General features: G+C 46.1%; 3 protein-coding genes and 1 pseudogene across 3 annotated transcripts; 2 read left to right on the top strand and 2 right to left on the bottom strand.

The window, feature by feature from the left end:
* The first annotated feature begins 9,234 nt into the window (after positions 1-9,234).
* On the top strand, positions 9,235-61,453 carry LOC118097163 (N(G),N(G)-dimethylarginine dimethylaminohydrolase 1). The gene is made up of 6 exons (XM_035139845.3): positions 9,235-10,004; positions 30,616-30,715; positions 38,435-38,508; positions 40,935-41,054; positions 55,319-55,462; positions 56,450-61,453. Exons 1-6 carry the CDS (start codon positions 9,696-9,698, stop codon positions 56,564-56,566), a joined length of 864 nt encoding a protein of 287 aa, XP_034995736.2. The 5' UTR covers positions 9,235-9,695; the 3' UTR covers positions 56,567-61,453.
* Positions 61,454-66,865: 5,412 nt separating this feature from the next.
* Positions 66,866-69,887, bottom strand: CHST14 (carbohydrate sulfotransferase 14). The gene has a single exon (XM_035140202.3). The coding sequence runs from the start codon at positions 69,591-69,593 to the stop codon at positions 68,520-68,522; it is 1,074 nt and encodes a 357-aa protein (XP_034996093.1). The 5' UTR covers positions 69,594-69,887; the 3' UTR covers positions 66,866-68,519.
* Positions 69,888-73,101: 3,214 nt separating this feature from the next.
* TMEM270 (transmembrane protein 270) lies at positions 73,102-76,605 on the top strand. Its single transcript, XM_088657889.1, has 2 exons — positions 73,102-73,661; positions 76,342-76,605. The coding sequence occupies exons 1-2, from the start codon at positions 73,299-73,301 to the stop codon at positions 76,603-76,605; spliced, it is 627 nt and encodes a 208-aa protein (XP_088514015.1). The 5' UTR covers positions 73,102-73,298.
* A 31,769-nt stretch (positions 76,606-108,374) lies between these two features.
* Positions 108,375-112,034, bottom strand: LOC118097262 (ankyrin repeat and SOCS box protein 6-like; annotated as a pseudogene).
* Between the last annotated feature and the right edge of the window lie 18,588 nt (positions 112,035-130,622).

The raw sequence follows: 130,622 nt of genomic DNA, 5'->3' as shown, positions 1-130,622 counted from the left end.
ATGTCCTGCAAGAGTAGACCCCCAGACATCCCCTGCCGCACCTGTTCAACCACAATTTCGCCAATCCTCAGTGCGCCAAAAAAGGCCACTGAAAAGGCGGCGGAAAACAAGCAGGCCTCAAATTTGGACCAACATACAGCTCTTAACTTCCAGCGCATCCTGCTAAGGAGATCGAAGGAGATTGGGCTCCTCGAAGGAGATCGAGGAGGACACAATCTGCCCCAACCCTCCATGGCCTTGCGCACCACAAATTTGGTGCAAGGGTCCCTATGAAAAAATAATTTAGAGAAAAAGGAAATAGCCGCAGACTGGAGCTTGATGGTCCTGGCTGCCCTTCCCAATTGAAAAAGGTGCGCCAACTATTGGAGCACCTGGGAAGAAGAGGGACGGGCCGTTCCCCCCACCGCGAGGGACTGACAGCGAAAAGCTAAAAAGTCAGTCCAGGCTTTCTGGTAAGCCTGCAGAGTAGAGGGGGAAACAGAAGCTGCTACTCCCTGCAAGACTAGCAGCTGCCAAGGTTCCATAGACGATCCGGGAAAAACTCCAGCAGAGGCTGGGCGTCTGGAACCAGGGACCTGAAGCGCTCCATCTGAAAGCGGGACAAAGCATCAGCTATATCATTGGATATGCCAGGTACAAAACGCGCTGGAAAAAATTATATTGAAATGCAGGCACTGCAGAACGAAAGCCCTTAGCAGAGCCGATACCCGAGTTGACTTAGATGGCTGCTTTGCACGGACATTCACCACGGCCTGGTTGTCGGACCAGAAGCCTATGCGGCGGTCCGTGAAGTCGTCAACCCCAATATGGACTGCCCCTGCAATGGGAAAAAACTCAAGGAAGGTTAAATCCCGCGTAAATTCCATGCTCTGCCATGCAGGAGGCCAACGTTGTGCACACCATCTTCCGTTCCAGAACAAACCGAATCCCAATGAGCCCGCAGCATCTGAGTTCACCTGGAAATCATTGTGCAGGTTCAAAACGTCCTGCCACAAGGATTCTCCATTGAACTCCTCTAGAAATACCAACCACATATGCATATCGGCCTTCTCCCCACAGGCAGCCAGTTTCCTAAGGCGCATACACATAGTGAAAAAGTTATGTGGGAAAAAAAACACACCTAACAACTTCAGGTAGTCTTCTGTGTTTCAAGCACCAAAATGGACCATTTCCTGCTTCAGCAATACAATAGGCTGTGTCAAAAATAACTTCTACGGGCACAATCCAAAAGTTAAGCCCTTCCAAGTCCTATGGGTTTCATTCAGCGCCAGAGATTTAAAACACACATATTTCTATCACCGAAACCTATGCAATATGCTTTGCTCTCTATGCATCAAGCCCTATAATAAAATAAATCCAATTTAGGAACCATAGGAAAGCAAAAGCCTGCTGCTACTTTCTCTTCCTACAAAACTTCGCAACTCTTTGGAATTTGGGGTCTCCCTCTCTCTCTCTCTCTCTAGAAAGGAAAGCCCCTTGTCCTGCTTTCCCAGCATCAGGATGCGCCACCAGGCTTTGCGCCTTCCCCCCTCCCTCCTGACACATCCGAGAAGCTAGAAACCCATCAGCGCACAGCACAAAAGTACTCGTGAAAAGCGTCAGAAAGAAGACAAGGGCGCAGCCGGCTGCGTGGCAAAGAAAGAAAACAGGAAACGTAAACCTCAGTCAGTAAAGCATGAGACTCTTAATCTCAGGGTTGTGGTTTCAAGCCCCATGTTGGGCAAAAGATTCCTGCATTGCAGGGGGTTGGACTAGATGACCCTGGTGGTTTCCTTCCAACTCTGTGAATGGTTCTGTTATTCTATTGTATCTGAAGGGCTGTTCACAGGGAAGATGGAGCAAACTTGTTTTGTGAGAGATGCTTGTGCTGTGATTCCTGCACTGGAAGGGGTTGGTCTAGAGGACCCTTGGGGGTGCCTTCCAACCGTCCAGTTCTGTGATACTATGATTAAAATACTCCAAGAAATAAATAAGCTGGCTTCTCTGTTGGCAGTCATTGGAAAGGGCTCGGGGGGGGGGGGGATCCAGCAGAAAGTTGTTGTTATTTTACAATCGATTGTAGTAAATAAAAATAAAATAAACCTGAAGGCATCTAATCACTGAGAGGAAACTTTTTAAAAAAAGATGCAAGCCACATAGAGAGCGCCTTTAATTGACACCATCTCTGCAGTGGAAAAACACAGCCCCCCCCTTTCTCCCCCTGTGTCCTATGAAATAATAATAAGAAACCTGCAAAGGGGTTGCGAGAGGAAGAGAACAGGGTTGTGGGAGGCTAGTATAAAATCCTGCAGACACTGGGACACAGTTTTGATACTATGGTTAAGGGGTGCGATCTACTTTCAAGTTTAAAATCTGCCAGTGATCTACCCCCGTTTTTTAGGAGTTCAGCTCAAACTTGTTGACCTTTTTTTAGGGAGGGAAAATGCCCCATTTTTCAGGGGTTCAGCTCAAATTTTGATTGGGGTTTGGCATAAAGTTGTTGAGCTTTTTTGTGAACAAGGGAAATGCACTCACAGCTCAGCTCTTCGTTCCACAGAGCACAATAAAATGCAGGGAGGAAAGGGGGCGGGGGCGGGTGCTCCTAGGGAAAAGCAAAGGAAAAGGAGCCCAGGAACGACTCGCAGCCTCCCAAGCAATCGACTGTTTCTCTACACACGTCCATACTGCCAAGACTCCCAGCAGGGAAATCTAGTAAATTTACGGGGTTTTAAACAATCCGGGGGCACAGCGGGAAACGGATTTAAATCCTGTAGTTTCCTGCCGAAAACGGGAGACCTGGCAGCTATGCCCTCTAATTGTCCTTTTTGCAACAATTTGTAAATTTTAGAAATCCTTTTCTGATTACTGGATAATATTTCTTTCTCCCAAACTGAGTTTTTTTCTTCAAAACCCCTAGATGTTTTATCCTTCGCAAACAGTGTTCTTAATTGGTGGTAAAGGTAAAGGGGCCCCTGACCATCAGGTCTAGTCGTGTCTGACTCTGGGGTTGCGGCGCTCATCTCGCTCTATAGGCCGAGGGAGCCGGCATTTGTCCGCAGACAGCTTCCGGGTCATGTGGCCAGCATGACAAAGCTGCTTCTGGCGAACCAGAGCAGCGCACGGAAACGCCGTTTACCTTCCTGCCAGAGCGGTCCCTATTTATCTACTTGCACTTTGATGTGCTTTCGAACTGCTAGGTGGGCAGGAGCTGGGACCGAGCAATGGGAGCTCACCCCATTGCAGGGATTCGAACCGCCGACCTTCTGATCAGCAAGCCCTAGACTCTGGGGTTTAACCCACAGCGCCACCTGGGTCCCTTAATTGGTGGTCCTCTGGGCAATTTATCCCTTTCTGTTTTAGCTCTTCAAATTTCTTAATATTTGGGCAATGATTAATTTCTTCCACTAGCTCCTTGTACGTCATCCATTTATCTTTCATGGTTTTTCCTATGCATAGACGAGGATTCTAACGGCGATAGCCACCACGGTGTTTTTTCAAAGATTTTTGCCTTATTCCTTTCGCATACCTCAAAAGAGGGGTTTCCTTACTGCGTGGTTTGTAAATCCCCTATGAGCTTATATCTTCTCGTAGCCCAAATAACCATGCCAACCGAAGATCTTGTCCCAGCCTGCTAAGTCCAAAACCTCTGTTTCTTTAAGAGCATCCAGTCTTTCACCTACACAAGGCTTGCTGCACCTGAGTAAATTTTTAAATCTGGAACCCCAAACCCCTCCATTCTCTACAGGTGGTTTCATCAATTTAAATTTCACTCTGGGTTTCCCCCTTGCCATATAAAGTTACTTAAATCCCTTTCCCATTCCTTAAAGCTTTTTACTCCAATAATTATCGGGATGTTTTGAAATAACAAAAAGCATCTTTGGAAGGATCAACATCTTAATCATCGAAATCCTACCCCAGAGTGACAAATTAAGCTTCCCCCACTTTGCTAAATCTCCACTTACCTCCTTCCACTTTTTAATATAGCTGTCCTTAAACAGGTTAAAGTAAAATAAAAAAATTCCTTCAGTAGCACCTTAAAGACCAACTAAGTTTTTATTTTGGTATGAGCTTTCGTGTGCATGCACACTTCTTCAGATACAGTGAAATAGAAGTCCCCAGGCACTTATGTAGAGAAGGGGTGGGGAGGGGAGGGGGAGGGGAGGGGGGATCACTCAGAAGGGTGGTGGAAGTGGGTGATTGACTGACTGATAGCTGTTGATGACCGAATACGACTGCAAATGGTTTTGCATGAAAAAGCAAGGGTTGAGATGGCTGAAGATCGCTTATTATGTATAATGAGATAAGAATCCGATATCTCTGTTCAAACCAGGTCCCTCCATGGTTTTGAGCTTGGTGATAAGTTGTAATTCAGCAACTTCTCTTTCCAGTCTATTTCTGAAATTCTTTTGTAGTAAGACAGCTACTTTGAGATCTTGTATAGAATGTCCTGGGAGATTGAAGTGTTCTCCTATTGGCTTCTCTGTCTTGTGATTCCTGATGTCAGATTTATGTCCATTTATCCTTTGGCGTAGGGTTTGGCCTGTTTGTCCAATATAGAGAGCTGAAGGGCACTGTTGGCATTTGATGGCATACACAATGTTAGAAGATGAGCACTTAAATAGTCCTGAGATGGTATGTTGGATGTTGTTGGGGCCAGTAATGATGTTGTCCGGGTGTATGTGGCAGCAAAGTTGGCATCTGGGTTTATTGCAGGCTCTGGTACCAGTGTCCATGTTAAGTCTGGTGGTTGTATTATTGTGGGTGAGGAGTTGTTTAAGATTGGGTGGCTGTCTGTAGGCAATGAAAGGTCTTCCTCCCAGAGCTTGAGAAAGGGAGCTGTCATTGTCCAGGAGAGGCTGTAGATCTCTGATGATGCGTTGTACTGTTTTAACTTGGGAGCTGTATGTGATGACTAGTGGTGTTCTGTTATTTTCTTTTTTGGGTCTGTCTTGCAGCAGGTTCTCTCTAGGTATCAGCCTGGCTCTGTTGATCTGTTTAACTTCATCAGGTGGATATTTTAGTTCTAAAAAGTTTTGCTGTAGATCTCTTAGGTGAGATTCTCTGTCTGTAGAGTTGGAACAGATGCGGTTGTAACGTAAGGCCTGGCTGTATACGATGGATTGTTTGGTATGTTTGGGATGGTAGCTAGAAGCATGTAGATATGTTTGTCGGTCAGTTGGTTTTCTGTATAAGGTGGTGTCTATACGCCCATCCTGTATTTTTATAGTAGTGTCCAAAAAATGTATTTCTTGCATAGATTGGTTCATTGTTAGGTTGATGGTGGGGTGAAAGTCATTGAATGTCTGGTGGAAGGTTTCCAGGGTCTGTTGTCCATGTGTCCAGATAATAAAAATATCGTCAATGTATCGCAGGTACAAGAGAGGTTTGAGTGGGTAGGAGTTTAGGAAACGTTCTAAATCTGCCATGAAGATGTTGGCATACTGTGGGGCCAACATTGATACAGGTTGGTATCAATGTTGGTAATCCGTATCCGATGGATAATTTTTAATGTTGACGCCCTGTTCTTCGCCAAGATGTATTTATATGGTGATGCCAGAGTCTGGTCCAAGTGTCTCCATCCATAATGTAGTCAATATCTTTTCCCCACATCAGCTTAGTACCATTTAGATGTTTAAATTCAGAATCCAAAACAAATTTACATGAATTTGATATTTTTATTTTCTATTTCTGTTTATAAACTTTTGAAAAAGGTTATATACTGAGTCACATTCTCTAAAAAGGATTTGTTCATTAAATTCTTGCCAGAGTAGCCATGAGAAGAGGGGCTGCTTGCCCAGTTTTATCTCTTAATTGATCTTGGGAGATCAGAACTCCATTATCATAAAGAGCACACACGAAAAGTACAGTTTAATCATTTGCATGTTTTCTTAGCTATGCCATGTATTCTATCATGTTGGATGATATGCTAGAAGGGGAAGCTGAGGAGATAACCCAGGGGCCGATTAAGTTGCTTTCTGTGTGTCCAACATTTAAAAGTTGTAAATCTGCGTTTCTTAAAAATTGTTTATTTTCAGATTACAAAAAACAACAAACGAGTTCATACAACAAATGTTGTTCATCCCAATCAGTGAAATCAACATGTACAATGTCCTGTAATAAACATTTCAAGTATTATTCCAAAAGGTCTTGCCGCATTTTTGTATGTGTCGATGGGGGGACTTCTTTGTGCCCGGTATTTTTTTTTTTTACAATAGGATACACAGGATTTGCTATCAAAACTGATTTCTAAACAATCACCATTGACAGCAGGTCCCCCCCTCCCCTTCTTCTCTGCCTAGCTGTCAGTTTTGCTGACACTGCTATTCATCCGAATGTAGAAAACGGCAGCAGACAAAATGCCAGGTTAATTTAACTGCATTGGATGACATAGACATACCCCATGCATCTTCTAAGGATCTTTTCACATGACAACTTTTTATCACCTGAATTGTTACAACGGGAAGGTGAACAGAATGCGCCTCAAAGGAAGGCTGGTGCTAGGGCGGTAGCTTTGATCCTGCAAGTACATTTGAACTGGAAACAATTGGAATGCAGATCCACTATATATCATTTGAAGGTGATAGTAAAGCTGATTCTGTAATGTGACACTTGCGAATTATCTCTGCCTGGAAGTGCGCCTAAAAATGGCTGTGCCACAGAATGACGGACAGTTTCTAGTTGCGGTGATAGTTTCAGTTCACATGAGGCATTAAAGGATATTCTTCCTGAAGGATCTTCCAGCTTCAATTCGTAATATCTGCGAGCTGGTTCAGACAGCTGTCCACACTGCCAGATCTAACATTTATTTGTAGATAATGACCATGCCCATGATTGTGGTTGTGTTTCTTCCAGCTTCTGTTATGATTGTCCAGAATTACCTGGTCCACACATTCTGTCTACCCTCAAGAGCATAAATGTGGGGATATTTAAGACTGCTCCCATAGGCAAATATTATTTCATCTATCTGGGATTAATTAGTGGTCCCACTAATTTTGGGAGAAAGAAGTGATTGATTGAGGTTGCACCATAATTCATTGCTTTTCTTAGAAAAGACGCAAGGTTCATGTAGGGCTAATAGCAGGTTTCTGTGTGTTGCTCTGGTTTGCCAGAAGCAGCTTTGTCATGCTGGCCACATGACCTGGAAGCTGTACGCCGGCTCCCTTGGCCAGTAACGCGAAATGTGCACCGCAACACCAGAGTCGGCCGCGACTGGACCTAATGGTCAGGGGTCCCTTTACCTTTTAATAGCAGGTTACCAGTGCTGTGAGTATGTGATTTTCAAACATGAGAATTATACTCTCATACAGCATTACAGTGTGATGCAGCAGCTAAAAAAGCCAATGCAATTCTGGGCTGCATCAATAGGAGTATAGCATCTAGATCTAGGGAAGTAATAGTACCACTGTATTCTGCTCTGGTCAGACCTCACCTGGAGTACTGTGTCCAGTGCTGGGCACCACAGTTCAAGAAGGATACTGACAAGCTGGAACGTGTCCAGAAGAGGGCAACCAAAATGGTCAAAGGCCTGGAAACGATGCCTTATGAGGAACGGCTTAGGGAGCTGGGTATGTTTAGCCTGGAGAAGAGAAGGTTAAGGGGTGATATGATAGCCATGTTCAAATATATGAAAGGATGTCATATGGAGGAGGGAGAAAGATTGTTTTCTGCTGCTCCAGAGAAGCGGACATGGAACAATGGATTCAAACTTCAAGAAAGAAGATTCCACCTAAACATTAGGAAGAACTTCCTGACAGTAAGAGCTGTTCGGCAGTGGAATTTGCTACCAAGGAGTGTGGTGGAGTCTCCTTCTTTGGAGGTCTTTAAGCAGAGGCTTGACAGCCACATGTCAAGAATGCTTTGATGGGGTTTCCTGCTTGGCAGGGGGTTGGACTGGATGGCCCTTGTGGTCTCTTCCAACTCTGATTCTATGATTCTATGGTATGCTGGTTTGACAGCCATGGACAGAGAGTCCCTACGGAGGGTGGTGAAGACAGCACATGATACCGTGGGCTGTCCCCTGAGTCCACTAGATGTTATCGCAGGAGACCGTTGCCTCAGAAGAGTGAGGAACATTCTCAGGAATGACTCGCGCCCTGGCCAGCACCTTTTTAAAGCATGTTAAAGAACAGTTTCTACCCATGGGCCGTGAAGCTGCTGAATGGAAGACAGCAACATTGCAGCTGACGTTCGGGGTTGGTGGTCATATGACGTACACAGAGTGTAACAAGGACTGAAGAGATTGGGGGGGGGGGCTCGTTTAATCTCACTGTAAGCAAGTGGTACAGTGACAATAAAGTATTTCTATTTCTATACTGTGGAAAGAGTCCTCGTCCTGATTTTAGTTGGGGGTCTTCTTTTCCGGATACCAATGCTTGGTTTGGAAGAAACATGGGAAATCATTGTCATGGATCTCTCATATCTTTAAACCATAACTGGGATTCTAAGTAACAAGGCTGCCTTTGCAGCCCAAAGGAAACTGTGCATTATCTTTGGGGTCACTTGCAATGGAAAGCTCAACTGCCAATTTTCTATAAGTTTCTCTTTCAGGCAACGCCCCCCCCCCCCAGTTTTGGGGAAATTATTGAATGCTGAAAGGGCATTTGAGAGAGGGGGGGGGGAGGGTTGAGCACCTCCTCTCACCTACTGGTTCATCTCTGCAAGTGCCCCCTCAGCCCCCACAATATGGTTATGAAGGAATCATAGGATTGGAAAATGCATTATTTCCAACATGATGTCTTGTTTGGCCAGACTGTTTGTCTGCTGCACAGATAACATGGCCATCTCCTTAGATCTCCAGAGTTAAAAAGTAGCCTGTAAAGTATAACTTGAAATCTCACATCCAAGCTTGAAACCCTTGTACCCAGGCAGCTCTTTGACAAAATTCTAAACATTTGTTTTCAAATTTAAATCTGCAGTGAGGGAGAGATTTCCTAGATTGCTGAATTAATGAATGAATGAATGGTTGAATTAATGAAAGAAATCTACTGGTACTTGTTCACAGCCAATGGAAGTCACAATATGCACTTTGTTTTAACTTACTTGCTGTGCAGAGTACTTGCAGTTCTTACTCTCACCAACTCTCTGAATTAGGTCACTCCTTATTACAGTGCTTAATTAATGCAGGCACTTTGGAACAAAATAATGATTATGTGTTTACACATGGGAACATGAAGTTCAGACTTTGTCAAACCCATCCTCGTGAGTCCAGAGTCCATGGCTTTAGGTAAATGGTCAATTCATGTCTCTCCAGCCCATATCTAAGACCATGTACACATTAGCAGCTTGAAATGCAATGAGCTCATCCCTCCTCCGACATAACGAAGCCTAACACTTTATCCAGGAGGCGATGATACTGCAGATCGTTGAGGTCAATGTGCAAGAAAGTTGTAAATCAGCGCACAGGTAATTTCTGCTGCCTCTAGCCAATTGGATGCCCCGACCAAAGCGCCCAGCCAATGGACAGTCCCCGGGATGCAGGACTGCGATGAGGCAAGCGTGGCCAATCCGAAGCTTGGTCACCCACCTCCTCCTATTCTGAGGCGGTGGGGAGGGTGCTTCAGCTGGTGGTGGGAGGGAAAGCGGAGGAGAGGTGGGGGAAGCTTGGCAGCGTCAGCCAGAGGAGAAGGCGGGCTGTGGTGGTGCCTCCTGCTCTTGTCCCGGCTGCCCTCTTCCTCCTCCTTTTCCCCTTCTTCCTCCTCTCTCTTGCTCTCCCAAACATGGCAGGGCTGGGCAGCAGCGGTGCCTCCGCCTTCGGGCGCTGCACGCATGCCTTGGTGCGGGCTCTGCCGGAGTCCCTGTGCCAGCAGGCGCTGAGGCGCGAGAAGGGCAAGGAGGTGGACTTTGCGCGCGCTGAGCGCGAGCACCAGCTCTACGTCGGGGTGCTGAAGAGCAAGCTGGGGCTGCAGGTGCTGGAGCTGCCTGCCGACGAAAGCCTGCCCGACTGCGTCTTCGTCGAGGACGTGGCTGTCGTGTGCGAGGAGACTGCTCTCCTCACGCGCCCGGGCGCGCCCAGCAGGAGGAAAGAGGTACCGGGGCGGGGCGCGCTGTGAGGGGGCGACTTGAGAAGGGCTGGAACGGGGGGGGGGCTCTCTTTCTGACTCTCCCATCCCCACTTCTCGGGCGGGGGTCGCTGCAACTTTCCCACCATGGCCAAAGGAGTGTGGAGAGCGGGAAAGCAACTTCCCACCATGGGCAAAGGAGTGTGGAGAGATGGGAAAGAGGGTAGAAGAAGCGCCTTGGTGGGGGTGGTGGGGGTCCAGCATCTTTGGATGGGCTGGCAGAGCGTTGGCAGGCTGCGCTTTCCTCTCAGCCGGACCGAGGTGGGGGTGGGAAGCACGCCCTGCGAGGGGCTCCTGGACTGCCGCCGTCATCCTCATCGCCTCCGCGCGCGCGCTGGGTGTGGGGAATGCTGTGCTGTAAGGCGTGGCCGGCTGTGCTGGGAGGAGGGAGGCAGGAGAGATGCTGGAGGAATAAGATGCTCAGCACCAAGGCAGCCTCTTCTCTCGTTTCTTGCATAGCTGTCCAGTTTTCCCTTTTCTCGCGAGGAAGCCTATTCAGCATAAGGGAATTTCCCTTAAAAAAGGGGGAGAACTTGACAGCTATGGTTTCTTGTGAACTCTGAAGCCTTCCCATCCTCGCCCGTCTTTCGCCAAGCCAAGCCAGCACGATATTGCAGATTGGGAGAAAAAGTAGATCTGAATGAGCTTTTTTTGGGGGGGGGCATGAATCAGTTTTCAATTGTGGGGCACACAGATGCGCTGTGGCAGGGTGCTTGCTTTTAGAAATAATTGGCTGGACTGAAAAGATAATTTTCCTTTCTTTGTGTCTTCTACCCTGCCCGAAATTTTAGAAGGGACAGCTTTTTCATTTTATCAATGGACAGGCTCTTTTCGAAAGTAGTAATGGCTCCAAATGAAACCGCAGCAGGTTTCTTTTTAATGAAGCCAGATCAAGAGTGATGCTCATCACGTTTGCCAGCAATAATTAGAAACAACAACCACAGGAAACTTCACAGGTGCAGGGAATAAAAGGTACACTTCCATGCACAGTGGAAAAGTTGGCCATGAATATTGCTTGAAGACATATCTTTGTATTCCGAGTAGGTTATTTAAAGCACAGGTGCATGTGCCTTTGGAAGAACAGCAGAACGTACAGAGGACATCTTTCACTGGAAACCAGTGTGGTGTAGTGGTTAGAGTGTCAGACTAGGACCTGGGAGATCAGGGTTCCAATCCCCACTCAGTCATGAAGCTCACTGGGTGACCTTGGGCCAGTCACAGCCCCTTAACCTACCTCACAGGGTCATTGTAGGGATTAACTGAGGAAGGGGGGGGGAACCATGTACTCCTTGGAGGAAAAAATGGTGGTATATAAATGTAATAAATAAGTTGTTCTGCTTACAAAAGCTGGAGGGGCCAGCCAGATGGAGATGTCAGTTGCCAACCTGGCACCCAGAGACCTCTGTGTGGTTGCAATTGGACCCGCGCCTGTCATAAAATGCACCTGGCAAGAGAGAGCCAGTGTGGTGTAGTGGTTAAGAATGGTAGACTCGTAATCTGGGGAGCCGGGTTCGCGTCTCCGCTCCTCCACATGCAGCTGCTGGGTGACCTTGGGCTAGTCACACTTCTCTGAAGTCTCTCAGCCCCACCTACCTCACAGGGTGTCTGTTGTCGGGGAGGAAGGGAAAGGAGAATGTTAGATGCTTTGAGACTCCTTCGGGTAGTGATAAAGCGGGATATCAAATCCAAACTACTACTCCTCCTCCTCCTCCCCTTCTTCTTCTTCTTCTTCTTCTTCTTCTTCTTCTTCTTCTTCTTCTTCTTCTTCTTCTTCTTCTTCTTCTTCTTCTTCTTCTTCTTCTTCTTCTTCTTCTTCTTCTTCACATTGATGTATAGGTATCTTTGTGGGGAGCAAAGTATCCCCGTTCACTTTATTAGGTGAACAGTTGCTTAGCCTTCCACACTAGTATATATTTCCTTTTGGTGTTTCTTCCTAAAAATCTGTAGCCAGTGCATGATTACTCTGGAGAGAGTCCCATTGTGTTCAGTGGGTCTTTCAGGTGAGTGCACGTGTGCCATGCTCTGCTCTCTTTCAGGTGAGAGATCGCAAGCTCTCGGACATTTTTTTCTGTTGTGAAAAAACTCTTGATAGAAATGGAATTGATCCTGAACAAAGTGGTGAATTCTGCATGTAAACATTCAACATTTCATGCATAAATTCCATCCATTTTTATTTAGGGCACAGTCCAAACTTGCGTATGCACATCATGCTGCCAGGGCTTTGCAAAGCGGCAGAGATATTGCTACACCTGCAGCTCTACAGCTCGCACAACCAGCCGCAGAAGGTCAGGGGCAAGATCACCAAGCCTGATGTGGACCTGATGGCATTGCACAATGGTGGTGAGACTGGCTTGGGAATCCAGTGGATCCAGGGCCAGCTCAGTCCCATCTCTCCCCACCTTTGAAATGCCCTGTTTTGCCCACTGACAACTCTTCCACTCACCTGCACAGTCAGTTACCTGGTAGAAGGCCAGTTCATTCAGGAAAGCTGAGCAAGGGTATATCTCCACCTAATCCAACCCTCTCCCTACCAGCTCAGCATAAGTTTCAATTGCTCTGTACTTTACATACAGTTTGATATTTCAACATATCCCAACAAAAAAGCATCGGTGAAAATGCCCCGGTATATAGTCCACATTAAAATCTAAACCACCCTGCAGCTACTACTACTACTACCACTAATAATAATAATTCCACATTTTAAGTAACATAATTAAGCAACAACAAATAAAACTATATGCATGAATAAAATAATCACAAAAGTAAATTATTTATGAAACTTAATTGCAGTATATATTGTCTAGAAAATTTGAATGCTGATACAAAATAATACTGGAAGGATTTCAGCAGCACACACTTCTCGTTTTGGCATTTCTGCTGCTGTTGGAATGATCCTTCCTCTCCTTCCTGCATAGTCTTCTGGGGGTTCTCCTGACCCTCAAGAGTGGGAGAGGCATGGGTGGGAGAGGGGAGGAAAGCCCCATTGCCATTGAGGAAGACCTTGCAACTGACATCCACTAGTGTACTGGGTTAGTTGAATCTATCCCACATTCTCCAAAATTATTCACCTGCACATTAATTACATAACACCAATCTAACTACACAACCTCCACATATCCAATCACTCATCAACCACATTACAACCCCAACCCCACCCCAAAGGGTGCTCATCAATGGCTCCTCTTCATCCTGGAGAGTAGTGGCTAGTGGGGTGCCACAGGGTTCTGTCTTGGGCCCAGTCTTACTCAACATCTTCATCAATGACTTGGACGATGGGCTTGAGGGCATCCTGAGCAAGTTTGCAGATGACACCAAATTGGGAGGGGTGGCTAATACCTCAGAGGACAGAATCACACTTCAAAATGACCTGATCAGATTAGACAACTGGGCCAAAGCAAACAAGATGAATTTTAACAAGGAGAAATGTAAAGTACTACACTAGGGCAAAAAAATGAAAGGCACAAATACAGGACGGGAGACACCTGGCTTGAGAGCAGTACATGTGAAAAGGATCTAGGAGTCTTGGTAGACCACAAACTTGACATGAGTCAACAGTGTGATGCAGCAGCTAAAAAAGCCAATGCAATTCTGGGCTGCAATTCTGGGCTGCATCAATAGGAGTATAGAGTCTAGATCAAGGGAAGTAATTTTCTGCTCTGGTCAGACCTCACCTGGAGTATTGTGTCCAATTCTGGGCACCACAGTTCAAGAAGGATACTGACAAGCTGGAACGTGTCCAGAAGAGGGCAACCAAAATGGTCAAAGGCTTGGAAACAATGCCTTATGAGGAACGGCTTAGGGAGCTGGGTATGTTTAGCCTGGAGAAGAGAAGGTTAAGGGGTGATATGATAGCCATGTTCAAATATATAAAAGGATGTCATATAGAGGAGGGAGAAATGTTGTTTCCTGCTGCTCCAGTGAAGCGGACACGGAGCAATGGATTTAAACTACAAGAAAGAAGCTTCCACCTAAACATTAGGAAGAACTTCCTGACAGTAAGAGCTGTTTGACAGTGGAATTTGCTGCCAAGGAGTGTGGTGGAGTCTCCTTCTTTGGAGGTCTTTAAGCGGAGGCTTGACTGCCATGTGTCAAGAATGCTTTGATGGTGTTTCCTGCTTGGCAGGGGGGTTGGACTGGATGGCCCTTGTGGTCTCTTCCAATTTTATGATTCTATCCATTCAATTCACACTTCAGTTAAAAGAAAAAAACCCCTCTCCAAGAGTCCTGTGCAAAGAATTAGGTCCACTCGATAAGAAGAGCAGAAAAAAAAGCAAACTAAAACGTATGCATTTCAACCCCATCTCTCACCTGGAGCAATACAAGCAGTCTTTGCCAGCTTCTTAACCTAGAGAGCCCAATCCCTTCCCCACAGGCAGACTCTCACCCTGTGGGGGAGGCAGATGGTAGTCACCAACACTCTTGATGCTTGGAGCATCCCTATCAGCCAGATAAAAACAAAGGCAAATCTCTTTTAACAATGCCTCAGGGACACCAAATCGATGAGCAGGTGCGAGGACTCTGAAATGGAAATCCAAAAGGGACGAACATCTTTGGTGTCTTCCTGTGGTGTGGGTTCACTGCACTGCAGCAGTCTTGCTTTTTTTAGATCTATGGGGCAGGTGGTGTTTGGCTGCCCAGAGCACTCTCCATACTTCCAGCTGGTTCTGCTGCAGCTGTAGAACTTTGCAGACAGATGGGGGAGACTATTGGGAGCCAAAGTGTGGGGGCTGGCAGTGGCAATATTTTTCTCTCCCAGCCTCTTTCCTCTACCTTAACCACAAACAAAGGAAAAGTTGGTGTTCTTCCGGTGTATAATTTTCAAATGTATATTTGCACTTTGTATAGGAAGAATGCTTGAACTATTTTGAGAGAGAGAGAGAGATTCACAAACTGTGCCTCCCCCCTCTATATAAGCATTGTGGATTTGTTTGCATATACAAATACATCTTTCCATTTCTTCCTCCATAATCTTGTGGAGATGTTGTGTGATAGATAGTTTGGGCAGAAGCTTTAAATTTATGTAGTGATGATATGCGACCTAAAGTTTGCTTTTGTGTTTTCAGCAGTATTTTATTAACATGAAGTCCATTATATTCTGCCCTGTTAAACTTTCTCATATAGCCTACGAGTTGTAATTGGTTTCCAGGACAGAAGACAGTCATGTCAAGAACCACCTCTGCAATCCATTCAGACAGGCAGGGATAAGATCAGTGAGCCAGAAAATGAAATAAAAGCAGTCAGCAGAGTCTGATTTGGGAAATGGCTCAAATGGATTAGCAGCTAAAGGGGGTGGGGAGAACAGGCTGCTAAATCCAACAAAAATCTACCATGGAGTACTGATTACTGTATATTGGGAAATAAATGCATTGCATGCATGAAGTTTTTAAAAAGTTAAATCCACTTAGGTACTATGGAAATCTTCAGCATATATTTGCAGGAATGTGTCTGTGATTTTAGTAGGATGCAATTTCCAGACTGTGTCCTGGTGCATAGTAATGTGCTTCAGGAGACTTGCTTGGAATGAATGAATGAATAAATAAATAAATAAATAAAGGAAAGGAAAGTAGTTGCAGTGAGATACGCCCAAATACACCCCAGCAGCAACAACAACAACCACCCCCAACACATACAATGCTGTCTGCTGCATTTACGTTCTGGGCTTGCCTATATTCCAACAGCCTCCACTAGGAGTAGGTATTTTTGCCATATCATATTGGGTCATTCCGTCGCTGCTAAAGCGCGCAAGTGTGGTAGAATTCTCATTGCCATGAGGGGCTGCCTGCTACATCTCTGCATGAGTCACTGATCTGTGTTTTCCTTCTTCCGATCGGCAGGTACACCTAGAATTGATTCATGCAGAAACGCGAGGGTTAGATTAACTCCATTTAAGGTGGGATGTGTTCACTCATCAACATACTAAATGTAAACATTTTTAGGTGTAAGGGTAAAGAATCTGCATCCGATAACAGGTCAGAAAGTTTTCCTCAAATCTTAGAATTTTCAGGAAGCACTGGATTCTATTGTAGGTTTGGATATAGTTCTCTGGAGCATATAAGGTCTGTTAAAGGGTGCAGATTTCCTGTATCTGTTACTGACCTCCCTCCTCTACTCACCAGTGTGGTGTAGTGGTTAGACTGCTGGACTAGGACCTGGGAGACCAGGGTTCAAATCCCCACTCAGCCATGAAGAAGAAGAGCTTGGATTTGATATCCTGCTTTATCACTACCCGAAGGAGCTAATATGCTACCTAAAGCGGCTAACATTCTCCTTTCCCTTCCTCCCCCACAACAAACACTCTGTGGGGTGAGTTTGATTAGATTAGATTAGCGCAACTAGGATATTCAAGGGTATTTCAATCCGTTCTGTATCCCACCAAGTTCCCGCACAGTGGGAAAATGAGACTTTTTTTGTATTATCAGACTGGTATTTAATAAACAGTTGCAAGTGTTTTATTGATGTGGTGGGACCCTTATGTTCGGAAATGACTGATTTAAAACTTAAAATCTTATCTGGCATTTGGCTTTTGCCAAACCTGCTTGGCGATAGATCTCTCTCAGTTCCCTCATATATCTCCTGAAACTTCCCACTGCTTATAGGTGTCCAATGGAGAAGTGAGATAATTGGTAATGAATTAAAAAGGAACACACAAATAGTAACATGCTTAAAGTTCAGTTAGTGAAGTTGCAGCTTTCTTTTAAAGGCTAACTTTTAGATAATAAATTAATGGAAATTAAACTGCTGACTGAGTGCTAAAGTATATTCATTGGACCAAGTGATGGACTTGGACCTAGAAAGCAAAGGCTTCAAATTCCTTTTAAAGCATTTTCTTGGGTCAGCGTTATTTGGGAATGTTGCTGTCTCCATTCTGCTTACTTTCTAGTCTGTGAAACAGTTGACAATAAGAACTTGCTCTGCAAAGGAGGTTGGGTGGAGGATGTGCTGAATTTCAGTTTGTGCTTGTGGCAGAAGCACCCACCTGCTTTCCTTAGGGCATTCTCAAACAAACATTTTGCCCACAGTGGAACACAGGTTGCAATCACCAGATTGAACAATTCTAGTGGACAATATAAATAGTCTGTGTCCATTGGAGAAGGGAAAATCTGTTTGTCTGAATTTACACCAAGGTTTTTTTTTTTACCCACAATTCATGACAATTCTGCTATAATACTGAGACTGAAGGTCTTGTTTCCAACCGTCGCAACTGAAGAAAGCAACAATTGTAGTGATGGTGAGGGTGATATAAAATAAAAAGAGGCCAGTCCACAGAGGAGTTTTGGCATTGTTTATGCCGCTTGGAGATTACTTGGTCTTTGAAAGGCAGGTATAAATATTTAAAGTAAATGAATTAATTGATGGTTCTTGGGTTAGATAGTCCAGCTTTGACTGGAGCCAAACCATGATGAGTCCTGTGGTTTAGGTTAAGTCCTGTTGATCAAAGGCAGCAATTTTGCAGCAATTCCTGTAAAAAAAATTGTCTATGTTTTTGAGTTCTGAAATCTGCAAATTTTATTTTCAATGAAATCGGTTGATTTAATCTCTTTAAAGGAAGGTGATTTATCAGCTTAAAATTCTTGGTTTGCAGCTCTGTTGTGTATATACAGATGCAATATCAGTTCAATATCAAGGAGTCTCACTAAAAAAGGAAACGGGGTATGCTATTGCCACCATATATACACCGTTACACCTTCGGTTCTGTTAATTTGATCATCAGCCCAATTCCAAAATGTCCAATAACCCATGGAAAAGCCAAGCACTTCAAAGGGTTGAAGCCCACCCACCCCCATGCCTTTACCACTTTTACAGCCTGATCCTTCTCAGAAGCAAGGCCTATAGAGTTCAGTGGTGCTTACTCTCAAGTTTGCCTGCCTGTGGTTACAACACCGGGATTTCAAAGGTGGGACTGACATTGGGGGGGGGGAGCATTTCCGAAAGGTAGTGCTTTGTCCTGAATCTTGGGAAACTCAATTGAAAAATCGTGGGGGGGTTTTTGGCATGGGGGGGAAGGGGGGAAGCTTTGGGGTTTGTCTTTAAAAAAAGACTCCTTATAAATGCTCAACAACTCTCGGGTTGTCCTGGTTTTTACTTATGAAATATGGCAAACCTTATTTAAGTGTGACACAAACAACGTATTAAGTCAGACACCCCCAAACTTCGGCCCTCTAGACGTTTTGGCCTACAACTCCCATGATCCCTAGCTAACAGGACGAGTGGTTGGGGAAGATGGGAATTGTAGTCCAAAACATCTGGAGGGCCGAAGTTTGGGGATGCCTGCCTGTATTAAGTGATTCTGGGTGAGAGACCCGAACTGGTAGATGACAATTGCACACAACTGGTATATGCACACATTATTGTATTGTATAACTGGATATGTTATTTGAAACATTGGGTGACTGTTAAAAACAACGTGTTCCCCCCCCTCCTTTCCCTCATAATGTGTTGGACTTCTTACCTGGTTTTGTGAAGAAGAGGAGTGCAAAGGGGGGGGGGGAACAGGAGAGTTGACTTCAAGTGTATGGTGTTAACATAATTTGTACCCAGGTGGCGCTGTGGTTAAACCACTGAGCCTAGGGCTTGCTGATCAGAAGGTCGGCAGTTCGAATCCCTGTGACGGGGTGAGCTCCCGTTGCTTGGTCCCAGCTCCTGCCAACCTAGCAGTTCAAAAGCACGTCAAAGTGCAAGTAGATAAATAGGTACCGCTACAGCGGGAAAGTAAACTGTGTTTTTCCGTGTGCTGCTCTCGTTCACCAGAAGCGGCTTTGTCATGCTGGCCACATGACCTGGAAGCTATAGGCCGGCTCCCTCGGCCAATAATGCGAGATGAGCGCGCAACCCCAGAGTCGGTCACGACTGGACCTAATGGTCAGGGGTCCTTTAGGGTCACATAAGGGAAAAGAGAAGAAGTGGACCAAAGCACCTCACTCAGGCTCCACAGCCTATCCTTTGATGTCGTACTAGGAAGCATCCATTATGAGGACAGCTTTAAATGGATTAAGTAGTACTGCTCAGAACTGTGATATGTGTGATGCAGTTTGTGAAGTTTATCATATGTCCTGAAAGCTCTGTGCCAAGAGATGATTAAGGATAAGGTTCTTAATAAGGAAAAAACACGCTAATGAAATTGTTGGCCATATGCTAACTTCCCTATCATTAATTAGAATAATTAACTTTGCATTGCACATTAGTAGCAGCAGTAGCTCCAGTCACTGGCAGATCACTTAAAATAGACTCTGCTGCACAATTGGTCGTGGCCCATCAGTAGTTCCACGGGGAATTAGCACTTTACAGTAGATCAAACCCAAGAGATGCAAACGAAGGCTGAAATTTTCTATTATCACTTTGCAGTATTTATGTCCAAGCTTAAGTATACCGGTATGTACACTTGGTGGAATGTGTGTCTCCATTTCCCCCTCTGTTGCATTCTCCTAAAAACCTAGCAGTTCGAAAGCACGTCAAAGTAAATAAATAAGTACCCTTCTGGCGGCCAGTAAAGCGGAATGAGCGCTGCAACCCCAGAGTCGTCCATGACTGGACCTAATGGTCAGGGGCCCCTTTACATTTATGCTCTTGCTCTTTTCCCTGTCTCAGTTGGGAGGCAGACTTCTAAAAACCATTTAAAAGCAGTAACGGGAACGGGACATACCAGCCTAGAAAAACCTGCAGGGCAGGGGGAACCTAGAAAAATAGCCCAGTTCATTGCAAATCCAATTCAGACCCTGTCACACTCCCTGTGATATAATCAGGAGTGTAACAGAGTCTCACTCTCCCCCCCCCCCAACCTACAAGATGCAGAAGTCCTCTGCATGGAGAAAAGGATACTGTACGTAAGCTAACCCTGACAAGTAGACCAATTCCCTAGGTAACATTTATGGCCTTACAGCTTTGTTCTGTGTGGAGCTGGAGAGGCCAGGCTTAAAAGCCTTCTGTTCTAGCAACGAATGCTAGAACAATGTCTTCATGCTATGTGGCTGTTGGCTCTGGCTAACTAGTTGTTAACTGAACACTGCCTCCCTTATTGGTATTTAGACTTTCTTCACACTTCCTTCAGGCTTTGTATCTCTTATTTGTCCTTATGGGGGTTATTGATCCTGTGTGTGTTTTGCACAGGTGTGTGTTTGGGTGTAACAAACAGCCAGATGTGTAGCAGCGAAGGATGTAGCAGCAAGGCTTGTTGCAAGCGGTGGGCTCTCATGAAGACAAGACAGACAACTGATAGAACCAACCAGTCGTGGGACGAGAGCCCCGAGCTCTCTCGTGACCACATATTTATTTAGGTATAGAAAATGCATATGCACAAGCCATAAACCAATCATTAAAGGTAAAGGTAAAGGGACCACTGACCATTGGGTCCAGTCGTGACCGACTCTGGGGTTGCGCGCTCATCTCACATTATTGGCCAAGGGAGCCAGCGTACAGCTTCCAGGTGGCCAGCATGACAAAGCCGCTTCTGGGAAACCAGAGCAGCACATGGATACGCCGTTTACCTTCCCGCTGTAGCGGTTCCTATTTATCTACTTGCATTTTGACGTGCTTTTGAACTGCTAGGTTGGCAGGAGCTGGGACCAAGCAACGGGAGCTCACCCCGTCACAGGGATTCGAACCGCCGACCTTCTGATCAGCAAGCCCTAGGCTCAGTGGTTTAACCACAGCGCCACCTGGGTCCCTATCTAGCATTATCCAATAATATCAGCAGAACCCTCTTATGCCCATATATGCGCAGACCTATTGTTCTCCATAGTGTGCTTGTTTCTCATGGGAAGTTGTGCTCCTGGGGAATGAATAACTAAAGATGGATGGGGAGATGTTCCCCATGACTGGCATGACCTCTGAGGAATGGATAACTTGTGATGTATGGGAGATGTTCCTCATGGCTGACTTGGCCTCTGAGGATCATCTATCTTGTGTGGTATGTGGAGAAGTGCTGACTCTACATCCCTGGCTCGTTAGGCCTAGCCGATGTTGCCATGGTGCCCGCATACCACTTGAGAGAGGAGCGCGGAAGCACCATTTGATGGCTTTGGGATGTGGCTGCATTATTCCCACATGTCCACTGTTTTTGTTTTTTTCAAGGCTAAGAGAACTGGTCTGAGGAGTGCCTTCCCATGGATCGAGAGCCAAAAGGTCCCCCACTGGGGAGGGAGGTGGAGCGATGGGGGCAATCATAACTTGGGCAGCTGCTTTGCGTTCCGCAATCGATGACAGGCTATTGGTAATGGCTGTTCTGAGCATGCTCCGCCCAGTTCCAAAATGGCGGCAGTGCTACTTCCGGTGTGCTACTTCTGGTCCAGTCCCTTATTTTTCAGAGAGGAACTTGGCAGGTATGCCCACTGGTGGAAACTTGCACAAGGACTAGTCACGAGAGTAACAAGGTTTCCACCCTATCCTCCCCATGCCCCCCCCCAAAATGGGCTCAGGTGGTGGGAGGACCCCCACTACAGCATGCAGAAGGAGAAGAGGAGACATTGATTTGGCAAGGCGTTTTGACAATGTACTGTATGAATAAAGCAATCAAGGTTACTAACCTTGGGGTGCTCAAGGCTATCTGCTTAAGAAAACGTGTCATCAGATATCAGGCCTATTTTGTGGTTGAATCTCTAGTATGAAATGAAAGATTAGCATTCAGGAGAAAGGGAAAATTCAGCAAAAAATGGAGCTGCCTGAGCCAGAAGCTTTTAAAAAAAGGTAATTAAATAATGAGTTTCTGTCATGTTTGTGGAGGAAAGAAAATAATTTGTACAAGTAACCGTGTTAATTATGCTATCTGGCATAATGTTAAATATTTTATTAGATGTCCAAGGGTTTCTTCATAAAACATTGATATAACAAAAGCTATGGGACATTTGACTACGGCAAAGCTTTGTATAACCAATCTCTACAAAAGAGGGAGCCAGATAAGTGAAAGCTTGTGGATTGGGGGGGGGGGCAACAGAAGACTCTGAAACATATCCTTACTCATTTCGCCTGAGACCTGAAATGGAAAAACTAAGAAGGGGGATATGATTTTAAATAAAACATGCCTTCCAGAGTGATGTATGAAACATGTTTAAGAGAGTCTGTTATAATGTTTACAGCTAATTCTCATTGCTAACTGCAAATCGGTTGCATTCAAGTAGGGTTGCCATACATCTGGAATTTCCTGGACATAGCCAGAATTTGGCCATCGGAAACTGTGTCTTGGCGGAAATCGCTGAATGTCCAGGAAAATCCCATGCTGGAAGTGTAGATGTAGGCGAAGTGTAGATCTTTAGTTCAAAAAACTTTTGTGTCCGGATTTTCACATTTTGAAATATGGCAACCCTAATTCAAGATTCAAAGGTTGTTTTGTTAATGATCACTACTGCATTACTAAACAAGCAATGCTTTGGGACTTTGTGCTGGAAAATCACACCCAAATGTTCCAGACCCAGAATGCCAGGTTGCTGAAGTTGCAGTTTGAAGCAGAAGAGTACAATTTGGGGGGGGGGGACCTCTTAGCTCTTTCCTCATGTATAGGAAAAGAATAAATAAGCTACATATACACAATGCGTGCATAGAATCCTCTTCCCTCTGTAATTGTGCAAGCTCTATTGATGTGACCCTGGCGGCCCCAAGCCCATATCTCTTTAACAGTCCCGATTTGAGCGGGACATTCCAGAATTGCAGAAGCCATCCCGGCTTCTGATTGGATCCTGGAATGCCCCCCTGTCTGGGTGTTGGGCGTTCTGGTATGAGTTGGGTGGCTTGCGCCAGAGCAACCAACCAAAAGCTGCAGTTTTTTTTGCCTCGCATGAATCGGCTTGCTGAGGACCAAATAATGAACGTCCCAAATTTGACCACAGCGGGGTTTGGGAGGGTATTCAAGACATGACAAGGGGCACCAACTTGTAGGAACCGAATCCCTCGCAGAGCACTGGAAATAGCTTGCGCGCATGCGCAAGCATCATTTCCGGCCCACTTCCGGGTCGGAGGAGGCCCGTGCGCATGTGCACAAGCTATTTCCGGTGCTCCTGGGACCTGGAAGTGCGCCGAAAATAGTGTGTGCGCATGCATATGGGCGAACACTCCCCTGCGTTCCCCCACTGTCTGGCCCACCGCACGATTGGCGCTGCAGGCACCGGCCCGAAGCCCAGCAAGTTTGGAGACCTTCCTCAAAAAGCTTTCAGTGGCATGCTCAATTTCATTATCTTCCACAATGCAACTATTACAGTATTCGTTTTGGGGGTGTATCCAAACCAGACCATCGTTTTGAGCCAAAGTTCTTGTTTAGTAATTGTGAGAGAATGCAATATATCTTGAGTGTATCAAATATCATTTTAAAAAGCTACAGTTTTGAACCCATTATAACTACAGGCCATTCTCCATTCTGCTGAGCCCGTTTTTCCTCAGATGGGTTTTCTTTAGATATACAACATACCACATCCCTGGAGCATTGGACAGGAAACAATTGTGTAAATTATCTGCATTTATGTAGATTAGAATAAAAGTTAGCAGCTTGCCCAATAAAATCCTGGCTAATCTGCACTCCGATCATCCAAAGCTACTGGTGGCCCTGCAAACTTCTTTCTTTAAGGGGATATACCGGTAGTTAAGATTAAGTTGGTGCGATATTTGTAAAAGGAATAACATCTGGAAGAGAGCTAGATGTTAAAAGAGGATCATTTAAGGCTAGCCTGCATTTTCCAATGAAGTCACTCATGCCCGTGAAGGCAGAATTTACTGCTTTGTGGAATGTGGGTTATTTCCCCCCATGATCAACAAGGGATCCCAGTCAAGATATGAAGCAGCGTTTCCGAGTGATTATCTCTACTCTTGCCGCATCATCTCATTAGGTAGCTATTCCCCACACCACCTCAACGTTTTTTTTAATGATTGTTGTTGTTTAGTCGTGTCCGACTCTTCGTGACCCTATGGACCATAGCACGCCAGGCACTCCTGTCTTCCACTGCCTCCCGCAGTTTGGTCAAACTCATGTTCGTAGCTTCGAGAACACTGTCCAACCATCTCGTCCTCTGTTGTCCCCTTCTAGTGGATCAATGCCTTGTCGTGGTGAAGGGGCTTGAATAACTCAGAGAAGCTATGAGCTATGCCATGCAGGGCCACCCAAGATGGACAGGTCATAGTGGAGAGTTTTGACTAAACGTGATCCACCTGGAGAAGGAACTGGCAAGCCACTCCAGTATCCCTGCCAAGAAAACTCCATGGACAAAGACAACAGGCATACAAAAAGTTTTTAATGATTAGAATTTCCAATTTTTCTAGTGCAGAGCTGGCCATCCATCTCCCATCATCCCTGACCATTAGCCATACTGGGTGGCACTGGTGGGAGTTAGTATTACATATGAAGAACCTCAGATTCCCTACCCCTGCCCCCCAGTACAGTGGTACCTCTGGTTACAAACTTAATTTGTTCCGGAGGTCCGTTCTTAACCTGAAACTGTTCTTAACCTGAAGCACCACTTTAGCTAATGGGTCCTGTTGCCACTGCACCGCCGGAGCACGATTTATGGTCTCATCCTGAAGCAAAGTTCTTAACCTGAGGTACTATTTCTGGGTTAGCGGAGTTTGTAACCTGAAGTGTTTGTAACCCGAGGCACCACTCTAGATAAATAGGTATTGCTGCGCCAGGAAGGTGAGCAGCGTTTCCATGCTCTCTGTTGCGCCAGAAGTGGTTTAGTCATGCTGGCCACATGACCTGGAAAGCTGCCTACGTTTTGAGTCATGGCACATTGACTTACAGTTGCCGTTGCCATTCATGGAGGCGCTTCTGGAAATGCGACACCACTGGCAGAATGAGGATGAGTCAGCCCTTTCTTTGCACGCTGCTATGAGAACAGCTTTAATGAGTGTTCATAATGGCACCCAAAAATAAATAAATAATGCAAGCCCCCTGTTTCCTCTGAATTCTGCATCTGGCATCAGCATTCGCATGACTTATTTCATTCCATGTTACATGGCAGTCCTATCTATGTCATGACTACAGTGTCCGTCATATAAACAGGTCTTTAAGGCTGTCTCCATTGCAATCTTTTGACTCACTTTCAGAAGCCTAATTTTATTCTTGCCCCTGGTTTGCATAGAGTAGTTTTGAAGCATTTTCAACCAGAAGTACAGTTGTTCTAATTAAGAGGAACAGAGAGCACTACTTTGTCAAAAAAAAAAAAGAGAGAGCAAGATTTAGAAGAGTTACCTGGGTGTAAGTCCTATGTGGCATTGAAAAGAGAGACATAGGATTAGTAGACATTTGTGTTTTCTCCAGGCGTCAACTGAGCTGGTGGAATGTACGCAGCTTAGCTTTCCTCTGATTTAATAGTTTCGAAGAGATCGGGGTACATTTTGCCGTAGTGTCTAGCAATGTGAGTTTATTCAGGCCGTTTGGCAGACAACCCTGTGCTAAAACTGTGAATCGCCCATTGTTGGCTGAAACCACTCTAGTGACTAGTTGCTAAGAGATTTATCAAATGTTCACAAAAGCTTAAGGCTGTGTTTGCTCCAAGGAAGGATAGATGTATAAAAACCGAAAGATGTCACCTATTTTCCAAACAAACAACTCCCTTTCTGTTGTTATAAGCTGAAACGTTGGGGAAAGCAAAGTCGCTAATTAACTGGGCAAGCTGGGATATTTCTTGCTGCATGGGATTCGCAGTTCATGATATGCTAGGGAGGAGAAAAATTAACGCAACCCCAGAGTCGGACACGACTGGACCTGATGGTCAGGGGCCCCTTTACCTTTACCTATTTATCTACTTGCACTGAGGTGCTTTCAAACTGCTAGGTTGGCAGAAGCTGGGAGACAGAGCAACGGGAGCTCACCCCATCTCACGTATTCAAAGTGCCAACCCAAAGCGTATGGTCTGTGGCAGACCAACCGAAGACTAATATATGCAGAAGAAGAAGTTAGGAACATTTCAAAAAGTTTAGAGCTGGGATGGAGAGCTTGAGGTCTCCCAGAGGTTGTTATTCTCCCAAGTCCCATCAGCCCCAGCCAGCAAAGCCAATGGCCAGGCATGATGGGCATTGTAGTCCAACAACAATTGGGTGGCCAAAGGTTCTCAGTCCCTGGTTTAGGACAGAAATGTTTTAGGAAACATGGAATCTAGATGGAAATTTGAAGAGGCCCCAATCTAAGAATTGCAGCGTTTAGTCTTGCTCTGATACTGTTTGTATTCTTGCAGGCGTACATACACACAAGTACAAATAAGCTGCCTTTTCCTCCTGCGATATTAAATAAACGTTGCCATTGCATTTCTAGCTTTTCATACTGTATATGAAGCAAGAAGAATCACATCATTCTCGCAGTTAAATTATTATTTAATTCTCCTCCTTTCTGCCTTTGTATTTTAATTAATTTGATAGTAAGGCTTCAGGCAAAGCCTTTTATATTTCCTTTAAACTATTTTTGTAGAGTACCTCATTCATTTTAGGTGCTTTAAACAAACAACACGAAAAACCACGATAATAATTAAAATAAGGGACTCGGCAGTAAACAACACCTAAAGGATATTCTGGGCCCTTTAAAACAGAGCAGCTTGTGATCACTGGAATGGAGCAAGCGTTCTGAATACCTTGCATCAAGCCCAGAACAAATAGCACAGAAATAGCAGTACTGTACAAAGTCAAATCTGACACCTCAGTGTCAGGGGAAAGGAATGCCTCCTGTATGGCTTGATTGTTATCTACATCTTCAAGCGGGTTTATTAGCAATTTAATGGAATATTGGTTATTCAAGGGCAATAGTAGCTCCAGCTGAAATGTCCATTATACTCTCTTTTTACCCATGCACTTTGGAATGAGTAGAATGTGACAGCTGAGCTTTCAGGAAGCTTCATGAATTATAAATACTTTTCATTGCAAAAAAAGGACCAAACATTTACTGGTATTTTGCAGCAAGCTTACACTAATTATCGGCAAAAGTTTTCCATGCCTCCCGCACCTTATTCCCGTATTTCATCATGTACATTTCGACCAGATTTCTCCCTTCCTTCGTCGTTAGGCCTCAGACTTTTTATATTTTTTTCACCCTTGTTCTAAATAATATGCACGTATAAAGCTGTAATCCATTAATGTAATAATCACACAGGCTAAAAATAGCACACACCTAAGTGGCGATGTTGTATGAAGAGCCCTTCACATGCCTGTTTTATAGCTCTTGCGTTAAACGCTTTTCATATTAAAGGAACTGTCAAAAACTGTAGCATGTGTGTGTGTGGGGGTGCTGATAGTGAAACTGATGTGGGGAGCAGAACTGTGAATCCTTATGACTTTATGCTTAGGATTGGTCGAAGGAGAAAGAGAGATCGGTTAAACCAAGCAGAACACCTGAATGTTATGTGCATACAAACATGCTTTGTTCATGGAAGTAACCCAGCCAGATGGGCGGGGTATAAATAATAAAATGGTGGCGGTGGTGATGATGAAGCAAAACAGTTGAACAGTCACATAGGAAAATTAAGAGTTTCACTTACAAATGAGAAAGAAATTCAGATTTGGATGCATGCTGCAAGCTCATGTTTAGAGCTTGAAAACATAACTCACAGAGTTGCTTGAACATCTGTTTGACCTGGAGCAGTAAGGACTGGGCATCCCTGTGGAAGGCAGTGATGGGGCCTCAATACCTAATACATTCATACCTCAGGATATGTCCACTTCATGTTGTGTCTTTTCAGGTTACGGACGTGCCGAACCCGGAAGTCCTGGAACGGGTTACTTCCGGGTTTGGGGTATCCATGACCTGTGTGCATGCGCAGAAGCGCTACATTGCGTCATGCGCATGCGCAGATGCGGCACTTCATGTTGCGGCCCTTTCATGTTGCGAATGGGCCGCCGGAATGGATCCCATTCGCAACATGAAGTACCACCGTACTAGCCTAGAGCATTAACAATTTCCAGTACTGCTGGCTTGTTTGTTTCACTAATAATATCAGGTATTTCTTTAGAGGTGGTGCTAATAGGCTTGTTCAGCATTGCCATTTGTTCTCAAAGAACAGGGTTTAAGGGACAGGGAAATATATTTTTAACATACTTCCCTGTTGTCTATAAGTTCTGAACAAGGCATTCACAGTGGGAGAAATTCAGCCCCCACGGAATGACATTTCACGTCCTGTGTTGGGTTAAGAAAAGAATACTTCTTTGCTGGCCATTTTCTAGAGTGTATGCAAAGACCAGCAGAGCTATGGCTTAAAAAAACAAAACAAAAACATAGATCAGGCATACCCTGTTTCTCATATTTTAAGACATACCCATAAAATAAGCCATACAGGATTTTAAAGCATTCAAGGAATATAAGCCATACCCCGAAAATAAGACATAGTGATAGGCGCAGTAGCAATGCCGGCTGCGGCAGGAGGAGGAGGAAAAAAATAAGACATCCCTTGAAAATAAGCCATAGTGTGTTTTTTTGAGGAAAAAATAAATATAAGACGTGTCTTATAATATGAGAAACACGGTAGGCAAACTCAGCCCTCCAGATGTTTTGGGACTACAGCTCCCATCATCCCTAGCTAACAGGACCAGTGGTCAGGGATGATGGGAGTTGTAGTCCCAAAACATCTGGAGGGCCGAGTTTGCCTATGCCTGACACAGATCCCGGCATTTGTTCAACGTTTTCAGCTTCAAGCCAATTTTATAAAATATTGTACGCTGTTTGCAGCTAAGAAAATAAAGGATTCATCTCCCTGTTTCTTTTCCCTCCCTCCATTCTGCTCATCAATCTGTCATTTCTGTTCTCATTTTGAAAACATTTGTTTTGTTGCCAGAGGTGAGATAACCGAGTACCAATAAATAACTTTTTAAGAAATGGCTTTCATTTAAAGCACAAATGTGGAAGGGATAGATGTTTTGCATATAGCAGCTGAGGCAGTTCTGATATTATAAGCCCATTCTCCACTGCACCGACCACCCAATTCCTTGAGCAGTTTAGCGACTCTAAAGTAAGAGGGTTGGACTCAGGCCCGGCGGTGCGGGGCGCCAGAGCGCTGCACGGCAAAGCCGTGCTGCGCGCTACGAGGGCACCGGAGCAATCTCAGCGCCAGGGCGCCCCACCTGCTTGAGACGGCCCTGGTTGGACTTCCCTTCCAACTTTACAGTTCTATGATTAGATGCTTCTAAGGAAGGATAAATTGACTCAAGGGCTTCAGTATTTGATCTGGGCACAGGGGTACCTAAGTTAAGTTCAGGCTCAGTTAAACGGCTCGGGTTCAATGCCTTCCTGGTCATACTCCGTTCTGTCTGCGACACTGCTGGAATCTGAGGTCATGAAGGTTTTCCTGTTGAAATCTTCTCCCCCACCCCTGACGCTGCTAATAGTCCACTGCAGGCAGTTGGGGTGGGGGGAGAAGAGACAAGTATAATGGGGTTACATTGTGCCCATTAGCAACTGGGGGTGGTCATTTTGAGCAGAAAGCAGTGATGCAGGGAGAAAAGAATTAACCTTCATTGTGCTCTCATATTTATCATCTATCTATCTATCGGGGACGCGGGTGGCGCTGTGGGTTAAACCACAGATCCTAGGGCTTGCCGATCAGAAGGTCAGTGGTTCGAATCCTCGTGACGGGGTGAGCTCCCGTTGCTCGGTCCCAGTTCCTGCCAACCTAGCAGTTTTGAAAGCACGTCAAAATGCAAGTAGATAAATAGGAACCGCTACAGCGGGAAGGTAAACGACGTTTCCGTGCGCTGCTCTGGTTCGCCAGAAGCGGCTTTGTCATGCTGGCCACATGACCTGGAAGCTATATGCCGGCTCCCTCGGCCAATAATGCGAGATGAGTGCGCAACCTCAGAGTCGGTCATGACTGGACCTAATGGTCAGGGGTCCCTTTACCTTTATATTTCTATCATCTATCTATATCTGGTCACAGTTATTCAGTGTTACACCTAGCTTTCACCCAGAGAGAGAGAGAGATATTTTAAAGTTTGAAATGGTTCATAATATTATTAATGGGCATCGAACTCAGCTCATGGCTTAGGGTTTTTTAAAATGAACTCACTGTTTTCTACCACTGCACTCAATTTTTTTTATGAGTGAATTTTTTTTTTAAGTCTAGTTCATATTGATTCAATATTTAAGCTTTGACACTTGCAGCCGAATAGATTTTTTTGAAGAATTATGGCCTGTCTTATGAGTTCTCTCACTACTTAAATTCATCTGTCTCATCTCTCCTGTACAAGGAGGTTAAACGAATCTCCACTTAATCTCAGCCAATTCACTTGGTATTGCTATGCCATCACAGGCAGCGGAGACATTTGCTTTCTCCTATTCACATAATTGTTTTGCTCACTTTTTCTCAATTGCCATGCCAGAAGTTTTCCTGGTTTATTAGCATTTTCAAAAAAATCTGTTTTGTTTTCTTAATTTTCCATGCTATTTCTTCACTAATTAAAACTTTCCTAATGACACCAATCACCAGTGTGGTTATGCCAGATTGAAAGTTGGTTCTCTAAACTTGGCTTAAAAAGTATATCACCATAAATTTCCAGACATCTCTTTTCAGTCTGATTTGTGGATGTTCCAGTACAGCAGATACAAAGCCGAACAATGTTCATGGTTCAAAACTGTGCCTAGGGCTGCAGCCTTTAAATGAAATTCTAAAATGTGTCCTTTTCCAAACAGGTTGAAGTAATGAAGAGAGCGCTTGAAAGCCTTAACCTGAACATTGTAGAGATGACAGATGAACATGCAACCCTAGATGGAGGAGATGTTTTATTTACAGGTACAGTAAAATAAAATACGAAACTCTGCCACTTAATGTTTCGGCTGCACAGACACCATTTCCAGTTTCTCCTTACATTTTCATTAGTTAATTTGCAGTAACATGAGACTTTGAACACAGGAAATAATTTCCTAATGCAATAAAATTCCTGACATCAGAATGACAAGCGAATTAGGAGAAGTAAACTAAGTTTGTTGTTGTTTATTTAATTTCCCTTCCTCCCAAAGGGGCCTGAGATGGCAAAGCAGCAAGACGACAAAGTTACAAACAAAACAAAAGCATTAATAATATCTAAAAACAATTTAAAAGTGCTATCAACAGGAGTTGCTCATATCACACAGGTGCCCCGAGTTTCTGTGTGCATGTTTATTAGTCTGCTTTATTTAATAGGTTGCTTGGGAAAAATAATGTTAGTACAGTCGTACCTTGAAAGCCTTGCGAGATGAACATTTTGGCTCCCGAACTCTGCAAACCTGGTAGTGATTGTTCTAGTTTGCGAACGTTCTTTGGAACCCAAACATCCATCGTGACTTCCGATTGGCTGCAGCAGCGTCCTGCAGCCAATCGGAAGCCACGCCTTGGTTCCCAAACGTTTTGGAAGTTAGAACAGGCTTCTGGAGTGGATTCCATTCGACTTCCGAGGTACGACTGTATTAAGATTGCACCAAAGGTCAATTATCCAGGCCCCGCTGCTCTTTGTGTGGCGATACCCCGATCCCTCCCAGAGTAAATAAGGACACTGGACAAATTGCATAAGGTTAATGGGCATTAAAAGGCCACAACTTTATTGATTACGGATGTAGAGAGGTATTGGCATAGGCATTGGATCTAACAGTCTATATCCGACTCCAGCCCGTTCTGCTGGCAGTCTGTGAAGGGTTAACCACCGTTGGGCGAGTCCTGCGATGCACATCAACTAGGACTCACCCTGGGGCCACCGCTAGGGGCCGTGCCTTTTGGCCCTCACCTACCACGGCTTCGGACTAGGCCACGCCCCGGACTCCTTAAGGGAGTACCCTTCAGCATTTTGGGGGAGGTGATGGCAGCAACCTCCCCCCCACCTGTAACCTTTCAGCGATAATCCAATGCCTACCGCCAATCGAGCCCAACGGGCTCGCCGCCAATACCCCTACAGCCGTGACCAATACCTATTAGCAAAAGAAATGTCGACAAGCCAAACAATATTTCCCTCATTCGAGAGGTTCGCGCCATCAACACGGAACAGGGACGCCTTGCAGTCATATGACTCCAGCCCACTGTGCTGGAAGTCTGTGAAGGGTTAACCAACGTTGGTAAGGGTTAACCATCGTTGGGTGAGTCCTGCGATGCATATCAACTAGGACTCGCCCTGGGGCCTCGCAGCATCTTATGGCTGGCTACAAGATAGTTTTTTGTCCATTCAAGGCTGACACCTTTCTGGCCACTGCCAGATCCACGAACACCCTTGATGTACGCCATCATATGACTCCAGCCCGCAGTGCTGGCAGTCTGTGAAGGGTTAACCACCGTTGGGTGAGTCCTGTGATGCACATCAACTAGGACTCACCCTGTGGCCTCGCAGCATCCTATGGCTGGGTGCAAGATAGTTTGTCCATCCAAGGCTGAAGCTGTTCTGGCCACTGCCGGAACCAAGAACTTCCTCGATTTATCAATAGCAGAGGGGTTTGAAAGTCGCACAGAAATGCATCTCTCCAGCAGTGAAGAGCAAAGAAAGTCGAGATTTTTGAAAGGGCAGCCACCAGTTCAACAAAGTCTGTCAAATCTTCAATGCAAATCAACACATTTACAGTAAGCCAAATCATTTCCACTGCATTTCCAAGAAAACGGGTATATTGCGAGGTGGACCTGGCCTACGCAGCTGGCAGGAGTTCGTCCAGCACATCCATCCCCTTGTAAACCAGGAAAATTTGACCCGTGGAGGTAGCCCCAAACTGGGACGCAATCTCCAATCATGGTCGCGCGCCCGACCCCGGTGCATGGTACTGTGATCGACCATCCAGATATTCACCATATTATCTCCTGAGAACAAAGCAAAAGAACGTACCGTAAGTGATTTGTCAAACTCAACTACTTAGTCACATTGTGCGGCGGAGGTGACCCTTGTAAGCTTTGGACTTCCAGTGACCGAAATCTTTTATTCTCTCCGGTGAGAGGCCCTTGTGTACCACTGCTGTAGCAGACCCAATTCGAAAGGAATACACGCTGGAACCTTTCCCTCTCCGGTCCGTTTTTGATTGATAAATGTGAAGCAATAATTATGAATCGGATAGTGTTAGGTCAGATAACAGAGTGCCTTTGGCAGACTGGTCGGGGGCGGAGGGCTCACAAACCCATCTTGATGGATGAGGAAAGGCCCAGGCGTGGGTGTCCTCAACTGAAGGAATCGCATGGCGTCCTTCACAGATTCTTATTCAATTTATAAGCTAAGAGAGGAATAGCGGCCGTCAGACTAGTAAAATTCTTAACCACACGCTCAGGTTACCCAGTCAGGCAAGGTATTAAAGCACCTGATCTGCGGTGGGAGGGAAAACAAAGGTTTTGAACCGAAAGTAAATGAAATCAGCCATAAGAGTGGACCGAGCCAATATGCCACTACTCCCACAGCCCATCGAGGCAAGGCATCGCGATGCCATTAGTAACCCCAGGAATAAATGTGCTGGGAAGGTGAAGAGAAACTTAAGGTGAAGCTGCACGATTGCACGGAGTGAGAGTGACATCATCTTGGACTGCTTTTCAAGGGCACCGATGACAGCTCAATTATCCATCCCAAAGCAAACGTGGTGATCTCTGAAGTCCTCCATCCTGGGTGAACTGGAACTATTATGAAAGAAACTTCCAAAGGTTAAATAGCATGTAATAATACCCAGGCTAGCCGAAAGGCCACCAAGTCTGACACCAATGATTTTGGACTTAAGTCCCATCTTAAGGCAAAACTGCACAAATGCACGCAGCGGGAGCAACATCCTCTTGGAACTCAACGCCTGTTCTTCCGGGACACAGATGACAGCGCGACTATCAATCCAAAGACAAACGCAGAGATCTCTGAAGTCCTTCATACCAGGTGAAGTGCCACTACTATGAGAAGAAACTTGAAAAGGTTAAATTGTATGTAATCACCAACTTCACGCGCCCACTGGTGTCTGTGGAGCCCTGCTTGAACCTGATCATATGGAAAGCATTACAAATTGTTCTGCCAGAGAGATACCCCGTTGTAGAGATCCAGTAAGTTAAGCCAGGAGTACACCCATATGAAGAGGAATGAAGTCCAAATGGCCGGCCCGGCTTGTGAAGTTCAAGAGACCCCAGGGCCCAAGACAAGGCGATAGAAAGCACAAATTGCGATAGAAGCTTTGCTGTTGTTTTTTAATTATTACTACTATTACATATGTATTATTGCTATAGTAGCAGTAGTCCAATTATAACTGATACACGGAAGATATTTGTGATTGTCAATATCAGCACGGTGCTTACTATTATTATTACATATTGAAATTATTATAATCATTATTAATGGTGCACTTCTCCTTTCTTATCTAAAGCACTACTTCTACTGCCATCAATGTGAACAACAAATGGGCAGAATGTACACAGGCAATTTACAGGAAAGGAGTGGGTTAATCAGGAACCAAGTATAGACACAGCCTGACGAGTCCATGTGGTTCTAATCAAATAAGAAGATTGCAAACCGATATTGCTTTCGCTGAAGTAGTCACGAAACAGTAAGATAGTAAGGAGGCGGCCCAACAGTTTGGTGCGACACACAGCTTAAATTACTGAAAAGCTTAAGTCTAATACATGAAGGGTTTGTTTGGTTTCTTCTCTCTTTTTTTAATTATGCAAACATTACCACAATAATAATGCACAAAAGGCATCGATCAGTATTGCTCATACTGGACCACAACCGAGAATCTGTAAGCGACCCTATTGAGTGCAATCCAACAGGCCAAAACTGTTAATGCAATTAGGACAATCCAAGTGAAAATGAGTTTATATTATTATTATTATTAAATCTTCATTTATTTATTTGTTATTATTAATTATTATTATTATTATTATTATTATTATTATTATTATTATTATTATTATTACTAGAAGTCAGGGACAATAAAGGTAGTAGTGGATCCGAAAAAATGCGTTCCACCGGAGCAATGAAAGCCTAAATAAATCCAGTTATTTTAAACAAAGCATATTGCTCTGTTCGCAACTTAATATTTTAAGCATGACACTCAGTAGCACTAGCCAGGCTTTGAAACTGAGTAATAAATCGGACAATTTTTCTATGTTTCTGCACCGATATTTCAAATTATTGTACTAGACAGGAAAAACCAAAGAAATTGATATTAAAAGAGGTTTTCAGCACAACTAGAATGGGAACCTGAAGGACATCTAGTCCAACCCCCCGCAATGCAGGGATATGCAGCTTTCAAACAGGGATCAGACCTGCCACATTGGTATTACAAACACGCACTTCAGGTGATGACAGTGAATGGTGGTTTTAAATTAATTGTGCCGATGCGAATTGATTAACTCAAGATGAACTGAGAATAGTGAGCCTAAACAGTTGGAAGGGACCCAGAGGGTCATCCTGAAATTGCAATGCAGAATATGATAGTGGCCCATGTAGGGATAAAAACCCCACGACCTCGGAGTCCACCGAACCGAGGTCTGACAAGGTGAGCTAACTGCTACTAGTCAGAGATAAGCAGAGCAGTTTCCCAACAACGAAATTGACCCTCGCGAATGCAAATAAAGTAACACGAAATGTAATCAATCAAGAAAGTAAATGAACAAAACAGTTACACCAAGCCATTCCCCTGTTATTGAGATTACCCGAGGTGAATACAGTGGTACCTCGGTTTAAGAACACTATTGGTTCCGGAAGTCTGTACTTAACCTGAAGCGTCCTTAACCTGAAGTGAACTTTACCATTGAAAGTAATGGAAAGTGGATTAATCCGTTCCAGACAGGTCCGTGGAGTACTTAAACCGAAAGTACTCAAACCGAAGTGCACTCAAAACCGAGGTATGAGTGTAGATGGCTAAAAGCAAGCTAATTAACTTGAAATGAGCGAGCACATCCCCCCAGCTTCACTAACAATTAATTCCTATGATAAATCAAATTGTTGTGAAGTAAAATGAAAGATCCCATGGTGAATCGAATTGTTGTGAAGTCAAATGACCATAGGCCCCAGCTAACCTAAAGAATATTGTAAATGCATCTTGAATAAGACTAGCAGATATCCGCAAGCCTGAAGTAAAACTAGGCCAACTTAAAACGCAAAGCAACTGCAAATTAATGTAACTCATAACGTAAGAGATCCCAATCTGTTGTATACTAGGATTCCTTATGATGAAATTTCCATAAAAGATATTGGATTAACTAAGCTAAATGTGTGGTACCATGAACAGAGACAGTAATAATCAAACCACAGCTTTAAAAGAGGCTAAAGGCAGTAAACACTGTTTATAAGCAAATGAAACACTGAATAAAACTCCAGGGGGGGGGGTAAAAGGTGGTATTTAAATTAATTGTGTTGATGTGAATTAATTAACTCAAAATGAACTGAGCATAATAAGCATAGGGGAAAGGACTTGTTGTTATTGTTGTTGTTGTTATTTTTTCTCGTATTTGTTGTGATAAAGTGTTGAGTTTCTTCTTTTTGTAAAACTAATAAAATATGTATATGTATATAAAAGAGCACAATAAGCGTAAGCAGTTGGAAGGGGCCCAGAGGATCATCCTGAAATTGGCAGTTGTCGCTTTGATTGCTAGGACACAAAGCATCGTAGAATTGGAAGGGAACCTTAGGGTGACCTAGCTCAACCCCCTGCCATTCATGAATGCTGCCCACAGTTGGTGTTATTTTATATATATATATATATTCTTATTAAATATTATTATTCTTATAAATTATTACTATTCTCATTATTATTATTATTATTATTATTATTATTATTATTATTATTATTTTGTGGGGGGGCTGGCATGAACCTGACCCGTTAATGATTGCTGCCCTGCAAGCCTGCAGTAGAAAACTAGGCCGGGGTTGTCCCTCCTAATATGGCCACCGAAGTGAGGCGAAGCCACACTCAAAATGGCGCCGAGCACGTGCGCAAATGTAACATGGCAGTCCACGTTACCCTGGTAACCGATAACAACTAAGCAAAATTAAGCCGAGCTAATGAAAACAGCAGAGGCCGGCACACACACACACCCTGCTCAAACTCTCGGCTCAAGCCAATGAACATCAGACAACGCTGTAAACGTAAAATATAAATACAGTACTTGTAACTTGTAAGCAAGATGATGTCTCCAAAATAAGCCTTGGACGGGCGGCTTGACCTGGCGGCAACGGAGGGCGGCTGGAGGCGAGCCCTGGAAGCGCGACTGCGGCGGTAGGCCCTGCGGCTGACCTGAAGGCAACGGAGGGCGGCTGGAGGCGAGCCTTGGAAGCGTGCGCGAAAGCGCCAGCGCTGCGATCAGCTGCAGCTCGGCTCTATAAACTGCTGTTCTGTGGCGCTCGGGAAGCCCCAGAAGCTCCGAGCGCAGAGCAAGCAGAGAGGCGACTGGGCGGGAGGCGCCCAGAGCGTTGAGGCACAAGGGAGCGGTGGCTGCGAGCCCGGCGGCTGCGGAGGCAGCCGCGGGCAAGCGCCAATCGCCCAAGCACGGCGGTGGCGGCGCGCCGGCGGCGGAGACGGCCGTGGCGAGTGAGAAAAGAGCCGCCAGCAAGCGAAACTTCTTGTTGAAGTTAACAGCAGCTGCCCGACCAGCTGCCCGTGGCCGACCAGCTGCTACTCAGCGCTGCAGGCTGGAACCGCCAAGCACCTGGAAGATAGAAAAACAACAAGAAGCAATTAAAAGGGGTGTTCTCCAATGAAGAAAAAGCGAAGCGGCTGGGATCAGGAAAGAGACTGAATCCCAGCCGCGCGCTCGCTTAAATTAGCGAGCCATGCCCCCTTGGAGCGTCCCAATTGGGCACGCCAAGGGAGCGCCGCGTCTGGGAGCCAGCCAATGGGCTGTGAGAATGGCACTCATTCTCCCAGCGCGTGCTCGGGCTCGTGGCCCGCCCACAACCTCACCTCCTTCTACGTCGGAAGTGACTTTCTCATTGCCGTTGCTGCTTGTGCACCTGCCTTTTTTGAGCCTAGTGAGCAGTGCAATGTTGAACAAAGAAGGAATGGGAACCTCCAGATACCTTGGGCTCTCTCTCAGTTGCTGTCTCTGGGAGTTTATGCTGATTTTGCACAGAAGGAGGGTCAAGTGAATGGGCAGCAAAAGTGATGGGAAAAAGGCTGGCTTCACCCTGAGATGAGTAGCTCATTGAGATGATCGTGCCCACACAACCAAGGTGCAGCACAGATTACTGTGCTGATCTCAAAAGGACAGGAGACCAGGCAAGAACAATAGTACTTTTCAAAGGGTCCAGTGCCTTATTTCTATGTATGTATAAGCCTTCTGGCTTTTTGGAGTAGTTATCCTTTTGTCTATCTGAAGGAGGTGATGATGTTATACTTGTAAGTTACAATTTCTAAAAAAAATTAAAACTATACAGTAATTAAACTTGATATTGCAAGATTGTGTGTGTATGTTTTCAAAGGACATTTCTTTGGTCAGTTTACTTACTCAAATGCTGTTAACTTCAACAAGATTGGACAAAAACAGTAGATTATCTTACTGCATATGAACTCAATCATGCCTGTTAATATTTTCTTTCCTCAGGCAGGGAATTTTTTGTTGGTCTTTCAAAGCGGACCAATCGACGTGGTGCAGAAATTCTGGCAGACACCTTTAAGGTGAGCAGAGTAGCAGGTTGACCTTCGGATGAGGAGTCCAGTGAGTGGTAAAGTTTTGCATACTGTGTAAAAGGAAGGAGCCAAGAAATATGCCAGTACTGAGGCATCTTCTGTGGAGAATTCAAGGCATCAACACAGTGCAAGGACTAAATACAAATGAGAGAGATTACTACAGCTCTGTGCTATAATATCATATTTATTTTTTGTTAGTCACTTTCAAAAAAAAACAACGGGGTGGGGTGGGGGGCAACATTACCTTGAAGTGCATGAATGATCTTGTACCTTACCTGATTCTGAGGCTGTGAGGCTGGAAAATGGATTGTTCATCTTTTCTTACTTCATTTTTACACTATAAATAAAATTCTGCTGAGGCATACAGTGTCATTGGAGGATAGAGGACAGAGTGCTTGTCTTAAATTGCTGAGACCTAGGTTCAAAGGTCCATCGCACCATGAAACTCGCTGGGTTTTGGTGAGTCATGGTGACAAGGCATGGTTCCATGAGAACTTGGGGAAAAAGTGAGAAAAATATATAATTGAGAAACATGTCTTATGCTGCAATCATATGCACCAGGTACTGGGAATAAAGTCCATTGAATTGTACTGGACTTAAGTCCAAATAAACATGCATATGATTTGCAGGTTACAGCTCTTCATTTTGATTAAAAAGTGTTCGGCATTCCTGAAAAGCTGGTGTTTCAATATTTCTTCTTTGTCTGAACCTGCTTGTTCAGTCTGAATTTTTAAGCAGACTGACCTAATTTGCACATCCCAGACACTAATTGGAACATGATTATACTTATGATTTCCCCACTGCTCTGAGTGTTGCAATCCAGAAACATTCCAAAGTCATTTTTTAAAAAATTTGACTATTTTAGAAATGCATATTTTAAATGAGTATTTTGTATAATATACAGTACACTTATTTTGTGATAATAAGACTTCCTTTTTTTAAATTACTAAATAATTTTTATTGGTTTTACAAATAAACACAACAATTTAAACACAACAAATACAAACAAAAGTAACAAGAAAAAAAGTTACAAAAAATGACAATAAAAACACAAAAATCAATATACCACAATCCTTTTCCATTAACATTGTAAAAGGGGACTTCCTCGAGTCCCCCCTATCTGCGGTTCATTTCTCATTCATCTTTAGCAATTTCTAATTCATTGTTTAAAACTCCTTCCATTTCAAATCTCTCATACATCAATTTGTTTAACATAATTCTCATACCCACAGTTTCTATGAACTTCTAAATCTAATATCAATATACAATTTTACCATATTTTTTAAAATAAACTTTAAAATCTTTCCAGTCTTCTTCTGTCACTTCTTCTCCCCGGTCACGCAGTCTCCTGGTCATCTCAGCCAGTTCTATGTACTCCATCATTTTCATTTGCCAATCTTCCACTGTTGGTAATTCTTGAGTCTTCCAGTTCTTAGCTAATAATACTCTTGCCGCCGTTGTAGCATACAGAAAAAAAGTTACATCTTTCTTGGGAATCTCTTTTCCAACTATACCCAGTAGAAAGGATTCTGGTTTCTTGATAAATGTGTTTTTCAACACACTCTTTAATTCATTATAAATCTTCTCCCAGAAATCCCTTACTAGAGGGCAAGTCCACCACATATGATAAAAAGATCCTTCCTCTTTCTTACATTTCCAACATTTGTTATTATGATTATGATAGATCTTAGCTAGTTTTACTGGTGTAAGATACCATCTATACACCATCTTCATTATATTTTCTCTTGAAAGATTACACGCTGTAAATTTCAAATTCTGTTTCCATAATCTTTCCCAGTCTTCCATCAAAATATTATGTCCCACATCCTTTGCCCCACAATATCATAACATTTTTTGTCAGCTGGGAGACTTCCAAGGAGCCATACATTGGATGCTCGAGCTCTTTGGAGGAAGAATGGAGTAAAGTGTAATCAATCAATAATTTCTGAAATCATAATTGTAATATTATTTTGATCATTATTTCCCATCCAAACCACATTGTAAGAATGGCAGTCCCGCTGGCTTCAGCATAACCTGCTTCCATGGAAAGTATTCAGGAGAAGGGTGCTTGTTACTAGGAAACAGTTGTGTCCTCTTAGCACTCAACATTTCTTTTTTTAGAGGCTCTTGAAGTGAAACTGTCAATTTTATGGAGACTTCTTTTGCATGTTAATGAAGCATTTTTTAATAAAAAAACCTACTTGTTTCCTGAAACAGTGGGGCACTGAAGCGCATGGAATGACCCAAAACTGCCCATGGAAAAATTGCTGTGGTTCTAAGAGTTAACTCTACATGTATCTTCAAGACACACAAATTCATTAATGCACTGGGGAAATGCAATTTATCATTGTGTTAGTTTATGAGGTTGCCAATCTTAACGCATTTCCCTTGCAAATGCCTTGATTTCTATACAGGATTATGCCGTTTCTACAGTCCCTGTTTCTGACTCCTTGCATCTGAAGAGTTTCTGCAGTATGGCTGGGCCAAACCTCATTGCTATCGGTTCAAGTGAAGCTGCGCAGAAAGCCCTCAAGGTAAAGAATGCTAAAAAATAGCCTGTGCTTTAATAACATTGCTTTTAGACTCTGTGTTTCCTTATAGACTCCGTGTAAGAGGGAATCCAGCCTATGCAAAGTGCAAGCGTCAACAGCCTCAGCAGCTTCAAAATAAAGAACCGTTTCAGCTGTGATATTAAATACATCTTTGTTATTCAGCAACCAGGTTTTTCACTTAAAAAAAAAAGTGCTAGTAACGTCAGTTTGAGGGGTTGATAGTTTAGGGCAGTGTTTCCCAACCTTGGGCCTCGAGCTGTTTTTGGACTACAACTCCCATCATCCCTAGCTAGCAAGGCCAGTGGTCAGAGATGATGGGAATTGTAGTCTGAAAACAGCTGGAGACCCAAGGTTGGGAAACGCTGGTTTAGGGGATAACAGCAGATGTGCAGGGGGAAAATAACACTTCCCTCTCTTGCTGTGGTCCTGCAGAGAAACACCCCCACACACACCCCCGCGGAAGCTATCATTTACAGTAGACCTTCCAGATACAAACTTAATTCGTTCCGAGGGTCCTTATGTACCCCGAAAAGTCTGCAACATGAGGTGCTGCTTCTGTGCACGCGCATGGCACAATACAGCACTTCTGTGCATGCGCGCACAGCGAAACCCGGAAGCCGCGTTTGCAACCCGAAAGTTACGTTACCCAAAGGAAACGTAACCTGAGGGTCCACTGTACTTGGAGTAAAATAAGCAGAATGTATGTTGAGAGGGGGGGGGAGGTAACAGGAAACTGGAGAGAGCTGAATGAAATGGAGTATCCTGAAATAGGCATTGCTCGCTGGCTAGAACACTGGAGAAACCACCTGCACTGCAGCATTTTATTATTACGGGCCCCACTTGTGTTAGAGATGTAGCTGAAGCCAGAAGTGAAGGAAGCAGTGTTTTAAAAAGGAAATAGCAGTTAGGCATGCTTTTATTGTTCCGTACTCGCCTGCTCATCATTCTTCCCAGTCACTGCATAAGTTGCAGGCCGCCATTGTGTTCAATTATAATATCTGAACCCAGGCCAAAATGCACATGCTAAAGTAGTCATCAGGTTTGGGGGTGGGGTTAAGGGTGCTGCTATGATTTTTGAGAGCAAGCAGGTAGGAATGTTAGCATCCTTGTCAGAAATCTTCGGACCCCTGCTATTATTCACGTAAATTAACTAGCCTGTTTATGGGGTCTGTTGTATCATCTGGCCTTAGTGCATTCTCAGCGGTACGAGCGGTATTGGTTGCAAGCCCCCACCCCCCACTATCACAGAGTGTATATTACTCGGAATAGGACTGGAATGTGGCTTCTATTCCTTATCAGAATAGCAGTGGCATCTCATTCCAAACTCCTGTGAGCTCTTGTCCGCTGGGGACCTGTTCAGCAAAAGAGTGTAAGGGAAGCTGGAGAGAAAGTCCAGAGAAAAGATGGTGACTCTTGTTTGGATCTTTGCCATCACTTTAACTTGATTTAGGTGCCTAAAGAGAGATGGCGTTTCTGAACCAGCAGTAGAAGGGCTTCCCTGAAGGCAGCTTGGTATTCTGCAGTTTGAGCTGCCATTACTTGAATCCAGCCAACACCAAGAATCCCAAGGGGACAGATAAATCATACATTCGTGATTCCAGTACATATATTTTGAGCCCTCTGGTACTGAGGTATGAGCCATAGCTGCCAAGTCTCCCGTATTCCCCGGGAAACCTCCGTTTTTCCAGCCGTCCCCAGCTGGAAAAACAGATTTTGGAACTGGGCAGAGCAGCATCGGAAGTCGCTTCTGAGCTTGCTCCGCCCAGTTCCAAAATGGCGGCAGCGCTACTTCCGGTCTGCCAATCCCTTATTTTTCCGGCAGGAACTTGGCAGGTATGGTGTGAGCTTGGGGGAGGGGGTTATATACAAAAACTTACATGGGTAGTAAAAGGCTGAACATTTCCTGAGTTATTGTTACGCCCGACCTGTTTTTTGAAAATACATGGCTTGAAATATTCCCTCTGGTTGAGCATGCCATCATAATCACTGATCATTTGTTTTGGCAGATGCTTGCTGTCTGTGCTAGGGTTAGTAGCCTACTTTAAAAATATAACACTTGTTGCTGAGGGAGTTGTAAATGTTATGTTTATCTCTAGATTTAGGAAATTTGGTAAGGGTGATTTGCCCCTCCCCAACGAATAACCACACATTTGTCTTGTTAACTGGAAGAAAAAAGATCGATTTTTATGTACGGAAAGACATTATTTTAAGCAGTTTATCTGTTAAAGTGCAAAATAACCAATTGACTCTGGAAACCCTGTAGCTGGTTGACATTTCTAGAGCATGCATATTCTCAAATTCATGATTTGACTTCCACTGCCCCCATCACGAGCTTTAATTTCTTTCGGAATACCTCCGTACTAGAGAAAAACCTTTTTAATTAGCACATTAAGCCAGACAGAGTAGCCAAAAGAAGATGGATTTTTAAAATAAAAAAATCTGGCTGTGCTTCTCTTTGTTGTTCCTTATTGGGAGTGACACATGAAAGTCATTTCAAAGTCAATGTTCTTCAGTGTAGAAAGTTCATGCCACCCTACTGAAAGAGCAAGTTTACTATGATACCTGCGTGGCTAGCTTGCTATATCTAAAGTTGCAAAAACTAGTATCAAAGCAGAGGAAGATTGGAATTGCGTCGTGCATCAGTGTAAGTCAGGAGCCACGCACACTGCACAGTGAGGTTAACTGGTGATTTCAGGCTAAAGGAAGGAGATTTTGAGATAGGCAGGACTGCTATCAAAAGCAGGCAATTTCTAGGGCAGGTGCTTAATGGAAATTGGAAGGAACAGGAAATCTTCACTGTGCAAGAGTTCAACAATTGGCCTTCTGTGGTCGCTTGGACTGCTTTGGATCAGCAAATCCGTTGAGCTGGGGAGACTTCTTTCTGCACCACTAGGCTAGCCTCCTGCCCCCAGGTCACCAGTGTTGAAGTACGATTCAATGATCTGTCCAGCTGGAATGGAGTGGGGTGGAATGCACAGGATAAAAAAAAAATAGGGATGACATGTCATTTTGACAGCAAAATGGCATGGTCTGGTCCTGATAAATATCCATGCCTTCCAACATCTACAGTGTCTTTAATAGGATCAGTGGGTGAAGGTCTTTCGTCCAAGATTTAGTCTAGTGGCTAATGCTGGTTGTTATGAAGAAAGAAATAAAGAAAGAAAGAAAGAAGTCAGCCAATAGATATCTATCTAAGTATTATGCTTTAAATGGCCCCACTATCCTGTGTTTTGTTTCTCGAGTCACTTTTTAGCAGCCCTTAGAGTCCTGCTGAGGCAATACTTGAACGGATGCCTATTTCTGATGTAATTCAGTTAAAGTTTCATTAGCCCTGGGGACGCAGGCTAGACAAAATCACCACTAGGAATTACTGGAAGAACAAAAACCCACTTTATTCCTATTATGCTCTCCTTCTCATCCCTTCCTTCAAATGTAAATCCCAAGATTCTGCTTGTTTACTTGGCTGGCTGGGCAAACATGGATGTCCAGCTACCAGGCTCTGTCTACTCCTAGTCTAGAGCTTGTATCAACTTTACCAGGCAATGTACTTCTGTGCTGCTTGCCGTAGGTGGACAGAGGCTCTGACTTACTCAATATTGAGTCCGCTAACCAAAGAAGCCTCTCTTGTGCTTCAAGCCATCTGTTATTTTCAGGCACTTCAGAGCTATCCCCTTGGTTCCAAAAGGCTTTTGTATATGACAATCTGTATTCCCATTCAGGCTTAAGTACTATTGCGTAGGCGCCAGCAAAAAAACCAAAACAAAACTTTGTGCATATTTTCTGGAATATTATATACTAGTTATTTTCCAGTTCACTAGCTGCTGAGTTTACAGAGAAATGGAGAGATAACGTGCTTTACACTTGAGACTTCTGGCTGGTGCTGATCACTGTGTGCCACTGAATTGTTCTCCTCTTCATTGGGTTGGGTTCTTGGTGCAGATGTCTATTGGACAGAACTTAGTGTGTTCTTGGAGCTGGGAGAGAGGGAGAAGGCGGGAGGGTCTGCAAGGGGCACAGATATGCACATGTTTGGTGGAACTGCAGCAACTTGCAAATTTCTCTAGCATCTAAAACCCTATCTGAGAATACAGTGGTCCCTCGACTTATGAACTACTCGAACGGAAAACCGTTGGCGGTTTTATATGCGGTTTCCTCGACTTACGAATTTTTCCGAATATTTTTTACTACTTTTTTCCTATGGGAAACCGCTTTTCGACTTACGGACTTTTCGACCTACGAATGTGAATTCGGAATGGATTAAGTTCGTAAGTCGAGGCACCACTGTATTAGAATGGAGCAAATAGGTAGAGCCATATAACATTTCCTGGGTAGATTCTGTGAGGACTGCTACACAGAGATCTAAACAGGGGTTGGCTAATAATAATAATAATAATAAAGGTAAAGGTAAAGGGACCCCTGACCATTAGGTCCAGTCGTGACCGACTCTGGGGTTGCGCGCTCATCTCGCATTATTGGCCGAGGGAGCCGGCGTTTGTCCGAAGACAGCTTCCAGGTCATGTGGCCAGCATGACAAAGCTGCTTCTGGCGAACCAGAGCAGCACATGGAAACGCCGTTTACCTTCCCGCTGTAGCGGTTCCTATTTATCTACTTGCATTTTGACGTACTTTCGAACTGCTAGGTTGGCAGGAGCTGGGACCAAGCAACGGGAGCTCACCCCATCACAGGGATTCGAACCGCCGACCTTCTGATCAGCAAGCCCTAGGCTCAGTGGTTTAACCACAGCGCCACCTGGGTCCCTGGTAATAATAATAATAATAATAATAATATTTGTACCCCACCCATTGGACTGAGTTGCCCCAGCCACTCTCGGCAGCTTCCAGCATATACAAAAACATAATAAAACATTAAATATTAAAAACTTCCAAATACGGGGCTGCCTTCAGATGTCTTCTAAAGGTTATATAGCTACTCATCTCCTTGACATCTGATGGGAGGGTGTTCCACAAGGTGGCTGCCACTACCATAGCTGCCAAGTTTTCCCTTTTCTCACGAGGAAGCCTATTCAGCATAATGGAATTTCCCTTTAAAAAGGGGATAACTTGGCAGCTATGCACTACCGAGAAAGCCCTCTGCCCATAACCTCACTTCTCACAGGGAGGGAACCGCCAGAAGGCCCTCAGAGCAGGACCTCTGTGTCTGGACTGAATGATGGGGGTGGAGACGCTCCTTCAGGTATACTGGGCTGAAGCCATTTAGGGCTTCAAAGGTCAGCACCAACACTTTGAATTGTGCTCCGAAATGTTTGGAAACGCTGTTCCAAAAGGCATGTGGTGAAAATGCTTTTCATCCTGGGGTTCATATATATTCCCAACATATTGCTGTGTTAATTTTGGAAGTAATGGTAGTTTTCTACTACTTCAGCGTAGTGGATGCTGATTATTCTTAATTGCATAGCTGTCGTTGACACATTACTCTCCTAGTGAGACATTTGTCATGGGATATCAAAGTAATTCAAATAACACTAATTAGCTCCAAGTGTATCTGCAAAGAGCAAATTAGCACAATTTCTCAAGAGCATTCTGAATGTAGAAGAGTGCACAGCAGCCATTTAAGAATTTTACCACTGGCAATTGAGTAAGAGCCCAACAACCCGAGACACAGAGAGCTGTATCCAATGTTAATCCTGCTGAGAGTAGACCTATTGAAATGAGTGAACCTAAGGTAGTCATGTTCATTAACTTTCATGGGTCTCCTTGTAGGACTAGCATTGGGTATAACCACAAAGAGTCAAAGACGGCACAATGTGTCCTTGTCTACATACAGTATATGTGTGCAAGACATGCATGCTGATGGAATACACATAGGTATGTTTAACCAAGAGTCACAGTGTACTCTGACTCTCCCACCTGGCTTCCAAGACCAAGCTGCACCTTTTCTGAGAACCTGCTAAAACGCAACACAGTATCTCATGGGCCTGAATCTTCTGCCCTTCTTGGGCTCACAGATCAGTTCACCTGCTCCACAACTCCTGGGGCTATTGGAGAATTGTCAGCCATTTGTCTTCCACCCCTCAAATTCTCAGCTTTGATCTCCTGGTCTACTACTGTGTTCCTCCAGCTTAATTTTATTATTCAAATGAAGTTATTCTAGGTTTTTTGTTTTAATTCGTTCTCCTGCCAGGTTAACCACCTCCACTATTTTGGTGGTGTTGCTTTTCACTGAATCCACATGCTCGCTCAGATCGTCTAGCATTGTCACCCAGCAATCTTTTAAGTTCCTCTTTAAACGATGAATGTTGTTGCAATAACTCCCCCCTTCGCTGAATTAGTCAGCGTTGCCAACGTTATTGGGGCTTCCTTGGAAAGAGATAAACTCCCTGTTTAGGAAATGTCGTTGGGGGTTCAAATGTACCGAGAATATCATTGCAGAAAATGCAATTACACATTAAGGAAGGCGGATTTGGAATTCCAAATCTGGGATTTATACCATCATGCTTATTTATTGGCAATTATTGGACATTGGAGACCAGCTGATGGTCTTAATCTCCCAGGTTGGGCAACTAAGACGGATCCCTCCTCTTGACTCTCAGATTCCCCGTTGCCTTTTATTTCTCTGTGTCGTAGAGCGGGACTCTCTTAAACTCCTGTCCCACCAGTACTTCGAGGTCCGCCTAAAATAGCAATCTTCCCTTCCACTTAAGGTCTTTTAACAACAAGGGTACTCCTATCCAGCTACCGTGGCCAGTTACAGGCTTGGCTCTGGGTTACTGGGAATAATGCTCCTTTTTGCCTTAAGTCCAGGGCTTCCCTCACTTAGGGTCCCTCCCTGTTTCTGTTACCTCAGCACACAGGGCAACAAAGTGGCACTCCTGAGCTTCTCGTCCCTTCGCCCCTCTTCCGTGTAACTCGAGGACCTGACTTTATCACCCTTTAAGTCCTAGTGTCCCTTTCTTCAAGTTCACCACCTTTTGAGCCCGCCCGCCTTGCTGGATCAAACAGTCGACGACATTTCTTTGCACAACAAGAACAAGACTTTATTTTTAATATAACACATCCGTTTCAGTATTTCCTTTGTTTACAATATCCTGTCTTCATTCAGTGGAATAACAATAATTCCCACTCAATCTCTCCTAGCCACCACTATCCTGGCACCCCCCCTCTAACTTCCAGTCACCACTCTTCCCCCGCCCTCTTCTCCTGACCAATGGCTGCTCCCTCCTTTTAAAGTGCGGAATGTCCCGCCTTTCAGCAGCCAACTGTCACTCTTAACGGAGTGAGTGCAACTTAACTCTTGACACCCTGGAGATATTCCCAAGCCCTTTAAACTAAGACCCATCCGTCACAGCAACCCTAGAACATACATATACAGTGGACGCTCAGGTTGCGAATGTGATCTGTGCGGGAGGCATGTTTGCAACCTGCGTGTCTGCGCACACGTGGGTTGCGATTTGGCGCTTCTGCGCATGCGCAATGCGCAATTTGGCGCTTCTGCGCATGCGCGCATGACGAAACCCGGAAGTAACCCGTTCCAGTAGTTCCGGGTTCGGCACGGAGCCCAACCCGAAAAGATGCAACCTGAAGCGGCTGTAACCCGAGGTATGACTGTACTGGTATAGGACTTTTGGTTGGGTGGACAGTATTGGGATAAAAATATTTGAAAGGCTGATGCTGTTTTCAGGGCCTGCAACATTCCTAGAACCTTCAGCTTTTAAAGTATGCTGAAACCTCACATGATCAGTTCTGCCTTTCCCCACTATTCTTCCTCAAGCACAGAGATATTGTTTATTAAGCTGCGGGTCACTTTAGGCAGGCTTTGGGGTCCATTTTTACTGGGTGAGCCGGGTTGCCCCCTCACTACGGCAACATCTAGCAGGCACTGAAGCGCTGTCCCTTTATACATTTTCTGAAACATTTTTTTTTCCAGATTTCTCTCTCATTTTTGCTGCTGTTGCATAATAAACTGGGTAAATCTGTGATTGCGAAAGAGTTTAGCTAACCACAGAAATGCTGAGAGCACAGCAATTAACCATAGCAAAGAAAAGTCAGCAGAGAAATTAAGCTAGTAAACGAATGTGCGTTAAAAGTTTGGGACTCTTCTAATCATGTACCTCTGGCCACCCGGAGCTTGCCAGCTCTTGTGACTGGGGGAGCTGTCCGCTTGGCTTAACGTAAATAGGAACTTGGCTTCCCTTGTTCTTGTTCTTGTTTGCTTTCCTTTGCTTTTCTGAGGAGCAACTTCCCTTCTCTTCCGCTGTTCATGTTCCAAAAGACAGGATGTTCATTCTCCAAACTTTCTTGAATGCAACAGCAGTTTGAGCCATTTCCTGGACATGTTTTTTGCTTTCTGCAGGAGTTCCTATGCAATGGCTGAAGCTGTGCCCCCGGTGCCGTCTTGTTTCAAGGTTATATCAGAAGAGGCAGCAGAGCAGCTCAGGGACACGTGTCAAGAGTAGTGCAAATCTACACCAGAGTGCAGTTCCCGCACCTCTCAGGTTGGCGCCCTTGTGGGCCAGCACTCCATCCCCCCACCCACCCACCCACTTCTTGCCTTTACATACTTCTGAGAAGCCCCAAATGAACATTTCAAGTCAAAATAGAAGCTGGCCAGTGTGTTCTTTAATATCTATTACTCCACCTAGCTGCTAACAACTCCTAGCTGCGATTGGTAAAGCTATGGATCAGGACCAATTTGTATTTCCTTTTCTTCAACCCGTCTCCCATGTAGCGGCGGTAGGCTTTAAGCTCTTTGGCCAGTCCTCCACCATTGCCCACGTGCACGTTTGTGCGAGGGCCCTTCTGAGCTGCCCTAGCCATCTGCCTGAATGTCAGAGAACGGATGAGGAGGGAGCACATTTATTCGACCTACACCAGAATCGGGGGTGACCCCAAACCATCTAGGGAGACGGCTTGCTGCTGTTTTTAGCACCTCTGCAGGCGGTGAACGCAGCTGTTGTCAAACCGGCATCTGTTCAGGGCTGCCCCAAGTCGCCTGGCGACTTGCTGTTACAACTTCATGGTGAGTTCCTGCACCTATTTTCTTTGAGAGGAGGGGAAGCAGTGGTGGTGGTGATGAGGTGTACTCAGGGGCGTAGCCAGGATCAAAACTAGGGGGGGGGGGGCGGCAGGCCATGGTCGTTCAGGGGCAGGGCCAAGGCATGTGAGGGGAGGGGCCACGAAGTGGGAATGTGGGCGGGGCTACAGGGCCAGCGGGCCCGACGACATCGTGGCGGCGGCGGCAGAGGCCACCTTGTGCTTTGGGGGCTGGGAGCGTTGGCGGCTACCCTGCTTGGCTGGAGAGGACGAGAGGGCCGGGCAGGCGAGAGGGGGTGGCAGGGCGGGCGAGGGCGAGGCAAGGCACGGCCGCAGTCACGACGGCTCCGAGGCGTTGCTGCATATCAGCATAATATTTCAACCATGTCGTTGTGTTCAAGCCCCACCTTAGGAAAAAATTCCTGCATTGCAGGGGGTTGGACTAGATGACCCTTGTGGTCTCTTCCGACTACAATTCTATTGATATATTACCATAGCATATGCATCATTCTGCTTTCTTGAATTGTCCTACTCCTAGGCATAGCAACCAACTCCTAGAGGCCTAGGTGCCCCCCCCTTTACTAAAGAGAGAGTGCCTTGTGCCTGCATGTGTGCATGCTGTAAATGTGTTTGTTGTGTGCAACATGCATGGTGCTGGTGTGAGTGTGTATTTGCTGTATGTGTGATGAATGCACATGTGGGTGCGAGTGATGGAAGCCTGCTGGGAAAGGTTAGCCACCCACGTAATAAGGCTTCCCCCATATCTACCACAAGTTAAGTTGGCTGTCCTGCATTCACTCTTTCCTCTTTCCCTGAACAACATCTGTTTAAAATAAGGTCTCCAGCAGCTGAAAGGAACACCAAACTAAATATGTGACGTCTCATTAAAAAAATAAAAACTTTGATTTGACTGGAATGGGGCTCGAGGCACAATGGAACAATGAGAGCTGGGATGACAGCATGTGAATGAAGAATACTCAGTCTGTTTAGGGTCTTTGCTGGGCACATTTAATTGCATTCCTTGTTATCCTAGACCTCAGTTGGCAAAGTATGCCTTGTAAAAAACACAATTGGGAAAAATGAGATTGGGGGCTTCGGAAATTTCTTTGTTTGACATCAGGAAAGCGTGACTCAGGCTTTAGAGAATGCAGACCAAAAAATTGCCATGCACAGGAAGGACAGAATGCCCAGAAAAATTATGCTGGCAAATACCAAGGAATAGATGCAGGTGGGCTTGTGTGCAGGTGGGCAGTATGGCTGAGGGAAATGTCTTGCTAGAGACCTTGCTGACTTTCTTGTCCCCCACAATTAATGGTGTTGAAGAACATGTTGTTGTTGTTGTTGTTTAGTCGTTTAGTCGTGTCCGACTCTTCGTGACCCCATGGACCATAGCACGCCAGGCACTCCTGTCTTGCACTGCCTCCCGCAGTTTGGTCAAACTCATGTTCGTAGCTTCGAGAACACTGTCCAACCATCTTGTCCTCTGTCGTCCCCTTCTCCTAGTGCCCTCCATCTTTCCCAACATCAGGGTCTTTTCCAAGGATTCTTCTCTTCTCATGAGGTGGCCAAAGTATTGGAGCCTCAGCTTCACGATCTGTCCTTCCAGGAAGAACTCAGGGCTGATTTCCTTAAGAATGGAATAGGTTTGATCTTCTTGCAGTCCATGGAACTCTCAAGAGTCTCCTCCAGCACCATAATTCAAAAGCATCAATTCTTTATGATCAGCCTTCTTTATGGTCCAGCTCTCACTTCCATACATCACTACATGCATACATCTTTTAAACTTCTTTGTATAAAGGGTCACATGCAAAAGGTATTCTGAGACTATATAAATATAAATATTAATAGCTATTACACACACACACACAGCATTCTCCAATAATGCTTTTAATTGCTGGTTTGATTCCCAGTCAAGCTGATGGGAGTTGGCTCATTGCTGACTTCAAATGCAGAGCCACCCCTGCACCACATGGCTATGACTCCACTTGCATAGACCTGTAGGTTGTCACATTAGAGACAAAACACTGCTATCTTAAAGTGTTTTGTCTCTTTCTTTTTTTCTGTTGGCCCTATTTTCATCTAAGGAATGTCGGAGGGTATGGATGGAGAAATAATGTGATCTGGTATAAGTTCGATTCCATTGTTTCTATGTGATTCCTCAAATCACAGCTGTGGGCCCATCCTTATACCCTCTTTTCAAATGTGAGTTACTTAAACCAATGGTTTTCAACCAATGTGTCGTGGCCTTGAATGATGGTCAGGGGTGCCACGGGCAACCCTGGCCTCTGCCCCTCTTCCCTTCCCTCCTGTTATATACTGAGCTGAATCATAGAACAATAGGATCCAGAATCAGCAGTCTGATTGGTCCACAGGAGCCACCCAATCCAACTCCAGGTGGAAGTGAATCCGCAACCTGATTGGCCTGCAGGAGCAGCCAATCAGATGGCTGGCAGAAGGGAATCCGCAACCTGATTGGCCTGCAGGAGCAGCCAATCAGGCTCCCTTCCTCTGATGTCCTCTTGCGTCTCTGCCTCCCCAAAGGCTTGCACAGCTGTTTGTTGCAACAGCCCTGCTACAAGCTCCCCAGGCAAATAGTGCCTCTGGGGCTGGCCAGGGGGTGCTGGGTGCCAGGAGCGGGGGTGGCCTCGGAGTAAGCAAGCAAGCAAGCAAGCAGGTGAGGGAGTCCACCAGCCCTTGCTGTTGGGAATGGACAAAAAAGTCAACAGGCCCCTGTGGGGCAGTGTAAGGAGGCACCTCTCTTTGCGGCAGGTGGGGCAGCTCAGAGACTATGGGCAGCAGCAGTGGCTGCCCAGAGGATCTCCTAAGGAGAGGGGAGAAGAGAGGAGGCTGAGGGAACACTCCACAAGGGAGGGTGTTCAAAAAAAGGGTGAGAGGCTGCCAGCTCTGCAAGCAAAGGGTGACATAACTGGGCTCCTGAGCCCCACAGGGGCGCCGAAAAAAGAGTGTAGTTGGGTGAGGCAGCCATGGACTCAAAAAGGTTGAAAACCTCTGACTTAGACTATTAAGGTAAATAAAAGAACGTAAAATGTTTCGTTTGATATTCTTCCACAGACACTTAACTATGTGCACAAACTATGGGATAGTATACAACACAAGATATTTACTTTGTTGTTTCTATGTTTGTATTTGGTTCACATCTTTGGATTTGTAATAATAATAATAATAATAATAATAATAATAATAATACTGTAATAATAATATGCTATGTTCTTTCCAAATGCCTTCTGTTATTCCAGAGTTTGGTCTTGGTTTAATTTTCTGTTTCACTTGGGGGTCTTACATCTCTCAGAAAGTATCGCTCAGTAAAAGGTTACATATTCTGAGGAGTCGTCACATACTGTAAACAAAATCAAAAGGTGTTTGGTTTCTGTGCCTTCTGTTTAAATCGGGCATCCCCAAACTTCGGCCCTCCAGATGTTTTGGACTACAATTCCCAACATCCCTGACCACTGGTCCTGTTAGCTGGGGATCATGGGAGTTGTAGGCCAAAGCATCTGGAGGGCCGCAGTTTGAGGATGCCTGGTTTAAATGATTGCTTGCAACTGACTCAAAATACATTCCTGAGAACTGAGCAACTGCTTCCATAAAAAATTACAATAGCAGGGACTTATCTCCCTTTTCCCTTCAAGAGTGAGGCACCCAATTTGTGTCAGATCATATCCAATTGAAGGTTCTTTTTGCACTGATACCAGGAAAATGATGCTACGATAAATTATATACCTTAAATGGAATCTAGACAGATTTACTATGAACAGATCTAGCACAAACTAAATTAATTCCCAACCAAGGTAATCCAAATATTGTCCAAAGGAACAGTATTTGCAAACGAACTCATCCTCCTGCTACCTGTTTGATCTTGAGATCTATCTATTTAATTGGTGCTAAATGCATATAAGAGCATGAATCTGTTGCAAGGATCAACTAGTTCAGCGTTTCTCAACCGCTGTTCCGCGGCACACTAGTGTGCCGCGAGACGCTGGCTGGTGTGCTGCGACGTGCGGTGACGAGAAGGGCGATTTGCATTGTCACGTGCCCAGCGGCTGCCAATAGGCAGCGCTGACCTGCCGGAAAGCAATATTTCTCCTCCTCTTTCCCAAAGCTCAGTGCAAACAAGCCTGGCGGCCGCCAATACACAACACTGACCCGCCGGAAAGCAATATTTCTCCTCCTCTTTCCCAAAGCTCAGTGCAAACGAGCCTGGCGGCCGCCAATACACAACACTGACCCGCCAGAAAGCAATATTTCTCCTCCTCTTTCCCAAAGCTCAGTGCAAACAAGCCTGGCGGCCGCCAATACACAACACTGACCCGCCGGAAAGCAATATTTCTCCTCCTCTTTCCCAAAGCTCAGTGCAAACAAGCCTGGCGGCCGCCAATACACAACACTGACCCGCCGGAAAGCAATATTTCTCCTCCTCTTTCCCAAAGCTCAGTGCAAACGAGCCTGGCGGCCGCCAATACACAACACTGACCCGCCAGAAAGCAATATTTGGCAAGTGTTTCTTACAGTCATAATTATAATATAGGGCGGCACAGAGTTAAATTTTTTAACTTTTTTAATGGCGGTGTGCCTCGTGATTTTTTTCACGGAACAAGTGTGCCGTGGCCCAAAAAAGGTTGAGAAACACTGAACTAGTTCACTGTTCCCTACCCTATAGTGGTCAACCATATACTCCTGCTCCCTCTGTGGCAATCAAAAGTATCACTGCTTCTGCCGGCAATCTGAAGTGAAACAGTCCAGAATTTCTACCAGCTTAGTTTATCACTTCATTCTGAGTAACTGATATTGAGGATTGAAACTTCCATAGAGGGCATGTGCTATTGTCAACTGCAAACCTATACACCCTTACCTACTGGTAAATCTCACTGAACTCAGCTGGTTTGCTTCTGAGTAAACATGTACAGCAGACTTCCCCTGTAAATGCCATAGCTCTTTCCTAGAAACTGATGGAAATGCAGGTTTTACTTTCAGCGACTTGCTTTTAAGAAATCCTTCCGCCATCTTGGAAAGCATGCAGTCCTAAATTGTACAAATGGAATTCGTTATGACTTTGCTTGTTGCTAATACGTTTGGTACTTGGAAGTGCTTGGTATGCATTAGAAACCCCTCTGCGGCAGCAGTAGTACCTTTGTGCAATTATTTCTTGTAACCCCCTCCCAGAAGAGCCCATTCTCTGCCTTACAGCTGATGAAATCTTGCTCTAAAGGTCTCTCCACCTTCACTTTCCATAACAGATGATGCAGCAGATGAGTGACCACCGCTACGACAAGCTTACAGTTCCTGACGACGCTGCCGCAAACTGTATATATTTAAACATTCCTGGCAAAGGTCATATCTTGTTGCACCGAGCCCCTGAGGAATATCCAGAAAGTGCAAAGGTAAAAAAAAGCAAATGGAACAAAAGCTCCTTCTTATAAGGTGCTGATCAATGCTAAACTAAAAAAAAAATAGTGGCTGTGTACGAGAAGACGTGGAACGTTACTTTAGCTGTGCCTTCAAATACTAGCCATTTCCACTTCCCCTTGCACCGAAGTGCTTCGGTGCGTTAAAGAGGAAAAAAGGAGTGGAAAGGTGAAAGTTTTATGTGCATGGTGCTAGCAAAAAATAAATTAAGCAATGGGTCTTCTGCTGTGAATTCCAACAGCTTTTCTTAGCTGCTCCAGGTGATGGCACAAAGGTTGCCATTTTCAAGGATGTACCTGAGCGCAGAGCATTTTTGTCTCATTCATATGTGTTTTCATGACTAAAGCATAGGAGACCTGGTTACAGTTCCTGATCCTTAGCTGATCCTTCATAGCTCTTTTACGTTTTCCATCATCTCTGCTTTGTAGAGGATTCAGAGTGCAGGTTTGGGATACTTGCTGCTACTGTAGTATTGTTTGGTTAAATCAGTTCTATAAGTGATTCCGACACATGCTGCAATTTTAAACCGCCGGATTTTAAATTTTAAACCTGCAGGTCTTTCCTTGGTTCGCACCATTAGCGCACTTGCATTTTTTGCTCTGATGAACCCTGTATCCCCTTTCCAGTTTTGAACAATTTGTTGGACCGAGAGAGGTCTTTAACCAGGCATCCAGAAAGTGCTTCCCCAAAAGGCCTCTTTTTAGCCCTTGTCAGACTGAAATATGTGCTCCCAGTGTGATCTGGGAGCTGTAGACTTGTGTGTGTGTGAGTGAGTGAGTGAGAGAGAGAGAGATAGAGATTTCCAAGTCAGAACAGCGGGGGGGGGGAGGCATAAGTAAATATGGAACCAAAGCACAATATTTTAGTAGCGCAACCTCTTATACTTAGAAACTGTTTCTGTGAGAGTAAGAAATTCGCAAATATCAACCTTTCCCCTCTTGTTTCTTTTTCCCCCTAAATAGGTCTTCGAAAAACTGAAGGACCACATGTTGATCCCTATAGCGAACACAGAGCTTGAAAAAGTAGATGGGGCACTCACATGTTGTTCTGTCCTTATTAATAAAACTTCACAATTATGAGTTTACAGACTCCCTCCCTTGTAACTGGCAATAATGTGTACATGCAAGGCAGACAAATCTGTACCCACTTTTTATTGGTTCCCTTGACAATCTACTGTACCACTGTGCTACTAACCTTTGTTTACAATGGTGCCCTTTCAGGTGGTAATTTTATATATATATATATATGCTTTTTTCTGATGTAAAAGGACTTTGCTGCATGTTTGTCTGGACTTAACCGAAGACCATTATGACAATTGGTGGTTTATATAGTTGGTGTGAAACTGATCTAGAAAGCAGATCGTAGGGGGCCGCATCTAACATTACTTTTAACTGACACAAACCTTATGACCCAGGTCTTAAATGCTACTTTATAGAGTGTTCAGATCCCTATTGTGTACATTTCACTCCCAAGGCATGCTTTAGGTCAGGGGTTCCCAAACTAAGGCCCGGGGGCCGGATGCGGCCCAATCGCCTTCTAAATCCGGGCCACGGACGGTCCAGGAATCAGCATGTTTTTACATGAGTAGAATGTGTCCTTTTATTTAAAACGCACCTCTGGGTTATTTGTAGGGCATAGGAATTTGTTCATAGTTTTTTCTTCTTCAAAATATAGTCAGGCCCCCCCACAAGGTCTGCGGGACAGTGGGCCGGCCCCCTGCTGAAAAAGTTTGCTGACCCCTGCTTTAGGCGCAGGATTCCAAATGTATGAGGCAAGGCAAGTCCCCTTAACAGCACATGCGGACAGGTGCTAGAGAAAGTATAACTTTTCGAATTTAGCCTCCCTTCACACAAGCCAGCTTTGTAAGGGTGTGTTGTGTCCAGCAGTATGCTGATGACTGCCCACCTTGTGCCCCAATGTAATGCAGGGGTTAGGGGGATGATGGTCCAACTCTTTGCTTCTGCTGATGTTGACTTCATCATGGGAATTTCAAATTTGTTCCCGTAAGGGCTTTCTCGTCTTCTTTCCCCATTGATCTGCCTACCTTCCATCCCAGGTATTCATGGTAAAAAAAAAAGAACTTTAGAAATAACAACAAAGCTACGGGTTATCTTCATGTTTGAAAAGAGAAATCGCAGAAGAGGCTAATTAATTCTTCTTCCCTCCTGACCACTTTTAAAAACTAAATATTGGTCTTCAAGCATCTTTTCTACCTTCTGGGGAAAAGTCATGGTACTGTATATTTTCTCCCATGGGTAAGAAAGCAGCTTGAGGAGGATTTCATTGGGGGGGGGCGTTTGGAAATGGTTAGATGTGAAAGGCTTTAGCAACCCCTCCCCTGCTTATTCCTCCACTTGGACTTGAAGATATCCACAGCTGTTTTTCTTTACAAAAGGACCACATGTGACTGCCATGTAACTTCTGTAACCTCAGGCTTGAGCGATAGCTGGGACATAAAGGGCTCAGAGTAATACCAATGCCTTTAACTGGGGATGCATTAAGATGGATTTCATGCCCTCAAATCAGACTGTTACACTTGGGTGGCCTCTAGTCATTTCCCCTTGAATTTTGGGGTGCTTGCTCATTAAAGCAAGATCTTTGCGCCTGTGTTAGGTGGGTTGCTTTTGTGCTTTGCTGAAGGCATCTGTTGGGATTGAAATTTACATAGCGTGCCACCACGCATGAGGCTTACATTAGTTCTTGCTTCAATCCATTTTTAATGTACATGTGAAATCTACATTGGCCGCAATACTCGTGTTGCAAAGCTGACATTGGTTCTGACATCTGGGCTCCATTAAGAGTAATGCAGAAATCAGCCTCGGTTTTATTCACCCCTGACTTTTTCTCTTTTGTTCTGTGTCTCCCTTTCTCGTTTTTCTTCTTCTCCTTCTCCCTCCCCTTCTACCTGTGCCTTCTGTTTCTCTTGTCATCTCTCTTCCAGAAATCCCTATTATAAAAGTAACTTAAAAAAAAGAAAGAAATTCGATAGCATCATGAACCTGGGCTTCTGCATAGTCTTTTTTAGAGTACCAGCTGCAATGTGAAATGTACTGTGCTTTATTATTTCACAGTATTGTGTTGCTGCTCATGCCATGAAAGTCCATTAGAAGAGAATCGTGAGCGGAATCTATTGCAAATGACGAGTGGCACCTAGGGGAAAAGTGTTACCGCAGAGGAGGATTCTCAGGGGGGATTTCATTCTGATACTAGTCTTGAATTTCAGCAAGGCTTAAACCACTTGTAAGTTTATCCTAGTGTATCCTAGAAGATGAGACAATTGTCTCTTTGTTTATCCACTGGATAGGCAGATAGCTCATAAATAAATATTATATCAATCTTGTTCTAAGAATAATCCACGTGTTTATGTGAATCTCGAACTTAATGTTCTGACACCCATGATGTTAACAAATTTCTTCTTCATCTCACCTTCACCTAGGGTATTTTGCTTTACTTTTCATGGAATGTTTTTTTTGTTTTGAATTTTTGTTTGATCAGAGTTCTTCTGAGAGCCAGCAGTGAACTTCCTGAGACATTTTGGTAGTGAGAAAGAGATTGCAGGAGTTCTAGCTGCAGAAGTTTTGCTTTGGTTTTTTACTGTGGTGTATTCCTTCGAATAAGGAAGAGAGTTGTCTTCCAACAGGCTGCCATGACTACTCAGTCTAAGCATTCAGGTTGTTGTGCTCGGAACAATGAATATCTTGGATGATTTTTCTATTTTTTTAATTGTGCGACTGTTTACTATGGAATTCAGCTGAAAGAAATATTTCCTAAGGTAAATTCTACAACACAAGGCCTTAGTCGTAATGTTTTTTCACCACACACACAAAGAATATAAATAATCCCATTCTCTTGGAACTAGACTCTACAGCTAATATAGAGCTATTGCTATTGCCAAAGCCAATTCTCCCCTTCATTATCTAGAGGTTTGTAACATAATCACAGTGAGTATCCTTAAATGTTATGGGTGGGGTTGGGGAAAAGAAAAAAGGGCATGGAGCTGTTGCTTTCAGCTACTGCCCACATCTACCTAATTTTGGCCTGAAGCACTGAAGTGTTGCCTAAATAATTAAGCCTATGTTTGGCAGTTTGCCAGTTGTACAATCAGTAGGCTCAAATGGTGAGACCTTTCTTACACACCACTGCTTCAAACTTTGTTATTGAATATTCCATTATAGAAAATAACCATGTATTTAGAAAACTGCTATTTCCATTGAGAGTAGTTCAGCCTGGCCTCCTCTCAGTCCTGATATGGTTTAAATTCTTCAAGGTGTATCGGGGGGGGGGGGCATTTCTTTTAAAAAATGCAACACCCTTTCCTTGAAGTGTAGTCTAGATTGGCAAGAGTCCATTTGCCACCTGTTGGATTCAGCTGGTAAGGAAAAAGTTGGATTCAGCTGGTAAGGTAAAAGTAAGGTAAAAGGACCCCAGGACAGTTAAGTCCAGTCAAATTTGACTATGGGGTACGGTGCTCATCTCTGCTTTCAGGCCGAGGGAGCTGGCATCTGTCTACAGACATCTTTTCCGGGTCATGTAGCCAGCATGACTAAGCTGCCTCTGGCGCAGTTGGACACCGTGACGGAAGCCAGAGCCCTTGGAAACACTGTTTATCAGGCATCCCCAAACTCGGCCCTCCAAATGTTTTTGGCCTACAACTCCCATGATCCCTAGCTAGCAGGACCAGTGGTCAGGGATGATGGGAATTGTAGTCTCAAAACATCTGGAAGGCCGAGTTTGGGGAAGCCTGCTGTTTATCTTCCCGCTGCAGCGGTACCTAGTTAACTACTCACACTGGTATGCGTTCAAACTGCTAGGTTGGCAGGAGCTGGGACAAAGCGACATAAACTGGCCCTTAGCTTCTGATAAAATCTAAAATGACCTCCCTTGCACTACCCAATTCAATGTTCGGAACTGCTTAAATGAAAAGATGGCAAGCCTAGCACTGTTGTATTCTGCAACTTACTTTGTCCCACTGTTTCTTCTGTCGTCCATGACCTGCCCAGAACTTTACACTCCTCCACCCCACCCCCCCAAAAAAACCACTTTGGTGGTTACAAAATTGGAAGCCCCAGATAAGCTCCCCCATTCAATTTTTTTTATCCTTGTGTTGTTTATTTTATTTTGGGGTTGAAGAAAGTGATGCAACTTGTGGGTTTCCTTGTTGGACAAAATGTGATTGGTGTCATCTAAGGTTCCCCTCCGTAGGCCAACAAGAAGTTTGTATACATGATGCACCTTATATTGCTACACTTGGCATTTTTTTCCACTCCCACCCACACCACAAGGTATACACTCAGTTGAAATATTTCACAGATATGCCCCGTTTTAGAAGTTTACTGTGGCATTTTTTGTTAAGGACAGGCGGAACACAACAGTCCCCATAAGATGGAACCATAGCTCAGGCAGAACATCATGTTCAGCTTAGTGAAGAACTGTCAAAATCGCCCTCCCTGTCTTCTCCCTCACTGAAAGCAAACTCTGGTACAATCTCAGCACTTATTTAAATATAGGCAGGGCAGAATCCATTTGAGTAAGAATCAAATGTTTCTCAGGAGTTGGTACATACCCATACAAAAGAGAGACTGTTGTTTTTTGAAGAGCATTTTTTCATCTCTTAGAAGCTGTGAGCAAAATATCAGGGACCTTACTTGAAATCCCAGAAAGCTTGACACTGGATGCTTGATGGTGTAGTTTGTATGAGATCTATGAATCAATTGCATTGTGTTGCTTTACTGTGCACAGATATGACTACTAAATTACCACAGTATTTTAGACTGTTACCTTTGAGAGACCTTTATTACAACCCAGTATATTGTTGCCCATTTTTTTGTGCCAAACATCTACGCATTCCATAGTCTGTTAACACTGGAAAATGTTGATCCACATTTTCCATTTTCTTTCGTCTTCTGCAGTTTCAGTACTTCATATACACACCTATCACTATGGAATAAAGTGTCAGTTGTACCTGGGACTATGTGTGTTTTGTTTCAGTAGACGACTTAAATTTTCTGCTTAGTTTGGGTTTACACAAAAGTTTGCATTATTTTGCCAGCCATGCAGCCTAATTAGAGAAGTGGAGTTTAATAATAGACATTGCTTTTCAACATTGAGTTGGAAACTCAACAACAACAACATCTGAAGAAGTGTGCATGCACACGAAAGCTCATACCAAAATAAAAAACTTAGTTGGTCTCTAAGGTGCTGCTGGAAGGAGTTTTTTTAATTTTGTTTCAATGATATAATTATAATTCAATTTATATACCATCTCTTATCAGAAGACCCCAAGGCAGTGCACAACATTAAAAACACATAACAGAACATCAATGATATAAACATAATTGAAACATTAAAAAACATACTGACAAATCTAGTTTGCGACTTAGGATTTCACAGTGAAATCAATGTGAAAAAATTAGTCATGACTGAAGTCTCATTAATTTTAACGGGAACTAGCAGTGCAGTTCTGTATATGTCTACTCTAGGAGAGACCCAAATAATTTGGCTGCCTGAGGGAAAGGTCAAGATTCCACCCCAATTCTAAATTCAAAAGCTGACTGGAATGGCCGTGGAAACTTATTTCAATAATTGCAATGGAATAATGCACCTGAAGGGCAATGGGCTACTTGTGGGGGGTGCAGGACAGGCCACATGGCATACAAAGCCCTGTCCTGGGTATGACCCAGGAGGTTCATCCCTGCTCCCCAACCCTCGCAGCCTGACACAGTTGCCTCCCTCTCCCAGCGGTAGGGCTGGCGCTGTTCTATACAACAGTGTTTCCCAACCTTGTGCCTCCAGCTGTTTTCAGACTACAATTCCCATCATTCCTGACCACTGGTCTTGCTAGCTAGGGATGATGGGAGTTGTAGTCCCAAAACATCTAGAGGCACAAGGTTGGGAAACACTGCTATACAAAATCGAGACTGTCTGAGCTCAGTGGCACCTACCGGTAGTCAAAAATTAAGTTTGTACTGTACAGGATCACTGCTGGGTAGAGCAATCCTAACCCTGCATGGAGCAGGGTGTGTGTGTGTGTGTGTGTGTGTGAGAGAGAGAGAGAGAGAGAGAGAGATAAGAGTGTCAGAACCACTCTCAATGGGGGTGTGTCTTGGTTTGTTGTTTTCCTGCACCAGCTCCAAGCTGACACAATATTTTGCCTGCCCCCCTCACCTGGCAATGGGGCTAACATAGGATCCAGCTTAGCTTTGCTTGGACCAACTCCACCTTGGCTCCTACACCATTGGTAGCCTCCAAACTATTTGGAGAGAGGTCAGAGTCCTCATGAATCAGTGGTAATTGTTCCACCAGTGGAGAGAGGACTAGACTTCATCCTAAACTCCACCCAGCCAGATGGTTCCCTAACAAACAATGGACCCAACCCATAGTTCATAAAAGCAAAATATTCCCAACTATTATGTTGGTAATGCTAATAATGCTAATAATAATAATAATAATAATAATAATAATAATAATAATTTATTATTTATACCACTCTGGGCGGCTTACAACAGAAAAATGAAATAAAATAATCTATTAAACATTAAAAGCCTCCAGTCAAGAGCTATGAATGTCACATGTGGATGACCTGGATACAGCATTGATCTCCTTTCAGAGCTCCTTCAGAAGGGAGAGAGAGCAATCTTCCTCTTCCTGATAAGGAAAACTGATTTCATCAACTGATAGCTTACACGGGGAGAGAGAGTTTCTGAGATATGGTATGAAAGGAGGGAGCAGGGGGAGGCTGTGTGTTACAAGACTGAACGTGGTGCCTGGTTGCTAGTTCCTTACTCGACACAGAGGTACACAAGCAGCTGCAACAAGTATGCACACAATTGCACCAAATCATGAACACGATGACTTGAGAGGATATCTCTTTCAGCATTGTCTCCTAACCCAAACCTTGTTTTTGTGCCATGGATCTTTTGCCCAACATGGGACTTGAACCCATGATGTTCCCGTGCTGGGAGAGAGAGAAACCTATCTGTCCACTTTCTCCATGCATACACTTCTATCACGTTGCCCCTTTCTCTACAATGCAGGTGGAAATTTCAATCTAGTAGCTATAAATTACAGTATAATAATTTAAAGTAATGCTGGAAATGATTTTGGGGGGGAGGTGTGTTGGGGTGAAAGTGTTAAACAGCAGAGACCTCTAGTGGGCACTCAATAATTAGCACTGCCTCAAATTTGCTTCAGCATTGTATCTCCCATAGTTTAGGGAAGCTTTTAATGTTTGATTTCTTTATTTTAATGTTTTGTTGGAAGCTGGCTAGAGTGGCTGGGGGAACCCGGCCAGATGGGTGGGGTATAAATAATAATAGATTATTATTATTATTATTATTATTATTATTATTATTATTGTATAACGATCAGTATTTTGAAGGAAGGTTGGCATTATCCAAAACATGTTTTACTTTTGTGGAAATAACAATCTCCACCACCTACTAAAAATGGTGTGAACACTGTTTACAGATTAAGTCTAAAACACACTTTCTTGTGTCTGATAGTATTATGGCTATAATATAATATAATATACCGGTAATAAAATTACAATATTATATTATTACTGCTAGCCTCAGACTATAGTGAAGAAGGTATTATTACCAGTGCAATCCTACTCACATGACTACTCAAAAGTAAGTCTAATTGACTTAAATAGATACATGATTAAGGCCTGACAAGTAGGCATACAAAGGAAATAGTTTCCTCAGGTAATTCTGTGTTTCCCATATCTGTTAACATTAACTAGCTAAAATGAACATCTATTTAAAGGGTCTTTTCACTAGTGATTACTTTGATAAAATGTGACTGTAAAAAAGGGGAGGAAAGAAACAAAGAAAGAAGAAACTAAAAAACACGTCCCTTATAAAAATGGCTTCAGGGCTAGGCTAGATAAACCGTAAGAGGCAGATAGTGTGATGGTGTCACAAAAGGTTAGCTATTTAATTCATTCTTTAATTTATTGTTGTATATTTGCTGCCAGAGGGATGAGAGTTGTCTGTGAGATTTGCTGTCTCAGGTGGAATGAAGCACGTACGGTACAGTATAATACAATTCTTACAGATTTTTTTTACAAGGGATCCTATTAAAATCACCTTCAAATTATAGTTCATGTTTATACCTGTGGACTGCACCCAAAAAACAAAATAAAATACAGATGCAGTGATTCGCTGCACCCCAAAACACAAATCTAAGACACACATCCCAAAGAATTTGCATGATTTTATACAGATTCCCAGCAAAACCGCTTAGATTGTTTCCATATTCATAGACTAAACTGGGAATAGTCACAGGCGTGGCACCGGTTCCTGGCACCGTCATGGTGCAAAAACATTACAGGGTGCGGATCCTCATGGAATACTTGGAGTTTTCTCCTGGCATCTCCCCAAACCAGAGTGAAGGAAAAGGTTACACCTGTGTCCTCGGACTGTACAATAAAAATAACTCTATGGCACCAGTATGGAGCTTAAGCACATATCCTCATGCATCCTCTTGACTTTTTATATGTGACTAGCTGACCCGGCCACGCGTTGCTGTGGTTCTTTCCTGTGATTCCCCCCACTCTGTCCGTACACATGAGTTATCCTGCCCCCTCCTCTCCCCACCCCCGCAGCACTTCCGTGTGACTGGCCCCACTCTGTCCCGACCCATGAGCTGTCAAGTCCCCTTCTCCCCCCACCCCTCCAGCACATCCCTGTGACTGGCCCCATCCTGTCCTGACTCATGAGCTATTGAGCCCCCTGCTCCCCCCACCCCCTGTCTGAGCCCTCTGTTCTCTCCGGGAGTGTTGGCCCCTCCCCCCTGTTTCTCCATACCTTGGCCCCCACCCTTGGAGAAGGAACTGTCAGCTTTTGGGTTCTGATTCCCAGCATGCACTTTTGTCTAATCCCTCTGTTGTCCCTGTGGATTGTTGCTCCCTCCACCCTGTATTTCCATACCTGGGCCCCCACCCTTGGAGAAGGAACTGTCAGCTTCTGGGTTCTATTTCCCAGCATGCATTTTTGTCTGAGCCCTCTGTTGTCCCCGGGGGAGTGTTGTCACCTCCCCCCAGTATCTCCATACATTGGCCCCTGCGCACGCATTGTGAACATTTTTATGTACTGTATTTAAATAATTTTTTTTTTGAAATAAGAACATGAGAAGCAGAAGTTATTATTGTTGAATTTTATTTTTGGGGTTGTCATTTATTTTGGCATTTTGTATGATTTGGGCGTTGTTGTGTGTTTTGTGGTTTTTTCTAAAAGGGGCAGGCACGACTGCCCTTACTTAAAATGGCTGCCGGAGCCTTGCATGTGACACAACACCCGCTAAATTAAAAAGCAAAAACCGCTCGCCATGCCCCCAAGTGCGTGTTAGGGGAAATGATGAACGACTGCCTAATGCTGCCAGGCGTTTATTAAACAGAAGGCGTGTTCCGAAGCGCCCGAGCTGTTCGGTTCCATAAAAAACCTGCCACGGTGGCTCAGTTTATTAAATGGAGCCACAGAGTCCCACTTCAGACTCCCCTCATCTTCAGAGTCCCCCTGTTTTTCGTGTGTTATGTTTACATAGGCGCATCCCTGTCTCTTCCCCCACCCTGTTCTGACCCATTACCTATCCCTGCCCCCTATTTGCCCCCCCCATCCCACACAGGCAGGCCCCTACCTCCACTTGGCCTAGTCTGGGAAGCTGCCTAGCCTGCTGCAGCCTATGTTGGGCCTTGTTGCTGCAAAAGGCCTGTTTTCAGTTGGCGGAGGCGGGGTTTGTGGGTGTGGGCTAGACTCCAAGGGGAGGGAGGGGTGGAGGAGGAGGAGCTGTGGTCATAATGGTAAAATTCCACTTGAGGGCGCTGTTTTACTTTGTGGAAAAGCAGGTTTTTACCTGCACAGGTGTGAGATGTGAGGCATTTTTGTTTCTGCAAACACTCGGGGAGTGGCATGGATCGTTGTGTCAAAATTTCAGGACGATTGGTTACTGAGAAAAGTGGAACCCACACTTTCAACATTTTTACATTTATATATACTGTATATAGATTCCAGAAAACCACCATCAAATCACAGAGCACATCTGCGTCCATGTATATTATGCAGTTTGATGCAGAGGGTGTTTGTGTCAAATACAAATGCTTAGGGATTTGTGCCTTGGGTTCACATTTTTGTGCCAGGAAGCAGCAGATCCATGATTGTACTGGACGTAGATATAAACTGGTGGCGAATAAATGAACGAATGATCCAGTAAATGGTTGCCAATTTGTTATAAATTGAATAGAGACAGGTGTTCCCCTCTTAGCCAAGAAACCGACATGCCAATTTAAAACTGCTAACACAACTGACCATATTCTAGTTGAGTGGCTCTCAAAACACTTTTCTCTGGGCTACACTTTTCAGAATAAAAATTAGCTCGCGCCACACCCATTTTTTTATTGAGAAGAAAAAACACGCGGAAACGAGAGACAGTTCTTGAGAAGAAAAGACATGGGAAAACAAAAAAGAGACAACTCTTAGCAGTGCTGGTTTATAACATAGAATACAACTACCATGTAACATGACCATGGGATATACAGAAAGTATAAAACAATGCAGCTGTATAAGAACATGAATCATCGCCAAAATATAAAATAGTCGTACCCAGCACTCAGTTTGAACGTCGATTCTGGATCACAACTACGATTGTCCTCAGCATCGTTTTGTTTTGTTTTTTTAAAAAATACATACAAACTATTTAAAAAGCAGGTACAAAATAAACATCCATGAGCCATCCATTTATAGCTGTCAACTTCTGGATTTGAAAATAAGGGATCAGCAGCCTCACCTGTCCCGGGGACAGTCTACGGCAGGCATCCCCAAACTGCGGCCCTCCAGATGTTTTGGCCTACAACTCCCATGATCCCTCGCTAACAGGACCAGTGGTCAGGGAAGATGGGAAATGTAGTCCAAAACATCTGGAGGGCCGAAGTTTGGGGATGCCTGGTCTTGGTATATCTAATCCAGGATAGCAGCGGGAAACGGCACTGGAATAAGGGAATTTCCAGCAAAAAAAGGGAAAGTTGACAGCTGTGGCTTGGAATAAGGGAGTTTCCCGCAAAAAGGGAGGGTTGGCAGCTATGCATCCATTTCAATTGTTTTCACATTTAATAACCATAATGCTTATATAAAAAGTTGTGTGAATGCATGTAGGTAAGAAGAATGGAGAAATTAGGCTTTCTAACTACATGGTTAAAAGTTATGCCGGAGCTAATTTTTGAGCCAAGCTATTAAAACTATTTCCCTAGTCTTAGCAAATAAAGCATAATGAAAATGAAGAAAATATAATGGCAACCGACCGAACTACTGCACCATGGAAAATAGAAATCCTATTATCTGAACTGTATGGAGAGCCAACTTATTTGAGTGTATTTGCATACATGCACTTACTGTTATCAGAGAAACAGAACTGTAGCGTTGGAAGGGGACCCCTAGGGTCATGTAGTCCAACCCCCAGTAATGCAGATAGGCTTCCCCATATTTTGCATTTCCCCTATACTTGACACTTTGAAAGCTACAATCCTTCAAGGTCATACCATCTCCCAACTTGCACCGTGTGACTTACTTCTGAGTAAACATGCATAGGCATACTCTGCAAATGCTGTTTCGTACAACTTGTGGAAGCTGTCAAGTAAAGTGCTTGAGATAACACAAGCCGCATGTTAATTGACTTCATTGCTTCATGTATGTGGGCAGAAATGTTTTGAAGATGAGGATGCTACATTTATATTACACAAAATAATGGAAATAATACTTGACACAGCCTCATTCTATGCATGTCTCCTGCTATTCCAGTTCTTAAAATGTGACTGCTGCAGTTGATACAAAAAATGCTTTGGTCCTAAAATACACAAAAACCACATTAAAAACTGTGCTTAAGTCAGCAGCCCATAAACACTTTGTATAAAAGGTAATACTTTTTTTTAAAAAAATGTAAAGGCAACCTGTAGAGCAAAACAGCAAGGCAATTTGAATATATAAAAAGGGGATAAAATTGGGAAATTGCATAGGACACCTCCTTCATAGTGGAAAATGTTCATTGTCTGCAAAATTGACTGCTAACATTTGGAAGTGGGTAAGCAAATAAAGAGTAATCCAGAATGTACTTCGGTAATAACTCTTTGATAAGCCCCCTTGGAGTCTTACACAGGTAATAATGCAAAGTTTCTGGCGTCACTGGATTATACCACGATTGCCGTTCTGGGAACTGCACAAAAGAAGGCGCCCGGACCCTTCCTAGCACGTAATTGGCATCCTCATTTAGTCTTTCGTAGGAGCCAATGAAATCGTACCTGACCGCGCAAGGCTGGCACAGGTTGTAGATGGGCATCCAGTGCTCATTCATCCTCTCCACTTCTTCATCCAAGAGGTACTGGATGAATTCGGAGAAGGTGACGTCGTCTCCGGCGCTGCTTTGCCCAGGGCTTTTCCTGTACCGCTTCACTATTTCCACGCCGTACCTTAACTGGTATTCTTTGATCTCCCCGAATTTATTTCTGTAAGCGGACAGCAGCCTCTCCATCGGGTCCCGGACGAAGATGAACTTGAAGTAGTGCTTGAGGCGGTAGCGGATCTCGGCGGGCTTCATGTCGCCGAGGAAAACCAGGTCCCTCCGGTGGTCCATCTTCAGCTGGGTGTTCACGTTCTCCAGGGTGCCGCCCAGCACCTTCAGAATGCGCTTCCAGTTGGAGCAGGCCACCTTGGGCACGTAGCAGTACAGGAAGCGGTGCTTGTCGCTCACCAGGAGGTGCTTGAGCACCACTCGCCGCTGCGCCGCCGAGAGCTCCCACACACTGCGAGGCGTGCCCGCTTGCCCACACGCGGCGCGGATGGTCCGGTTGCGAATGTCGCGTATCACCTGCGCATCTACATCCTCCTCCTTCGCTGCTCTGACGCTGCCGTCACGCCTTGCTAGGAGCTCCCCGTGGACAGCGTGCAGAGGCAGGGGCTTCACCTCTGCCAGGATGCCCTTCTCGATCATCAGGAGCAGGCTGCTTGATGCCACAATCACGCCAAACATCAGCATGGAAGGCAGGAGCTGGCGGGGGCCGCTGCTCCGAGGCCGGGCCCTGGGAGTGGCCCCCACGGGCGCCGAGGGGCATGGAGGCATGGCCTGCTGTGTGGCCTCGGGCCAGAGGGGCTGTTTGATGGGCCAGGTCTGCCCTGCCGGCAGCTGCCTGCTTCGCTTCTTTTTTCGCAGATCAGCTGGGGCTGCAGCTTTCAGCCTGCCCGGGGCCGGTCAAGGATGGAAGGACCTGCCCCCCCCCTGCAGCTCTGCCTCCCTCTTCGGTGTCTTCCAGGAGCTCAGAGGTGCGTGCTGGGCGAGAAGAGGCAGCTCTGTTGCCACCGGAGAGGGAACCTCTCAATGGAAATGCGAGGGTTAATACCACAGAGCAGCCTTTCCCAAACTTGCTTCCTCTCCCCACCAGGAAGCAGATGTTGCCCATCATCTCTGATCAGCGGGGCCAGCGCTGGGAATGCTGGGAGCTGTAGTCCAACAAGCCTCCGAGTGGCGGAAAGGGGTGGGCGGTTTGGGAAGTGGCGTCACTGGCCACAGTCTGGAGGGAAAGCTGTCTGCAGTATCACTGGATGCTTTTAATCTCATTTTGAAAAGAGATCTATCCATATTCTGCAAAAAAACCCAGCAACACCTCACCCCTATCTTTACTATACTATACTATACTATACTATACTGTACTGAAATCTTCAAACGTTTCTTTGATTGCCCTTGATTGCCATCTTCTCCTCTCACACTTCCTATGAGAACCCCTGCTCTAGTCTATTATGCCAGGATTCAACATTTAAACTCCATTGTTTCTGGCAGCTAGTAATTTTAATTCTCACTGCTGTTAAAGACAAAGGAGAGCGGAACATTGTTAAATGATTTCTGGGTCTGGGTGACTTTAAACCCCAGCAATGCTAGGTCTGGTGTCACGTCTATCTTTATACCACAAATTGAATTTATTTCACTGGGAACAGCAGACAAAAATAATCTAATGACCCCACCATGCAACCACAGGTACCTTGGTTGTTATACCCCCTCCAGGAGATTTGACTGACTGACTGACTTGAAGATGTTAAAGCGCTATCTATGATACCCATCTTTAAATATCTAAAGGGTTATCACATAGAAGAGGGAACAAGCTTGTTTTCTCCTGCTCTGGAGGGTAGGACTCGAACCATTGGCTTCAAGTTACAAGAAAGGTGATTCCAACTAAAGATCAGGAAGAACCGTTGATGATCAGAGCTGTTTGACAGTGGAACAGTCTCCCTCAGGAGGTTGCGGACTCTCCTTCCTAGGAGGTTTTTAAACAGAGGTTGGATGGCCACCTGCCATGGATGCTTTAGCTGAGATTCCTGCATTGCAGGTGGTTGGAACAGATGACCCTTCCAATTCTAGGATACTATGACTCTTGAGAGTGTCACGGCCCCCTCAATACACACAAAGCACAAGGTTGAGGCCTGTAATGAGCTCAGAGCACTGCTGTTTTTGGTGGTGGTGGGGGAGCCCTAGTGGCTGGTCAGCAATGACATCACACTGGAGGGACCTGCACAGTGATGTCATGGAGTGACATCATAAAGCTGGGAGGGATGTTGGAAGCTCACAGCTGCTTCGTCCAGGAAGTCGCACAACATTTCTGGGACCACTTCAGCCTCTGAAGTCCCAAGGACTGTGTTGGGTTGATAAATCCCTTTAGCCATTGCCTAGACAGGAGGATTGACTACAGAGAGCAAAGGGTATGTGCTTGAAGGTATATGGATGCATGAGTTTACGTCTTTATATACAGTTCTTTGATTGCACCAATTTGTTTAACAGGTGTATGGGGTGTTAGGGGAGGTGGCTCCCTTGCACTCGGCTCTCAGGTGTGGTTCCTAGAAGCTGCCAGCATGTGACAGCAGCCATGCCCCTGAAATGGCTTTGACTGGCCAGCTAAACCAGGTGAGGGTAGCTGATGGCTCTCAAACCCTCAGGGAGTCCCTTCTCTACGAAGAGAGCCAGTGTAGGGTATAAGAAGGTGCCTTACATTGAGCCAGACACTAGCTCAGTGTTGTCTACTCTGGCTGGCAGCTACCCTCTAGGATTTCTGGCAGACGTCACTAGGGATTGAGCTGTGGCCTTTGCCCATGCGTTCACCGTGTGGGGCAGTGGGCAAATGTATGCGCCCAGCAAGATGCAGGCCTGAGCCACCCTGTCCTTAGTTGGGAAACCGGCACGGAAGCCTTAGGGACCATTTTTCCAGCCTACAGCGTTTTTCATTCTGTGTGTTTGTGTGTCAGGGCTAATGTCCCTTTCTCACTGCTAGGAAACTATAGGAGAAAATGTCAGGACAGTATTTTCCCTTCCTATCTCACCTTTTCCTCCAAAGAGCTCGAGGTGGTAGATGTGGTTCTCTGCTTCTTCATTTAATCCCCAACAACCCTGTGAGGTAGGCTAGGCTGAGAGACATGACTGGCCCTCAAGGCCACCTTCATTCAGTAAGATTCACAGCTGAGTGGGGATTTGAACCCTGGTCTCCTAGGTCCTGATCCAGCACTCCAACCACTACCCCACGATGGATAATGAGAGGACCTTCTTGGGAGTGGCACCCATCTTTTGGAACACCCTCCCATCAGGATGTCAAGGAGATGAGTAACTGTGTGTAATCGTTAGAAGACATCTGAAGGCAGCTCTGTATCATAGAATTGTAGAGTTGTGACCACTAGGGTCATCTAGTCCAACCCCTTGCAATGCAGGAATCTTTTGCCCAACATGGGGCTTGAACCCACGACCCTGAGATTGCTCAAGCAACTGAGCTATTCCCATATTTTATACATGGAAGTCTTTTAATGTGTAGTGTTTTACAGTGGTACCTTGGTTCTCAAACTTAATCCATTCCAGAAGTCCGTTCCAAAACCAAAGCATTCCGAAACCAAGGTGCACTTTCTTATAGAAAGTAATGCAAAACGGATTTATCTGTTCCAGACTTTTTAAAACAACCCCTAATCAAACAGCAATTTAACATGAATTTTACTATCTAAATGAGACCATTGATCCATAAAATGAAAGCAATAATCAATGTACTGTACTATAAAAGAAATAAGACAGTATTGTAGATGATAAAAATTAAAATTATTTTTTTTTCCCTTACGTGCACTGATGATAGTCAGTATTTGGAGGGGGGGCTTTTATCCATTTCCGCAGTCACACAATCAATCAATAAATTAATCAATCAGTAGCTGAACTGGGTTCCACACAGTCACTAAAACAAATTAACCAAAAAAGCCTCGAAAACAAAAACGATAAATAAATAGCAAAAACAAAGTCCCAGACGTAATCCATTCTGGAAGTCCATTTGACTTCCGAAATGTTCAGAAACCAAGGCGCAGCTTCTGATTGGTGCAAGCACCCCAGAAACAATAGACGACAGCCGCATCGGACGTTCGGCTTCCAAAAAACATTCAAAAACTGGAACACTTTCGGGTTTTCGGCATTTGAGTACCAAGGTGTTTGAGAGCCAAGGTTACCACTGTATTATGGTTTTTCTATATGTTGGAAGCTGCCCAGAGTGGCTGGGGCAACCCAGTCAGATGGGCAGGGTACAAATATTAACAACATATTATTACTGCTAGTACTAATAATTACTACGTTTCAAGGAGGCTCCTCCTTTTAAGATGTTACAGAAGAACATAAGAACCTGCTGGATCAGGCCAATGCACTCACGGTTGCCAGCTAGACTGGAATCGCGCAAACAGGGCCCGAGTTCGGGGCCGCGTTACGCTATGGGTCAACGTCTTTTTACTTCACAGACTTCTTCCGAGTGCTGGGCTCACCTCGATGGAGCCGGACATTCTCCAAAACCACGCAGACACGAACCCGTGCAGCCGAGTCCCTGAGCCAGGACCCCAGTCCCCGGCACCTGTGGGCAAGGGGATGCCCGGGGTGGTTCAGGGCGGGCTGAGCACCCTGTACCTGCACCTTCTCTCCTTGCGGGTGGGGCTCCTGGACTGGTATTTCTGCTTCAAGCAAATCCAGTGGGACCTCCTGCGGTGGATCCACGCCTCCTTCGAACTGGCCACCGACTTCTTTTTCTGCTGGGCCCAAAACATCCTCTTGGCTTCCATGATGCTTCTGCTGCTGGCCTGGAAGGCTCGGGACGGAGCCAAGGAACACGGGTGGAGATCAGTGCTACGGGGCTTGGTGAGGGGGCCGCAAAGGAGGTTGGGTCCCGAGGAGGAGGGCAGGGGAGTCGGGCTGAATCCGGACCCTTCTATGTACTTGGAAGCCTTTATCAAAAGCAGCTTCTCCAGAGCCTTGCAGAGAGCGGCTTGCAACAATAGCCAGTAATGGAATCATAGAAGTAGAAGTGGGAAGGCCGCTAAGGGTCAATCTCTTCCAACCCTCTGCAATGGAGGAAAGGAGAAAGATGCTCTCGGCCTTCAGATTTGGGACCCCACCTGCCCTCTCCACTTACAGCAGCATCGTGCTACTTTAAACAGGTACGGCTTCTCGCAAAAGAACCCTGGGAAGTGCAGTTTCTTAACGGTGCTGAGGGCTGCTAGGAGACTCGGATTCCCCTTGCGGAGCTACAGTTTCTCAAGAGTGGTTGGACCGTTGCTGTTTTCCCTTTGGGAACCATAGCTCTGTGAGGGGAAGAGGGTCACCTAACGATTCTCAGCATCCTTGACAAAACGATGTGTCCTGGGATTCAGCGTCCTTGACAAACTGTTCCCCAGAATTCTTTATGGGGAGGGAAGCTGTGATTGTTCAAAGTGTTATGATGCTGAAGGAGCGTCTCCACTCCCATCGTCCAGCCCAGACACCGAGGTCCAGCTCCGAGGGCCTTCTGGTGGTTCCCTCACTTCGAGAAGTGAAGCTACAGGGAACCAGGCAGAATGGCCTTCTCGGCATAGCTGCCAAGTTATCCCTTTTTTACAGGGATTTTCCCTTATGCTGAATAGGCTTCCTCGCGAGAAAAGGAAAAACTTGGCAGCTATGCTTCTCGGTTGTGGCTCCTGCCCTGTGGAACACCCTCCCATCAGATGTCAAGGAAATAAACAACTGTCCAACATTTAGAAGACATCTGAAGACAGCCCTGTTTAGGGAAGTTTTTTAATGCTTGATGCTTTATTGTATTTTTAATATCTTTTGGGAGCCGCCCAGAGTGGCTGGGGAAACCCAGCCAGGTGGGCAAGGTATAAATAAATTATTATTATTATTATTAGGTAAAGGTAAAGGGACCCCTGACCATTAGGTAAAGGTAAAGGGACCCCTGACTCTGGGGTTGCGCGCTTATCTCGCATTATTGGCCGAGGGAGCCAGCGTATAGCTTCCAGGTCATGTGGCCAGCATGACAAAGCCGCTTCTGGCAAACCAGAGCAGCACATGGAAACGCCGTTTACTATAGCGGTTCCCATTTATCTACTTGCATTTTGATGTGCTTTCGAACTGCTAGGTTGGCAGGAGCTGGGACCAAGCAACGGGAGCTCACCCCGTCACAGGGATTCGAACCGCCGACCTTCTGATCAGCAAGCCCTAGGCTCAGTGGTTTAACCACAGCGCCACCTGGGTCCCTGTATTATTATTATTATTATTATTATTATTATTATTATTATTATTATTATTAAATGGATAGTGGAGATGGTGGGAAGGCTCACCATGGAATACTGAAAGTGCCTGGCACTGTCCTTTACAATTTTGGGGGAGGGCTCTTGGCCCCGTGTAGATGGCGCCCCCTGTTCTTAGATGTTATTTCTGTTGGTGGTAGGAGTGGGGGAGCAAGCTCCTGCAATGCCGCTCTTTCTCTGGCTGATGGTTGATCCTAAGTTGGTTGTCCCCCACACCTCCCCACTTCTGGGAAGCGGAGAGCTGGCCCCACATTGGCCCTAGATCACCAGCCAGATCACTCTGCTTCCCGTCTGATCTGCCATCCTAGAGCAATTTCTTCCTTTTGTCCAGCATAGCAACTTAACTGCAGGAAGGAATAAGGATTTTAATTTGGTCATTGTGTTTATAGACAGAAGTACTCATTTATGCAGGGACGCGGGTGGCGCTGTGGGTTAAACCACAGAGCCTAGGGCTTGCCGATCAGAAAGTCGGCGGTTTGAATCCCCGCGACGGGGTGAGCTCCCGTTGTTCAGTCCCTGCTCCTGCCAACCTAGCAGTTCGAAAACACATCAAAGTGCAAGTAGATAAATAGGTACCGCTACAGCGGGAAGGTAAACAGCGTTTCCGTGTGCTGCTCTGGTTCGCCAGAAGCTGCTTTGTCATGCTGGCCACATGACCTGGAAGCTGTACGCCGGCTCCCTCGGCCAATAACGCGAGATGAGCACCGCAACCCCAGAGTCGGTCACAACTGGACCTAATGGTCAGGGGTCCCTTTACCTTTACCCATTTATGAGCTTGGGAGCCAGCTCTGCTGTTTAAAATTATTTTGATTAGCTTGCCATTTTAATGATCATTTCGGATGGTTTAAAATGGTGATTTATTGTATGTGGTTTGCTGCAATATTTATTATACCTTTATTGCAATTATATCCCACTTTTCTCCCGATGGAGCTCAAGGTGGCATACGTGGTTCTCCTCCCGCTCTTCATTTAATCCCCAAAACAATCCTGTGTGGTAGGTTAGTTTGAGAGAGGCAATGACTGGTCCCCAAGGTCACCCAGTGAGCTTTATGGCCAAGGGGGGATTCAAACCCTGGTCTCCCAGGTCCTAGTCTGACACTCTTAACCACTACACCATGTTGGCTCTGGTGGTGTATATATAAATGAATGGCTGAGTCAATGCATGAGCCGTTCCTCCCAGCCCTGCTGTTTGCCCTGCTGGGTGTGTGTGGCATGTTGCTAGTCCCTAACGAGGCCTCGCCTTTTCCTTGCCAGGCTCCGAAGGGTCTGATAGCTCGGGTTTTTTCCCTGCTGAATGCGTGCTGCCGGTTCCTCGAGAGCCTTGTGGCTCGGATCGTTTGGGGTCTGGCTTTCCGCTTGACGTGCCCCATCACCTGCATCACACAGGCCCTGGAAGGCACCTTTCAGCATGCTGTCGAAATAGCAAGCGAGGATGAAGATGAAGATGAGGAGGAGACGGCACTGGTGCCAATGCCGTGCCACGCCACCCTTCTCCCCAAGCAAGAGAAGTGGACCTAACTGGCATTCAATAAATGGCACTGGAAGCGAGCCTGGCTATCTGCTTGATTCCCAGGAACGGTACCCGATCAGATGCAGACCTATCCTTTGACATTCTCACTTCTCTTAATTTTGCAATGCAGTTCTGCAGCCAAAACATACACACACCCAAACATGTGCACGCTAGTCTGCCTTTCGACCAGGAGGGGGCGCCCTTGGTCCACATTTCTGGATCATTCCCTAGAGCCAAAAGGCAAAACTTTGCTTCTTCAAGCTTGTCTTGTGATCTTCTGTTTTTTGTTTTTTTTGTTTTGTCAGGAAGGGACCCATTTTTATTTGGGGATAAGCTATTGCTATAGCGTCAGCAACTCCAAATTGGGAGTTCATTTTAAAATAGCTTTGAAGGAAATGTACACGCATTAGCTCATAGAAGTTATACATGAGACACAAGGTCACAGGTCAGTGAGCTAAAACACATTTTCTGTCCGTTATCTTGGGTGTCCAGGTGTCTTGGAATCTTACTTTTAACATTTCACTCGCTTTTTGTCTGTCCACCAATTCCTTAGCATTCCATTCCCTACACCTGGAAAACTCAAAGTGAGAACATAAACGTGCTATTTCTAAAACGATTTAAACAGTTGTTAAAATGATAAGGGGATGGGAGTCGGGAGTTCAGAGGTCCACATAGCATAGAATTCTTACATTACATAGATTCCATCACAGAGAGTAGTTGCAGAAAATCCTGGTCCCTCTTCAGTTGCAGAAAATCATGGACCCTCTTTCGGGAATATGTCACTTTTGCCGAGTGATGCAGTAGATGTTTTTCTTGAAGCCTGGACGCTAATAACTCAGCTGCCGCATTGGAGAGGCCCAAATCATGGACTAAGTCATTCAGTTCCGGTTGGCAAAACTGCTGTGGGGCTGATTGCTGCTCAGATGAGGAGTCTTCGGATTCTACAGCCATTTCTCCATGAAAATCCTCGTCATCTTCCTCACCATGTTCACTTCATCATATCTCCCTGAGGGTCCTGGGAGAGAAGAGGTTGTGGGGAGGGATGCAGGAGACAGCCTGACTAGGTCAACCATCCAAACCGTCCATCTTCCTCCTTCCATCCTCAGCTTTGATTGTAGGATCAGCCTCTCGGATCCTTCCCGAGAAGCTCAGAAGGTTTTTAAAAAAGCAGAATGTTCCAATGTGCCCTTCGTTTTCTGAAAGCTTCCCCCATCCCACTGTGAAAGAGGCTCCCAGTTTTGTATTTCATTCTCAGGGCGTGTTAGAATTTCAGTGGGTGCAAAGTTTTGAGCTTACCTTACCGCTGCGGGGTGTTCTGTGTTTTCTTACAAGTAGGACATTTCTCCAGCATACTCCTGACCCCCGCAAAACTATAGAATTGTAGTGTTTGAAGGGGCCACGAGGGTCATCTAACTCCAACCGCCTGCAATGCAGGAATCTTTTTGCCCAACGTGGGACTAGAACCCATGACCCTGAGATTAGAAATCTCACGCTGTACCCTTGAAGCTTATCTTGTTTAGTAAAAAGCCTTTTCTCAAGATTGTGATATCTACAACGGGCTCACATTTCAAAACCAGGCCTTTTATTGTATTCAGTTTTAGTCAAATATTTATAAACCACACTTGCGTAAAAATGGCAGCGGGCTCGAAATTCAACACAAGACTTTTGAAATTTGTCTGTTTGGGAGTTCGGCTAAGTAAATCTGCAAGATTGATGCATATACAGTAGCTGTGCCCCTATATAGCATGTTGGGTGAATAATCGGCACGGTGAGAAACAATCCCGTGAGAGTATTTGGGAAACCTATGAAGAGAATTTTGAAAAGGGTTCGGGGTGGCAAATTTGTTCCAGCTTTTAATTTTTGAAATCCAAGAGAAACCATTTTTCTTGTGCGTGTTTTTTTTTAGAAACAGATACACCAATAGCGCCCCCTGGTGACCTGTGCACTTCTTTGCACATTTCGGGGTGCAGGATTAATGCTCCTTGAAGAAAGCAGGTGGGTGGGTGAGATCTGGCAGCGTTCCTTAGAGCCAGAATCGCAGAAGCATGCAAGAAATGGAGCTAATGTTCATCATCGTCCGTCTCCCTCCACACCATGGTCTGGCAGAGGGATAAACCAAGCCCCTACACCCCCCCCCCCTTTTCAACAGCAGGTTTCAGCCCAGACTTTGAACATCATCCTGGCCCTGTGTTGTTGGATTGCCCAGACATCCTTCACGGCTGTCAGAGCCTCTGTTCGCCCGCTCTTAAAAACCATTACTTTAATAGCTTGTTTCACACGTTTAGCACTTTTGTTTCCATTGCTAATTGAGCCGGCGGGTCCCCTTACAAGATCAACACGCAGGGTCACCTTCCTTCGCATTCTCCACTTGCTCGCTCGCTGGACAGGGCCCCGGACGCCTGGCTCGCCTCCCAAGCTGACATTCCTGAGCCGGTCCCTCTGACAGGCCGGTCCTTTTTTCGCTGAGAAATTCTCAAATTAGCTGGCGCTTTCCTAGACGCCGTGTTCCCAGGGGCTGGCGTTCGGCTCGGGCAGGCAACAGCTGTGCAAACAGCTCCGCTCACCTCTGCCGGGTGCCAGCTGGCGGGGAGTACGCTCGGCACTGGGAAAGAGGGAGGGGGTGCCAGAGGCAAAGCCAGGACTTGAAGCCCAGATGCCCCAGTGAGATGCCTCCGGACTCAAACCCCCCATTCCCTTTGGCGGCACCTGCGCAGCCTGACGCCAGCTCAGGCAGGTACAGGGCAAGTTGCGTTTTGCTCTGCAGTGGGGTCATCGAGGGGACTGGCTGAGCAGGGAGGACGCTGGCTTGTTGGGACCACTGCCCCATACTGGGATGCAGGGCACCTGCGGCCTTCCAGATGTTTGTTGGATTCCAGCAGCCAGACTGATCAGAGATGGCGATGGGCAGTGCTGTATTTTTAAAGAAAAAAGTGCCACACTTGTAAAGTGTGTGTGTGGGGGGGAAGGTGCTGGTACTGTGTACCCTTGAGTACCTCCAGAAAAAAGCATTGGCGAATGGGGAGTTGTGATCACAGAGTTGTAGAACTGTCGAGTTGGAAGGGGACCCCCTGGGTCATCTAGTCCAACCCTCGGCAATGCAGGAATCGTAATGGGAGAATCCCGGGCAGACGGCCATCCAACCGCTCTTTAAAAAAAGCTCCAAGGAAGCAGAGCCCACCACCATCCAAAGGAGTCTTGTTCTGCTGTCAAAAAGTTGTTACCGCCGGGAAGTTCTTCCAGATATTTAGGTGGGGCGTTGGTTTGAGTCTGGGCTTTTATGGGGCAGCAAAGCTCAACTCCGGAAGCAGCAACAAAGAGCACCCTGAGCATGTACAGAGTCCATGTACCCCCTTGGCTTCTGCAAGAATTTAAAGCGCCCAATGATTACGTTGGAAGCGCTTTCGTGAGAAGTCTCTGCACCTCTTTTTAGAACATAAAACTGGCCTCCTGCACTCAGTCTGGAGATTTCCCACCTCAACAGAACCCTGCATTGCTTAGGACAGATGTCTCAGAAACAGCTGGTCGGACTCAAAAACTCCCAATTTCTGCAGAGCTGAGGAGAACAAGAAAGCTGCTTTATCCCAGTTTTCCTATCTAGCCCACTGTTGTTGACACTGACTGGCAACAACGGCTCTCCAGAGTTTCAGGAAGGAACAAACATTCCCAGCCTTGGAGATGCCAGGAAGGGATCGAACCTGGGACCTTCTGCATTCGGAGTAAAAGCTCTGCCACTGTGCTATGGTGGTTTCCCCTGATTCTGAGGCTGTTTGAAAGAGGGACAGGCTGCTTTTGTGCGTATGAGAGAGGAGAGATGAACCATATTTCAGTCGTCAAAACTCCTTCCAGTCCTCTCCAAATAAAGAGCTTGATTCTGGCCTCTGTTCAGTTTGGGGACATAGCAAACTTGTTAACCTCAAGCAGTGATTTTTGGTTAAGCCTCCCTGGGTGGGGTGGGGGGGCACTCACCCTGGGGACCCCTCTTAAAGCCAAAGGCATTTCTTGGCCTGGGTGTTTATTGCCCCACAGAGACTTTCTTTTTACAGGGCAGAAATATCGCAAGATCTGGCGGGGAGAGGGAATGACTTCATGTTCTTGCAGGCTCAGGCATCACCCGACAGCATTCCAAGAGCATCATCAGGAACCGTCGAAATGCCCTGGTGGACATGCACAACTTGGAGGACGGAGCTGGGTTTGGGGGCATGATCCAGAGGGACGTCTTTGGCGCTAGCCTCACCCAAGCTCTGCACATGAGGAATGGCTGCTTGGGCAGGAGACGCCCCGGGGCATTATGGTCCAGGTTGCCTCTCCCTTGTGCCACCACTTTCTAGGCATTTGACTGATCTTTTCATATCGACTTTGGGTTCCCATCGGGCTCCCAAATGGAACTGAAAGAAAAACAAAATGTGAAAGGCTTTGTAAGTGCTTGACATCGTGGTTTCAAAGAAAAGGAGCAGGTTTGCAGGAGCAGCGGGTAAATTTGGGGTTTTGCATCCTGTACCCCAACATTCGGCTTCACTTGGATGTCCACAAGTTCTAGTGTTATATGAGAGGGAGAAAAACTGAATGTTACACTTAAGGCACAATACAGATCTGGGTAATAGCTGGGCATTCCAGTTCTCATTCCAGAAGCCATGGTACATAATTTGATAGGCACAGCACCTATTAGTGACTGACCCACTCTGCAATCTTCATCTTCAATCTGTATCCAAAATGCAGGCTTCAGCATAAAGCCCATTTATCTATTTTTTTATTTACTCACTCACTCACTCACTCACTCACTCACTCACTCACTCACTCACTCGCCCCCTGCATTGTGTCATCAAGTCAACAACTTAAATCCTGTTTGGAGACATTTTGCATGGTGTAGTGGTTAAGAGCAGTGGACTCGTAATCTGGTGAACCAGGTTCGATTCCCTGCTCCTCCACATGCAGCTGCTGGGTGACCTTGGGCTAGTCACACTTATCTGAAGTCTCTCAGCCGTGGTAGGAAGGTAAACGGCGTTGCCATGCGTTCTGATTTCCGCCACGGTGTTCCATTGCAGCAGAAGCAGTTTCGTCACGTTGGCCACATGACCCGGAAAGCTGTCTATGGACAGACACCGGCTCCCTTGGCCTGAAAGCGAGATGAGCGCCGCAACCCCATAGTCGCCTTTGACTGGACGTAACCAGGGATCCTTTACCTTTTACCTATTAGGGGTGGAACCTGACACCTTCTTCTGCATGCAGAGCTACGGCCGTCCCCCACCCCAAACAAGCCATGAGCACCCATGCAGCCAGTCCTCTTGAAGGAGCAGGTGTGATGCTCCAGTGGGGCATTTGAGGACATTGGCTGCTGCGGCAGAGGGATGGGGCTTTGGGGTAGGTGCTGAGGAGAAGGAACCCCCCACCCACCCCTGGGAAAGTTCAGCCAGAGCGGTCTGTGCGTTCAACCCCACATTTAGCCAAGCCTGCCAGAGCGCGCGGAGCTAGCCCTTCTACTGGTTGCCAACGCCGCTCTGCTCTGGGGCTGATTTACAGCTTCGCCCCGCTGCTCCTCGCTACCTGGTCGACAGCCATGTGGGTTTGCAGGCCAGCACCAAATGCCTTCGTGACAGCTCAGCTGGCTGTGAGCGCAGGGCAGGAATGTCTGGATTTATGAGCTGGGAAACTGGGCCATTGTCCAAGCCCTCCCTGGGGGCTGGTGGTGCTGAGTGGAGCTTTGGGGCACTTGCAGGAGGGCCTAGGCTTGCCTTTCCTCACCAAGGAGGCCTTCTTCCTATGCTCTGGCCCCAGGTATCAGGTGACACCCCCCCCCCGATAGGGGAAAACCCCATCCCTTGCCAGGAGAGCTTTCCCGACCCGTCCATCTCTTTGCGTGCCGAGTTGAAGATTGCAGTGTGAATTAGTTAATTAGTTGTCATAAAATAATGAGCGCTTTGCACTCTCTGACTCTTTGGAGTCATCCCATTTTGTTGCTTCGAGTGAGGGCCAGAAATCATTGAGAATGGTTTTACCAATCAGGATTAGCAAGGTCGGACGATGACGTCTTGAACTGGCAAAGCACAAACTCGTTTAAGGCTTGGCTGACGTCAGGGAGCTGGGCAAAGGAGGTGTCCGGTGCCGGCAACGTCTCCATGCAAGCACCAGGAGGAGAGCTCCCCTCGGCACACCGCTCCATAGTCCTTTGCACCTCATAAAAAAGGAAGGGCGCGGCCCAGCTTGACCCCAAAGTCCCCACTCCCAGCAGCAGGAAGGTGACAGCACTGGGATGCACCCGGTCCAGTGGCCGGGGGGGCATAGAGAGCATCTGATGGGCAGGGTCGTCTTAAGGTCATCGGGCGCCCTGGTGCAGGGATCCCTCTTTAAAAAAGGAAAGCTCTTACCTGGTGTGCCGGGAGCCTCACAGCGGCCCCCGCACCTCACAGCAGGGCCGCGCTGTGCCGGAGGCCGCCTGCCTGTTCGATGCCGCCGGATTGAGTGGGGGAAGGGGCGCCGCTGCTCCGCGCGGCCTTCCTCCCTTCTCCCAGTGGAGCGGGGTGCCTGGGCAGGCCGGGCCACACCGGGTTCCTTCCCGCCAACAGGGCGCTGCGTTTCATTGGTAGAGGTGCTGCCATGTGGCGTCACCTCTACCAATGAAACGCAGCGCCGGGGTGAGGGATGACCCTGGCGCTGCAGAGCGGAACAGGGTCCTAGTGCCCCTGTTCCGCTCGCTTCCTTCCCTGCTCTCGCGGCGCGGCTGGTGGAGGGAAAAGGGAGGCCGCTGTGAAGCTCCCCCACTTGCTGGGGCGCCCCTCAGCGCCCCCTGATTGCCCAGGCGCCGTGGTGCATTGCGCCACTAGAGTCAATGGGTGAGCCGGGCCTGCTGATGGGGATCTGAAAGGGCATCTGTCGCGTCCTAATTTGAGTTTACTTGGAGAACAAAAATACAATGTACTAAAGAAAATCAGGCCAGTGGCCAACCTAGATGCCCCTTTTGGGAACACGAGCGAAACAGCAACACACTCTTCTGCTGCTGTTTCCAGCAACTGGTGTTCAGAAGCATTGCTGCCCCCAGCGCTAAAACCAAATTGCCGACTGATGTGAATGGAAAAGTGAACATAAGTGGGGGAATATGAAAGGAACCGAAACGGGATCAGTTTGCCTGTGATGTGGCTGCTCCCTGCTGGGCTTTCTTCCTCGCAGGACAACTTCTGCTCCTTGATTCTCTCTGGACTGTGGCCTTGGGAGTGCTGAGCTTCTCTCTGCCACCACAAGCCACTCTGCAGCTGAAAACAACCGCCTGGCCTGCCATGTAAGCCTGGGGGCACCCAGGTGTCCGCCTCCCCAGCTCTTGGCAAGGGGCCTTTTCTTCTCCGAACATAACAGGCAGGCTGCCCGAGAACAGAGAACAGGAAGCCCACTTTGTTATTAGGCCGGGAGGCGGAGGTCTGCGAGGGGTGCTTTAAGGTTCCCACCGGGAAGGGGGGAAGAACAGGGTGGCGGTGGCGGTGGCATCGAGCCCCGCAATTGTCTGGCAGGCCCTGGAGAGACTGGCGCTACGAAGTGCTGCTTGGCCAAGGCTGAGCCTTGTGTATGGTTCTTGGCCTTGTCTGAGCCATTGGCCAGGTACGTAACTATTCCAGCCATTTCCTCTTGGTTCAAAAGGGAAAGGGGGTTTGGCTATAAATATCCCCTCCAGTCGGGAGGAAAACATTGCAGACAGATTGCGTCCGTGGCAGGCGCGGCCAGCACCCCACTTTTCTTTCCGTCTCTGGCTCAGCGGCACTGGCTCAGCGGCAGGGACCCGGGCCAGCTCTGTCCCACATTGGCCGGTGATTGATTGATTCCCCCCCCCCGCCCGCCCCATCCAACCCTGTGACTGGGGCCAAGTCTCCGGGTTACGTGCTTGAGGGTGCAGAGAGGGGACCGGGGGAAAGGGAGGCTGAGCTGGACCAGATGGTGCTATTGTCACTTGAACGGGTGTCTGGGGTCAGTGGCTAGTCGGGGGACGGAAAGAGCTCCCATTAAAATTGGGGGACCAGTGGCTCTGTGGAAGAACATCCATCAGTGTTTGCAACTTGCAGAGGGGAGTAGTCTCTTATGCCTTCCAACATTTAAGAACGTCTATTCCATAATAATAATAATAATAATAATAATAATAATAATAATAATAATACAGTTGTACCTTTGATCCCGAATGCCTTGCGAGTTGAATGTTGTTTTGGCTCCTGAATGCCGCAAACCCAGAAGTGAGTGTTCCGGTTTGCAAACGTTCTCTGGAACCTGAACGTCCGGCGCAGCTTCCGATTGGCTGCAGGAGCTTCTTGCAGCTGACTGGAAGCTGAACTTTGGTTTTTGAACGTTTTGGAAGTCGAATGGACTTCTGGAACACATTCCGTTAGGCTTCCGAGGTACCACTGTAATAATAGTTTGTATTATTTGCACCCCACCTATCTGGCTGGGTTGCCCCAGCCAATCTGGGGGGATTTCAAAATAATAATAATAATAATAATAATATAAACATTCAAAAACTTCCCCATACATTTCTGCCTTCAGATGTCTTCTAAAGGTTGTATAGTTACTTATCTCTTTGGCTCGGGGGTCAAATAACGCCACACCCTCCAGCATCGTAAGGAACATCATCAGGAAAAGCAGGACATTCTCTGATCAAATCAGAAATCAGGACGGCTTCTGTGAATCCGGGATGGTCCCTGGAAAATAGGACACTTGGACAGTCAACAGCAAAGGGTTGTCTCCCATACTAATCCTACTCAGAATAGGCCTATTAATAGCTAACTTGGGTCCATTAATTTCAATGGGTCTGAATTGGGGAGTTGTGGGGGACACATTGTGCTGCTTCTGGGGTAGCTTGTCTACTGTTGGTCCTCATCCTGCACTCAGCTCTCACCTGTGGCTCCTAGAAGCTTGTCAGCATGTGATAGCAGCCACACCCTGGGAACGGCTTCAACTGGTTGGCTCAACCAGGTGGTTAGTAGCCATTGATGGCTTTTGTTCTCCGTGGTCTTTTCCTCCAAAGAACATCGCTAAATATCACGGGAGTTAATTCTGTCTTGCGATTGTGGAGGTCCTGTTTAGCTAGCTGTCGTGCTTGCACAGCATGTGTGCGAGTGGACCGGGAGGGGAGGCAAACGTTATCTTCGTTCAGGCATGTGAGATAGGACCGGAGCAAATGTAAAGAAACAACATTCCCAAATCAGGCCTGTTAACGGCAGTTTCATCTGACAAATCAGTGCTTTCGTTGGCTACCCTTTTCACAGTTCTGGACGCCGCTGGGTTTAAAAAAGGAAAGGTGTGTGTCGGTGGGGGAGAGTGTCAAGTATTTAATCTGGCAAGTTAAGAGCAGCGGGCACGATCCAGGCTGCGTCCTGAGCAAAGGAATGCACACGCACACAGTCTTTGCACCAGCAGAACTGGAATAAATGGGAGGGGAGGTCTCTTGTAAGGAAATCCCATGTCAGATCAGCTCGATGGTCTTAACATTTGTCAACTATTTAGCTGTTCTTCCATAAGTCAATTTAAAGGAATTAACAAAATTCCCAGCCCTGGCTTAATTTGGCATTGCCCCACCTTCAGAATCTCAGGGCTGGTTGAATTGCACTTTGTTGTTGTTTAGTCGTTTAGTTGTGTCCGACTCTTCGTGACCCCATGGACTAGAGCACGCCAGGCACTCCTGTCTTCCACTGCCTCCCACAGTTTGGTCAAACTCATGTTTGTAGCTTCAAGAACACTGTCCAACCATCTCGTCCTCTGTCGCCTCCTTCTCCTTGTGCCCTCCATCTTTCCCAACATCAGGGTCTTTTCCAGGGAGTCTTCTCTTCTCATGAGGTGGCCAAAGTATTGGAGCCTCAGCTTCAGGATCTGTCCTTCCAGTGAGCACTCGGGGCTGATTTCCTTCAGAATGGATCGGTTTGATATTCTTGCAGTCCATGGGACTCTCAAGAGTCTCCTCCAGCACCATAATTCAAAAGCATCAATTCTTTGGCAGTCAGCCTTCTTGATGGTCCAGCTCTCACTTCCAATTGCATTTAAAGGTAAAGGTAAAGGGACCACTGACCATTAGGTCCAGTCGTGACCGACTCTGGGGTTGTGCGCTCATCTCGCATTATTGGCCGAGGGAGCCGGCGTATAGCTTCCAGGTCATGTGGCCAGCATGACAAAGCCGCTTCTGGAAAACTAGAGCAGCACATGGAAACGCTGTTTACCTTCCCTATTTATCTACTTGCATTTTGACGTGCTTTCGAACTGCTAGGTTGGCAGGAGCTGGGACCAAGCAATGGGAGCTCACCCCGTCACAGGGATTCGAACCGCCGACCTTCTGATCAGCAAGCCCTAGGCTCAGTGGTTTAACCACAGCGCCACCTGGGTCCCTCCAATTGCACTTAGCCCTCCCCAAATCCAAAACACATTAGCTGGCTCATCAATGACCTGTTGTTACGGGTGAGCAGCGTGGTGACCAAGTCCGTTGAGGATGCCGAATTGTTCAGGGTAGTTGAAACCCAAAGTTTGCAAGAGTTCCAGGAGAACCTCTCCAAGTGAATGGGTCCTAAAGTAAGAAATTCCACTCAGTGTAAACAAGTGATAATGTGATGCACATCGGGGCAGAAAAGATTTTAAGTTTGCATAGACGCTCATGGGGTTTGAACCGGCGGGGTGAGCGAGCAGGAACGAGACCTTGGGAGTCTCTGGGGAGGGATAGCTCAATGAAGATGTTAGCCCAGGGTGTGGCAGCTGTGAAGAAGGCAAATTCCATGCTAAGGACCATGAGGACAGGAACTGAAAACAGGTATCCTAATGCAGGTATACAAATCTATGCTGTGACCACGTTTGGAATATGGTGTACAGTTCTGGTGGCCTCACCTCCAAAAGGGTATTGTAGGGTTGGAAATTGCAGAGTAAAGGTATTGAAATGAGGAAGGGGGACAAACCCAAGGTGTGTTAGGAGTCTGCACAGTGTGGAGGAAGTGGATAAGGAGAATATATTTTTTTCTCGTTCTCCTGTAATACAATAGTGTGCTCAGTTCTGGGCACCACAGTTTTAAGAAGGATGTGTGCAGAGCAGGGCTCCAGAGCAGGGCCGTCTTAAGCCCATCCAGCGCCCTGGTGCTACGGTCCCTCCAGCGCCCCCCTCCAGAGCCTCTCCAAGGGCCCAGGAGTGCCAAGTGGACCGCGGCAGCAGCGGGAGGCCACCTCCGAGGACTCCACGCTGTGCCTCCTTCTCGTTTCCCCAGCGCTGGGTTCCGTTCAGTCAAGCTTCGCCACCAGTGCGTGCACCGCGGGACCAGCAAGAGCTGCTTGGGCGCTGTGCGCACGCTGGTGGCGAAGCTCAACTGAGCAGAACCCAGCGCTGGGGAAACGAGAAGGAGGCGCAGCGCGGAGTCCTCGGAGAAGGAGAGAGACGCGGCACAGCCTCTCAGCTAGTGGAGCGCAGTCCTCCTGGCCAGATCGCCGGAACCCTGCGCTCACTTGGCGCCCTTCAGCGCCCTCCAGCGCCTGGCGCCGTGGTTCTCCGCGCCACTAGCCTCTATGGCTAGGATGGGCCTGCTCCAGAGTCTGGAAAGCAAGCCTTATGAGCAATGGAGGAGGAAGTTGGGGATGTTTAGCCAGCAGAAGAGAAGACAGAGAAGGGATAGGAGAGCCATCATCCTATATCTGAAGGGCTGTTCGGTGGAAGATGGAGCAAGCTTGTTGCTCTGGAGGGTGGGGTCCTAAACCAATGGATTCAAATGACAAGAAAGGAGATTGCAACTAAACGCTAGGAAAGACCTTTGGAGGGTAAGAGCTGTTCAACAGTGGAACGGACTCCCTCGGACAGTGGTGGACTCTGTCTTGTTGGAGGTTTATAAAGAGAGGGTGGATGTTGGGAACTTCAGGATTGGAAAAAGATAGTGCTTTCTCACACCATGCATGGTTAAAACTACAGAATTCATTTCCACAAGATAAAAGAGCGATGGCCACCGACAGAGATTGTTTGAAAAGAGGGTTAGATTGCTTCTAGATATTACAATATCCTGCATTAGGAGGCAGTGTGCCTCTGAATACCAGATGCTGAAATTCACAAGTGGGGAGCGGGCAGCTGTTCTGCTGAGGTCCTGCTGGCGGACTTTGTGGAAAAGGCAGAAACTGGTCTTGTGTGCAAGGCAATTATGGTTGAGGGGCAAGGCGATGACCCCCACCCCCCCAAAAAAAGTAGTTAAGGGAAAGCTTAGTTGCACATGGATCCAGGGCCAGCTCTAGGTATAGTCCCGGTGGCGCGGGGTGCCAGGGCGCTAGGCCGGCAGGCGGGGCGCTGCGCGGCAAAGCTGCGCAGAAGCCATACTGTGCACTGCGAGGGCGGGGGCGCTGGAGCGATCTCCGTGCCTCAGCGCCAGGGCGCCTGACCTGCTCAAGACTGCCCTCCATGGATCCTCATTCAGAACCAGAGACCTGATTCAGCTGTACATTGTTCCTGGTCCAGATCTGAGTGGAGGCCAAGCATTGATACAAATAACCCATCTAATAAGTGCCACAAATTGATCCTGGGCAGCTCTGCTCAGTGGGCCTTGCTCACTCCTCCTGCTTCCAATCTTCATTATTTGCGGGATAATTCTGAAACGCTGATGAATTTTATGAGGATTTTTGTTAAATTGCAAACCGATGTGGGCCTATGGAGAAATGAACTTTGAAGGCTGGGAAAATGAAGTGAAACCGGAGTGGACAAATTTTGCCCATCCCTACTGTGAGTAGGGATGCACCCCCCCCATGGCACCCATAAAAACATTACAATCCTCTGCGTTTTGCTGTGGCTCTCCCCTGTTGCTCCTCCGACCGAGGGGTCTCCTACCTCTTGGCCTGTCAGCCCCACTGCCTCTCCTTTCCCCATCTCTGCCTTCCCTTCCTGGCCTGGCTGAGATCCGCGGGCAAAGACCCAGCCTGGCGCGTCGCCTTTGCACAGGAGCAGCCGACAGCTGCCATTTTTTATGGTTATGGAGTGCGACCCCCCGTCACGCCGCTGAGGAAGCAGTTGCTCTTCACGCCCAAAGTGGCTGGATCAAGCAGCTACTGGCTGTGGAGGTGGCGGGCTGGGGGGGGGGGATGCGCGGCGGTGTTCGTCTTGGCCAGCAGTCAATGCTGCCACTGGAAACTGGCCTCATTAAAACATTGCAGCCATTTGCAGGACAAATGGGCCCCCTGGGCACCACATTTGGCAGGACCGGGATGTCCTCATGAATCTTCCCGGCAGCTGACATCACCTGCCCTCAGGAGGTAGAGTAGACATGTGTTTGTGGTGCTGGGACATGAACCTCTGTAGGTCAAGGCTAGCAGCAGTTGCTAGTCCCCAGTGGCATAACGTAGGGGGTGGTTGCCCCGGGCACAAAATTTTTAGAGGGTGCACAATTTCAACAGCTGGTGCTGCCTCAATACAGCTGTGTGCTCCGTCACTGGGCTCTGTTGAAAACACCTTATCCATGCAAACCAGGAAGTGACCTCTCCAGACAATGGAACTACTCTTACCTGTGCGGCTGTGAACTCCTGGGTGACATGGATGCAATTGAATGCTCATCCATGCTCTGTCCATTTCCCTCTCTCCCACTCATCACACTGCACAGCCACGGGCACTGGCAACCCACGTTAAGCCACTGCTAGCCGTGATGGCTGTAGTCCACAGTCCAAGCAAGGAATTATGCCTCTGAATATCAGGTGCTGGGAATCGCAGGTGTTGCTGAGAGTTGCTGTGCTTGTGTACCGCATGTGGGTTTGTATCTGGCCTCTGTGAGAATAGGATGCTGGACCATAGCTGCCAAGTTATCCCTTTTTTAAAGGGATTTTCCCTTATGCTGAATAGGCTTCCTCGCGAGAAAAAGGAAAACTTGGCAGCTATGTGCTGGACTAGAGGGCCAGAGGAGGCCAAGCGCTGAGCCAAACACAGCACGGCATCAGTTGCAGGCTTCTTAGCACAAGATAGGAAGCGCCGCAGCCATTGATGCTGCACAATGCTGGGTTTAGGTGCTTGGCCTCCTTCTGGTGAAGCACGCCTGTGACATCACAGATGTGTGATGTCTGTTGCGTGTGTGACACGGTACTGGGTCCCCGCCAGTCTTGGGCCCAAGCCAGCACCTCTGGGCCCAACATAGTAAAACCTCATTGTAAGCAAGAATTAAAATATTGGAAACTGGATATCTTAACTTTACAACCCAACACATCGGCCTGGGCTAACAAATGCATCTTCAGCCAACGTATTAATTGATGGAGAGCGGTTAAACAAGAAACTTTGTCACTGCACTAGTATGTATCACCCCCACTTGCTCTCTGCTTTGGCAGTACCAAAATAATTCACCCATCCAAACTGCTTGTGACCTGTCTGCCAACGTCCCTCTGCCCTGCAAGGAAGGTCTCTTTTACCTGCTGCTCTTGATTTTATTGGACAGGCCTGGGTAGTGATGGCAGCCTTGGCTTTGGGGCAGGCTGGGATTAGCTTGTCCAAACTGGGATGATGGATCCTGCTTGCGGGTGTCTCGCTTCATCTGGTTGGCTACTGTGAGAACAGGATGCTGGACTAGCTGGGCCCCCTTTGGCCTGATCCACGCTCCCAATCCGGGAACAGCCATAGATTTTGCACCAGTCGAAGCTGATAGAAGCTGCTTCTACCCACTGAGGTTACCAGGATCCTGAAGAAGCCCCCAGACTGCATATCTGCTCCTTCAGGGTGAGTGCAATCCCAAACCATAGCAGGAAATCAACAAATTTCTCTGACTGGAAAGATTGGGGTGGGGGATGAGAAACTGACACACTCATTCACCCCCTAAGTTGAAACAATTTAATCACAATATTGTCTTGGCAAATGCTTCCTTTGAAGGATTGTTTTAAGTATGAAAAGTATAGTAGCATATGACTCATTTTTTTAAATAAAAAAATTGGACTGTATTATGGAATTTTGATTTTGCCAGTAATTTTACGGATAATTTCTAGTTTGATATGATGTGAAATGAAGCTGCTGTGAAATATGTATCTGGAAAATACATTGTCATTGGGACATTGTTTGTGGACAATAAATATAGGAACATTTTATTTTATTTTTTTAAAAAATGAGTTATTGCTGCCATTTTACCGGTTTAGGGGACTGGTAGTGGTTACAATGGTCGGAACAGGACCTGGGAGATGAGGGTTCGAATCCCCATGCAGCTGTTCAGTTCACTGGGTAACCTTGGGGACCAATCACCGCCTCTCAGACTAGCCTGCCTTGCAGGGTTGTTGTGTGGATAAAATGGGTAGGGTGAGAGCAGTGCATGCCACCAATGGGCTCCTTGGAGGAAAGAAATGTGGGGTGTAAGTGTAATAATAAATTCAATTAATAACTATGGGTATGCAGTGAGGTGAGATTTGAACTCTTTCTACATTTTATCTGTGCCATGGAAAGTACTTTAAAACTCATTGTAATGCCCTTCTGGAGCCCCCTGGAGTATCCCCATTCTTGCTGAATTAAAACTGCAAAGGCCATTCCTTCCAGATGTTCTGGACTACAATGCCCAGCATTGCCAGCCAGCTGTGAACCTTGATTGGCTTTGTATCGTAAGTCATAGAATCATAGAATTGTAAAGTTGGAAGGGGACCCAGAGGTGATCTAGTACAACCCCCTGCAATGCAGGAATCTGAGCTAATCATAGTTAGCAATTTTTACTCTTTCCAGGTCTGTGACACCCCCCCCTTTCTAGATTGATGGAGCCATTAAAGGTTCAGATTGTATTCCCATTGGGATTGCACTTTTGATTTATATAATATATAGATGACCCTTGAGTCCCTTCCAACTCTACAATTCTACGTTGCCGTGGCTAATCCCTGTGACTGCCACCACCCTGTATTGATCCATTACCTATCCCCCACTCCCAGGTTTTCCCTGTGACTGGCCCCACCGTGTCATGACCTATCCCGTTCCCCCCAACCCCCAACCAGGCGAGTCAGTACCTCCATTCGGCCTAGTCCGTAAAGGCTTCGGCCTAGTATATAAACGGCAGCTGAGGTGCTGCTGAGAGGGAAGGTTCTATAGGTGTAGTACCAGTGTAGCCTCCGCTAGAGGGCGCTGGTTTGCAACTGGTTCTTTTCCCAGCATGCACTTTCGGTTGAGTGGTGCGTTCTGGAACAGGGTTTTTTGGGGTTTCACCTGGCGGAGGTATGGCATGTGTCTTTGAAAACCTTATAAGAGCCTTCGGACATTCGCTTTGGACATTGTGTTCAAATTTGAACGCAATTGGTGAAGCAGTTTAGGAGAAAAGTAGATAATAACTCAAAAGCCCAGTTTACATTTATATATATATATATATATATATATATATATATATATATATATACTTGCTCCATTCGTCAACCCTGCCAAACCCACTTCTTTCATACCTCCATTTACACCTGACCAACTCCCTCCCTTTACATCCCACTAGCCCACCAACTCTTTCCTGCCTCTGTTAAAACTGCTCGCCTGCCTGCCATTCCGTTGTCTGGCTAGAGTGACTGCAGCGTGACAACAGCCTTACATTTTTATGCCTATTGGAAGATAATTTTACATTTCCAATTCCTTTCCCTAATGATCCCCGGGAACGTGCCCTTGGTCTCTGCCACAGCCCAGTGATTCAATGTTTCTCTCACTTCTCCTCCAGAAAGGATGGAAAACAAGGATGGTGGCCAGCCGTGCTAATCAACCGTGGCTTGGAGGAGTTACTTTGCCTGTCACAGGACAACAATGGTGCTCTATGGACTGTCATCTCATTGCTATTTATAATCCCCAATTGCATTGGCCTGGAACGTGTGTCTGAGCCCCATTCAGAGTCCCTGGGAGAGCTGTGGAGAAGCCTCTCCCCTCACCTCCTGGGCAGGACTATGTTGTTGTGTATGAGCTTTTTTTTTCTAAGGGACTAGAGTTGGCATATGCAGATGACACAACCTTGATGGCAGAAAGTGAGGAGGAATTAAAGAACCTTTTAATGAGGGTGAAAGAGGAGAGCGCAAAATATGGTCTGAAGCTCAACTAAACAACAAAAAGAGTTGGCATGTTGCTTAAACATGAGTGTGTGCGCGTTCTGCAGCCCTTTTCCTTATTGGCAGTCCTCTGAGGTGCCCGTTGGAACAGTGAGTCTCTGGAACAGTGAGTCGTGGGCAACTGGCAACCGCCAGGAGCAGCACCTCAATGCCTCCCACATGCACATTGCGCTGAGTCAAGATTTTGGGCATCACGTGGCAGGACAGAGTCTCAAAACAAAGATGTGCTCTCCCAAGCCCACATTCCCAGCATGTTCTCGCGCCTAGCTCAGCGATGTCTACGCTGACTCGGTCATGTCCACAGAATGGAAGAGGGCAGGATCCCCAAGGACGTGCTCTATGGGGAGCTGGCTTCAAGGACTAGGCCCGTTGACAGACCAACTCTGCACTGTAAAGATGCCTGTGAATTTGACGGGAAGGCTGGCAACATCGACCGTGTGGGAATCCCTTGCAGACGACTGCAGTGCCCTGACCCAGGCTGTCAGGTTGTGCAACCACAGCAATGACCAGAGGAGGAATGACCACTGGGAGGAGTGCAGAGAGAAGAAACTCTGTGATGCCTCTGCAGCACCAAGACTGGAGGCCTTCATCTGCCCCAGCTGCAAGAAAACATGTCTCTCTTGTATCGGGTTTCTACAACCACAGCAGGCGCTGCAACCTTCCAACAGTTTGACTTCACCCCCAAAAGGCTCACTCCTCCATTGTCTCCCAAGTCATACAGATGCCAACCACAACTTCCAGTGGAGGTTGGTCCATTAGGGCACAGCCCCACCAACCTCAGCTTGTCCTAGCTAGCCCCACCTGCCTGTTGGTCCTCTCTGCTTAGCACAACCAGTCTGTGGGGTGGCCCTACTTGCTAGCTTCCTCTTCTTCCTCAGTCTCAGAGTTGTTACTTTGTAGATCTGCGCAGGGAGGAGGAGGAGAAAGGACTATTCCACAGATCATACGGTGGGTACACCCAACACCCAGTGGATAAAGTGGACAGTAGCACCCCCCAGGTGGGCGATGGGATTACCTAGGGAGGCCCTAAGGGGCAAGGGGGCAGCACGGTGGCACCAGAGGTGGGAAAGTATCCAGCTTTGAAGAGCTGGAATCGGAAGTTCATAAATTTCTCTGAATTCCTTAAACTAAAAAGTTTCAATTGGATTTTGAATAGAAATGACTGCTTTGAACGTTGCTGTGTTATTATCTTCCGCAATAGGTTGTGCAAATCGCTATTTGAAATAGAGCTTTTTTATAAGGTAAGGGGTTTATAGGGTAAGGGGTTTGTTTAGGAAGCCTTCAGCCATGTGTCACTGCGGAAGGGACACAACTCAGTGGGAGTCCAATTGAACACTTGCTTTGTGTGCAGAAGGTCCCAGGGCTAATTCCCCCAACAGATCTGGTAGGGCTGGGAGGAGACGGTTCCCTGGCCTGCTGTCCTGGAGAGCCAGTCAGGGCGGATAATTCTGAACTAGGCAGCCCAGCGCTGTGACTTGGTATCAGGCGCACTGTTTCCTGTAGTGTGATGTCACCCAAGCATCTCATTATTTTGTCTGTGAAATGTTGGAGGATGCGGCACTTTCCCTGAACATTATGAGTCAGAAGTGAAGTATTGGAAAACAAATCACACTTTCGGTTCCAAAACACAGTGTAGGAAATTAAACACACACACACACACACACACACACACATCTTCGACACCACCAGTTGTTTCCGAGTGACGCCGAATACTTTTCCTTCCTGATTGAGCCTCTCAGCGTGTCCCGTCTCAGGCCCACAGAGAAAACTCACAGACAAAGCAAGGCAATGGCGCAGATGATGCCTAGCGAAACCTATGTTTGTGTGGATTCTTTTCAAGTGTGTAATTGGAAGTCATTAATGGAGAGAGAGAGAAAATGCAGACTGATGGATCCATGATAAAACAACTGGGTGTGAGGCAGAGAGGGTTGTGTTCATCTCAGGACAGCCACCCTGCCACCTCCCCACGGATCGGAGACGGAAAACACATCACAAAGCCAACAATGTGATGTAGCAGCAAAACAAGCAAATGCAATTCTAGCTGCATCAACAGAAGCCCAGTGTCCAGATCAAGGGAAGTCATAGTGCCTTGCTATTCTGCCTCGGTCCAACCACACCTGGAGGACTGTCCAGTTCTGGGCGGGTTTAGGGCAGAACAACCAGTTTTTCTGCACCAGTGTGATCCAGGGCATTGCAACTATGGCGTGAATTGAATCATAGAATCATAGAGTTGGAAGAGACCACAAGGGCCATCCAGTCCAACCCCCTGCCAAGCAGGAAACACCATCAAAGCATTCTTGACATATGGCTGTCAAGCCTCTGCTTAAAGACCTCCAAAGAAGGAGACTCCACCACACTCCTTGGTAGCAAATTCCACTGCCGAACAGCTCTTACTGTCAGGAAGTTCTTCCTAATGTTTAGGTGGAATCTTCTTTCTTGTAGTTTGAATCCATTGCTCCGTGTCCGCTTCTCTGGAGCAGCAGAAAACAACCTTTCTCCCTCCTCTATATGACATCCTTTTATATATTTGAACATGGCTATCATATCACCCCTTAACCTTCTCTTCTCCAGGCTAAACATACCCAGAATTGGCCAGAATGGAAGGTGAGAGGCAGGATGGGGGTGAATGTTGGTCTTGCACGGGGCGCTGCGGAAATTTGAAATGGCAGGCAGTGGAATGGACTCATTCAGAAGCTGTGGGACTCCCTTTGAGATTTCAGAACAAAGGTTGTGTGGCCATCTGTCGGGGATTCTTGAGCTGTGATTCCTGCACTGCGAGAGGTTGGACTAGATGAACCTTGGGAGTCCCTTCCAACTCAACAATTTATGATTCTCCCACCGAGCTACGGCCCTTTATTCGCTGATGCGGCAGAATTTCCTGTGCTTTAATGAATCGAAGCTCTAGATTGCAAGGGCCTCCTGGCGTCGGTTGCCCTGAGACCTTGGCGCGTCCGTTGCCTGCCTGCCTGGTGCCAAATGTGGCCATGTGAACTTTCCCAGGAGAAAAGCTGCCAGGATGGCATGGGAACAGTGCGGCTGTTGCACCTCAGCAGGGCTGGAGGCCGTGGTCCAAGAGAGCTGAACCAGCATTTCCTGGATCGGTGACCGTATTCCTGTATAACCCCAGCCAGGAATGTGGGTCTGGGCTTATGCAGCTGACAGTGGACCAGGGCAGCCTCCTGTCCCCCAACCTTTCGGAGGAAACGACGCTGTTCCGCATTTGGGAAACACGTTTGCAGCCAGAGGGGGCATTTCCCTTTCCTTTCCCCCCATTATCTCTCTGCAGTTGGGGTCATTCATGAAACATGCTGCATAGCGAGGGGAGAAGTTTGGCACAGGTCGTGGCATTCGCTTGAAAAAAGAATGGTAGAGTTGGACGGTACCCCCAAGGATCATCTAGTCCCATGCCCCTGCTATGCAGGAGTCTCAGCTACAGCAATCCTGATGGATGACCATCCAACCTCCGCTTAAAAACCTCCAAGGAAGGAGAGGTTAAGGTGGTGGTGGGGGGGCATGTTGAGAGTGACATAGATCCCAGCGGCTGGTGAGCAGCCACCTGTCACTGAAAGACCATTAGGATCCAGTGTCTCCCCAAACGGACAGACGGGTTCATTCCGCAGTCACCAAGGAGCTTGTTTACAACAAGAACATCCTTCTCCAACCCACCCACCCACCCCCTTCCAAAAGAGAGAACATAGAGTTACATTCCCCCTGCCTTCAACATTTCTGGAACTCTTGCATCTTTTGTTGTTAGAGGTGCAGACAAATGGCTGTTGGCTGGATTTCTCGCTGTCCCAGATTCGCCTGTTGAATCAGAGTTGGCTGCGCCCCCGGGTTTCTAGAAAGTTGGGCGTGATGGGCTCCGCAGACCTCGCCCGCAGCAGAAAATAAACGTCGCCCCCTCTATCTTGCACAACAAACAAACACACACACACACGGCGAAACCATGAAGTACACCCAGTGAGGGGCTGGTGCCGACCACCTTTTCAGGCCTGGGCGATGATACACAGCAGCAGAGTTGGGATGCCACAAAGGTGGATAAATGCAAAAGGAAGGGACTCCTCGTCTTGCTGGGCTGAGGAATATGTCCCTGTGGAACGCTCTCTTCCAAACGGCTGCCTGCACACCATATATTTGAAGCATAGTTAAAGCCCAGTTTCTTCCAAAGAACCCTGGGAACTGTAGTTTGTTAAGGCGCCGGGAATTGTACTGTTTGGAGCGAGCAACGATCTGCAGGATTGGGGGAAACCCTGTGCTCTGGCTGTAGGCATGATGGGCATGCAGCTGTTTGGGTCTGTATGTATTCAAATAGCTGCGATCCCACTGCCGACACCTGAAGACAGGTCTTTATCCAATGAGGGAATGTTCCCTCCAACTGTTAGGAGAAGCTACCCTCTTTGACATATATGTACAGTATTTTATTTCCTTCCGTAAAATTTATATACTACTAGATTGTAAACAACTTCTCTTCATCCTCGTCTCTACCTACGGAAGGAACCGGTGTGTGTTCTGCCTGAGGACAGAGGCAGAACTTAAAACAGCTGGTGACTGCATTTGCTGTCCCGGGGGGTCGTGGTGCAATGTGAAACCGGCAGGCACCTGAAGGCGCCTCATTTGAATGCCTGCCAGCTCTTCCTACACTTGCCTCTTGAAACTTACCAGATGTAGACAAGCATGGCTCAACTAACACCAGCAGCCTTTCTCTTGCGTTCTAAACATCTCGCCTGGGGAAGGGTCCTGGGGAGCTCAAAAGCTTCCACGCTTCCTTGCTTGGCCTAAGAAAGGAATGGGACAAATATGGAAATTCCACCTCTCTCCCTTTACATAAGAACGTAAGCAGAGCCTGCTGGATCAGGCCAATGGCTCCTCCAGTCCAACGCCCCGTTCCTCCAGTGGCCAAACAGTTGCCCCAGTTGGGGAATCTCCAAGCAGAATCTGTGATTTCCAGCAACTGCTCTTCAGAAGCATTACCGAGTGCACCATCGTCGTTTGGTAGCCATCAGTAGCCCTCTCCTCCAAGAATTTGTCCAATCCTCTTTTAAAATCATTTAGGTTGGTGGCTTTCAGTGCCTCAAGTGGGAGGGAGTTCCACAGTTTAACGGTGTGCTGCATGAATAAAACCTGTTATCTGTTCCGAATCTTCCAACATCCAGCTGGATGCCCACAAGTTCTAGTCTTTCCTTTTTTATTCAACAAAGAAAATCCCCTGTGCTGCAAAACAGAACAACAACAAGCAACAGTATTGGCAACAACAAGCAATTTATTGGCAATACTTATACCCCACTTTTTCTTTTTCAAATCCAAAGAGTTACAACTATTTACTGAATACTTAGGGTTGTTGTTTTTTACCCTTTCCCCATCTGTATCGGCCCTTCTACCCATCTTGATCCTCCAAGGCATGTGGCCCTCAAAAGGGAATGTGGCTCTCTGGCTGAAAAAGATTCTCTGGCTTTGCCCTAGAAGAATCGCTCCACCCCATTTCCCCCAGTCAAACCAGTTAAATGTCCAGCCTTAGTATCTCTTGATTACTAGTTTAAGCAGCCTTAGAGGATTATTGAATTGCCCCAGAATAGTGTGGCTGGAGCAACCCAGCCAGATAAATAATAAAATTATTATTAGTAGAATTGTAGAGTTGGAAGGGACTCATATGGGGTCGTCTAGTCTTAACCCCCCCCCCCCGCAATGCAGGAATCAACTGATTGAAGCGATGTGGGTTAGCGATTTCAAAAGTATTTCTGGTGGACCCAGAACAGATTCGGAGGCTCACTGATGAGCCCGGGGAAGCTGAGGCAAGGCGGATGGGTTGCTCAACAGAAATCCGCTTTCCCCCTTGTCCGCAGAAGTGGGTGTTGCTTGCCCTGAATTGGGGGAGCAGGAGGGGCTGCTAGGTGTCCTGGGATGATGGGCACAGACTATTCCCCTCTCCCTTGTTTGACCATTTCCAAAAGAGCAGCCTCTTTGTAGAGCGGGGAGAGCCTTTGCACAAAGTGGATTCAAAGCAGCAGGTGTTTTCTCTGTCCACTTCCCTTCTGGCCGGGCAGCCTCAGGCTGTGTAATATATTTGCTTTGGCCGCTGGCCATTCCACACAAGTTCTCGGCCGGCTCAGGCCTCCTGCTAAATGAGATCTGACACCGTCGACATGGAGCGACTTAGGCCCCTGTCAACAGGCGGCAGGAGCTCTGCCTTTTCCATGCAGCCGAAGCAAAGCAGGGATTGTAGGCCGTTTTTCCCCAGGATCCCCACTTGGGCAGAGGTGGGCTTGATTTCCTCAGCAACTGCAAAAGAACGGCCCATGTTGGCTTCCTTAGTTTGCACTACCCTGCAGGCAGAAATGTTGCCCTGGAGGCGGAATGAATAGGGGTGCTGTAGAGGCATTGCAGGGACCCAGGTGGCGCTGTGGTTAAACCACTGAGCCTAGGGCTTGCTGATCAGAAGGTCGGCGGTTCGAATCCCTGTGACGGGGTGAGCTCCCGTTGCTTGGTCCCAGCTCCTGCCAACCTAGCAGTTCGAAAACACGTCAAAGTGCAAGTAGATAAATAGGTACCGCTACAGCGGGAAGGTAAACGGCGTTTCCGTGTGCTGCTCTGGTTTGCCAGAAGCGGCTTTGTCATGCTGGCCACATGACCTGGAAGCTATACGCCGGCTCCCTCGGCCAATAATGCGAGATGAGCGCGCAACCCCAGAGTCGGTCACGACTGGACCTAATGGTCAGGGGTCCCTTTACCTTTAGAGGCATTGCAACCAGGGGGACTAGAAAGCCTTACGATGTTCCATCTAATATAGTGAATTTCATAATTTTCATTATTTAATAGGGGGTATGAGGCCTGGTGAATGTGCACAATAACCAGTTGTTCTGCATATTAGCCACGCGCCTCTCTCCAGGAAAGTAAGAGGCATGCTTGCAGCCCAAAGGCACGTTCCAGTCAGGGGGAAGCCCCCAAGGCAGGTGTGAAGCAGGGCTGGTGTAGGCCAGGGAGGGTCCTGGGTGCTGGAGGGAGAGGTCAACCAGGGTCCAGCTGCATCAGACCAAAAGACCCAGGTTTATGCTTCCAACAGAGGATAGCTCAGACGGAGAAGGTGCTGGAGATGGTGGCTTATTTTCAAGTTGGGCATGCAGAAGTTACACTGCTTCTGGAAATGTGGTTTTACCTTAGCTATCCTATTAAACAGCCATCATTATTAGTCCAACCCCATTCTCCCCCACACCAAATTTATGTACCACTTGATTGTTGTTGTTGTTTTAAATAAAAAAACAAAACCTTGAAGTGGTTTACAAGGAAAATAAAACAATAAAAAAATTTCAGTTCAGAACAACCCTTGAAGATAAAATCAACAATAAACTAGAAACAGATCAAAACGTACACCAATATTCTGCATGTCTGGGTAGGCTTGCCAAAAGAAAATTATTTTTAGCAGGTGCCTAAAAAAAGTACACTGAAGGCTCCTGCCTGTTGTCAAGAGGCAGGGAGTTCCAAAGTGCAGGTGCTGCCACACGTAAGAGATCCAAGTTCTTACAAATGAGGAACGGATCTTATGGGGCGCCTGTAACAGGGCCAGTTCTGCAGCAGGTTGAGTGGGCCTATATGGAGCAAGGCAATCTTGCAGGTAAACTTACCCCAATTTGTTAAGGGCTTTACCTACTCATGGTGACCTTGGCCTGGTAGCGAATTGGCAAGCGGTGCAGATCTCTGAGCACACAGGTATTCTATTCACTCCTGTCAGCAAATGTGCTTCAGCGTTCTGCCCTAGCTGCAGCTTCTGGATCAAGCCTAAGGGAAGCCCCACGTAGAGCACATTGCCCTAATCCAGACTTGCACGGTCTCTGGAATTGCACCCTGCACTTAGCTATCCTATTAAATCGTTAGACCAACCCCAAAGATGGAGACCAGCTCTCTCTCTGCCTCTTCCTGACCTCTCAGCCTGTCCAGCGGAGTATCCCAGGGAGACACAGCTGGCTTTTAAAAAAAGCTCTCAGACACATCTGGATGTGTTCAGGCCCAAAACGCCGCATGGGTGCTGGAAACGGGAACACACAGGCACGAGACAAATCAGCCCCATTTGCAAGGAGGGACTGACTGTCTGGTGCACTTGGGTGAGGCAGCCAGATGGTTGTGTTCAGGGCCTGTGCTTCAGGGTGGGGCTACAGAGTTGTGTCCCCCCCCCCCTCAAAACTGCTGAGCTGCAGACAAGAACCATCCATCTATAACCAATTCTGGCCCCTCTCCCACCTCCTCTCATCTCCCCACCGCATCCCAGAACTTCCCCAAATCCTGGAGAGAGACTCGGATTTTCTCCCACAGCCGTCCCCCTCTCTCCCGCTACCTGGCCAGTCATAAAAGTACATAGCTATTTTCATTTGCGAAGTCAAAGCTAACTTTGAATGATCTGTTAGGGCTTGTTCCGAGATTGCCGAGAGATGAATGAGGTATCAAAATCGCTGCAAATTTGCAGGGGCGGCGGGATGGAAATTCTTTGCTTGTCTTCCCCGACGAAAGAATGAATCCAGACCAACTTGGCAGAAAGGAAGGAAAAGGTGTGGGGACACACACACAAACACACACACACATACTGGAGTAGTAAACACAGCCCGCGGCTAGCTATTTATTGAAACCTAGTTAACTCTAGCCAGAAGAACACTGGCTTGGTTTATTGAAATGAGTCCTCCATGGGGTCAGCAGCTGCGGTTGCAGAATGTTTACGGATATCTAAACTGCTCTGGAGTTTAAAGAGGGTCAGCACACGAGGTTCTGGGGACGAGGTTCCGTCTGATAGAATAAAAGGAAAGGAAGGACGGAATTAAACCTTGCGTGTGAGAGGAACTGGTACTGTCTTGGTATGAATGGCACCGGGCACTGTCAATGTATAAAATCCTTAACTTGGGAACCAGTTTGCCTGCAAGATGGCCTTCCCCATATATGCCCACTGGACTGGCATTGTTACAAATGCCACATAATAACCCATTCTACATTTGTAAGAACGTTGGAACTCCCTGCCTAATAATATCAGTCAGGCCCCTTTCCCTGTACACTTTGCAGCACTTTCGTTTAGGCGGGGCTACCCTGATGTTCAGGGACGCGGGTGGCGCTGTGGGTTAAACCACAGAGCCTAGGGCAGGGGTCCCCAAACTTATGCGGCTTTGGGCCGGTGCCCACCGTACCGATCGTGCGGTGGGCCGGAGGCGGGGGAGTGCGCACCAGTGCGCATGCGCACACACTCTTACAGGCGCGGCAGCGCACTTTCAGGTCGGAAAAAAGCACCGAAAATAGTTTGTGCACATGCACATGGGCCTCCCCTGACCCGGGGAATGTCATTTCCGGTGCCCTTCGGGTTGGGAAAGGCCCATATGCATGTGCACAAACGATTTTTGGCATTTCCCCCCGACCCGGAAGCGCATCGTCGCGCCGGTAAGAGCGGGTCGTGGCAGCAGGCAGCAGGGGTCGTCGCGGGCCAGATAAAAGAGGCCTTTGGGCCGTATGCGGCCCGCGGGCCTTAGTCTGGGGACCCCTGGCCTAGGGCTTGCCGATCAGAAGGTCGGCGGTTCGAATCCCCGCGACGGGGCGAGCGCCCGTTGCTCAGTCCCTGCTCCTGCCAACCTAGTAGTTTGAAAGCACGTCAAAGTGCAAGTAGATAAATAGGTACCGCTCCAGCGGGAAGGTAAACGGCGTTTCTGTGCGCTGCTCTGGTTCGCCAGAAGCGGCTTTGTCATGCTGGCCACATGACCTGGAAGCTGTACGCCGGCTCCCTAGGCCAATAACACGAGATGAGTGCCGCAACCCCAGAGTCGGTCACGACTGGACCTAATGGTCAGGGGTCCCTTTACCTTTACCCTGATGCTCAGAAAGTTGATGTGAGCTTTAATTCTGTTTTTAGTCTCTTGATTATTTTAACTTTTCGAAGGCCTTAAATTTTGACGGTTAATTGCTCTCATTGATAATTTTATTGTTCTCTTTTGTAAACCACTATGAGTTGTGCCAAGGTTTGGTTTGTTTATTTATTTATTTAGCAACCAAAAAAAAAAGAGGTGTATAAATTTTAGGAAATAAATAAAAGACGAAGAGGCCCCCCACCCCGCTTCCCCATCTTATATTGATGCTGGAGTCACGCCAGCCCCCCTGCCCAGCAGTGAGGGCGCATTAGCAATCCCACAAGGAATTGTGCTTGATCTGGACTTTGTGAAGAATGGAAAACCGCCCTTGGAAATTTAAAGGCCGCCCCGCCACCTGAGACACTCCCCCCCCCAAAAAAAACCCAGCAAAATCTCCTTCGCTGAAACTCACGTTTTGTGGCAGGCGTCGAGACTGTGGCTTGCTTTTTGCATCCCATTCCCGGCCTCTTCCCAGGCCTCGGATCTTGCGCAGGCCAGCCAAACGCCTCACGGTCCACGGATCACGTTGCATTGGGCTCTTTCTTCAGCGCTGGGTTTGTGGTCTCACATGATGGCTTGTGGTTCCCCAACCATCTGGCCACAGATCATTGTTCCATTCGATGATTTTTGGCAGGCGCCTTGGGCATGATTATTCGGAGGGAGGCAGACAAAGGGGAATTAAGAAGATGATGGCGGCGGGGTGGGGTGGGGGTGTAGCGGGGAGAGAATTGCATATGGATGGAAGGAACCACCCTTCCTTTCCTTGACAATTAGAGGGGCCCATGGCTGATGAACTGACTAACCAATTTCCCAGTTTCCGCTCTTTGCTAAGGGCGTTGACTTCCACACCTTGTAGAAAGCTAACCCAGAGGTTTGTAAAATTATGAATAGGGTATTGTAGGGGTTTTCTTTTTTGCAGGGGGTGTCAGTCTGGACAATGCCCCGAGACTCTTCCAGTTAGTTCTTGGGAGTCCTGTGCCCAGTGAGGGGTTAGAACGGTGTTTCCCAACTTTGGCCTTCAGCTGTTTTTGGACTACAACTCCCATCACCCCTAGCTAGCAAGACCAGTGGTCATGGATGATGGGAAGTGTAGTCTGAAAACAGCTGGAGACCAAATGTTGGGAAACACTGGGTTAGACGAAAACACAGCCCCCCAAACAGGCATCTTTTGTGCTCTTGCAGGAGCCAAAACAAGACATCCCAGGATCCAGTCGGAAGCCAGGATGGTTTCTGTAATTCCGGGATAAGCGTGTACTGAATCAGCTTTCTCTTCCATCCCTGTCCTGGGCACTGGAAAATAAACACTCCTTGGCTGCCCTTACTCTTCAACCTCATCATGCCAAAAGGTTCTGTTCTGGGACAGGAAAAAAAACAACACCATGCAGTTTTAGCACGCCTGTCTTCACCCTTAGGATGCCGTTGTTCACAGGTATCCGGCTGTGGTCAGATTCATCCTCTGATGTTCGCGTCAGACTAGGATTGTGATTGATGGGTGTTGGGCAATGGAAGCCAGAAGCAACAAGAATCACCTGCCTCCCTGGCTGAGAAAGTGGATGGAATATTTTTCTGAAAACACATCCCATTGGATCATAGAACTCTGATTACTTTAAGGAGCCTTACAGGATAATTGAATTGCCCCAGAATAGAGTGACTGGGGAAACCCAGTCAGATGGGCAGGGTATAAAATAAAATTATTATTATTATTATTATTATTATTATTAGAATTGTAGAGTTGGAAGGGACACCAAGGGTCATCTAGTCCAACCTCCAGCAATGCAGGGATTGGCAGATGTGACCATCAGGCACCCTTTATCCCCTCGGATGTTGCCAGACTACATTTTATTTTATTTTATTTATTGCATTTATATTCAAACTTTTTCTACAAGGAGCTCAAGGTGGCATATATGGTTCTCCTTCTCAAATCCCTACAACAACTCTGCGAGGCTGACAGGCAGTGACTGGCCCCCGAAGGTCACCCAGTGAGCTTCGTGGCCAAGTGGAGATTTGAACCCTGGTCTCTCCCAGGTCCTAGTCTGACACTCTAACCACTACAGCACAATGGACCTTTTCAGTATGACTGATCCTTGGCCATGATGCCTCATGGACCTGACATCTGGAGTCCAGCAACGTAAGCCCATAAGACGTGCCTGCTGGATCGCCCAAACGCCTGTGGGGAAACCTGAGACCAGGATTCGAACACAAAGAGCTGTATCCCCTCCTGCAGCTTCCAGCAGCTTCCAGCAGCTCTGGCAGCAAGAGCCATAGCTGCCAAGTCTCCCGTTTCCCCCGGGAAAACCCCTTTTTTACTTACCTTTTCCCGGTGGTCCCCCGTATCACTTCGTCTCCCGTTTTTCTCCGTTATTTTCTCCTGCCGGCAGCCATTTTTTTTCTTTCCGATTTGCCCTTCTATGGGCACCATTTTTGGTGCCCATAGATGGGCGGAGTGACACCGGAAGTTGCGTCGACGCACTTCCTGACATGCGTACAAGCGACTTTCGAAGCCGGCGGCGGCCATTTTTGGTGCCCATAGAAGGGCAAAGCGACACCGGAAGTTACATCGACGCAACTTCCGGTGTCAAATGGCTGCCGGTCCCGGATTTTGCAGTCCGGAACTTGGAAGGTAAGGCAAGAGCATAGCCATCATAGCTCGCAGCCGTCAATAGCCTTACCTTCCATTAATTTGTCTAATTCCCTTTCAAAGCCACCCCCATTGCTGCCTCTTGTGGAATTGAGTTCCACAGTTTATGTGAAGAATTCCTTTCTTTTATCTTTTCTGAATCTCCCAACATCTGGATAGTGTAGTAGTTAGAGTGTTGGCCTAGCACCTGGGAGAGACCAGAAGAAGAAGAGGAGTTTGGATTTGATATCCCGCTTTATCACTCCCCTTAAGGAGTCTCAAAGCGGCTAACATTCTCCTTTCCCTTCCTCCCCCACAACAAACACTCTGTGAGGTGAGTGAGGCTGAGAGACCTCAAAGAAGTGTGACTAGCCCAAGGTCACCCAGCAGCTGCATGTGGAGGAGTGGAGACACGAACCCGGTTCCCCAGATTACGAGTCTACCGCTTTTAACCACTGATTTATGGACTACTTAAAATGAGGCTGCATTTTAAATTTTAATATTGTATTTTAATCTGTATTTTAATTAATTGTTTTCTTTTCTTTTATGTCTTACTGTAATTTTATTGGTGTTAGCTGCCCTGAGCCCGGTTATGACTGGGGAGGTTGGGGTATAAATAAAATTATTATTATTATTATTATTATTATTATTATTATTATTATTATTATTACACCACACTGGCTCTCAATTCAAGAATTCAAGTCCAAGTCAGACCATACCTGCCAAGTCTCCCGTAGAAAAATACGGGATTAGCAGCAGCAGCGGCACCTCCAAGATGGCCGCTGCCATGTGGCCATCCCTAAGATGGCCGCCGGGCATGCGTAGAAGCTATTTCCGGCGCCAGCAACGGCCATTTTCTGGTGCCCATAGATGGGCAAACCGGCACCAGAAAAATGGCTGCCGGCAGGAGCGGATTTAAGGGAGATTTATGGGAGAAGAGCTCAAACGGGAGACCGCCGGGAAATGGTAAGGAAAAATGGGGGTTTCCCAGGGAATACGGTGTACTTGGCAGCTATGAGTCAGACAGCTGCCTCCGCAGATCTCAGGTCTATGAGGAGATACATTTTTTATTTATTAAATATTTTTATTACAATGAAAAAAATTATTAAAATGTACACATTTAAATGAAAAGAAAAAAGAATAAAGAATTTAACACATTGGAATAAATTTGTCAAGTATTGAAAAGAAAACTGGTAAGAAATATAAAGGTATAACACATTGCTTTCGAGCACGAAATAAAGATCAAATCATTGCATAGACCTCCACCGGGATGTGATTCCCTTTCCAGTTTTTAGTGATAACCATTCTAGCGGCTGTTGACGCATATAGAAAGATGTTTACTCTATCCTGTGGTATGTCATTGTCTAATATTCCTAGGAGGTAGGCCTCTGCCTTTTAAACAAAGGGTGTTTTTATTAATTTCTGGGTTTCTATATGTACCATTTCCCAAAACTTATGAATCTCTGGGCATGTCCACCACATGTGGAAGAAGGTACCGATCTTATTTTGACATTTCCAGCATTTGTTGTTTGTATTTTTATTCATTTTCGCTAGCCTATCTGGTGCCAGGTACCATCTATAATGGAGTTTTAGAAAATTTTCTCTTATGGTGTAACATGCCGTAAAATTTATATTCTTCACCCAGAATTTTTTCCAATCTGCCGTCTTTATTCCATGACCTAGATCTTGCTCCCACTTGTTTATGTATTTATTTTTTACCTCTTGATCCATCTCTGATTCGTCTAGAAATTTGTACATTTTAGAGAGTAGTTTTTCGTTGCTATTAAGCACTTCCCTTTCGAATCTCGACACCCCCTTGTCAAATCCCTTAGTTTTCTTATCTTTCTCAACTGTTGTTTTTATTTGGATATATTGCAGCCAAGTTATTCCCATTTTTTTGTTCTTCATAGTCCTTTAATAAAATATTTTCATTTTCATTTTTTGTCATCTCTCTATACGTTGGCCAATTTTCTTTTTTATAACAATTTAATGTCGCATTAGCCTCCAGTGGCGAAAGCCACCAAGGTGTTTTATCTATTATTTTTTTCCCTTGTTCTTTCCCACACCTCTATCAAGGCCTTCCTGATCGTATGGTTTTTAAAATCTTTATGTATCTTACACCTCTCATACATTAAATATCCGTGCCAGCCGTATATTTTATTACAACCCTCCAGCTCTAAAATATCTGGCGTTTTCAATGTCAACCACTCCTTAATCCAAATCCAGCTTGCCGCTTCAAAATATCTTTTCAAATCTGGTAACGCAAGGCCTCCGAGTTCTCTTAGTTTTATTAATATTTCCATTTTTATTTTTATTTGGAAAAAAAGAGGAGATACATTTTCAACAAGTTGGGAAGCGGGAGGGCCTTGACCTTTTCTTCGACTGGACAGGGTCTGAGATGCTGCCACAGGAAGACCTGGCACATGTGCTTCAACGTAGGAGGGGAGTGTTCCAGCTCCTTCAGGCTGGTGAAGAGGTCCGAGATCCTCTTCCTATGGAACCGGCAGTTGCTGAGGTTGATATGGAAGTTGCTGGGGAGCTCGATGATCTGGGAGGTCGAGGCCAAGAGCTCCAGCACCTTCTTGGCCTTCTGAAAGAGGTCAGCAGAGAAGGTGTCGTCCTCTAACCACCATAGGTAGGAAGATGCTCCTTAAGCCTGAGCAGCAGGCAGGCCCGTGGAGGGTGCAGTTGTAGGATGCCCCAAACTCCAGGAGGAAGCGCAGGAGGAGAAAGCGGAGCTGGAAGTTATTCAGGCACACGAGGGTGAGGGACTCGTAGGTTGGCCCCATGGGTCATCAGCAGCTGAGTGACCTGGAAGCAGAAATGGTTGACAGTCCAAGCCTCCTCTTCATCACCTCCCACTGTCTTCCAAAGGAGGGAGATGATAGAGGAGAAGACGGTGTTGCCATCTTTTTGTTGTGGCCTTCACATTGGCTCCTGAAGGGCAGGGACAATAAAGAAACAGCCAGTTTAATGTGTGTGTGTGTGTGTGTTTAATGACTATTGGCAGCATCCCCACCGTCATCATTTTCCTATTTTTTCTAATCAATTTTTTTTACTAAAAGTATTCGACATCAAACACAATAAAAGCCAAACCAAGGAAGAAAAAGAGAGAAAGAGAAAATAAGAAAAAGAGAAAATAAATATATGGCCCTCTATCACATTTATATCTTAACCCTTATTTAAAGTAATGCCAATAATGTGTTCAGAACCGTGTTGGAAGTATTTGAAGTTGAGAATACATTGCGGCAATGCATGATTATTCATATTTCTTTCAGTTAACCTAAAATAAAGAATAATGTTCTTAAATATATATGCATCTTGTTTGCCTAAGTAATCCATTATCTATATAGATCATATATCTCGTAACAATACATTTGGATTGATCAGTGCTTACACTTTTATCGTTCCAACCCGCCCAGGCAGGTTGTGTTAGGGAAAATGCCATGTGGTGGAAAGAGGGTGCCAGACTACACAGGTGGTGGCCATTTGGGGTGGGTGGGTGGGGGTTGCGATCCTGACCCCCTGTATGCATTGGCAGATCATGCATAAGCAAGCCTCAACCCTGTTTTCAGGGCCACTTCTGTATCGGCAGCGACGAGCGTGATCATGTGCTAATCAGACAGGCGGAAAAATGGTCGCTGCCTGTACAATTCCTGTCATACACCGAAGATGTGCCTCTTTACCCTTTAACACTCAAGATGCATCTGTTTAGGAACCCACTTTATTCTTGCAATTGTAATTGATCTCAAACCAGTTTTTTTAATGCTTGTGTTTTAAATGGCTGGGAGCAGGCTGCTGATCAGTCAATTCCATAATAATAAGAATAGTGCCTGCATGGTGTAATGGTTAGTGTGCTGGGCTAGGAGCTGGGAGTGTTGTTGTTGTTGTTGTTTAGTCGTTTAGTCGTGTCCGACTCTTCGTGACCCCATGGACCATAGCACGCCAGGCACTCCTGTCTTCCACTGCCTCCCGCAGTTTGGTCAAACTCATGTTCGTAGCTTCGAGAACACTGTCCAACCATCTTGTCCTCTGACGTCCCCTTCTCCTAGTGCCCTCAATCTTTCCCAACATCAGGGTCTTTCCCAAGGATTCTTCTCTTCTCATGAGGTGGCCAAAGTATTGGAGCCTCAGCTTCACGATCTGTCCTTCCAGGGAGCACTCAGGGCTGATTTCCTTAAGAATGGATAGGTTTGATCTTCTTGCAGTCCATGGAACTCTCAAGAGTCTCCTCCAGCACCACAATTCAAAAGCATCAATTCTTCAGCGATCAGCCTTCTTTATGGTCCAGCTCTCACTTCCATACATCACTACTGGGAAAACCATAGCTTTAACTATACGGACCTTTGTCGGCAAGGTGATGTCTCTGCTTTTTAAGATGCTGTCTAGGTTTGTCATTGCTTTTCTCCCAAGAAGCAGGCGTCTTTTAATTTCGTGACTGCTGTCACCATCTGCAGTGATCAAGGAGCCCAAGAAAGTAAAATCTCTCACTGCCTCCATTTCTTCCCCTTCTATTTGCCAGGAGGTGATGGGACCAGTGGCCATGATCTTGGTTTTTTTGATGTTGAGCTTCAGACCATATTTTGCGCTCTCCTCTTTCACCCTCATTAAAAGGTTCTTTAATTCCTCCTCGCTTTCTGCCATCAAGGTTGTGTCATCTGCATATCTGAGGTTGTTGATATTTCTTCTGGCAATCTTAATTCCGGCTTGGGATTCATCTAGTCCAGCCTTTCGCATGATGAATTCTGCATATAAGTTAAATAAGCAGGGAGACAATATACAACCTTGTCGTAGTCCATTCCCAATTTTGAACCAATCAGTTGTTCCATATCCAGTTCTAACTGTAGCTTCTTGTCCCACATAGAGATTTCTCAGGAGACAGATGAGGTGATCAGGCACTCCCATTTCTTTAAGAACTTGCCAAAGTTTGCTGTGGTCGACACAGAAAGGCTTTTGCATAGTCAATGAAGCAGAAGTAGACATTTTTCTGGAACTCTCTAGCTTTCTCCATAATCCAGCGCATGTTTGCTATTTGGTCTCTGGTTCCTCTGCCCTTTCGAAATCCAGCTTGCACTTCTGGGAGTTCTCGGTCCACATACTGCCTAAGCCTGCCTTGTAGAATTTTAAGCATAACCTTGCTAGCGTGTGAAATGAGCGCAATTGTGCGGTAGTTGGAGCATTCTTTGGCACTGCCCTTCTTTGGAATTGGGATGTAGACTGATCTTCTCCAATCCTCTGGCCATTGCTGAGTTTTCCAAACTTGCTGGCATATTGGGTGTAGCACCTTAACAGCATCATCTTTTAAAATTTTAAATAGTTCAGCTGGAATATCATCACTTCCACTGGCCTTGTTATTAGCAGTGCTTTCTAAGGCCCATTTGACTTCACTCTCCAAGATGTCTGGCTCAAGGTCAGCAACCACACTACCTGGGGTGTAGGAGACCTCCATATCTTTCTGGTATAATTCCTCTGTATATTCCTGCCACCTCTTCTTGATGTCTTCTGCTTCTGTTAGGTCCTTACCACTTTTGTCCTTGATTATGGTAATCTTTGTACGAAATGTTCCTTTCATATCTCCAATTTTCTTGAACAGATCTCTGGTTTTCCCCATTCTATTGTTTTCCTCTATTTCTTTGCATTGCTCATTTAAGAAGACCCCCTTGTCTCTCCTTGCTCCCCTTGTCTCTCCTTGCTAGGAGCTGGGAGTGACCAGGGTTCAAATCCCCACTTGGCATGAAGATCACTGGGTGTAACCTTGGGCCAGTCACTGCGTCTCTAAGTCTGATCTACCTCACAGAGTTGAGAGAACCATCTACACCACTTTTAGTTCCTTGGTGTGTGTGTGGGGGGGGAAGGTTTGATATAAATGTTAATAATGAAAATAAAAATGGCAGCAGCTTACACAGTTTCTCCGGTTGATGTCCACACCTCGCTGCACCAACAGCTCCACCATGTCCGGCTTGTTCCGCATCACGACAATGTGCAAAGACGTATTATAAGTGATTGGATCTTTTGAAAACAGAGAAACACACCTTTATTTTTTTTACCAATTTGGCACAATTTGTTAATTTGTCACACTGAAACATCCTCACTTTTCTTCCAAGGACCTCAAGGTGACCTGGTTCCCATGCCCGCACAACAATCCTACGAGGTAGGCTAGGCTGCAGGTGAGATAGCAACCGGCCCAACTGTTGCTTAAGGCACCTTCACGTGGCTGAATGGGGAATTTGAACTCTGGTTTACTAGTTCCACAACCCTTATCCGCTGCGCCCGACTGCCTCTCCTAGCAGGCTAATTGGCTGTTGGTTTTTAGGAAACACTGAGCCCTTGCACATTCAGGGATGTTATTTTTATTTTCAAGGAGCTCAAGGTGGGGTTCATAGGTCTCTCCCCTCCCTGTTCCATCTTCACAACCACCCTGCGAGGTAGGCCTAGGCCCAGAAGCAATGACACTGACCCCAAGGGTCGTGTCCAGAGAGCTTCATGAGGTTGTGTATGGGATTTGAACCCTGGTCTCCCGGGTCCTGTAGTCTGACATCCTAATCCTTGCACCACCCTGCTGCCTTGCCTAGTAAAAGAGTCCGACCGTTGGTCCTTTGGATATGGGGACTGCCTGCCCACACAACAAATTATATACACAGACTATCAAATGTGGTGACAATAATAATTGTAGAATAGTGGGCAAGAAGGATGAAGACACAGCTCTCAAAACAACCAGCTCTTTATTTTATCTCTGAGTCCAGACTGAATAGTAGCTTAGCCAACTGGCTTATATAGTACTCAGGAACTTGCAACAGTAACAAACTTCCCCTAGCTACCCAATCCGTGAACAGCACTCTCAATCCTTCATTTGCATGTTGTGGACCTGAGTGAGAACTGCAGCCACAGTGGGCATGGTAAGAACTGCAGCCACGGTGGCCAGAAGGAGTGCTGCAGTTAACTTAATACATAACAATAATAGTACAACAAAACAAAACAGCAACACCACAAACTGGCTGGTCAATATAAAACCAAATTTACTGAAATAATAGCTAAGAGTAGGGATAGGCTAGTAACCATTCAAACAACAAACCTACTAAGGTGCCATATGTAAGTCAAGATCTGGGAATACTGTGAACAAGGAATGGATCAAAGCAAAACTGTAGCTAAACAAATCACATGCACAGTAAACATTATATAGACTGGATTAATGAACCATTCAACAGGTAGCATGAGTCCAAACATGGAACGGCAACCTTGTGTCGCCACAACGGTGAGGGTAGCTCAAAGGAGAATATGAAAAATGTTCAAAGCCGCTTATCAAAGATGAACTAGATGGAATGTTCTTCGAAGGGTCTTGAGTTGGAAACACAAAACCATGTATATGGATCAATCACGGGAAGGCGAATCGAAGCCACCACCCTGATGAGAATGGCGCAGGTGGGCGAAAGAAGACCTGTTTTCCGGATATATATTTCCGGATATATATCCAAAGGGCTGCATAGTACAAATAACACTCCAATTACAATGTGTGGTAAGCCAAAGAAATGATAAAACATCTATCTCATGCTATATCTTACCCAATCATACAAAACAGTTTGCTCAGGATAAAGAAGATATTCACAGGCACAGCTAGTGTTCAAACTCATATCAAGCAGTTAAATACAATGCAGGTGTATAGAATCGTCACATGGTTACATGCTTAAAGGTGCAGCATCGCTTTTCTTGTTTATCTTTTTTATTTAACTATTAAAGATTTTTATACACTTATAAACGAGTTACAAACTCATTTTTGCAAACGAGTCCTGTTAATGTAGTCAGGTATTTATAATGTTCTTTCAAATAGTCTATAAGTTTACTCCAGTCACTTTCAAACACTTGGTTTCACTGGTTTCGGATCTTGCCGGATAGTCTTGCCAGTTCACCATATTCCATCATCTTGGTCTGCCTTTCTTCTAATGTTGGAATGTCTTGTTGTTTCCATTTCTGGGCTAGAAGAAGTCTCGCAGCCGTTGTGGCGTAAAGAAATGCATTGTTATCTTTCCTGGGGATTTCATCTCCTATTATTCCCAAAAGGAAAGCCTCTGGTTTCTTAGGAAAAGTGTTTTTAAACATTTTCTTAAGCTCATTATAAATCATACCCCAGTAGGCTTTAACTTTAGGACAAGTCCACCACATGTGATAAAAATTCCCATCATTTGTCCTACATTACCAACATGCTTTATCACTTGTCCTGTACATTTTGGTAAGTTTAGATGGTGTCAGATACCATATATACATCATCTTCATTATATTTTCCTTTAAAGCTGTACAGGCAGTGAATTTCAAACCTTTTTCCCATAATCTTTCCCATGCCTGTAATTGAATATTGTATCCAAAATGTTTAGCCCATTTAATAATCACCGTTTAGACCTCTTCTTTTTGGTGTACCACTCTAACAATAAATTATACATTTTAGACAATGTTTTACTTTTACTCTCCAATAGCTCAGTCTCCAGTTTTGACTTTTTATTTGTAAAGCCATTATTTTTATTATCTTCTCTAAATATTGATGATACTGCAACCAATCTGTCAGCATTCCTCTTAACTCTTCAAATGATCTCAATTTTAATTTCTTTTCAACTTCTACAAGTAAATCTTTATAGGTGGCCCAATTTCTTTCCATATTTTTCTTTTTAACAGTTATAGCTGCCAGTGGCGAAAGCCACCATGGAGTTTTACGTTCCAATAAATTTTTATACCTATTCCAAACCTCATATAGAGATTTTCTTATTGTGTGGTTTAAAAATCCTCTATGTACTTTAACTTCATTGTACCACAGATATGAATGCCAACCAAATATATTATCAAAGCCTTCCAAATCTAACAAATCTGTGTTCTCTAATAGAATCCAATCCTTCAACCAGCAGAAACAGGATGCTTCATAATAAATTTTAAAAGAGGTCACTCCTAACCAGAAAGGAAGCAGTTGAAAAGAATGGGCTGAATTGAATAAGAACCCTGCTCAGTATTGTCTACCTACACTGATGGGGAAGCAGCTTCCCAGTTACCTGTCCATCATTTCCAGCACCAGAGCGGGATGCATACATTCCAAGATCTCATTGACCAACCCCTGTTACTCAGAGATCCGGCTGAAGCCATGGAGAAAAGGCCTTCTGCTCGAATCCCTGCGTCTATTCATTCAGGAAATGGTCTGAGAGCAAATCGAAAGCTTCTTTCTCGGCCTACCCAAAAATAAATTATTCATCACCATGACTGTCATTTACAACCATATGTATCCTACAGGGCTTGTTAACACATCCCTCCCAAAACCCACAGTACAGGTTAACCATTTAGGTAGGATAGGAATGTTTCAACCCTTCTCTTGCTTCTGATAACAACAACAACAACAACAACAACAACAACAACATCCTGCCTTTTCCCCAGATTGTGACTAAATGTGACCTACACAAATTAAAACATACGTAGTTCAAATACAGAAAGCTAAAAGATCTTTTAAAATAGTAGTTTAATTAAAACTGTAATACAACTTAAACAATATGAGAATGAATCTATTGACCTCTCCCCACAAAGTCACTGAGTTATTTTGGCGGTTGCTCACTGCCTCTCAGCACAACCTACCTCACAGGGTGGTTGTGTGGGGATTAATTGAGGAGGCGGGGAGAGCTACGTCCGTCACCTTGAGTTGCTCAAGAGAGAAAAGGTGGGATATAAATACAGTAACATAAATAAACAAAGCAGCGAACGTTCCCCTGCCAAAAGGGGGGGTAAGAAAGAAATCGCCACTGCAGAAAGCATTCTGCCGAACACAGCAAGCACATTTGGCTCAGCCCTCATCCAGACACGCTGTCAACATGTGTCTGCAGATATACAAGGGGCGGGCGATTGTGCGCACAAGAGTCCCGTGTGCGTATCAAACAGGCCCAGTTTCTGAGGACGCCAGATAGGATATCCAGAGTGTCAGGAAGATAAACGCCAGAGCCACAAGGTGTTTTCCTCTTGCTGTCTCCTTGTGGGCAGCGCCTGGGCTCTGAGCAGCTACACATGTTTATTCATTGGGGAAGGGGCTGGGAGGGGGGGTTGTAGAAAGAGAGAGTTTGGAGGGGACATGTGTGCGGACTTAGAAGATGTGTGGTATGGATTTATGGGGTGTGTCTGGCAGCTGCCGGGAAGTGCCTGGCTCCAGAGCAGCCGTCTTAAGAACCTTTGCCACAGCTCTGGGACTGCGCATGGCCGCAGACACCACCACACGGCGCACACCCAAGGAGAGGGGGCATAGAGCAGGACTGTGGGGTTTGGAGGTGGAAAAGGGCAGCCAGAATGGTCAAGGGCAGCTTCCCTATGAGGAAAGGTTGCAGCAGTTAGGCGTCAAAGATGACATGATAATAGAAGTTTTCCTCCTCTCGTAGCTCTAGAACCCGTAGACATCCAATGAAGCTGAATGAGGCAGCAATGCTTTTGAATATCGGTTGCCGGAAGCCACAGGAGGGATGCTCTTGTGTTCGAATCCTGCTTGCAGGTTTCCCACAGGCATGCTGAGAACAGGATGCTGGACTAGGTGGGCCATGGGCCTGATCCAGCAGGCTTTTCTTATGATTGATATGATTGCCAAACTGTTCTCTCCAGATTGTCCCCATATATTTTTTGCTATTGGTGAAAGTATATAATAAAAAAGCTAGAGTTAATATCTGTGTTCTTTGGGGTTTAGCACCTTCCGTTCTAGACCAGCATTCCTCAACCTGGTGCCCTCCGGACACTTTGTGGCACCATTTCCATCAGCCCCTGCCAGTTCCAACTTGAAATGTAGAATTATGCGTCAACATGTCCACCAATTGACATTCTGATGTCCCTCTTCTGGGGAGCGTAAACTCTTGCACACTCTGCTGTCCCTCAGCCCTCCTGGAAAAAAATGGCTGTTGAGTTTGAGCTGGGATTTGAACTCGCCCTGCAGATTTGTGTCCTGAGCCTGTGTGTGAAATTTCATGCTGATATCTTAAAGGGTTGCGTAAGGCATAAGCGATCAGAGAATGCCAAGCCGGGGAGCCAAACCAAAAGATTTGTTTCCCTTGACGTGTTTACATTTTGCTGGATCTCAAGGAAGGTGCCTCTCAGAGGATACTAAAGTAAGGTGAGGTTGAGTATTTCTCCATGAAGTGTTAAGATAGTGTTATATGCCGCCGCCCCCATCTCTGTTTAGCAGTAGCAAAATTCCAAGGGGGGAAATCAAGGCACAGCGGAAGCTGCAGGGTCTTTGAAATATGGTTTATTCGCACGTACTTACACCTGAAGCCTTTGCTGCATTTTGACCTGAGCAGGGCTTAATCCCAGGTCAGATTATGTTCAGGGGTGCTTACCCTCTGTATAAGGTTACTCAGAAGTAAGCCCCACCAGATACTCCCACTTTACTCTCTGTTGTCTTTACTAGTTTTTTTCTCCCTTTATTCTCAACTAGCTGGCCCTGCACGCGTTGCTGTGCGTTAGTCTGCCAAATGGAGGGTAATAGCGCCCCTTCAGATCCCCCTGAGTCTCAGAGTCCCCCTGTTTTACAGGATCTCGTGGCAGAGGCGGGGTTTGTGGGTGTGGGCTAGACTCCATGGGGAGGGAGGAGGAGGTGAAGGAGGAGCTGTGGGAATAATGCCACTTGAGGGCGCTGTTTTAGTTTGTGGAAAAGCAGGTTTACCTGCGCAGGTATGAGATATGAGCAATCCGAGGTTGTGCAAACACTTGGGTAGTGGCATGGACCGTTGTGTCCAAATTCCAGGACAATCGGTCAAGCGGTTTCGGAGAAAAGTGGAGCCCACAGTTTCACACTTTTTACATTTTTATATATATAGATTCACAGGTAGAGAATATTTTAAAAAACATATCTTTACTATTTCTAAAGGGAATCTTTGCATGAATTAATACTTGACTATCCCTTTCGAGCTGTGCTGTATCTTTGTACTTTTGTCCTTCCAAGCTAATTTAAATTTCTGATTCTTTGTTTTCTTTCTCTTTGTTATGTTTGCACTTTTGAGGGGTTAATAGATCTACTACTATTATTCCTCCCCTTCATGGATCAATGCCTTGTCGTGGCGAAGGGGCTTGAATAACTCGGAGAAGCTATGAGCTATGCCATGCAGGGCCACCCAAGATGGACAGGTCATAGTGGAGAGTTTTGACTAAACGTGATCCACCTGGAGAAGGAACTGGCAAGCCACTCCAGTATCCCTGCCAAGAAAACTCCATGGACAAAGACAACAGGCATATAAAAGTTATGACGCTGGAAGATGAGCCCCTCAGGTCGGAAGGCGTCCAACATGCTACTGAGGAAGAGCGGAGGACAAGTACAAGTAGATTCAGAGCTGATGAAGCGACTGGGCCAAAGCCGAAAGGACGCTCAGTTGCGGATATGCCTGGAAGCGAAAGGAAAGTCCGATGCTGTAAAGAAAAATATTGCATAGGAACCTGGAATGTAAGAACCATGGATGGAGGTAAGCTGGATGTGGTCAAAAATGAGATGACAAGAATAAATATCGACATCCTGGGCATCAGTGAACTAAAATGGAAGGGAATGGGCGAATTCAGTTCGGGTGACTATCATATCTACTACTGTGGGCAAGAATCCTGTAGAAGAAATGGAGTGGCCCTCATAGTCAACAAAAGAGTGGCAAAAGCTGTAATGGGATGCAATCTCAAAAATGACAGAATGATCTCGATACGAATCCAAGGCAGACCTTTTAACATCACAGTAATCCAAGTTTATGCACCAACTACCGGTGCTGAAGAAAGTGAAATTGACCAATTCTATGAAGACCTACAACACCTTCTAGAAATGACACCAAAGAAGGATGTTCTTCTCATTACAGGGGATTGGAATGCTAAAGTAGGGAATCAAGAGATAAAAGGAATAACTGGCAAGTTTGGCCTTGGAGTTCAAAATGAAGCAGGGCAAAGGCTAATAGAGTTCTGTCAAGAGAACAAGCTGGTCATCACAAACACTCTCTTCCAACAACACAAGAGACGACTCTACACATGGATATCACCAAATGGGCAGCATCGAAATCAGATTGATTATATTCTCTGCAGCCAAAGATGGAGAAGTTCTATACAGTCAGCAAAAACAAGACCTGGAGCTGACTGTAACTCAGATCATCAGCTTCTTATAGCAAAATTCCAGCTTAAACTGAAGAAAGTAGGAAAAACCGCTGGGCCAGTAAGATACAATCTGAATCAAATCCCTTATGAATACACAGTGGAAGTGAGGAACAGGTTTAAGGATTTAGATTTGGTGGACAGAGTGCCTGAAGAACTATGGATGGAGGCTCGTAACATTATACAGGAGGCAGCAACGAAAACCATCCCAAGGAAAAGGAAATGCAAGAAAGCAAAATGGCTGTCCAACGAGGCCTTACAAATAGCGGAGGAGAGGAGGCAAGCAAAATGCAAGGGAGATAGGGAAAGATACAGGAAACTGAATGCAGATTTCCAAAAAGCAGCAAGGAGAGACAAGAGGGTCTTCTTAAATGAGCAATGCAAAGAAATAGAGGAAAACAATAGAATGGGGAAAACCAGAGATCTGTTCAAGAAAATTGGAGATATGAAAGGAACATTTCGTACAAAGATTACCATAATCAAGGACAAAAGTGGTAAGGACCTAACAGAAGCAGAAGACATCAAGAAGAGGTGGCAAGAATACACAGAGGAATTATACCAGAAAGATATGGAGGTCTCGTACACCCCAGGTAGTGTGGTTGCTGACCTTGAGCCAGACATCTTGGAGAGTGAAGTCAAATGGGCCTTAGAAAGCACTGCTAATAACAAGGCCAGTGGAAGTGATGATATTCCAGCTGAACTATTTAAAATTTTAAAAGATGATGCTGTTAAGGTGCTACACCCAATATGCCAGCAAGTTTGGAAAACTCAGCAATGGCCAGAGGATTGGAGAAGATCAGTCTACATCCCAATTCCAAAGAAGGGCAGTGCCAAAGAATGCTCCAACTACCGCACAATTGCGCTCATTTCACACGCTAGCAAGGTTATGCTCAAAATTCTACAAGGCAGGCTTAGGCAGTATGTGGACCGAGAACTCCCAGAAGTGCAAGCTGGATTTCGAAAGGGCAGAGGAACCAGAGACCAAATAGCAAACATGCGCTGGATTATGGAGAAAGCTAGAGAGTTCCAGAAAAACGTCTACTTCTGCTTCATTGACTATGCAAAAGCCTTTGACTGTGTCGACCACAGCAAACTTTGGCAAGTTCTTAAAGAAATGGGAGTGCCTGATCACCTCATCTGTCTCCTGAGAAATCTCTATGTGGGACAAGAAGCTACAGTTAGAACTGGATATGGAACAACTGATTGGTTCAAAATTGGGAAAGGAGTACGACAAGGTTGTATATTGTCTCCCTGCTTATTTAACTTATATGCAGAATTCATCATGCGAAAGGCTGGACTAGATGAATCCCAAGCCGGAATTAAGATTGCCGGAAGAAATATCAACAACCTCAGATATGCAGATGACACAACCTTGATGGCAGAAAGCGAGGAGGAATTAAAGAACCTTTTAATGAGGGTGAAAGAGGAGAGCGCAAAATATGGTCTGCAGCTCAACATCAAAAAAACCAAGATCATGGCCACCGGTCCCATCACCTCCTGGCAAATAGAAGGGGAAGAAATGGAGGCAGTGAGAGATTTTACTTTCTTGGGCTCCTTGATCACTGCAGATGGTGACAGCAGTCACGAAATTAAAAGACGCCTGCTTCTTGGGAGAAAAGCAATGACAAACCTAGACAGCATCTTAAAAAGCAGAGACATCACCTTGCCGACAAAGGTCCGTATAGTTAAAGCTATGGTTTTCCCAGTAGTGATGTATGGAAGTGAGAGCTGGACCATAAAGAAGGCTGATCGCCGAAGAATTGATGCTTTTGAATTATGGTGCTGGAGGAGACTCTTGAGAGTCCCATGGACTGCAAGAAGATCAAACCTATCCATTCTGAAGGAAATCAGCCCTGAGTGCTCCCTGGAAGGACAGATCGTGAAGCTGAGGCTCCAATACTTTGGCCACCTCATGAGAAGAGAAGAATCCTTGGAAAAGACCCTGATGTTGGGAAAGATTGAGGGCACTAGGAGAAGGGGACGACAGAGGACAAGATGGTTGGACAGTGTTCTCGAAGCTACGAACATGAGTTTGACCAAACTGCGGGAGGCAGTGCAAGACAGGAGTGCCTGGCGTGCTATGGTCCATGGGGTCACGAAGAGTCGGACACGACTAAACGACTAAACAACAACAACTATTATTCCTACATTTTTACTTTCCTATCTGTCTTCTAGTTAAAGTAAAGGGTAAAGGGAACCCTGACCATTAGGTCCAGTTGTGACCCACTCTGGGGTTGCAGCGCTCATCTCGCATTATTGGCCGAGGGAGCCGGCGTACAGCTTCCAGGTCATGTGGCCAGCATGACTAAGCCGCTTATGGAAAACCAGAGCAGCGCATGAAAGCACCGTTTACCTTCCCGCCGGAGTGGTACCTATTTATCTATTTGCACTTTGACGTGCTTTCAAACTTCTAGGTTGGCAGGAGCTGGGACCGAGCAATGGGAGCTCACCCCATCGCAGGGATTCGAACCGCCGACCTTCGATTGGCAAGCCCTAGGCTCTGTGGTTTAACCCACAGTGCCACCCGAGACCTATTTATTGCCAGGGGTGCTTGGAGGAGATATTTTAGCCCGTATCATTTCTGTTGTATGGCTTGATTTGGAAAAGTATCTGGTTTTAATGGCTGGATTTTCGCTGTCAGAAATAACTTGGGGACCCTGGGTAGAAAGCGGTCTAAAAATCTTAACAAATAAATTACAGTAAACCCCTTTCCTTTATGGCTCGTCCCCACCTCATTCCCCAGTTCATCTCCATAGCTGGGCTGAACTATCATCTCTGATGATGCAAGTCCAGTGTTGACTGCCAGGCCCTCTGTTTTGACATTCCTTCTGCGCCCCCCTCCAGGGTAACTAGGGTGATTTCAGACAATCCCGAGCAGCCGCTTCTCTTGAATGGATCCCAAAATGTATCCGACCGCTGCGTTTTCTGAAAGGGCTCGGAATTGCAAGGAACATTCTGTTCTTGGTGGTGTTTAATCAAAAGATGCACAGATCCTTCTCCTCGCGCACTTGGCTCCGGGAGAACCATCTACTCGGTTACAGACTGTTAGTTTTAATTTAATTTGCTCAACCTTAAGAGGCTGGCCCATCTCTGAGGCACGGGCAGATGGCAACCAAGTTAGCGGCACGCATTGAGGCGAAATGGCAACGTCTGACATTGAGATCCTCAGACCTTTTGCTGGTTTAATCTCAACCCCACAAAGCCCTCTCAGATGGAGTGACTTAAAGCCATAGCTGAAATGTGAGAAAAGGCAGTGTGGTGCAGTGGTTAGAGTGTCGAGCTAGGACCTGGGGGAGACTGGGGTTTGAATCTCCACTTGGCGATGATGCTCACTGGGTGACCTTGGGGGAAAGTCACAGCCTCTCAGCTGAACCTCACTGAGTTCAGTTCTTTACATTTCCACATCATGGTGCAATTTTTTTAAAAAAGACATTGTGAAAATGCACGAGCATTTTAGTGTAAATTTCTTCTAATAAACTTACTGCAGGGGGGCAGACTAGATGGCGCTGGTATCCCTTTCAGTTCTACAGTTCCACGATTCTACATTTCTGTATACAACTTTACCTAATGCACACATTTTTTTGCAAAGCGACTTTCCTTTAACACATTTTTTAATCTGTTATTTTCACTAAGAGATGCAATTTTTATTTTATTTTTGCACATTTCAGTGCAATGCATTGTAGTACAAATTTCTTTCATGGAGAATGACATTGCAAAATTCGGAGCAATGCAAATTTCAAAGGAGGGGTGCATTTTGGTTTGTGGAATGCTTTGGAAACTCAATCAGGTAGTTTTGCATTTGTATGCAAACTGAATCAAATTTCTCCCCCCACCCCCTCCCCAAGAAGGGGGGCTTTCTACAACCGGGAAATGAAGTGGGTGGTGGCAGTGTGGTGCAGTGGTTAAGAGTCCAGGGTTTGAATTCCCACTCGGGCATGAAGCTCACTGGGTATGACCTGGGGGGGGCAGTCACTGCCTCTTTGCCTAACCTACCTCACAGGGCTGTTGTGGGGATTAAATGAGGAGGGGGAGACGCACATACGCCACTTGGAGCTTCCTGTAGAAAAAGGTGGCATGTGAATGCAATAAATAAACAAGAATAAACATAAATAATCATCTGCAGATGGAGCTCCTGTAGCGCTGGAGCGAGGGCTGGTGAAAACATTGGCAATTCTGCCTTGGATGTGTTGGTTGTGGATCAGATTGCTGCATGCAAAATATTGGAGAAGCGACTCTTGGCACAGGGCACAGTGACAGTCACCACTGGTGGTGACTCTTTGTGTTTGTGTGTGTGTGTGTGTGTGTGTGTGTGTGTGTGCACAGGATGGGTCCTGATGGGAACGCTGGCAGTTCCAAGTGCTTGAAGTGCGAGTCACATTTTTCTGCCAGGACGTACAGCGCTCTCTCTCTCTCTCTCTTGGCAGAGGTGTGTTCAAGGAGTGCTGAACGTGGCAATTCAGATTTGGCCAAGGGAGAGAGGCAGGCAGGCAGGATTTGGACTCTGTGAGCACCTAGAAAGGAACACTGTGATCACTAAAAGTCAGCATGGGTTTCTGAAAAATAAGTCATGTCAGACTAATCTGATCTCATTTTTTGACAGAATTACAAGCCTGGTAGATGAAGGGAATGCTGTGGATGTAGCCTATCTTGATTTCAGCAAGGCCTTTGACAAGGTGCCCCATGATATTCTTGTAAAGAAGCTGGTAAAATGCGGGCTAGACAATGCTACCATTCAGTGGATTTGTAACTGGCTTACTGACCGAACCCAAAGGGTGCTCATCAATGGCTCCTCTTCATCCTGGAGAGTACAGTGGAACCTCGGTTTATGAACACCTTGGTTTATGAATTTTCGGTTTATGAACGCCACGGACCCATCTGGAATGGATTAATTCACTTTCCATTACTTTTAATGGGAAAGTTCGCTTCAGTTTATGAACGCTTCAGTTTATGAACAGACTTCCGGAACCAATTACACCCATGTTTCAGTTTATGAACGCTTCAGTTTAAGTACTCCGCGGACCCGTCTGGAACGGATTAATCCACTTTCCATTACTTTCAATGGGAAAGTTCGCTTCAGTTTATGAACGGTTACTTCACGGACCGTCTGGAACGGATTAATCCACTTTCCATTACTTTCAATGGGAAAGTTCGCTTCAGTTTATGAACGCTTCAGTTTATGAACAGACTTCCGGAACCAATTGTGTTCATAAACCAAGGTACCACTGTAGTGACTAGTGGGGTGCCACAGGTCTTGGGCCCAGTCTTATTCAACATCTTTATCAATGACTTGGATGATGGGCTTGAGGGCATCCTGAGCAAGTTTGCAGATGACACCATATTGGGAGGGGTAGCTAATACCCCAAAGGACAGGATCACATTTCAGAATGACCTTAACAGATTAGACAACTGGGCCAAAGCAAACAAGATGAATTTTAACAAGGAGAAATGTAAAGTACTACACTTGGGCAAAAAACAAAAAACAAAAAATGAAAGGCACAAATACAGGATGGGAGACACCTGGTTTGAGAGCAGTACATGTGAAAAGGATCTAGGAGTCCTGGTAGACCACAAACTTGACATGAGTCAACAGTGTGATGCAGCAGCTAAAAAAGCCAATGCAGTTCTGGGCTGCATCAATAGGAGTATAGTTTCTAGATCAAGGGAAGTAATAGTACCACTGTATTCTGCTCTGGTCAGACCTCACCTGGAGTACTGTGTCCCGTTCTGGGCACCACAGTTCAAGAAGGATACTGACAAGTTGGAACGTGTCCAGAGGAGGGCAACCAAAATGGTCAAAGGCCTGGAAACAATTCCTTATGAGGAACGGCTTAGGGAGCTGGGTATGTTTAGCCTGGAGAAGAGAAGGTTAAGGGGTGATATGATAGCCATGTTCAAATATATCAAAGGATGTCATATAGAGGAGGGAGAAAGGTTGTTTTCTGCTGCTCCAGAGAAGTGGACACAGAGCAATGGATTCAAACTACAAGAAAGATGATTCCACCTAAACATTAGGAAGAACTTCCTGACAGTAAGAGCTGTTCAACAGTGGAATTTGCTGCCAAGAAGTGTGGTGGAGTCTCCTTCTTTGGAGGTCTTTAAGCAGAGGCTTGTCAAGAATGCTTTGATGGTGTTTCCTGCTTGGCAGGGGGTTGGACTGGATGGCCCTTGTGGTCTCTTCCAACTCTATGATTCTATGATTCTATGAAATAAATTTAGGTGCATTCCCCTCACTTATATATCCTATTTTGGTGTGTGTGGAGGATTGCTGCATCACAAAAATTGAGAACGTGTGAGCTTTGGCTACTGTCTTGGTTTGGGAAGTGCAAAGGAGAGAGGTGGGACAGATTTGTCTGTCATCCCAAGTAGATGCCCATCATCACCCGCTGGTGCTTTTTCCACCCAGGTTATGTGAAGGACTGTATCCTCCCATATAAACCTGCCTGGGCTCAGAGATCTTTGGGGATGGCACTTCTCTCAGTCCCATCCCCCTCACAGGCATGCTTGGTGCGGGGCAGGGCCTTCTCGGTGGCTGCTCCTAGACTTTGCAACTCCCTTTCTAGAGAAGCCAGACCGACTCCTTCCTTCCATCAGCTGATTCCCCCCCTTCCCCCCTAAACAGGTGTTTGGGAACTGTTTTTTTTAAATGAAGTGAAAGGAGTTTTAATAGTGTTTTACTGTTTTTATTACCTGTATTTTAAGAGATCTGTTTTTCCCATTGTTTTAATTCTATTACTGTAGAGTTTAATTACTTATCAGCTATTATTACTTTAAATACGTTTTTAGCTTTCTGCATTTTAGCTGTGTTGTTTCAATTTGTATAAGTCTCCTTGAGCCCCGGTCTGGGAAAATGACAAGATAAAAATGATGATGATGATTTTGAGCACCATAATCTCGTGCAATATTGTGCTGTGATTTCCCCCTGGAAAATGTGGCTTGGGGGGGGGGACTGCGACCTTAACACAGCACCCCAAAACACATGTTTTGGGCTGCTGTGCCTGAAAAATGTCCCCCCCCCCCAGTGGAAAATTGCGGTGCAAAACTGCGCAAACTGACGATTACCAAAATGGGCCCTGTTCTCTTGTGAGAAAAATGGGAAAATGGAGTCTAGGAAGATGGTATCCTGAATTTTGCTGTTGTGGTGTTGGAGGGTATGCAGTGCTGTTCAAGATGGCCTGATGGCCTGATTCGGTATAAGACAGCTTCCATTGTTCCTATTGAGTTCAGCTCTTTATTCAGAATCATGAGGACCAGAAGTTTACCTAATATTTAAGGAGAGGGCAAAAGGCTCTGGAGTAGAGCACCTGCTTTGCACACACAAGGGCCTGGACTCTCCAGATAGGGCTGGAAATAACAACATGCCTGAAACTCTGGAGAGCTGCTGCCAGCCTGTGCAGACAACACCACTGAACTAGATGGATGAAGGGTCTGACTCCGGCAGCTTCATGCACATCAACGATGCTCTGCGGATCAAAACAAAAACGTTATTAATAATAGCTCTCCCCCCCCTTCCCCAAAAAGAGAGACACTGTTTTGCAGAGCCGCTTTTCCTGGCAACTGCCCTCCGTCTCTTGAGCTGGGGGTCCAAGACAGGCCCTGGGGAGGCCTGGGACGCAGCCAGCCCCCTTTGGCAGGCCTCCCCTCACGAGAACAATGGCTGACATCATGTTTTGTTTAAGCGAAAAAGCCGCCTCGCAGTGTCGAAGGGAAGAGCATTTGTTTTCCTTTCCCATTTTCTCTCTCCCTCGCTCGCTCCTTCTCCGAGGCTGGCTGGGGCCCACATACCAGGCAAGTGAGTGCTCTTTGGTTATGGGCCCCAGCGCCGCCGTTGCAGAGCCTGGTCCCTCCTCTTCTCCTGCGCCAACCCTGCAAAGCTGGCTGCTTCCTGCCTGGCCAATGGGAGGCTTGCTTCCCAGCACCATGTCTGTCCCCCCACCAATCCTGGACTTGGGAAAGGGGGGGGGGGTTAGACGCTTGGAGAAAAATCTGCTCCAAGGTGACCTGACGAAAAGCTGCATTCTAGGAGCTGTAGAAATTCAGGCAAGTATTTGCATAAGCTTTGCAGGGTTCTTTTGGTCACAGGGAGGGGGCAGAGATACTCCATAGCACAGCAGTCCCATTCCCATCCCCAACCCAGAACCACTTGAAATCTTATTTCTCCCCCCGCACCTCCCGTTTGGCTTTGGAGATCTGGCACGTATTGTTCACACACACTATCAAGCTTTATTTCTCCTTGAGAACATAAGAAGAGGCTGCAGGATCAAGCCCACCTACTCTAGCATCCTGTTCTCACAGTGGTCAACCACATGCCCATTATGGGATACCTGGAAGAAGGTTTTCGGGCACAAAAGCCCTCCCTGCAGTTTCCAGCAACTGGTATTCAGAAGCATTATTGCCTCAGAGGCAGAGCATAGCTACTATGATGGCCTTACCTTCTGTTAATTTGTCTAATCCACTTTCAAGTTGGTGGCCATCCCTGGCTCCTGTGGGAGGGAGTTCCATAGTTTAACCATGTGTCACATGCAGAAGGGCTTTGTTTTATATGCCCTGAATCTTCGAGCAGTTTGTTTCATTAGATGTCCATGAATTCCCATGTTATGATCGGAGGGAGGAAACCTTCTCTGTCCTCTCTCTCTATGCCATGCATAATTTGATAAACTTCTAAAATGTCACCTGTTACTCCCTTTTTCTCCAAACTTCTTGTTGTTGTTTAGTCCGACTCTTCTTGACCCCATGGACCATAGCACGCCAGGCACTTCTGACTTCCACTGTCTCCCGCAGCTTGGTCAAACTCATGTTGGTAGCTTTGAGAACACTGTCCAACCATCTCATCCTCTGTCGTCCCCTTCTCCTAGTGCCCTCCATCTTTCCCAACATCAGGGTCTTTTCCAGGGAGTCTTCTCTTCTCATGAGGTAGCCAAAGTATTGGAGCCTCAGCTTCAGGATCTGTCCTTCCAGTGAGCACTCAGGGCTGATTTCCTTCAGAATGGATAGGTTTGATCTTCTTGCAGTCCATGGGACTCTCAAGAGCAGGCACCCCCAAACTGCGGCCCTCCAGATGTTTTGGCCTACAACTCCCATGATCCCTAGCTAACAGGATCAGCAGTCAGGGATGATGGGAAATGTAGTCCAAAACATCTGGAGGGCTGAAGTTTGGGGACGCCTGCTCAAGAGTCTCCTCCAGCACCACAATTCAAAAGCATCAATTCTTTGGCGATCAGCCTTCTTTATGGTCCAGCTCTCACTTCCATACATCACTACTGGGAAAACCATAGCTTTAACTATACGGACCTTTGTTGCCAAACTAAAAAGCCCCAAACGCTTCAACTTTTCTTCATGGGGGAGTTGCTCCATCCCCTCTGAATTTTGGTTGCCTTTTTCTAAACCTTTTTCAAGCTCTACGATATCCTTTTTGAGGGGAGATGGCCATAATACAGTGGTACATAGGAAGGCAAATGGAATCCGTTCCAGACGTACGTTCAGCTTCCAAAGTGTTCGGGAACCAAGGCGTGGCTTCTGATTAGCTGCAGGGAGCTCCTGCAGCCAATTGGACATTAGGGTTCCAAAGAACGTTGGCAATCCAGAACAATCACTTCCGGGTTTGCGGCATTCGGGAGCCAAAACGTTCCGAGTCGCAAGGCGTTTGCCAACCAAGATGTGACTGTATTAGGAGGCTCCCCCAAGATAACAAACTCTGCACCCATCCAACAAACTCTATTACCCCTCCCTCCAATAAAATCTATTTTTTTTTCAGAGCATCTTCAAACACTAGGGACGCACCAAGCACAGTCCATGTCCTTTCATGACAGGTGGGAGAACTTGGCTTTGAACATTAAAAAATTCTTTCTCTTTATTAGATCCAATAAAGTAAATAAAGAAATCTATGGACAAATACAGTATTCCAACACATTGAAGGCAGCATGAGATAAAACACTATTTTTAGACTCATTCCAAAACATTAAAATAACAAAACATTTTTTCCATGGACCTATTAGGTTGGTTTATATGTATTCCTTTGTAATAATTTATTAAGTAAGAGGTGACATGATAGAAGTTAATAAAATGATAGCCTGGCATGGAGACGATGGATCGTGGAGAGCTTCCCTTCCTCTCTCGTAACACTTGAACTCGTAGGCATCCAAGGAAGCTGAACATTGGAAGATTCAGCAGAGAGGAAGTTCTTTTTTCACGCAGCACGTTGTTAAACTATGGAACTCGCTCCCACAGGAGGCAGGGATGACGACCAACTTGGATGGCTTTAAAAGAGAATTAGACAAATTCATGGCTATTCATGGCTGCTGTGCTTTGCCTCCACAGTCAGAGGCATCAATACTTCTGAATACCAGTTCCTGGAAAACACAGGAGGGGAGAGGGCTCTTGTGTTCGAATCCTGCTTGTGGGCATCTCATTAAGGGCATCTAGTTGGCCTCTGGGAGAACAGGATTCTGGACTAAATGGGTCATTGCTCTGATCCAGCAGGCTCGTCTTACAGTCTAAATGTAATCATTCTTCATATAAGCCAGATCTTCTCTAAACATTCACATACAGTATGAGATATACTTCCTTCTCCAGTTTTTAGTATCATAATCTTTGCAGCAGTTTAAGGTTGAATACTACTTCTCGGTCATTTTCCAGGATAATATCCTTCAGAGAGCCCAATAGCAGTACAGTGGTACCCTGCAAGACGGACGCCTCGCGCGATGAAAAAATCGCAAGACAAAAGCGTTTTACGGTTTTTTTGAAGACTCGCAAAACGAAGTCATCTATGGCCGTGCTTCGCAAGACAAAGCAGCCTCGTGATGGGAAGGGAAGCCGCCTCCGCTTACCTTTAGGACTCCGCCGTCACGGCCGGGGGTGACGGCCACCGCTTCTGCCTCCTGCAGTGGTGTGGCACTCATGGGGCCTCCGCAGCTCCGGCCTTGCCCTCCTCGGCAGTCATGGCGGCCTCCGCGGCTCCTCCCCAGCAGGCTGGCAGGATCCAGCAAGAGCAGCAGCGGGGCTCACCATGCGGCCCTTGGCGGCAACAGCGGCGATGCCTGAAGGAGTGGAGGCTGCGGCGGGAGGAGACCCCTGGCCCTCCTCCTGCTTCCCCCTCCCCAGAGCCTTAAAGACTTCCGGCCGTGGCGGGTGAGTCGGCGCCTCTTTTTTTTTGGCGCTTCTTTTTTGCCCATAGGAACGCATTAATTAAATTTCAATGCATTCCTATGGGAAACCGCGCTTTGCAAGACAATTTTTTCGCAATACAAAACGACTCGTAGAACGAATTAATTTCGTCTTGCGAGGTACCACTGTACAGTGTTTTACATTCTATGGGTATCTGCAGGGGGCTGGACTAGACTTTCACCTCCCGGTTCCCTTCCAACTCTACCGTTCTATGATATCCTAACATGTCCGAAATATTAGCCTGCACATATTTCCAAAACGTTTGAGAGCAGTTCCAAAAGTATAT

The sequence above is a fragment of the Zootoca vivipara genome, chromosome 14, assembly GCF_965207765.1.
Source record: "Zootoca vivipara chromosome 14, rZooViv2.hap1.1, whole genome shotgun sequence".
NCBI classification, from domain to species: domain Eukaryota; kingdom Metazoa; phylum Chordata; class Lepidosauria; order Squamata; family Lacertidae; genus Zootoca; species Zootoca vivipara.
This window is presented reverse-complemented; position numbering and strand designations above follow the sequence as displayed.

What these genes read in the sequence shown, in the direction of transcription:
- CHST14 (XM_035140202.3), bottom strand. Translation starts at nt 69,593, where the DNA reads ATGCCTCCATGCCCCTCGGCGCCCGTGGGGGCCACTCCCAGGGCCCGG.
- LOC118097163 (XM_035139845.3), top strand. Translation starts at nt 9,696, where the DNA reads ATGGCAGGGCTGGGCAGCAGCGGTGCCTCCGCCTTCGGGCGCTGCACG. An exon ending in CGCCCAGCAGGAGGAAAGAG is followed by an intron (nt 10,005 to 30,615) that starts GTACCGGGGCGG and finishes TTTTCCAAACAG; the next exon opens with GTTGAAGTAATGAAGAGAGC. An exon ending in CTGCGCAGAAAGCCCTCAAG is followed by an intron (nt 41,055 to 55,318) that starts GTAAAGAATGCT and finishes TTTCCATAACAG; the next exon opens with ATGATGCAGCAGATGAGTGA.
- TMEM270 (XM_088657889.1), top strand. Translation starts at nt 73,299, where the DNA reads ATGGAGCCGGACATTCTCCAAAACCACGCAGACACGAACCCGTGCAGC. An exon ending in GATCAGTGCTACGGGGCTTG is followed by an intron (nt 73,662 to 76,341) that starts GTGAGGGGGCCG and finishes TTTCCTTGCCAG; the next exon opens with GCTCCGAAGGGTCTGATAGC.